Below are 120,624 nucleotides of genomic sequence, written 5' to 3'. Positions count from 1 at the left end.
GTAAATAAAGAGGGGGGAAATGTAGTGTCTCATATGGAGGAAAGAGGAGCAGGAGTGCCTTGGGAGGTTACAACAGTTTAGGTTATAGTGACAACTAGGGTTTTTTTCCCATAGTTCTTTGTTTTTTATGTTAATAACTGTTGGGACATCACTTCTATTCCCTTCCCCAGCTCCAGAATGTCCACTGTTTCCACTTTCCCATTGGTCCTTATATGTTATATGTTACTCCCCCTCTTTCTACCCAGTGGTTACTGTTCCTTTAGCCTGCTTTTGTGCCTGCCTTCATCCCTCCTCCCATTGGCCCTCGAGTTGTTTCACCCCTCCTAGCCATGGTCAGTTCAATACCTTGGACCCTCCCCTGTTGGAGGCTCTGAGTTCTGGGCTCTGAGCCCTGCTCCTCGCTGTCCCTTCAGCCCTTCTGTTAATGAACAATGGTTGGAAGCCTACACAGAGAGCCTCTCCTGTCTTGTCTGGTTGGCCTGCTAGGCACCATCTGCCTATGTGAGCATCTGCTCCTCATTTGGGCTACCCACCTTGGCCGAGGGAGACGGTCTTGGAAAGTGGCCGCCCCGGCAACATCTGCCGTGTGGCCACACCAAACCACTACTGATAAGAGTACTGTGAGTAGCTGTAGTAGTTTTATTATTACTCTCACTATGGGACCTGTCCCAGGGTGTTGGCACCTTTCCCATAATATGTTCAGCCTCTATCTTTGCTCTGAGGGAGCACTGCAATTCTGAATGATTCAATGAGAGGGAGAACACCCTGCTAGGGCTGACATTAAACATGATAAGTGATTCTAAAAGTAACATCCTTGGAGTTCTGTGCAATGATGATTGTTGGGTGTTTTTTTTTCTGGATGAAAATGATGGCCTTTATCGCACCAGTTGACAGACCTGGAAAAAACAGAAATGTTTTTGAACTCAATCCAATTCTAACTTAAGACTTGTGTAATGACAACAGAGTGGAATTGGCAACCAGCAGTTTTGCGTGAAAAACATTTACTACATGTTAGTCAAAATTACCTGTAGCATGCAGGTATTCTTAATAAGTGGTTTTGAAGTGAGAAGATCACTGAAACATTTGGCAGTAGAGCAAAGTAAACAAATATGCACTCTATTAACAAGGAACTTGTTATTCCTGTTCATATTTATTAGTAATATTTATGGTATACATTTAAAAGGACATGATGTGTCTACAGCTCAAAATACAGACACACAAGGACTTTATGATCCTTAGGGCTCCCTTTTAGCTCAGGATATTCCATGATTCCATGGTAACCCGTAGAATGGATGAGTAGACCTGTACTGCAGGATCACAAGTTGAATAGTGGATCATAATTATATTGCAGAGAATCTCTCCCTCAATGCTCTACTCACCTGCCACATACAAGTTGGAGAACATAGGTAGCTGCAGAATGAATTATGGCAACATAAAGAGAGATCAGTTCCTCTGAAACCATTCTAATGCTTCAACATTATGGCAAAACCTTCTCTCTTATGCCACTTGGTGGAGCTTAGTGATTTTGGCTCTCACATACATAATTTTGTAAACTTTCTCTTCAATTACACAACCATTTTGTCAGCGTGTCTTGAAAATGGGGCAAATCCCTGCCCAGAAAGTAAACCATAAATTCTAATGAGCAAGGTGCTGGTGCCTAGCTGCTAATGACTTTGCTAATCATCTCTTCTTCTCAAAAGAAATAAAATATATAGTGTGCTAATTTTGAGGAAAAAGTTAAAATATGGGCTTAGGACCTTAGAATGTATGATATATAGGATGAGAGATGGGTAAAATTATGTCACATTTGGTTAATTTTTCAGAATAAAAATAATGGTTGAATTTCCCTTGCAGATTTTTAGGATCCATCTGGGTGGGAGATCTCACATTCTTTTGAATGCATGTTTTTACACAACAAGCATATGCACAGTGAGCAGACCCACAGTTAAACTAGGAAATTATTGTATCACGTGCTGATCCTGCCTTCATTTAAATCAATGGCAAGTCAGTGTAATTAAACCAGAACTGGGACCTTGGCTCAGACATAGCACTTGTGTTTAGAGCCTACCTGGAAATTCAGGACATTACACCAATTTCATCTATCTGTTGCTAAGTATAAATTAGTTGATCTGCAAATCTTGCAGAGCTTATTTTTGTATTTTTGTCCAACACTTATTCTAAATTACCAGACAAACACTACTGTCCAATAAATGATATCTGATGTTTTGAAAATACTGAATTTTAACATCTGAACCTCAACTCTGGACCTTGGTATTTGGTACCCAGAGTGAGATATGTTGCTTTTATTTTTGGAGGTATGTTGTAACTGAGAGGTCTCAAAGGCTCTTCCTAAACCCTCCTCATGCAGGATGCCAACTGTCTCAGCAGAGTCCCAAGATCAAGGGTTCATGTGCAGCCTTTTCCTGTTGTCAGGGAAAAGAAGGAAAAAGAACAAAGGACATACTCCTGGAATCTATTGTCTTTGACATGAGGTGGGATCTTCAATGGATTTTCTGGCTTCCTCTTGGGAACTGAAAACAGTAATTGCAGCTTCTTTATACCATGATATTTCTCAGTTTTTTCTTTGTTGTGTTGGTCTGACAGATGAGAAGGAAATTTTGACATAGCAATGTCAAAACATAACATTGACATAACACTTTCATCAAATACTGAAAACTGGTAATATATCAATGTTCTTCTGGAGTATTATTCTACAAGGCATAAGAGTGAAATTCTATTAGGACCTCTAAAAACCATTCAGAGGTGTCTGTGACTCTTCAACACACGCACCAGTGGCTCTCCTCTAATTCTTGCTACAAGAAAAGAAGCCACACATGTAATTCTGCCCAAAAGGGTGATGCAGCTTAAACTGAGGTAACCTGGAGAAAACGAGGCTCATGAGGAGGCCTTTTCACTCTCAGCACCTTCCTGACAGGAGGGTGTAGACAGATGGGAGTTTCTTTTTTCCCCAACTAACAAGTGACAGAACAAGAGGAAACAGCCTCAAGTTGCCCTGGAGGAGGTTTAGATTGGGTATTAGGGAAAATTTCTTTACTGAAAGAGTTGTCCAGCTCTGGCACAGGCTGCCCAGGGCGATGCCAGAGTCACTAACCCTGAAGGGATTTAACAGATGTGTAGCTGTGACACTTCGGTTACTGGTGAATAAGGCAGTACTGGGTTGTCTTGGTTTGAAAAGACTGTGTGAGTCTGTGAAGGAAGGCAAGAGCCTCTTGTGAAATGGAAAAGGTAAACCCCCTCCCTCTGAATCACCACAATTTCAAAATTAAAAGGCTCTCAGGCAGCAATATGGGAATGGGAATAACAGTTCCTTACTAAGGAAAAAAAGCCCTAAATAATAAAAAAAATGTAATTAGTACAAACAAAACTACTGATAGAGTGAGAAACCTGACATCCTGAGGAGTCAGAGTGTTGGTAGTAGTTCAGTTAAATGGTGGCTGCTCCTCCTGGAGTGGCAGATGAAATGCTGCTGAAGGCTGAAACCTTTAGAAGGGTGTAGTTTTCTCTGAAGGTCTGGTGGTGGAGCAGATGGGCCTGGTCTTCCTCTAGGGATCCAGCAGAGAAGAAGCTGCTCCTCTAGGAATCCAGCAAAGGGCTGCTCTGGTGTCCCAAAAAGTGCTGATTTTATGCAGGTAGGGGTGCTTGGCTCCTCCCTCTGGGTGGAGCATCTCACAATGGGATGATGTAACTTTACCAGTCATGCAGTGAGTCATTCAATGGCTTATTAACAGAAGATATCTCCCTGGAGGGAGACGTTGTTCTTGGAAGAGATAAGAAAACTGCCCAACCTCCAATAGATGGGAAATAGAATACATGCTTATCTTACAAGCCAGGACATGGGTTAATAGTTGGACTTGATGACCTTAGAGAGCTTTCCCAACTTCATTGAATCTATGGCTTATTCAGATGTTTGCAGGGGATCTAGCAGAGAGAAAAGCAAGATTACACTAAGCAACTGCATACGACTGCAGGAGATGACACAAGGCTACCTCTCCTGTGTAGCCCACACTCCATGTCTGAGCACTGAGTCCATGGATCGACCTATTTGTCCTGAATGTATTGTCTGCTTTCCAATGATTCCAGCAGAGCAGTCCGCACTAGCTGAAATGCCTGGTCATGTATCTCAGATGTCGTGTATCTCAGTCACCTTGGGACTCCAAAAGGTTCCTTGTCCTTGTTGTGACCCCTAAACAGGCTAGTGTCGCTGCAGGCCCCTAGCCGGGTAATAATTAACATTGGCTCCATAATTGCAGAAGACTGATCAATTGCTTTATTATATCATCCTGTACTATATTAAACTATACTTATTAAGAAACTCAGTAACCCTTACAGCCAGTCCCATACAGCTTTGACCTAATTGGTCAATCAATCCAAACACCATCCAGTATCCAATTAGGAAATCACCCTTTAGTAAACAAATCTCCATAACACATTCCACATGTGCACAACAGCAGGTGCAACAAGTTGAGATAAGAATTGTTTCTCATTCTTTTCTCTGATCTTCTCACAGCCTTCTCCAGGAAAATGCCTGGGAAAGTCTGTGCCTGCTCTCTGTGGCCAGAGATCCATTCCTAGCCTGCTGCCACAGGCTAGGAGCTCTGTGTCTCCATGTGGTGACTCCCCTCAGGAAGCCAATGGTGTTTGCTACTTGCTTAAAAGCCCTTAAAAATGATGTGTCAGTGCACTAAACAGGAGGTTTCTCATGAGGAGGGTGGAGGATTAAGGCTGTTGGGAGCACAGGCATTGGCTCCACAGGCCTTTTGTTGTCATCAGTGTATGACACAGTTTCTGTATTCCTTAAATGGTTAACCTTTGTAAATATTGTTTTAATTTTTGGTTAATGCCAAAGTAGAGGTTCTTGTGACTTTTGGGTGTTCCTCACAGTGGTGTGTTCAGAGTCACTGGAACCAGTCAGGCACATGGGTGCAATCCTCACAGCACAGCACCTGTTTGAACTCATTTGTGATGTGAGCCTGTCACTAAATGCACATTGCATGGAGGGAGGGTTTTGTGCTGAGGTTTTGTGCTCTCACCACTTCTTCAGTTAATGGAAAAGCCAGGATCAAAGAGCTCAGTATAATGAGCAGCATTGCATGGAGATGAGATCAGCAGATGTTTATTGAAGTTAGAAGAACTTATGCCCTATCTTTTATGTTAGGAGGAATAATGGCACTGTCATTATGTCTTAAATCTTCCTATTTTGCAACACAATGTGTTCAATGGGCTCTTTGATAAAATATAGTTTCGTGCTAAAAATAAAAAGTAAAGGGTATTCACTTGGTCAATTTAAACATTTAACATTTTAGAAAGTCCTAACCATGTTATTAAGTGTCACATTGAACTCCTTGATTTGGTCTGTTTTGCTCTGTTCCTTGTTTTGATCTAATTCTTACATTGCTCTTTCCATCTATTTTGTTTTCATTATAAAGGTACCTGAGGGATCATAGTGGGAAATGGCACAAGAGGTGAAAGAGGTTTTCAAAAAACCCAACCTGCTCTTTGTACTCTTGCAATCCCTGTGCCCACACAGGAGCATTTGGAAATGTATTGGGTCTTTCATTTGGGCTTATGGCAGGCTGAAAGCCATTGTTTTCTGGCAAAGAAAAGCAGATAAATAATTAAGTACAAACTTTGGAATTATACATTAATTTTTAAACAACTATTCATCATTGGTCAGATTTGGTGTGGGAAGAATGATAGGCTTCCTGTCTGAAAAATAAACCTCACCTTCATAGAGTTGTGTGGAGAGATAATGCTTAATGTAAATAATAGAATTGTAAAATAACTGTGTTTTTGCTGACTAAGCTGACCTTCAGGGAGGTCTGAACACAATTCCCTGGGCACAGATGGCTCCTGGGCTGGGAAACAGCAATCACACCTCATAAATCCACACAGCAATGAAGATACTGCTCATTAACTTCTGTGCAGCCCCATAAAGCTTGTTTATTTAAGGAATCTGAGAGGTAATGTGGTGGCATATTATTATGCCTATTAAAATCTGTAGGAATTAAAAACATGAAACATTTTTTTCCATCTATACTTGTCATGCATGTTAGAATGATATGTTATACTAATGTCACACTGCAGGGCAAAGAAAGCTAAATGGAACCCAGCCCCTCCTGCGGAGGGTGGCACACACCTTCCCACCGCTCGCTCCCTGCCCTTGCCTGGCTCCCTGACCTGCAAGGTGAGTTTGCCAAGAGCATCCATCATTCTGACATAAAGAGATGATTGTTTACACTTTTGTGATTAGTTTGTATTAATTCAGTTACTGAGTATCATAGAATCAGAGTCATTAAGGTTGGAAAAGACCTTTAAAACCAAGTCCAACCATTAACTTGAGATTAACTGATACTTAGGAAGAAGTTCTTTACTACAAAGGTGGGCAGGCCCTGGCACAGGTGCCCAGAGCAGCTGTGGCTGCCCCTGGATCCCTGGCAGTGTCCAAGGCCAGACTGGATGGGGCTTGGAGCAGCCTGGAACAGTGGAAGGTGTCCCTACCCATGGCAGGGGGTGGAATAAGATGACCTTGAATCCTTCTAGGATTCTATGATACTTGGACCACTGTATCTAGAGTCCCTATAAACAAATTATTAGAATAGAACATAGATGACCTAATGGAGAATATATTGTGAAACTGGATTTTTAAATGATGATTATTGTTCTTTCAAAGAAAAAGCAATTACTACATAATACTACATTAGAACCCATAGCACATGTGCAGCTAAAAGAGCATGCCCTGGGTGCAACTGAAAGTAAGCTCTCAATAGGTATTTGACCTGATTTCAATCCGGTCATAAATTATATAAAAAACTGAGTTAATAGAAAACTGGAGGCCAGTACAGATGTTTCCATGGTCTCCTGCAAGCATTTATTTTAAACAAATAAAAAATTTCTCAGTATCTGAGAACCTGAAAGTCAAGCTGGTCAAACTGGTCTGAATTCCTCACTCAAAACTAACAAACACAGAAGGAAAATAAGGGATGTTATTAAGTGAAAATGGTTCTTTTTCTCCCTTTTAAAATGAACACTAACTATTAACTGGGACAACCTGTCCTGCTCTGTGTCAGTGAGTGACTGAATGTTCCTGCCAGATGTGAGGTGAGTCAAAGACAGACCTGTGGTAATCTGCTTGTCAAGTGGAAATGCCCATCTGTGCTCTGGGGTGAGGTGTGTCTCACTTAGCACCGTGCATGGAGAGAGAACTTCACCCAGGGGATGAGCATCTTAGCTTTCGTTCCTTAAAGGAGCAGTTCTAGTCAAAGGCTTGATTGAAGTCACAGTCTGAGGTAACACCTTCGCTGCCTGTCAGTTGAAATGTGCTATAATTTCCAATGCCATCTGCATACCAGTCAGCTCTTGAGGGTGACTCTACTTCTAGCTTGTTCTGATGATGGTTGATGATCCAATATTCAGGTAAACTGAAACTGTTCATCTTTTTCCATGCCCTTTAGTAATGAAGCACACTGATGTAGTAAGCTGTGTGGGTAGAACAACCTCCTTATGTCTGTGTCTACTGGCTTGCACAGGCTGAAAGAGGTGAGCAGAAAAATCAACAACAGCTTTCTGCCTTGGGTAAACTGAGAAAAGTAGAGGCAACCCCATAAAATAGCTTTTCACAAGAGAAGGAGAAGGTTGGAGGGGACCACAGTCAGCCACCTGGTGCTCCTGCTCAAACAGAGTCATTCTAGAGCACAGGACTGTGTCCACAGACAGCTCTGGAGTATCCCCAGTGAGGGAAACCCTCTCTGTGCAGCCTGTTCCATTGTGAGGTCCCCTGCCCAGGACAGGGGACCTTTCCTTATGGAAAGGTAGCTTGTAGGTAACTGTTCCCAGTGCTGAGGGCTTTGGGTAGATGGGAGAAACAAAGACTGCATCAGTCTGTACTTTGGGTGTCATCCCAGTCCCCCCTATATGCCTGCTGAGCATTCCTCACCCATGAGGCATGAGCTTGGGACAGGGGGCTGGCTCAGGACTGCTTGAGCACAGGGTATGGGAGAACTGGGCACTGGATCCCTCTGTGGCTATGTGTCCATTGTGGTCATTGACACTGGGGAAGGCTGGAATGGCTGCTCCCGATGGCTGAGGAAGAGTGCTCTGTGTGCTGGGCAGCATCCCTCTGCCGGGACGGGCCATTGTTTCCTGCCATGGAGTGCTAGATCAGACTGGGGCTAGTCTCAGAGCTGCCCACGCTGTGCCACACTGCTCTGCCCCGTGGTGCCCCGTGCTGTGACACCTCTGCTCAGCTCACTCACCTGGAGATGTAGAGCAGGCAGAGGGCAGCATGGAAAAAAGGTCAAACAGCTATCTGAGAAGAAGCATTTTCTTTCCGTTTTAGAATATTAAAGATCATCATGTAACAGACTCAGAGCACTTGATAGTGGATCACAATTAAGTTTGTGACCTGCAAATTATTGCTAAATTTTCAGTAGACAAATGGACACAGGAAGAGCCCTGGTACAATGTGGCACTGGACAGCACAAAAACTCAGCTGTTAGAACAGGTGTTGTTTCATCTGTGGAGCCCTGGGAAGGGGTCAGGGGACACCGGTGCAGCCTGGCAGTGCTCGTGTATCCTCCTGAGTTAGGGGTGGGATGCTCTCTACACCTGAGGGTGTCCCTCTTTCTTCTGGCAGGGCCTGGCAGACAGGGAAATCCAGTCTCCTTTTCCCCCCATATTTTTCTTGATTGTGGGTTTTGGGGTTGATATTTGGTCAGCTCTAGAATATTCCCATTTTATCCTGTCCACCTGCAGAGTGAAATGCTGCCAGCTACATTTAGCCCTCTCATTACCCTGAATCTTATTCATTTTCTACATGGTGGTGGGAATTTCTGTTACTCTGAAGAGAGTTTTAGGTCATTTTATGTAATAAGTAGGAGAAAGTGTCAGAGCTCTTCACCTTCCCTTCTTTTCTCCTGGTAATTGCAGACTGCTCTCTACCGAATCTCCATGTGCAGAGAGGTGCAGAGCCCAGCACACAGGATTAATATTCAGGAATTTGGGTTTCTATACAGCACACAAATCCATGTTTCATGCCACAATTGCAACTCCTAGAAATATCACTGATATTTGAACACTTCAAAAAGCAAAACCACTGAAAGATCAAATACATCCATTAGGCTGAATTGTTAGTTGTGTGATTTGTAAAAATAAGCCACCAGTGATTCTATTGACAATGACTACCCAGTTTCTTATTTTAAAAGGGTTTTTTTTTAAAAAAATTGTTAACTAAAAATTAATTAATTAAAAGAAGAACTAATTATGATTGCCTGACAGTCAACGTCCCTTCCCTCAGAAATCTCAGGGAATAATTACTTAGTAAACCTTCTCTTTTTATTTTTCTTTATTTACTTAAATTTTCATTACATATGGTATGTTTGTATGAACCTAATACTTGAGAAAGGAGCTTGGCAGTAGTGGCAACCAGCGTCATTTTTGAAATTTACAGAGCAGAAATGTCACAGCTGTTACAGGGCACAGCCTTTGGCAAAGCCAGTGTCCCACGTCTGTCCTCACCTAAGGATGGATTACAGAAGTTTGGGTTGGAAGAAATCTTAAAGTCCATCTAATTCCTAACCCTGCCATGGGCAGGGACACCTTCCACTATCCCAGGATGCTCCAAGCCCCGTCCAAACTCGCCTTGGATATTTTCAGGGATGGGGCAGCCACAGCTTCTCTTGGAAACCTTTCCCAAGACCTCTCTATCCTCACAGCCAATAATTCCTTCCCCATATCCCATTTAACTCTGCCCCCTGGCAGTGAGAAGCCATTCCCTTTTGTCCTGGACTTCTAGGCTGTTGCCCAAAGTCCCTCTCCAGCTCTCCTGGAGCCCTTCTTCTCCAGGTGAACACCCCCAGCTCTTCCAGCCTGTCTCCAGAGCAGATGGGCTCCAGCCCTCCAATTCTTTTTGTGGCTTCCTCTATACCAGCTCCAACAGGTCAATATTCTTCTGGTGCTGAGGCCACCAGAACTGGAGGCAATGCTTCAGTTGGGTTCTTTGAACCTAACACAGCACAGATAGGTGTCGAGATCAAAGTTTCCCTCTATCTAGGCTAATTTGAAGTGTTGGTCACAGTGAATGATGGGGTCAATATCCACAGAGTGATTATTGAACTGCCTGGAATAGAGCAAAAACCCAAAAAAGATAACCCAAGGTTCCGAGGCTTGTCATGTGTTGTGACCTGCCATGCAGTACATAGGTAGGCTATGTGGTGTTTGCAGTGGCCACATGCGAGTCGGTCCCTGGTCACATTTTGCATTTGAGGAATGCTAAAAGACGCTGTGTGCAAAGAGCATCCAGTTTCCCTTCAAGTCACCTTCCCTTTGCCTGAAGCCGTGATAATCGGCTGCTTGGCACAGCCACCTCCTGGATCCAGAAATCAGAGCTGAGGCCCGTGCCCTGCACCCATCCCACACCTGTGCGGGTGCTGAGCGCTCGGGGAGATGCTCTGGGGGAGCTGTCTGGGAGTGATGCACTCGGGGAACGCTTTGGGAGGGGTGCCGTGGAGGGCAGGCTCTCGGTGGATGCTCTCGGCGGGATGCTCTGGAGGGGATACGCTCGGGGAACGCCTGTCGTGAGGATGCCATGGGAGGACGCTCTCGGGGGATGCTCTCTGAGGATGCTGTCAGGCCCGCGGGGGCACCTGCCGAGGGGCGGAAGCTGCCGGACGGGGAGCGAGGCAGCGGCGGGGCGCGAGACCCTCCCATTGTCTGCGGCGGGGCGGGGCGGGGGAGCCGGCGCCGAGGACGGGGGGCGGTCGCCCTCCCTCCGCAGCCTCATTGGCGGCCGCCGAGCGCCGGTGTCCTAAATGGGCGCTGCCCTGGAGCGCTGCCATTGACAAAAAAGCGGCGGTGGGGGGGGGGCGTGGTGGGGCTGCCGCAGGGTGTCCGCGGTCAGGGGCGCGGAGCCGCCGGGTGCGGAGCGGCAGGCGCGGCAGGGCCAGCGCTGCGGCGGGGGCGGGCTGCGGCGCAGGGGCGGGCCGAGCCGAGCCGCGGAGCCCCGCACCGGCAACGGCTCCCCCGGCCCCGCCGCGCACCCGGGCAGGCGCACGCCCGGCGGAGCCGCGCCTCCTCCGCCGCCCGCCTTCCTCCGCGCATGGCGCTGAGCGCGGCAGCCCCCAGCTCCGCACGTAAGTAACGGCCCCGACGCGCCTTTGTGCGCGGGCCCTCCGCAGGTGAGGGGCCGCACCGGTCGTCTGGCGCTTTCGGCCGCGCCCCTGCCGGGCACCGGGGACAGGGGGAGCCCGGTCAGAGCGGCCGCGGCCCGGCCCGGGGGCCCGGCTCGTCGGAGCCCCGGGGCCGGGGGAGGTGCCCGGGGGCCGGGCCGGGCCGTGGCGGCGCCTCAGGACTGCGCTCTGCCCCGCGGAGGTGGTGGCGCGGGCGCTGCTCGCGGCGACTCCCCCGGGCCGGGGCGGCGGCGGGCGCTGAGCCCTCAGCGCGGATGGAAAGTGGGGGTGATGCTAGAGCGGCACCTCGGCGGGGCAGCAGAGGTGGCGGCCGTGGCGGGGTTCCAGCGGCTGCCGAGCCCGGCGCTCCCCCGGCCGCGGAGGCTGGCGTGAATATGGATGGGCCCGGCGGTAGCGGGAGCGGGGCCGCCGCGGACACGGACGCTCCTGCAACGCCGGCAGCCTCCGGGGCCCGCCCGCCTCCCCGCGGCCCCGGTTCCAGGGACACCAAGCTGGTCCATCAGCGGTTCCTGCGGAGGAGCGTGGTAGACTCGGACCAGGAGGAGCCTGCCTTCGACCTGCCCGAGGCGGAGCACCAGCGAAGAATCATCCTGCTCCCAAAAACCAGGAGGATAATCGCGGAGCGGGCGAAGACGGGGCAGGAGGCGGCGGACCGGGAGGCTGAGTGCTCCAGGGAGCCGCGGGCAACGCCGGCCGCGGGCAGCGCCGCAGGCGCCGAGGAGCAGAAGGAGCCAGGCAAGGATGCGGAGCGGAGAGAGGCGCAGGATGCTGCCAAGGACCAGGGCAAGGCTAAGAAAGAGGAGCCCGAGGAGGAGGCTGATATGAAAGCGGTTGCCACCTCGCCGGATGGCAGGTTCCTAAAGTTTGATATTGAACTCGGGCGAGGATCCTTCAAAACGGTCTACAAGGGTCTGGACACAGAGACGTGGGTGGAAGTCGCGTGGTGTGAGCTGCAGGTAAGCCCAGCTGATCCTACTGTGCTTTTTTCTGTCTCATGAGCCGGGGACTAAAGGCACCGTGCTGGTGTCATTCAGAGCAGCTCAGCCCTGAGCAGCCTTTATGGTCACCATCGCTTAGAATCCAGTGTCTAACTATAGCGCAATATCCCCATTGGCTCCGGATCCACCACCTTATGTACACTCCTCCCACCTTTAACCCCCTCGGTCCGGCGCCGCTGCCGCCGCGGGGGCCACACGGGACCCGCCTGGTGCAGAGAAGGTCACGCGTGGCTTCCGCGGCGTGGGAAAGGGCGGAGCGGGGATGCTCGGCTCGGCCCCAGCCCTTCTCGGGGCACCAGCTCCCGGTTAAAATGACACCGACCGTCAGTGATTTGAGTGCGTTTGCAGGAGGAAAATTTCCTTTTGTGTTGTGGCTTTAGAAAGGCTGAGGAACTGCTCCCCCCGACCTTCCCTCTCCCCTGCCATGAAATTGTCACTGTCCTGGTGAATCAAACCTCCTAATATACCCCGGTGCTTGCCTTTTTTTAGGCACCATTTTGCAGTACTTTGGTTAGGTCAGAGACTTATCTTTGAGAGACAAAGGTCAAAGACAAATACCTTTGAAAAGACGTATTTTTACATTCAAGTTCTAGATCTTCAGAATGAAGTAGTATCATTCAGTAGTATCTAAAGAGAATGAAGCTTTAGATGCTATCTTTTGCTGTTACCCTGTCTTGGGGTTTGTAGCTTTTGGTAAAAGTCACAGTAGTACATACCTAATTTTTTTTTTTATATTTTTTTTTTTGCTTATAGTGAAGCTTATAGTGCCTGTTGCCTCACTTTTGTTGGCATCCATTGGAATGAGACCTAGCTAAGAGAAAAACCTAATACAGAATTAATATTATTTTATTTTCAGACGGAGTTACTCTGCAACTTAGGTGAAAGGAGGTTTAACTCTTCATTATAATTTGGGATCTTTAAACTTCCATTGGATAGCTGAGCTTTATGGCCTACAAGAGTGCTTGAAACTGACATGGAAATAATGTGTTATTGTATGTCTTAGCTCCTGGTTGGTTGGTTGTATTTTAATGTTGCCCAATCTGTTTGCAAATTACTCTAGGCTGCCTGGGATAGCTGGGGATGGATGTACAGCTACATCTTTATTCTCTGATGATTTCATTACACAACATAATCATAATTCACTGCAACAGTTATTTCTTAATAAGAATTATGGGGAACACTTCTCAGTCTTCATAGTCGTGCATTCCCTGGCTTTTATCAGACAGAGATGCAGAATGGGACACACAGCAGCCAGGTGAGGTATGGAGGGCTGGTGGTGAGGGGCTGAACTCCTATGTCCTCCAGCCTGGGGGTCCTGGTGGTTTGTGGGGAAAGGGGATCTGGGGGATTGTTAAGGGGATTTAAAAGAGAGCTGCTGGAGGAAGGCTGGGGGCAGGCCTGGGCTTTTGTCTGGCTTTGCTGGGAATTGAATCCGGAGTGTGTAAGTCTTCTACTTCAGCAGCCCGAAATCCACGCGGGATAGAGGCTGAGATGCTGCTGGAGGGCAGGTTTGGAGAGGCTGATGCTGCTTCTGTCAGTCCATGCAGCGCAGGCCAGCCCCATCACTGCACAGCCGTAGCACAGACCCAGAATTCAGCATGATGCCAGGTTTTCTCAGAGTGCTCTAGCAGGGGGATCAACATAGATGGATTTTCCACGTGTTTTCTGTAACGGAGCAGCTTTAACAACCAAAGCCTGTCAAATGTATTGGTGAACACTGCTTGGAAGTGCTAGTCTGGATCATGTACACCTAAGGAGGAGACTGGGAAGGGAAAACTGCAGTGTGAAAGCTTTCTTCCTGGTGAATGGCCTTCATATTCTTAATTACACTTGTTTAGGAATTCTTGTACTGACTGCGTGTGAAGAAATCTGTATAATACTTAAATTCCTATTAGTTTTCACTATATATGCTTCAGCCCAAAGCAGATCTTACTGGTAGATATTTTAAATTTGATACAGGATTTGCTTGAGGCTTCTAATTGTGGAAAGAAAACTATTGTTTGGCTGCTTTAGAGAACTTGGTGTGAATCCCTTGGAGGCAGGGGCTGCTGGGTCTCTTTAAACTCTACTGTGTGCAGTTTTGAGTGATGCCGAAGGTAAAGGTGAGTTCGTATGCGACTTTGGAAGCCAGTACTTCTGTCTGGATTGGGAAAGCCTCATTGAATGACAACAGCCTTTAACGACTACAGGATTAAAACCTGTGCCTCTGGACTGGATTTGCATGGAGGAGGCAATGGGAGAAGGTGTGAATGGCAGTATTGTCTCTTTAACTTGTAGAATACTTTCAGTTCAGCTGGGGAATTTTGGGGAAGACATTCAGAGGGTGCTGTCAAGTAAGTCACATTATTCATGGCTGCTTTTATTTATTTATTTTTGGTTTTTTAACTGTGAACTGTGTCAGATCTGCTTCGATTTGTGTTTCTCTGCACAAATTTGAAGTTCCCTATAGGTAGCAGGAGACTGAGTGGAAGCCATCATATCACCATGCTGTTGGAGACACAATGCCTTACTCTGCAGTCTCAGAGAATGCTACACCATCACAACCCAGGCCAGAGACTTTTTGTGGAAAAATTGCTGCAACCTGTAGTATTTTTCTTGTGGAGATGCACTTGTGCTTGTTCCACTTGTTTCCACTTGGGAAATTAAAGTGGACAGTGTTGAGGTTCCATGCAGGCATTAATGCTGTCCTGGCTCAGCGGTTTTTCAGCAACCTTGTGCTGTTGCCTGTGTGTCTTTGTCCATCTGTACAAAGGCCTTGCAAGCTATTCTTATTCAATGGCTTTATTTCATTGAAAAGACGGCTTTAGGGTTCAGAACTGAAGTCATAACTCTGATTAGGGCAGGACCCGAGCGCTAACCAAATGATCTGGGTTTTAGACCTGTCTGAAATGGTGAAAGCTGTAGCTGAATTCCAGCTAGAAAATAAGGCTGTTGTTTCTTCATGAAGCTGAAGTGCTGGAGCAAGATTAGTGTGCCCCTGCAGTTTTGGAAGAGTTTGCATTCCAAGGTTTTCAGCAGCTATAATTAATATTAGTTGATGGTGTACAATTGCTGTGTGGTGGGGCTTTGGCATAACAGTATTTCAGTGTTGTACTCCTAAATAAAGTGTTGGGTCATGAATAAGGAATACAGCCTTTGCCACTCCGCTGATTGCAAGACAGATATTCAGTTTAGTTAGATGAATGGTTTCAAAATGCCCATCATGTTTCCCTTTGGGAATATATAGGGATTCTGCAAAGAGTCAGACCTGGTATTGTGAAATGCAGAGGCCTCATTGTACTACATGGTTCTTTCTTGGACTGTGAATAGCACCATTGTATTTAATTTTCATTTTTTTTAATTGAGAGCTGGGGAAAGGTTGAGTTGTCTAATCCTGCTGTTGCAGGAAGGTGCGAGATGCCTGGTGATCATCACAGTCTTATGCCCCGTATCAAAATTCCAGGATTTTTTTTCCTGAAAAGGGTAGTAACTCCAGGATTTCACGTAGTGTGGTAGTTTGGCTTTTGTTAGTGTCCTTGCTGACTGGCAGCATTCATCTGATATCAAAATAGTAGCAAGTTACTATCTGTGCTGGTAATTTATTGGCCAGATAGACTTTGTAGTGTAAATGAGCAGAATAATTTAGAAAATCTGGGAGAAGAGACAGAGACTATATCTGAAGTCTGCTCACACTAAGTGAACTTCAAGACCAATTTTGTCTGTTTCCAGTTCTTGTGACTGTGACTTCTGTTTAAATGGAAACAATTGGTTTAGCTGTGCTCTACGGTGTCAGTATGAAAATGTTTGCGTTTCCCTGTATCACTGGTATTTGTTAGCAGAGCTGTTGCCCTGGCATGGAGAAGCAGGGCAGGGATATGGTAGTGAACTATTAATAGACTGCTTCTCAAATTCAGTAAATAAAATAGAGCTGGGTCAAGCTTCACATTCTGCTTGTGAATCACACAAGACTCCTTTCTTTTGCTTTGAGCACATTGTGCCTCAAGGTTGGTTGTGTACTCTTAGTTCTGGTGAAACTCTTCATGCTAAATGTGTGGGTCCAGATGCCATAAGAAGAAATTACTTCAAATCAGAGCTAGGTGTAAAGGATAATTCTGGTCCCTTTGGTCATCTCATATCCACAGTTGATGGGGGTGGAAAAAGTTGATGTTGCAAGCTGTCACTGTGGTGATCCTTGCAATTGATATGCAGTCTGACATGAGTGAGGTTGTGGCTAGGGTGTAACAGGTTTAAGGGTTTGGAGGCAATGGTAATGATGTGCTAAAAGATGCTGGCTACTGGAGTTAATGCATTTTGGTAGTGTGAAGGACTAGAGATGCTGCATAGGTTTGAAAGAATGTCTCCTGGAAGGTAGAAGACCCACTGTAAGGGTTAGGTGTTAAAGCATTGTTGAGGAAGGAGGCTCCTGCCTCAGGAGCCTACTGCAGTGGTGCATGTGGGTTCAGTGACAATTGAGAAGTTTGGTTTTTAGATTTGCCACGATGTGGCTGTTGATGGGTAGCAGCAGGACACTTACTTGTGTGTGCCTTAAGCTCTGGACTGGGTCTGCTCGCCAGAAGGCATAAATATGAACTAAGTGCTGATGTGTGATGCCTGGACAGGCCGTAGGTGTAAGGCAAGGGCAGCCAAAGGTGTGTCACACAAGATATGTGACATTTGGCACTCTTACTGGAAGAGGCATCTTCACTGTGCTGCAGCAGGAGGGGCTTGTAGATAGCAGCTGGAGGGTATCCAGAAGGGTCATGTGGAAGCAGAACTGGTTTGCTTCATGTTTAAGTGTATACATATGAAGTTATGTTTGGAAATGTATCTTTTCCCTCAAGAGACACTTGTGGACAGCATGGGTGCTATCCCAGTGTTGATTTTGATGGGTCTGAAACCGAGGTTGGTCAAGAAGGGCAGCAGATGATTTTCCTTTTGGTGTTAAAAAGTCAAATGGAAACAACCTTCAGTCCAAGCACCTTGCTATTCATGTGTAGCTCTGAAAGGAGGGAGCAGCTCCCTGATTGTGCTGGCCTCCTGCCACCTGGGAAGCAGAGGTCAGCCGTCCTGTAGGAGGGATCACAGCCACCTTCTCCAGCACTGCCTGGCTACAGCTGCTTCTGCCTGGACTCTGCACCAGTACAAGAGTAGTTGTATGTCCTTCTAAGCCCAGTTTCTACATAAACCACAAAATAGAGCCCCTTTTATGTGTGGCTGGTCCCTTGCTCTGGAATGAACTGATCTTCAAACCACAAGCAACTTCCTCTATCCCTGATTAAAATTTCATCATCCTCCAATGGAATTAGGTCCGTATCTCATTCTGGCTTTATGCTTATCCTAAACAGTGTGCTTGTTGGGAATTTTGCCCATTCATAATTAGCTACTTAGCTTCTGAGAGATTCACATGCAAATACCCATGCCCTGTAAAAGACAATGGGAGTTTGGACATGGAGTGGATCACAAGTCCTGCTTGTTCTCCCCTATCCACTGTGTTGTGAATACAAGTTGTGACATGTCACTGAACCCCTCTAAGTCTTAGGAAGCATCTTATTTCCCAGCTGGTTGTCTGTAACAATTGGTAAACCTGGATTGAGTTTCAAATCAGCTGGTAAAAATGTGCACTGAAAACTTTCTGGAGTGACTCTTCTATGATGTGCAGGTTGTAGGGGGTGGTGATATCTCTTCTTAGTCCCTCAAAGAAATATAAGTAAACTCATGCCTGTACTCATCTTGAGTATCTACTGCCCTTCTTGACCAACCTTGGTTTCAGACACATCAAAATCAACACTAGGATAGCACCCATGCTGTCCATAAGTGGCACTAGAGGGAAAAGATATTTTAGGGGAGATGCTCCATCTTGGTCTTGAATGGTCTTACCTGTGCTGTCAATTCACCATAATCTCCAAAATGCATTAAAAGAAAATTATACACACTGGAAAATTATTTTACTGTATGGTGTTAGTTACAGTAATATGGCTGTGTGATACACTGGTTAAATGTGCAGTGGGAGTAGTGGGCAAAATGAAAGACCATGTTCTCGGAATGTCCATCTTGTTTAATCTGTTGAGGAAGGAGTAACTGAAGACCTAATACCATCTGTTCCTCAGTTGTTCACTGCAGAGGTCTCTAAACCACTTATTCATGAACTCTGGGGAAAACCGAGAGGAGAAGGCAAAGTCAAGTAACACTGTGGGCGATTCTAACTTGGCCATGTGAATTCAATCTGATCTTCATTCTTGACCTTCTTAAAGGAAAATTAAATGTTCTTAGAATGCTATTTGATCCTGTGATGTATCTCAGCACCACCTTACTAAATTTAATTTGAGTTTTAGACATTGATTAGATTCATATGTTTTGCAAAAAAAAAAAGTAAACATAAAAGGAAATTAGCTTTTTTTTTTTTGTTCACACCAGTTCTGTTTTGTAATGGTTTTGTTTGGGGGAGGCTGTATAGTAGCTGGTTGCTAAAGCTATTAATTAATATATTTTTCAGATTCTTGAAGTCCTGACATAGTTAATCTTTCTCTATTTTAAAGGCCTTTTGTTTCATCAAAATTCAGAGAATTTGAAAGTAAACCTGTATGGATGATGGCTGCCTTATAGTTTGTTTGGGGATTTTTTGTTTATTTATGTAGTTCTGTGGAACTGTCAAGTATTTTCCATCAACTTTTGTGCAAAGCATGAGTCTCTAAATGGTGGTTCAGAACTGAGCATGGTAATGTGATATTCTGTATTCCTGAATTAACAGGGCTTGTCCAAAGGCAGTGTCAGTGCCTCTTACATGCTTAAACTGCCTATAACCCAGTCAGACTAAACAGATGAAGGGTTTTTTTCTTTAGCTGAATAATAAAATTTGTTCTATATTCTATAAAATAAAACTTTATTAAAAAGAACAGTTGACAGTTGGTCACGTCATGTATTGAGAACTGAGTATTGATTTTACAGAGGTAGGATTTGATTTTAGCCACACAAATACTATCTGGACCAGGCACTGCCTCTGTCTGCTTCCGAAATGGATGTTCCTTTCTCTCACTAGCGCGTGCTCAAAGGATTATAGTTGTGGTGTTTATTCCAGATTTTTATACAGTAAGCATCTTTTTCACATTGCCTTTCCCAATGCTGGATTGCTTCAGTTAGAGGAGCATTTCAGGTGCCCCATTGTGCTGGCCAGAGCTGGTGCAGCTGTGGTGCTTGACTGAGCAGAATCAATCCTACTGTTCAAACAGAATGCTTGGGAATGTGGCGGTGGGGAAATCACAAAATTTGCAGTGGATGTAGCTCTTTGCTCAGGCCTGTGCTGCACTCTGCTGAAACCCTGGAATCAGTTTTACAAGAGCCAGATATTATCAAAATAGGCCCATTTTGTTCCAGGCTTTGCTGATTAAGGAAAACAGGCATGGTTGTGTGCATCTGAACTTGTTTTGTTTCTCTTTCATATCAGTGTGTGCTTGGGGAGTTGTAGATAGTAAAGCATGTGTTACACTAATGAAATGGACTTGCTTTTATCTCAGTTATAACACTTATATTGCTAAGAATGGCAGAATCTTCTGTTTTGAAAGCATGAAATTGCAGGAGCTGTGCCCCTCACTCATTCCTTAGCTGCCGGGGCAGTAGTTTAAGGCAGCTTGGTAAAGGCTCCAATGAGCCTTATACATGTGAGGGGAGCTGGGAGTGAATCTCCCCTCATGGTATAAGTTCTTTAGTCTAAGTTTGGCCATTATAGGAGGGGAGATGGGCACTACCCTCTTCTAGGTGTCATGTCAGAGGAGAGTAGTTGCCATCACTCAGCTCTGTCTCCATGTGATGGGTGTGTAGTTTGAGGAATGGCTGAAGAGTTAATTTCTGGATCCCAGCTGTGCTCACACATGGCGGGGCACGTTCCAAGGCTGAAGCCATCTGGGCTGTGTGCTGGAGGCGGGAGCTGGTGCAAGCACCTTATCTTGAGGAAAGGCACAGAGCCCTTAGTGTGCTGGCAGCTGAGGACTGGCTGTCCGAGTCCCAAGTACCTTCAGCTGAGTTCATTTGGACTCAGGTCAATTTTATGCCTTATTTTTACAGTCTCATGTTAAATTAAGCTGACTGGATAGATTCCGATGTGATACAAGATTTTGCTGTGGAGGCATGCTGTGGCTTCCTTTAGGCTGTGGACAGCTCTGAATTCCTCTGTGAGCAAGAGGATTAAGCCTTCTTTTCAAAGTATAGAAAGAAGAAACCTGTAGCAAATAACTGGTTGAAAGAGGGGAGTGAAATATTTTAAGTTGCTGGAATAAATGATAATTTTTATGTTTAGGGCTTGACTGGTTGAATTTCTGTCCTCACTCATGAGCACTCTGCCAGAAGCCATTCTCCTGCCATGCAGTAGGTACACAACATCCCTCCACAGGTACTGCTAACATTGAAGGCTTTGATGAGAGACTGACATCCCTGACCATGAGAAACTATGAGTGATTAAAAAGTGTGTGATTAAAATGTGTGTCTATCTGTTCACTTGAATGAATCCATAATGACAAGTTTATAACTAGTAAAGCTACAAAACTATTAGAAAGAGCAATTCTTTCTTTAAGTAACACAAAAACATTAAATACAGCTTCATTTACTGAAGTATGGATATACTTCTTTTAGTGTGCTTTTTGTTTGAGAGAAGGACATAACAAGCTCAGGCTTATGCACCTGTGGGCTTCAAAGAACATTTTGCCGCATGGCTGTGTTTTGAGGCTTTTCAGTGTGAAATGAGACACTTGGTATCATGAAGCCTGGGTATTCAAAAGCAACTGCCACAAGGAGGGGACTGGGGATTTGATTTTAGCCACACAAATAGTATCCAGACTTCCTTTTACTTACTGGGGTTGTAGCCATGTTGGGAGGGAATCTCCAAGCATGGACCTGCTGATGGAGAGTGCCTGGAATGGGCAGGTCTGTGCCTGGGGCCCTTGACTTTGTCTAAGCAGGAGACCACAAAAAAATACACACTTTACAAACTTGGCCCCTGAAAATTAATTCCAGTGATTGCTGCTGAACCCTGCATTCTCTGGGTGTGATAGGTGTGACTGGTGCTGGTCTGGATTTGTTACAGTTTAGGGAAGGGTTACAGGGTACTTCATCAGCCCCTTCCTGCCTGCTTTTGACGTTTTTAGAATCGCAGAAGGGTTTGGGTTATAAATGAACTGAAAGACCATCTCATTTCAGTCCCCTTCCAAGGGTTTTGGACAATTTCCACTACACCAAGTTGTCCCTAGCTCCATCCACCCTGGCTTTGAACATGAGCAACCTGTGTCAGTGCCTCATCACCCTCACTGCCTTGTTAGGAAGGCTTTATTAGTCAAATGGATGCCACCTCACAGAAGCTTTCCAGTAGGCTTTTAATAAGCACTTTAAATTACTTTTTTCCTTCTCATTCCTTCTTGTTCCTGTCTTTTGCCACCCCTCTAAAAGCTAAAAGGACACAGTTCTGCTCTTAACACCTTCTACACTGCCACAGGGTTTATACACTTACCCTTTTTTCACATTCCTTATTTTACTTTAGAGGGTCATCTTAACAGTTGCATGAAATTATCTCCTGTGATTAATCTGATGAGATGCTATTTTATCTGAGAGCCTCTCAGTTGTGCAGGGTGATTCCTTGGGCGCTGCTTTGTGCAGCCTTGGGACCATCAGTCAGTGACAGCTGGGACAGCATCTGGTGTCTCTGAACATCCTGATGAACCTGGGAGAGAAATCAGAATTTGCAGAGAAACAAAGGAAAGTAGGGTGGCAGCTAGTGAGACAAGATACAAAGGCAATTTATAACTTCTGGTGCAATAATTGTTTCTGATTCTTAGCAGTGACTGATAGTTGTTACCTTCCTGCCTGCCTTGTTGATGCTTTGGTACTGCAGTTCTGCTTCTGCAAGTACAGTCCACATACTGGAAGTGCTTTTTTTAAAACCAAGCTTCCATAAAGCTTATATATTCTGCATTTTTGTAGGCTTTATCTTGATTGCAATATCTCTTGAGTTTTAGAATTGAAATTGTAATTTACGATTTCTGTTAGATAAAGAAAAGTAGTCATTAAAACATTTTCACAAAGCTAATTTTTGAGTGCAAAAAGAGATAACAGTATAATGTTTTATGAACTGTGACTTTTGTGCCTTGAAAGATTTACGTATTTCCTAATGGATTTCTGACAGCATGGTAACTAATGAAATTCTCTGGCAGTGGAGTCCTTGGTGCCTAATAGGATGTGAACTCCCTTTGTGGCTGCTTCAACAGTTTGGTTATTTCTGATAGTGCTCTATCAAGTTTACCAGAAATTGAGAAGTGCTTTGTTTCCATGTGTTGCTACCATTATTTACTCACTAAATGTATTGTGGAACATATTTTCCTCAAGAAGCAAAGGCTGAAAATCAACCTTTGAATGTGTTTTTGACAACCACTAGAAATAACAAGAATGGGTGACTTTTCTTACTTCTGTGATCACACAGTGGTTTGTTTTAGAGGCCGCCTTAAAGCCCATCCAGTGTCCTGCCATGGCAAGGACACCTTCCACAGTCCCAGGCTGCTCCAAGCCCTGTCCAGCCTGGCCTTGGACTCTTCCAGGGATCCAGAGGCAGCCACAGCTCCTCTGGGCACCCTGTGCCAGGGCCTGCCCACCCTCAGAGGGAACAATTTGTCCCATAAAAGAATTCTTACTCTTCATAAGTTTGTTGTGTTGATGCAAGATAACAAACTCTCAGTGGTTTTTGTATATATTTTTCTTGGAGGATACATCCTTCACTAATCTATAGTCTGTGATGCAGCAAAGTGTTGAATTGTGTGACTGAAAAAAATGGATGGACTGGTTTAACTGGAAGATCTTACATATGCTGGAATGTTAATTGGTCTTAGAGGTCTAAGATGAATAATTAGTCATAAAAGCCTGATCACCTGTTTTTAAGGTGTTCAGTTAAAAAAAAAAAAAAAACACAAACAACCAAAAAAAACCTTAAAAATGTAAGATGCTTGTGTACCAAAGTTTAAACCCCCCTGAGGCAGGGTTTATACATGTTTCAGTAAGCATTCTGTCTAGTCTTTTCTTTAAGGATGTGCCATATTTTGAAATGTGGTTACATTCTCAGAACAGAAGGTTTTATTCTTAGGTTGCCCAAAATTCCCATGTAAATTTACCTGCTTTAAAAATAATTGCATGCACTGATCATGCTGGGGTGGTGGCAGGTCTTAAGAATCTGGCACGATCAAAGTGAACACACAATTGTTTTAAATGGATGGAAGGCATGAGAAGCCATGCTGTAGCTGTGTAGAGCATGCCATAGTGTGTAAGCCTGGACTCGGGCTGTAATTCTCACAGGGGAAATCTCAGTGCAAAATCAGCATGTTTGCAAATACATGTATTTTTATAACACAGATAGAGTTGGTGGTTCCGGGGCTTGACTTCTTAACCTTAGATATGGAGGTGAAAATACAGGCTCAAATGCTTCCTTTGCTTTTCAGAGAATGTTCTGGTAATTCTACCTTTCTTCCTGAAGCTGATTTAAGGAACATTGTAGCTGCTCTCTGGCTTCATTTTTTAGTGTAACACCTTTTTTAATAGCTGATGTGGGATAAATCTGTGAACAACGCTGCAAGTGGAGATGGAATCCCTAAAGAAATGGCTGTGGAGTGATTTGACTTGATTTAGGTTACTTTGGTCTCACTGTTGAATTGCTGTTTTCTTCCATACTCATGGCAAGTGTTTCCCCTTTGTATTTTTGGGCTTTGCTTAAGGCTTGTCTTTAAGTAGTATGTGAGCTTTACTTTAAAAGACCACACAATAATTACCATAATAAAGTGTTTGGACTGGTGACATAAATACAAGAATCTAAATTTGTCAGTGTCCTCCTAAATTTAAGAACTAGTAAATGAGATTATGGCAATGAGTATTATTCTTTGTTAAAAGTGTTTTGAGGCATATGGGCTTTGAAAATTAATTGCTGTACATGGTATTCATAATGGAATAGGTAATGTGGTTCTGGTAGGTTGAATGACTTTAAAAAAAATCCCAAATCTTTAGCTTGTGAGTGCTCAAGTGTTTTCTTTTAAAAGTGCCTGGAGTAATTTAGGTAGACTGTAAACTGGTTAGGTAGTTCTGCCTAAGGCTTTTACAAACATCTGGAAGTGTCTTTGCTCTGGCTCTCCCTTGAGTGCTGTGTGTGAGACTGTGCTGACATTCACTGTCATACTCTAAGGTGCTAGAAAGTTAAGAAATTTGGGGTTTAAAATGGAATTACAGCTCCAATGAAGGCTGTGCTAAAACTTTTGTTTCATTGCAGTCAATAAATTTTTCATGACAGTTCTAATTTTGAAAGCTTCTGAAGATAAAGCTTTAAAATATTTTAAGTGAATCACTTCATTACTTAAAAGTTTTTTTCCCATCTTGAAAATGTCTGAGCTTTAGTATGGGATGGTAATCCATGTCTTGATGTTTTATTGTTATCATTTTTGTGATATTGAAACCGTTGACTTTGAAAATCAGCTGAATCTGATGGCAAGACTAATCCAGTCTCCTGCTGCAAAAAGCCCTTTGCTGAATCCCTCTGAGCATCCTCTCCTGGGAGGTCTAGAATTTAACTACAGATACTTAGAACCTCTTAGAGCTCCAACTTGTACATTTTTAATCTTATAGACTAACATAATCTACAAGAGCTGAAATATTTTGTGTATTTTTAATATTGTAGACTAAAATAGGGATACCAAATGGATATCCCTATTATAAAGGGAATCCAGCTTACTGATGTCACAGACAATATTTTAAAGTACTCTACCTGAATTTTAGCCTTGCAGACTGAAAAAACATGTTCTGGTAAAAGAATGCTATTTGCAGTAGATCATATTCTGTTTGTTTCAAAAGTGCTAACATAAACTGAGTGGTCTCTGAGAACTTTCTAATCTAGGGCTTGATGAAAACCAAGCTTTTTTTCCAAATGAAAGGCTCGGCATAGTGTGATACTGCTACTGGAATACCCAGGGAGGCTGCCCACTGCTCTAGTTCTTTGCACTGCAGCAGAGAAATCTCACTGATTATTTCTATGGAAAGAATGGAAAGGGGATGGATAATTTTTCTGGATTTATAATTAAGGGAGAGTGGGAAGGACTGATGTGGCCTGTGCTGTGTCTTGGTAGCCAGCAGTTGGGAGTGCATGCTGGGGGCCAGTGCCTGCAATGCTCTTTTAATAACATATTTTTCATGTGCATATTATTACAGAGGGAATGAATGTGGTTTTGTCCCATGGAAATGTCTAGCAAGAAAGGGGTGTGATAAGAAAAATCTCTTCAACCAGCCTTGTCTCAGTTTTCAGGGGAGAAAACTCCCTGACCCTCACTTGAGTTTCTCCCACTCTAGGAAAGGTTATGGGAATTAAGCACAAAAAAGAAACTACCGTGGTGTAGTTCAGTTTTTTCCTTTTCATGTTCAGTAGGTAAGGGCATCTATTTTTCATCTTGTATTTCCTGGTTCCTTTCAGAAGCTGCAGATTGGGACTGGTCTTTTACCTTTATCACCTGCATAGTTGAAAGTTGGAAATACTGAATCCTATTCCAGGCCAAGCCCACAAGATTTTTAGAAGGAATTTGTTGTGTGTGTTTGTCAAGTTGCAAAATGTTGTTTTCATGTGAAATGCCTTAATATTGTGGTGCATGTTCTTTGTGTTTGGTGCTTGTAGGGCTCCAGGTGTGTCATAGCAAGACCAAGGACTCCCTCTGCTTACCTGCAGGGTGCACATCTGGGATGTTTGTCAATTGAATCATAGCCCAGACCTCTGTTGACATATTTGTTTCCTAACCTATTTTCTTCTGTGTCATTTGAAACTATTTTTATTCAGAGTAGTGTTCTGAAGGACCTACTGTGTACTTAATAGATTTTTTAAAAAAAGAAAAACCGACTAAAAATGTCCCATTGGTAATGAAGGGTTATCACAGAGCTTTTAATTTGATATCCAACCAAGCAGCCATGGTATTTAATGTGTCCTTGGAACAGCAGCCAACATATAAAAGCCACAATAAGGAAATTATTAGTTATATCCTCCTCTCTGTTTAATGGGATGTCCTCTAAACTTACCTACATGGGCCTATGGCGGCTTCCTTTAAATGCGGTTTAGTTTTTTTTCTCTAACATTTTAATAAATAATGAGAAGCTGTCTGGGCTGTATGGGATAACTCATTGCACTTAATTTCTTTTTTTCCAGATAATTGTTCTTTGCAATGGGTATCCCTATTGTAAGGGATTCCAATTACTAATGCCACTGAAAATATTTATTTATTCTGAGCAGACCTATTCCTGTAATTTCTTCAAAGTCCTATTTTAAGTTGGTTAAGTTCTGCTGAGTTTTTTGTCTGGATTTAAGTGCATACCTATTTTTTGTAAGAGATTGTTTATATTCTCTCCATCTGTTTTGCATAACTTTTTAGGCTGAAGTATTCCTGAATTTCTTTATCAAGAGCCTGAAAATTAAATTGAGTAAGGAAATATTTTCTTCACTTTACATAACAATTTAAACAAACTATTACATATCAAATCAAACTTTTATTATAATGAATGCAAGGTGCACTGTAAAACTGGGTTGTACCAGATAATATTCTGCAGTTAATGAAAGATCTGTCTGAAGTTAAAAATATGAAAACAGTCAAGGAGATTCTATTGTGACAGCAATTCTCAGCTGTTGCTGAGAAATTGAAGCTGTCTTCTGAGGACTGTATTCAGTTATCTTTTTTGTCATCAGAAATTCAACTTGGACAGAGATGGCTGCAGATATGTCTCCCTGTGTGGCCTCTGCATCTCCCCATTCTGCCTGGTGTGAAGATGGGCTAGGGTATCTCCATGGGACCAAGCTGTATCTGTAGGGCAGCAGCTTGGGGAGAGGGGTCTGGCCAAGTAGGGGTCATGGGGCAGAGCAAGAAGGCAAGGATTAGTTGGGTTACCTGCTGTGAAATCTGTTTAGCAAGACATGTGTGGGTATTTCGGGAATGGGAGATAAGCTGTGATGGGATCAGTGGGTGGTGGTGATGGCCATGAGGCTCCTGGGGGCCCTGTGTGCACTGCCCTCCTGCTCTGTTAACTGGCACAGGCAAACAGAATCATAGACACATTAGGTTGGATAAGATCTCTTAAGACCATCAAGTCCAACCATCCCCAGCACCACCACCATGTATGCTACTGGACTGTGTCCCAAAGTGCCAAATCCACACATTTCTTGGATACTTCTAGGGATGGTGACTCCAGCACTGCCCTGGGCAGCCTGTGCTGGGGCTGAACAATTTCTGTGAAGAATTTTTTTCCTAGTATTCAACCTGACCCTCCCTTAGCACAACCTTAGGCCATCTCTTGTCTCATTTGTTGCCTGGCTTGTTACCTGCATAACTTGTCGCATGAATAACTTTCAGCTGTTTGGAAACAGGGAATAGTAACAGAGCCTCTTGTAAAGCAGGGCTGCAGGTCAGTCTGCCATTAGGACCTTTTCTTCCCATGCACAAGCTGTTCTTGCACAGGTTGTTGCTTGATTGCCTATGCTATTGAGGAAGAGAATGAGTCATAGGAGTGAGTTCCTAATGTTCCTTCCCCATGCACGTTCTGCTGTGAATGTGCATAGGGAAATGCAGTGAAAGCTGGTCCCGGAGAGCTCTGTCCACATGCAGAGGCACAGTTACACGATGTGGGCATGAGGAGCAACAAGAGCTGTTGTCTGTGGTGAAGCTATGAATGGTGGAGAACAGTGAGCTTGGCATTCCACACCAACACACAGGGCAAGGGGCATTGGGATTGTCCCAGACACTGATTGGTCTGCTTGATCTCAGATGTCTCAGATGTTTGCATAGTATTCACTACTGTTTGGACACAGCAGAGGGAAAATGCAGCTTGGGAAAGTTAATCAAGGTCTTAAGATGAGTGAACTGTGCACTGCGCTGCCTTGTTGGGCACTCCAGAGCTTTCTGCCCGGCTGGTGTCTCATGGGCAGGTTATCCTTAGGGCTCTGCAGTAGCCTGGAACCTGACACACACCCAGCTTGTGTCAGGTTGAATTTGGCTACTGCTGGAAATCATGTCGCACTGCTTGGCTCTTTGGGTTTGGGTTTTTTGGTTTTTGGGGTTTTTTTTGTTTTTGGTTTTTTTTTTTTTTTTTTTTTTTTTTTTTTTTGGGAGGTAAAATAATAAAGTAATGTCAGTGCAGCAGAAAATTGGGATGGCACTCCAAGTGTTTTTCCAGGGAAGATAAGGGAATTAAATGGATGCTTGCAAGAAGGGTTACTCAGGGACTCAGGATGACTGAGGGAGGGGAGGAGGGAGGAGTTGGGATGTATTGGGATGGATGGTTGTGGAAAGGAGGAAGCTCACAGTTCAGTAGCTGCCAGCAATATGCAGTCAGAGCAGGGGTGCCTTCTTATCCCCCTCTCTCCTGGTTTTCACCTAAGTGGAGCTGGCTTGAGTCTTCAGTGTGAGGTGGGGCTTGGAGGATTTCTTCCCTCTGGGTAAGATTTTGCCTGAATTGCTCTTTCTCCTTTTGCATTACATTTGCAGTGAGTCGTGGAGAAAGTCCTTGTCCTTTCTCTTGCCTTCCAGGTGGGATGCAGGATTGGTGTTGCCCTTCAGCTGCTGCTCTGAGCAGCACCTTTTGTGTCTGCCTGGCCACCTGCCTTGCTGTGGTGGGCAGGGACAGCTGGCATCACATGCATACAGCAGTGGGACTGGGGAGGAGATATACACAAGTGGGCTGGCCCAGGTGGCTTGGATATGAATGCAGTTGCTGGAAGAGGAGGATGTAGAACCTCCTCTGAGGTGTTGCTTTAGGAGGGATGTATCTAATTGGGATGTATGAGCTTCTTCAGGCTGTTCCAAAAAGCAGTTTCTGTTGAAAGATTAATATCCCAAATGCTGCAGTGCCTGTTGCCTTTCCTGGATTTTCCTTCTAACTGGAGTGCCTTGTCCCATGGTTCTAAGGCAGAGCAAGTGCACCAAGATCCAAAAGGTTTTCCAGAAAATGAGTTAGTGCTGTATTGTGTACCTAGTCCCACAGGTAAACTAAACCTATGGCTTAAAGTCTGAGCACTCACGTTAACCTCGGCTGGTGCTGTGTGTTGCAATGTCTGCTTTTCAGATTCATTTTAATTAAGAAGCTGTTGAACACCTGCTGGGGCTCTGCTCTTCCCAAAAGCAGGGATATATATCAGTAAGAGAGTTGTGAACCATGAACTCTGCTCTCGGATGATATTCCCCAACCTTATTGTACAAGATTTTGGGCACTTCCCTTGGATAACTGGCCACAGGCTACTGGTGCAAACCACTGCATGCATCTCACTTCAAGCAAGATATGGGACTGGTCCTTCAGAATCCAGCACATGGTTGCAACACCACAGAGAGATCTCAGATACATGTCTGATAGTGAGAGATGGTTTGTCCATTTGAAGACTAGTATCTGAAAAACAACCCAAACACTTTCTTAAAGGACTTGAGTGAATGAGTCTTCCTGGTCACCATGTACAGGCAAATAATTAACGGGCTCAAATGAAACCAAGGATATGCAGGTTAGAGAAGAGGGAGACCTTTCTAACTAAGAGCAGTTAGGCACTGACAAATATTCTGTAGGCAGGCTCACTGGAGTTGTGTGCAGATCTGTCAGGAACAGTTTAAAGATCATTGCTCCTATCTTGGAGCAAGGGAACAGATGTCATATTTCCTAGTGACTTCCACATCCACTTGCTGCAATTCTCTTACTCTCTAATGGCATTGGTCACACACTCAATGTCACAGGGTTTGCACTGACATTGATATGGCCAGTCCTGTGAGCACTGTTATTTCAACCAGCACACGGATAATACAAGTTTGGTTTCATTTGGTAAGGAACCAGCCTGAACTGAATAGTTATGTCATCTTTAAACTGAGATGTTAGCAAATTCTGTTTGAAATTATTTCATAAACAGAGGGTTGAACTGGTTTGAGATAGAGTAAGGCTTATAGTGCATAACTGCAAATAACAGCTAGTCAACAAAAATCATCCCTGTTCTGCTGCAGAAGAATCAAGCATCCGAGAGCAGCAGTGACTTGTCTGGGTGCAGGGACTGCCCTGACAGTTGTCTTTAAAATGGAAGAATATATCATGAAGGGCCATCAGAGTGAGTCAGTGAAAGGAGAACCTTGCTTCTAAATAAAGCAAGGCTGGATCTCAGCTCAGTTAGCCTGGCAAGCCAAGAGGTCTGTAATAACTCTGTAGAAAGGAAAAGGCAGGGAAAAGGCATTATAAGGAAGAGAGCTGTGAATGCTAGAGGATGAAGTTGGCTTGGGAAGGACTGACTTCAAACAAACTAAATGAGGAGAAGTAAAAGTTTAGCATAGCTTTGCTTTAGCAATAACATGACAAGAATTATAATAATTTTACTATGCAGGTTGCTAAGTTTATGAACAAGATTTGTTATCTGGCATGTCCTGCACTTGACTTTGGTTCTCTTGTAAGAGGCTTCCACAAGAAGCAGCACTTTCTTCTAAGATCTTGAGCTACTGCTTGTCTCTTTTTTCAAATGTCAGGAACATATTGTCAAAATTTTTAGGTTTCATCCAACACTTTGTACTAGTGAAGGTGGAAACTTAGAAAAGAGAAAGATTAATCCCCCCACTTTAATTTGTAAATATATTTTTATATAATTACATTATATAATTTTATATATAATTATATATATAATTATATTTTAAATATTTTATTTTATAATTTATATATAATTTTAATATAATTTTTAATATATAATTGCTTCTGAATTGTGAGGTTTTGTCTTTTTTTTTTTTTTTTTAGGATCTGTAGTATCCTGAAGTTATGTCAACTTTGCTCCTGCAGGAATCCTTGAGTTTTGAATGTACTGGTAACACAAAGATGTCTGTTTTCCAGAGTGTGCTTCCTATTTAAAAAGAAACAGGACAAAAGGCTCTTTTTCTGCTGATGAACCTTGATGCCTCTAAGGTTGTGCAATTACACTTTTGTTTATAGGTTTGATTTTTGTTGGAGTTGTTGGTGGTGGCTGGAGGCTCAGAATCAGAAAACTCACCCAAATGTCTGATGCCAGTGGAGCCTTGAACTTGAGAGCAGAGATAAACTGATGTGGCCTGATTGATAGCAGTTTATCCAGTACTGGAGGACTGGACTGGTTTTAACCAAAATACTGCTCTGCACAGGAAGAGTGTGTGACTTGCTCAGTCTGCAGAGATGGTCACAGAGCCTCGTCAGCTGAAACACCGAAGCCTCAGAGCAAGGGAGGGGACATCATCGGTGCCTGCCCCTGGCTTTTGGGGTCTTGCCATTCCTCTGGGATTCACCTTCCAGCCCAAAGTGATGGGGTCATATGTGAACTGATATTGTCATCCTTACTTTATTAACCTTCATTCTTACAACTGTGGAAGTGCTGGTAGGGTATTCCCAGTAGATGTGGATGTTTTCTGCTGTCTTTCTGATCTTGTTTTAAATAGTGGTGATTCTTTTTCCTTTTTTTATTAATGACAGGGTTCTTGAAAAAAGGTTTTCTACCAGTGTTTCTATGACTTAATTTGCAAGGATACCTGGACATCATACAGAATCCTGCCAAATGAAGGAGCCTTATCTTGCTATCTTCTAGAAATGCTGTGTCTGGGAGCATTTGCCAAGGTCACTGTTTGTAAGAACACAGTCTTCCCCAGGATGCTGTATTGAGTGTCTTGCTCCCTTCTGTTCAGTATAATCTGAAAGTGTCGAGCTAGTGGCAATAGTGTCACAGCCTACACGGTGGGGTTTGGTCATAGCAGAGGAAAAATGCAGCACTTAAATCTCACAAGCAGTGAAGTGTTAGGGCGCCATTTTTGGCTGACGCTAAAACACTGAGGTTAATGCTTGCTTTTTCACAAAACCATCTCTTGAGGGTAGGTCTGTTCCTGGCTCAGTGTGTATTTAGTGAAGAAACCAAGTCAATAGACTAGAAGAAATTGTTGGTAATTAACTTAAGGTTGGTAAAGAGAGACAGCAGTAATAACAAAAGAGGAACTAATCTGGTTTGTTGTTGTGGTAAATCAGCTCTAAATTTGTTACTGTAGTATCATTATGTTGAAGGGTTTTTTTGTGAAATAATAACACTTTATTGGAAAGATTATTACATTATTACTGTTTTTACTAAGCATTATTTTAACATACAATATGGTTTCTGTAAGGACACAGAATGAGTGTGTGTTTGCCCTCCTCCCTTTCTGTTACAGTAATATAATTGTTTTCCTTTCTTCTTGATATAGCCCAAAATGAAATGGAAATGGTGTTGCTGTTGGGGCCAAGGTTTACAGTTGTGAGCCATCTCATCAATCACACCTGCTTTCCTTCCAAATGTTTCCTTTGACAAGAACATCTGTTGAGAAGAATAACTTTATTCCCTAGGGCACCATTTTCCATATGCTCCCATTTCAGGATAAAATTAAACCAGTGGACCTTGTCAGTGTTTTTGTAACCAAAAATGGGTCCTTGTGCTTCTGTTAGTAGAACATGAGCAGTATTATTTAATAGTGGCATGAGTCACTTCCACTGGTGCTCTTCTAGAGAGTAGTGCTGGCTGGCTGTGAGTGGAATTGTTCTTTGGTACATGAAGCAGATGGTGTTCAGTCAAAGAAGTGTTGTATGTCCAATCTGGTGCTGCCTGGCTTGCTGACAGGGTAGTAGTTTGTGGAATGAAGAGCTTGGAGGTATGGTAAGCACCAGGAGGAAGAAAACAGGGCTCCTGTATATTTCTTGTGAGGTTAGTAGAGCTGTCAAATGCCCAGATTTCCATGGGCATCTCCTCTTGATGAGTCTTTACATTCTGTGCAGGAAATTGAGGGCTCCTTGCGTGGTTCACAGGGATCTGAGACAACTGGGCAGGCTGTGCTCAGTCCAGCTCTCAGGTGTGGGCATATTAATTTTTAGTACATGCACATAAGTCCAGCCTGCTCTGGGTGATGACGCTCACAGGGTGGGATCAGGTTGACATCTTTGCCTCTCTGAGAATGGACCTGTATGGAAGCTGTATGGAGAGACAGTGCAGGTGGGTTCAGGCTGGTGGTCATTTCTTGCTGCATCTCTCTCCTCCTGCAGAACTGAGACCTGGTAAAATTAGCATCTGTGAAACCCTTTGTGATCCTGGTGCGGATGTGAAGGGAACACTAAAGCAGTGCACAGCTTTATCTGTAATAAAGCGTTTGTTTGGAAAGGAGTATGAAGGCCCAGAAATCGCTGGCAGCTTTCAGGGAGTGAAGCCTATTGATAGTGTGTGCCCATGAGGATAAAGAGCTGCCAAATTGCACAGTGATGTAAAACACCAACCAAACAAACCCCTTTTGTTTTTCAGTACTTCTCCCCAGCTACACATCAGCATGAGCTGTGAGGAAAAGCAAAAACTGCTATTCCTGACTTTAGCTGGACTTCCAGGTGGACTCATACTGCTGTGTGTGCCTTGTACGTGGGTACAGTCCATGGCAGGCGAGTGTGTGGCTTTGGGTTTTAATGTGCCAGTGAGTTTTAAAGACAGCCCTGTCCTCTTATGCAAGCTTTTAAGGCATTTTCATGTCCTGTGCTATTTATCATGGTGTCTTACTTGCATTTCCTCTGCTGTATTCAGAACGGTTATGTTTCCTGCAAGGTCCTATCCTACAACCTTTCTTTTTTCCCTGGGTTAGGTGGGTACTGGTGATACATGGTTAATACACTGCTTGCTTTTTTTTCAGGGGACGCTGCAGACATCTGTGTTGTATCTGTGCTTTCGTTTTTCTGTACAAGTACCATTTTCCCCAAGACTGCACAATAACTTGTTGACTGATGAAGCCCTTTCATGTACTCGCCTATCACTTATCCCGGGGACTGTGGGAAACAGTCCCAGGATTTAAATTCTGTACAGTGGGTGTCCATTACTGCTGGTAATTAAAAAAGTCTTACTCCAATTGCAGTTTCTCTTTCAGTCATAATTAAGCTGTTGGTTTCACAGTCAGAAAAAGCTTTTATTCTATGCAATCACAAGGACCTCAGAGAGACCAGTCTTTACAATCATAAATGGGCATATTGATTGGTCTTTATTAATAGAAAAGCCTTCATCCTCTAAGGAGAGATGAAGTACCTGAATTTTGTAAAGTTAAAAAAATAATTCCAGAGCCTTTTAAAGTCACATGGAAACTAGGCATGGTTCCTAGATCATTTATCCAAACTTCTAGTCATATTTTTCATGATGCTGTATTTTGTATTTTAAAACTAAAAAGTTTTACTGAGCAAAGAGATCCATTTTCAGAGGAAAAAAAAGAGTTTTTTTAAAAATAACTTCTTAGTGAGAATGTGTGCCAGTAATGCTATTTATGGATTGATGAATTGAACCATTTTAAGGTGCATTGAACCCAATGGTTCTTCAATCCTACATTTTGCTGGCAATGCAATTTTCTTAAAAAAACCAAATAAACAAATCCAAGCAATGAAATTAAGTGCTGTTCACTCCAATATGTGTACGCACTACTGTTCTTTTCTTCAGATGTCTAATTTGAAGAGATTTTAGTCCTTTTATTTACTTAAATTTATAGAGGGCAAATCCTTCTGTTGGGCTGTCTCTCTGGGGGTGGGTTCTTCAGTTCCATAGTACCTTCTTGGTGTGTCTTAAGTCAAACAGCAGCCAAATGGGAAGAATTTTTAGTTTGCTTTGTGTAGGTGCATGTCAAAGTAGCCAAAAGCAGTGTCATCTCTATAGATTCCCTCTTAAGGGAGTTGATAAAGTCACCTTTTGCTTTTTCCTGGCAGCTGAGGAGAGAGAGAGAGAGAACAGAGCAGATTTCCATGTGTTTTTCTAACTTGTATTGGGTTTTATGAATGTAGGAAACAATATGTGGTTAAACATAAAACACACCATTTTTGGCAAATAGTCTCTGTAAACACTATCTTCTTGCACTGCTCCATGAAATCTGAGCATGAAGCTCAAACTACTAGGCAGTAACCTAGTTTTCCCATTTGAAAGCCTTTTGAGTATTCTTTAACTGTCTGGTTCCTGGGCTGTGTCACCAGCTGGTTGAGGGACAGGATTCTCCGCCTCTGGTGGGACCTGGAGCACTGCACCCAGCTCTGTGGTCTCTACAGGAGAATGGTGTGGAGCTGCTGGAGAGATCCAGAGGAGGCATGGAACTGCTCCAGGGCTGGAGCCCCTCTGGAGCCAGGCTGTGAGAGCTGGGGGTGCTCACCTGGAAAGGAGAAGGATCCAGGGAGAGCTCAGAGCCCTTCCAGGCTGTAAAGGGACTCCAGGAGAGCTGGAGAGGGACTGGGGAGAATGGATGGAGGGACAGGACACAGGAAATGGCTTCCACTTCCAGAGGGCAGGGATGGATGGGATACGGGGAAGGATTTTTTCCCTGTGATTTTTCCCTGTGAGGGTACTGAGGCTCTGGCACAGGGTGCCCAGAGAAGTTGTGGCTGCCCCTGGATCCCTGGCAGTGCCCAAGGCCAGGCTGGATGGGGCTTGACGCAGCCTGGGATAGTGGAAGGTGTCCCTGCCTGTGGTTGGGGGAACAGGATGATCTTTAAAGTCCCTTCCAACCCAAATCATTCAGTGATTCTGTTCTTGAAATATTTTGGAAAATTAAATGTAGTGTTTCCTGGTTATTGTTGCTTTCCATAAAGTCTCTGTCCAATATTGTTTGTTAACTACAGTCCATGTAATAATTCTTGCATCACATTGTAAAATCCAAACTGCTGTGGGCCACAGATTTTAAATTCTGAAACACCTGTGATTAGGGCTGAACAGACCAATGTAAGGAATGTGTCTGTGCCCACCAGTTGGGAATCTACAAGTAAGAGACAGGGGTTGTTTTTGTTGTGGTTTTTTTTTTTTTTTTTGCTTATCCAGTTTTCAAATTCTTGTCATGATGAGCTTCAGGGACTCCTATCACTGAACATCACTCACATTTGTTTAGATTTGGGGCTGCTGACTTTGTGTTTTCATAGGTGGTATCTAGCCAACTTTCTTGTTTGCATTTGATAATGACCATTTGGATCAGTATTTTGGGTCTTAGCCAAGGTCATGTGTCCTGTAACATAATGGGGGGCTGTAACAGAATAGTTTCACAGACTTCAGGTTACAAAGTACTTCTGTGGTTGTCTAATCGAGCCTCCTGTATGTGCCTTGGTTTCTAAGTGTTTCTTCAGTGAATTTGGTAATCTCTGACACTGTCAGAGAAACTGTTCAGACTGAACTCCTCAGCATGGACAGTATGGCCCAGTGCTTTACTGTTTCTCACAGCCAGTCCTTAGATCAGGATCCATGCTAAAGGGCACAGTGGTCTCTGCACTGAGAGCTGCTCTTCTCAGCAGGAGGGTTCCTCAGTCTCTGTTGGGATCAGTCCCTGGTCAGGCTGTCTGTCCAGCCCCTGTGCTGCATTCCTGGCTCTGTTGGGACCAGTCCATGGCCAGGCTGGCTGTCCAAGCCTTGTCCAGCATTCACAGTTTTGTTGGGATCAGTCCCTGGTCAGGCTGTCTGTCCAGCCCCTGTCCTGCATCCCCAGCTTTCTTGGGATCAGTCCATGACTAGGCTGGCTGTCTAGCCCCAGCATTGTTGGGGTCCTCACACATAGCTTACATGAGAAGCCCAGTCCCTCTTTGTGGCCTGTCACTTTTATGCTGCAAATTCTCCTAATTCTTTCTAAAGTGTCACATTTTTTAATAGTGATGAGCTTTTTTTCCACAGTTTTTTGTAAAATATCAAATCACTTCGTTAGAATAAAACCTGAGCCCTCCAAAACCTCCTGAAAAATCTCAAGGGCATGTATTTTTATTGCTTACACAATTTTTAATTGTTTTATGTAAACAGATATTTTCTGTTTCGTTATAATTCTTAATGTGAAGCAAATTCATTGCAGAAATCTGAGTTTATTTTGTCAGTGTTATTATATTTATCAATCCAAATATAATCTCCTTGGAAAATGGCTCAGATCTGTTTCTCACATACCCATGTTGATGTTACCCTTCCATACCTTGCTGTCCAAGGGATGGGGAGTTCAGTTTTTAACTACTAGTGTGTTTTAGTTGACAAGTTCCTAATATTCTTTTGAGCAGGACTATAGAATGTCAATCTTTGCTGGGGGGAAAATCAAGGAAAATGAACTATTTTGTTACAAATGGGATGCTTTCAGCTTAATTCCTAACTATTATGGGAGACTGTAGCGAATGTATCCTGTCTGGGAGTGCAGCATTTGCCTTGGAGTGTTTTCTAACAGGTTGTCAAGTGGTTTTAGGAATGCACCAAAAGTGAAACTCCTTACAGCACTTAGAAAGGTTCACAAGGAAGACATTTCCAAACTCCAGACAAGTAGCTCTGTTAAGTATTTAGGAGCTGGGATACCCCAATCTGAAGAGTGGCTTTGTGATGGTGAAAGGTCCCTTTCCTCAATTTCCCAGAGCTTTGCAAGCATTGCAGTAAGGAATGCTTGTCCAGTGTCTTGAGTTGTTATGGCAGTTGGGCTATTTGCTTTTTCCTTCGTCTCCACACTATATTCTTCTCACTCATGTTTTCTTTTGAATTTTACCTCCAGCAGCAGCTGTAAGCAGTTGGTCCTTTCTTGGGTGCTGTGTGCTGTGGAGCTGGGCTAAAACAAGAGCAGAGTGTCCCTGGAGCAGCTTCAGGACCTCTGAGGCTCATGACTTTTCAGGTGCAGAAGTTTATAGAATCATGGAATCACAGGATGGTTTGAGTTAGAAGGGACTTTTAGGCAGGGACACCTTCCATTAGACCAAGACCTGTCCAACCTGGCATTGGACATTTCCTGGGGAGTTGGGTCTTTGCAATTATATAGCCCTGTGCAAGGATTTCTTTTTCAAAACAGAAAGAGCAAATTATTTTAAAGGAATATTTTCCTGTATTTCCCCCCAAAGTTCCCTAGGTAAAACTAGAAGCAGGTTGGGAGGAGAAGACCTCTCAATACTGCTGGTTAGGGTGCTGATCTTCCATAGATCTCCAGGGTGCAGTGAGAAACTCCTTACCCTTTTTCTGTGTGTGTTAGAAATGTAAAATGTGGGCAGAGAAGCATTAAATGACTTAGTGTAGGAGGCTCAGTAGGCTGCAGTGTGAGGGAAGAACTGAGAAAGTTTCTCTCCAGGATTCATTGAGCCACTGTTGGAGTTTAAATTATCTATGCAAAGACCCATCACTTTTATGTTTTCCAGCTATTTTATGTTCCTATCCCTCAGTATAATTAAGTTCAGCATGTCTGTATAAAGGCACATATAAATTTGGTCAGTCTTACATGTTTTGTGGAAATTAGGGATGTGAAAATTTTTGAGATTCTGAACTTACACTGAAGGCTGTGTGGGCAAGTTTTCCATGCTTACCTGGCAAGAGTACAGCTCTTCACTGGGAACAAGATAAAATACGTCCAGCTCAATAAGGCTCCAATCATTGGGGTGATAAAAGATGTAGATGCTGCAAGATGTTCTCCTGCATAGAGCGCTTGAGGCAGCTGCTGCAGCTCTGGCCAGTGAAACTGATGATGGTAATGATGGTGGTAACGATTAAAGACTCCGTTGTGGTCTGCAGCTTCCTCCTGAGGTGTTGCAGAGCACGCTGTGCTGGGCGGCTGCGGCAGGGGTGCACTGTCCCACTGCGAGCGCTGCAGTTCCCGGTTATCGGCAGGTCCAGCACAGGGACAGACAGCGAGGACACGGGGCTTGGTGTAGAACAGGATGGATTTATTCCTGGGCTCCCCGACAAGACTGGAGGGCGGGGGTGAACAGAAGATTTTATACAGCAGCTCAGGAGTAGGGGTGTAGGAAAGCGAACCAATGAGGATATGGGAAGAGAGGAGTATAAGGTGAGGAAAATAGCTTATGAGCCTATCAGGGAAAATGGGGGGGGAATAATACAAAATAACAAATAGGGTGTTGAGGGCAACGAGACAGACACAGAACTCTCTGGAGAAAGGGGTAGGGATAGGGAGGATTGACAAGTTGGAAGGGAGGCGGTTAGGGAAGGGCTTGGGAAAATTGGGAACTGGGAAAAGGAGGGGATTAGGGAGGAGAGCAGGGGGCAAACATGGATTCAAAGCAAAACACACCACAACATCTCCCCGTTTCTTTTTACAAAAGAAAGAAGAGTTCTGGGGTTCAAAACAAATTAATGAATCTATTATATAACGTATTGTATTCATAATCTATCATAAAACATATTTTAGCATATGACAAATTATTACAGCAACAGAAAAGAATTCAAAAATTAACAGGAAAAAATGAATTACTCATGACCATAATGCATGGGGTAAGGATCTTCTTAGTATAAGAAACTTACTATAAGATGTACAAAGTCATTATATACAGAATCAGGGTTGAGAGTAGGAATTGCAGCGGAATTATCCTGAAGCAAGACTGGGCTTGAAGCATGAATCACCAAGGAATCTGCAGGATCTGGATTTCTGGGGTTTGAAAGTGATTTTGGAGGTCACTCCTCTTGTAGGATGTGATCAGGGAATGGAGATGTGGTCTTGCTCATTTAATTTTATGTAACGGTGGGTATTAACTGGAGAGAATTACTCCTCTCTATAATATATAACTTAACAAGCAGATTATTTTAAAGTATCAAGAATATAATGAACAATTTTTTAGTCAAGAAATTTAGTTGGAAACATAGGAAAATGGTTAAAGAAAAATCAACAAAGATCATGAAGTTTAAATAAGGTCTGAAGTTAAATTAATGAACTATTTTTCCAAAGCGTACTGTGAAAACTTCAAAATTATATGGAACATTTGGTAGTGTATAATTAAGGAAATAGATGGGTAACTTGGGCAGTCACTCTTGAATAATTTTGTTCTTATATATATTCAACTGTTTATTTTTATTTGGATGATAGTATTTTTTAAAAAATTTGGACAGTTTTATCCTATGTGACCTTTCTTTTTACAGGTGAAACAAATTTTTGACTTTGATGGGCAAACACTTGCCTCATATCTCCTTTTTCTATACTTAAAACATGTTTTAAATTGTTCTTTTCGGTTCCTTTTTTCAATTCATCTCAACTGTGGAAGCTTGTTAATGATCTGGAATGGTTTCCACAAAGGCTTCGAAGGGTCAAGGGCTTTGGGGAGATTCTTCCAAAAATTAAATGCCAATTGAATTAGTAATTGATTCAGTTCATAAGAAGAAATCTGATTACTTTGGTGACTGCCACAAGTGTTATGGGGTATCGGTAAGGGGATGGACCTGGGCACCGCCATCCTAGAGAGAGACAAAATGGAGGATTCCAGGTCTGGGTTTCAGCTCCACCTTCCTCCGAAGGAGGTCCCTCCATAAAAGAGGGTGATCTCCCAAGAAGGAGGGTCCTCTGACGGGAGGCCCCATAGGCGATCGTCCCCCCAGAGGAGGAGCCGGAATAAGGAATGGGGATGGTCCAACCCCACCTTCCAACAAAGGGCACTGGCCCCCACAGGCGATTCGTGCAGGGGCCTCTGCGGAAGGGGTGGGGCTGGAGGGAAACTTGGGGCTGGAGAAGAAAGGTCAAGGCAGGAAAGGGGGTTCCAAGCGGCGTGGCCAGCGCCACCTTGGAAAGGAGTGCCGGGTGCACTGCAGTTCCCTCGAGAGCTCTGAACAGTGTCTGGCGGGACGCTTGGGGTGCTGTGGCCAACACCATCCCCAAGGGAGGATAGGGTAGGGTTTTGGGAAGTCCGAGGGACAGAGGGTACAGGGAGCTTCACAGAAGCCACAGGGGAACTTACAGGGGAGGAGCCCGACACCAGGGGCTTCTTGCATAATATTAGATTCTCCCCATTCTTATGAATGTGCTGTCGTTTGATGGAACATTTCTGCCCTATTCTTGTATTTTCTACTCTCTCAGTGCTCATGGGATGCCCCAGCCTTTGGGGGAGAGCCCAGTTTTGGGTAAGAGAGAGAATAGAAAAGCACCCTCCTGATAAGTGGAGGGTACCCTCAGGGGACGCCCCAACCTTTTGGGGAAGAGTGAGGATCCCCTCAGGTCAGGAGGGTACCCTGTGGTCTGTGCAAACTTGCTTACCAGCTTGTGGAGACTAAACACACCCGCTGGGAAAATCCCTCCTTTGGCTCACTTACCCTCAGAGCGCAGGTGGAGACATTTCTGGTAGCCCGGGAGGGGGGTAGAGAGCACACTGGTGAGGATGAGGAGAGAATCCTGGAATCTCAGATCTTCCGCTCAGCTGCTCTTAGAGTCCAAGGCAGAGCTCGCTGATGTTCTTCCTTGTAGATGTTCTTTTCACTTCTTCAGTGAGGCGGGTGCCCCCACAGATTGGCCCTTTTTTTTTTAAAAGACGAAGGAGGGAACCATCCTCTGCTACCATTTGTTACAGTGCGCGGTGCTGGGCGGCTGCAGTAGGGGTGCGACTGTCCCCCTGCGAGCTCTGCAATTCCCAGCAACTGCTGGTCTGGCATGGGGACAGATAACGAGGACATGGGGCTTGGTGTAGAACAGGATGGATTTATTCCTGGGCTCCCCGACAAGACTGGAGGGCGGGGGGGATGGGGGTGAACAGAAGATTTTATACAGCAGCTCAGGAGTAGGGGTGTAGGAAAGTGAACCAATGAGGATATGGTAAGAGAGGAGTATAAGGTGGGGAAAATAGCTTATGAGCCTATCAGGGAAAATGATGGGGGCAATAATACAAAGTAATGAATGGGGTGTCGAGGGCAACGAGACAGACACAGAACTCTCTGGAGAAAGGGATAGGGATAGGGAGGATTGACAAGTTGGAAGGGAGGCAGTTAGGGAAGGGCTTGGGAAAATTGGGAACTGGGTAAAGGAGGCAGACTGGGGAGGAGAGCAGGGGGCAAACATGGATTCAAAGCAAAACACACCACAACACTGAGGGACAGGAGAGGGGGCAGTCACTGTTCTCTTCCCTTTGGAAGAGAATGATAGGATCTGAATGACCAGCATGGAGCTGGGCCAGGGCAACTTTAGGGTCAATCTCAGGGAAAGGTTCTTTCCCAGAGGGTGTTGGCACTGGCCAGGCTCCCCAGGGAATGGGCATGGCCCCGAGGCTGCCAGAGCTCCAGGAGCCTTTGGACAGCACTGCCAGGGATGCCCAGGTGAGATTGTTGGCGTGTCTGGGCAGAGCTGGTGTTGGATTCAATGATCCTTGTGGGTTCTTCCCAACTCAGGGGATTCGGTGGTTCAGTGGCCAAGGGGATCTCATACTCAGTGCTCTCCTGGGCTCAGCACAGAATCAAGTGAGAAATGGCTTTTTAGTGCTGCTTTTATTTGACACAAGGTGGTTTTATTAGAAGAGTGGTCACATTAGAGGTATATTTGTGGCTGTGAGGAAAGATGATTTGAGGAACTGTGAAAATCTCACCTACAGTTTGCTCCATGTGTCTGGTTTGGTGGGGAGTCTTAGGGTGTTTTGTGGGTTTGTGGTGATTTTCTTACTAATTTGAACTTGAGGTAGTTTCTTAAACTAAATGTACTTAGTGTGGAATTGAAGACTGCCAGCCCTTCAGGGATGTCATCACAAGGATTGAAGGGCTATTCCATGCATATCTTCTAGGATTGGTAAGGCTGCCTAACCTGGGGTTCACTGACAAATGCAACACAGTCCAAGGGCTTTATTTGAGAGTCAGAGAATACATATTCTACTCTCCATCCTGCCACAGAGGGCAGGGGGAAACGGGAGCGAGAGAAAGCAGTGTTTGGCTTGAAGAGTCTCATAGTGGGGAACTGGACTGGGGTGTACCATTCCTAAGTCATCATCTCAGACAACTGAGCATCCTATTGCCTGCTTAGGGTTCCTGGTGGACTATGATTAATTCACTGGTACAAATATTTCACTTTAAGAGTGTTTTACAGATTGAAGTATGCAATTGCTGGGTTATAACTAGATGGGAAATGGTAGCAATAATGGGAGGAAAATGCTGTTTTCCTATTAGAAAGTCAGGATTGAACGCTGCCCCAAGATTAAACTTGCCAGACCAAAGCTAAATCAAACTTGGCTTGTTCTGGTAATTCTTCACACTGTTTATTTTGGTGGCTGAAACTCATTGGCCAAGGGAGCATTAATGTCTGCATGCTGTTTGGTAGCATTGGGTAAATAACAACAGTTTTGGTGCCTCCTCTCAGGCTGCAGAGGATGGTAGGGCTTCTCTGGCAGGCTCTCTGGTGGGCAAGGGGTGGCATCTCTCTTCTTTAGGAAAAATACCATGTCTGTGTAGCAAACACACAGGAAAGCAAATCACAGAATCCTTGAATGGTTTGAATTGGAAGTGACCTCAGCAATCATCTTCCAACCCCCATGACCTTCCACTAGACTAGAAAATATAAGGGGATTTCATACCTATACAATAAGTTAATTTGCAGACTTGGCTAGAGTAAGGAGGTGACATGGAAGAAGCACAAAGGAGACAGTTCCTCCCAGTACATGAGCACTGCTGCTGGGCTGGTGCTGAGATGGGTTTTAATGGTCACAGCACACTAGGAAGCACAGCCCTTCAAGGGCAGTGGATTCTCTCTGGCTCCTCTCCCCCATTTCCACCTCTCTAAAGGTGATTTTTTAGGCAGCAGCATTGAAATGTCTCTCTCCACTCCCTGCCGTGGTCCAGCCCAGGATTGAGCCTCCAAGGGGCAGCTGGAGCATGCCTCCTGTGCTGACAAGTCCAGCACTGGAATGAAGGTAATTTATCTGCCCAGTAACTATGTTTGTGGGTTACAGGAAGTAGGTGAAGCAAAACGGTTTTTAAAAACACAACCAATTATTGCTTAAACTTCAGTAAATGCTGGGCTCAGATGGAATTCCAGAAAATACTGAAACACCAGGTTCTCATGACATGCCTGAAGTGGATTTTTGTGGTTAGGGCTTTTCCTTTCAGGGGGGATCTAGTATCCTGGAGCTTTTTTCACGCATTGATTTCAGAGTTTCCTTTGAAAAAGGTGTTTTGTGAGGCAAGTCAGAACTGTTTTGGTATGTCATCAATCACAAGATTATGTGGAACCTGTGAAGCACTGGTAATTAAGGAGGTTAAGGAGGTGCTACCTGAAGTTAATTTTAATTGCTCCTGGCAAGAACTTCTTTTGTTTAAGCTTTAGTTGTCATAGTGTGGTTATGTTGGGGCGTTTTCGCCTCTAAAATACATGGTCTGTCCATGGTGTTGTGTTTCTTTGGTGTGTTTGTGGCTCTTTTGGGATTGGAGATTTGGGTATTGATTCCCCTTCCTCCTACCTTTGCAGGAGGAGCTGCTGAAGTGCTGAGGTTCAATAGAAGATACAAATCCCACTGTTCCTCTGCTGTAAGGCTTTGAGGTATACCTTAATCAATTTAGAAAGCAGCAAGCTATGATTGCATTCAGCAATAAAGCACACTCAGCCTCTTCTACTGTGCCAAATTTAGCCATAAAGGTCTGAATTCAATTCCTAATTTTCCATAGATTTCTAACAATGACTCAGGCTAATAAGTAAATCTTCCTCGGCCTGTTCCACAGCTCCAGTTCACTGAATTGTGAGTATCCATGGGGACAAGGACTGCTTTTATGCCTTTGGAAAATGAGTTCCCCCTGGGAAAACCTCCCAGCTTCAGTAGTGACGCTGCAAATAGCAGGCTGTAACTTGGCTGAGGGTTACTGACTGAAGAAGAATGTTGGCTGGATTCTGATAGGGAATAAAGCTGTAAAATTTTTTTCTTGATTTGCAAGTTTTCTCATGGCATCTTCTGTTTGTTCACAGAGAGGGGATTTTATCTCCTTTAGGATTGCTGTAAGTCATAAGTGCTTATAACTCAGTATGCGGGGTGTGGGAATGAAAGGTTCTGGATGCTATTTAAACATTTATTGCATAGGTAGGATAATACTAAAGATATAGGGCTGGTACATGAAAGCAGAACTGTGCTCCTGTCCATAAATCCATGGGAAACCAATAGAGTTCTACAGGAGACAGCTGGCAGTGGATCCTGTGGCTGATTTCACAATTGAGACCATCTCTGATTAGAAGAGTAGTTGTGGTACATGACCAAAAGTGCGTACTTGGAATGCAGATGTGAAAATGGAATGATCTGAACAGATGTTCATTCTGCTGTAGGTATTTGATTTCTGTCCCTGGCTCAGAAGTGCTTCTGGTTTTTGTTTCTTCATCACCAGCATGGGTCAGGCTTCTGCATGATGGAGGTGAGCCCGGCCCTTGTTTCTGACCTAATGCACCTGCTTGCCTTACAGTCAGGCCTTCATCTGTTCAAAATGAGAGAAAATTAAATAACTATCAGTAAATGCAGCTATGTCAGTTTAAGAATTTAAAAACAAAACACAAAATTCTCAAGAAAACAGTATTTATAGGCTAGCTGGACACAGAAGTCCTTAGGCCAGGAAGTATGTAAGATATCCACATGTTTAAAGTAGTTTAAAATTTTTAACATTAGTGGAAATTCAAGACTTTAAAAGGAGAAAATTTTAAAACTTCTGTGAAACTGCAAAGCAGCACAACTTTATAGTTTGCAAGAGCCGTCCTCCAGACCCTACACCTAAACAGTTCTATGTGTGAATGTGAAAAATGTATGTAGTCTTTGCAAGCGCCCCTTTCTTCATAGTGGGGGGATGGAATTGATTCTCAAATCTCTTTGCTCCTTGTAAGGAATTAGGCAAGAAACTTGACCTCATTTGTTAATCTTGGAAATCTTCTGAAGGCTCAGGTGAAAGCCAGTCTCCTGCTTGTATAATTTTCACATCCTTAGTCAGAGCCCATATGTTACAACCTGGAGGAAATGATGCTTAGGGATGACTAACTGAACATGTTCCTGCTGTTAATTTGGATGTCATTCCAGAAATTTAATTAGTAAGTTTTCCTTTTCCTTTTGTTAACACATTTACTTACTAATTCCTGTCTTTGCTGTTGTTCCTCATAAGGAACTTAATGAAGGGATAAATTTTATATTAACAGAGAGAAGAATTTTTTTCCCCAGCTTGATGAGTAGGGAGAAGCAGAGAACATACATGTGTTGGATTAGCAGAAATTTGATTATAGATAGGCTATTCACTTCTTTGTATCTTCCTGCTGCAAACATCATGTTAATCCAGTTAAATGAGTGTGGGATTTACCAGAATTGAAGCTCTAAAGTGCTGATTGGAAATTCATGGGATCACAGAATGGTTTTGGTTGGAAGAGACCTTAAATCTCATCTTGTCCACCCCCTGCCATGGGCAGGGACACCTTCCACTATCCCAGGCTCCTCCAAGCCCCATCCAACCTGGCCTTGGACCCTTCCAGGGATCCAGGGGCAGCCACAATGCAGAATTTCTTCCTCATACCCAGATGATCCTTCCAACCCAACCTATTCCATGAGTCTATGACCACCTTTCTTTGTCATGACCTTTCCAAACAATCCTGTTCCCTATCTTAAAATGTAATGTATGGAGGTTGTTTCAGGCTTATACCCTTGGCTTCAGGATGAGGACATTTTGTCTTGTGTGGATTATATGACAGGGAACGAATGTCTGTGACCCCAGTGAAGGTTTCATGGGTTTGGCTTAAACCCTGAGTCATGAAGTTAAACAGGTGTTTCTGCTGCTTCAGAGTAGAAAACACTTTGACCCTTAAGCCCTTTCAGAATCAGCTTATGTTTTTGCCAGTGACTCATGTGTCAGGTTCAGCCTGGAGGAATTTAGAGGAGGCTGCTTGAGGCCAGATGGCAACAGAGACCCCTCCCATGGTGGAGGCTGCAGCCGCAGGAATGGCCACTCTGCCCTGGCCCTGCCTTGCCTCTCCAGCTGGAAAACAATGCTCAATTCTTCAGCAATGTTCAATGCTTTTTCATCAATCTGATTTTAAAAAATCCTTATTTATTTTCTACTGTAATTACAAATAAAGCACACATTTGCCTTCCAGAATCACTTTGTTGCAGTTACCAAAAAGATCCTGCTCATAATATTTAGAATATACAGAATATGGTTGTGTACTGAAGGATAGTTTTTAAAGTTGCCAATGAAGTAGCAGTAAAAACGTTCTCAGTGCTCAGAAACCTGGAAATGAGAGTCAAGGACTACGGTATTACTTTTCCTTTTTTTTTTTTTTTTTTTTTTTTTTTTTTTTTTAGATTGGAAAATATTTTCAAATCTGCTGGGATCTATGTGGGCACCTTTTCTTTTCTCAGCCAGCTCCCACTCTGCTCTTCCTGCCTTGAACAGGGACTTTCTCCTTCTCCTTCCTAACAGCTGTGTCTCTGATTTATCCTGCAGGTTTTAAATTAGACAGAAACTCAGCAGTAGGGAAGAAGTGATGGATTTGAGAGCAGTTCTCTGGCTCTTCTTGTCTGACTTGTTAGACAGCCTGGTTTTTTAGTTGTTTGTTTTTGTTTGGTTGGTTTTTTTTTTTGCTTTAGAAGAAAGGCGGCTGGTGTAGAGCAGCAGAGGTGCTGCCTGGCTCAGCTGTGGGCATTCCATGTGCTGCTGTCCCTGTGGGGCACTGGGGGCTCTGGCTGCCCTGGGGACCCAGGCTAGGTGACCATAGGCACCCTACATTGCCCAGCCCCAGGGCTGCTGCTGCTGCTTGGGCAGGGTTTGCTCCAACAGATCTCAGAGGGAACAGAGAGCACCCTGAACAGCTCCAGTACCAATGTGAATGCTCCCACCATGCACACACGGAGCTGTGGCAGGGTTTTGTCATCTACCAAGAGCCAAATCATAGTTCTAACCCTGTTTCCTCTGATGAAGTTTCCATGTGAAGCCTTTGTAGCCATGGGAATTCTCATTCCCATCTTGGAACTGTCTGGGATTGTGGGTGAAGACAGGCTGTAGAAATGGCAGTGGCTGATCCTTTTGCATCTTGGCTACAAGTCAGCTGTGTTCCCATTTAATTCCCTCTGTGTGCTTAGAAGTGCAGCTCGTATAGATGTGCCTAAGTCACTTGAGAAAAGGAAGAAATATGAGGTTAAAATATAAACTAATTAATCTTGATTGTTGGTGAGCCTTTGGCTTTCTGAGTAAGAGCACCTTCTAAAGATCCCGAAAACTCCATTTCTAGGGTAGGGTTGGGCAGTGCTTTGGCCAAGCGGGGCAAACCACAGGCAGGCATGATGGTGGGGTCTGGTGTGGAATTCCCCTGCTGCTCTGTTTCATCATCCTGAGATGTTGGAGCGAGTGTTTGAGCTGCTCGTATGAGATCTCCATGTGGTGGGGAGGTCCAGGCAGCTCCTGAGCTTCTCCTGAACCATGGAAGAGACAGAGAAGAGAGGCTCTGCATGCACTGGATGGGCTCATGTGACAGCCTGGAGCTTGTGGGAAATGCCCTGAAATTCTCTAGGAAAACCAGAGTAGTAGAACATGACATTTTCACATTTCTAATCTAAAAATTTCCATGCGTATGCAGCCTATGCAAGAAGCTGAAGGACAGCTGCAAACACTTCCTTTACCAAAAAGAAGGGAAAAGTCTGTAAAATGAAGCAGAAGGGCAAACGCATAGAAAAATTGATGTGTTTTAATTTTTTTGGAAGGTAACATGGTTTTAATTTAGCCTGAGGTAAACAGGAGGGGCTGTAGAGCCCAGTGTGGTGAGCAACATGGACCTCAGCTGATGCTCTGTAACAGAGCATCCCAGGAGCAGCTGAGGGCAGTGGGAGCCTTCCTGGCTGTGAGAACATCAATACCTGGAAATGGCATCCTGTGGGTATTAATCCCTTGGATGAGGAGCCTCACAACACCCAAACATGAAGAAATAGCTGAGGGTTGATCCAGCATGCCATGGGTGTGCTCATGGTGCCTTAAATATTAGTGCTGTCATGAGCATGGCATAGCACAGGCATCTCTTTGTCTTCTTGATACTGGATTTAGGCCGAGTGCCCTAGTTCATAATGCATCTGGTCTCTTACATATAATTGCCCTTGACACATAAGCATAAAACAAATTTAAAATTCTGAATACCCTGGCAATGCAGAGCCTTTATTTTTGTCCGTCACTAATAATAATGTCTCATTTTGGCTTATAGGACAGAAAACTCACAAAAGTAGAGAGGCAGAGATTTAAAGAGGAAGCAGAAATGTTGAAAGGTCTACAGCACCCAAACATCGTGAGGTTTTATGACTTCTGGGAATCCTGTGCAAAAGCCAAAAGATGCATCGTGCTGGTTACCGAGCTGATGACCTCTGGAACGCTGAAGACGTAAGTACTGCGCTCCTGGCAAAGGGCTAAGAATAGCAGCAGACATTTATAGCAAAATCCTACTTTTCTATGCTGAAAAAAGCCATCTTCAGATAAAAGCAAAAAATGGTGCTGTTCTCTGGTGTCTGTCATTTGTCCCTGCATTTGAACCGCAGTGGTTTGACAGGCAGAATTTGGCCTTCATCTCTTTCTGCCTGCTTCCCTGTTTTGGTTATGCAACTCAAAGCTGTTCTCTGGTATGCTTCATCTTCTGCCTGTGACGCTTGGATTTGTCAGGGTGTGTTTTGTGCTTGCTTTTGGGCTTGTATTTGCATGTTGTGTTACGGAATTCAAATGGAATAGCACTTGAATGGTAGAATCTCTCAGAAGCTGAAGGTGCTCTAGGTTGTCTCCTAAACAATACTAATTAATAGCTCCTGGTACTGACAGTCTTGTTAAGGCTGATATAAAGTAGTTGGCATGAATTCTGGAACAGATTTTCAGCCCCAATGGGAGTAGTACTCAACCAGTGTGCTCCTCTGCCAGTGTATTAGCAGGCCCAATGTCTTCCCCAAAAGTTCCCTTGCAACCAGCGCTTCAGGTAAATAGAAAGAAATGCAGGTGCGTGGTACAAAGGTCTAAGTCTTGTGGTTAAAATTAAACTTTGGTATTCTTCTGATTCAAAATATATTCTAAAGATCTTCTCTGCATGAAATGAATCGCTGAACTATAAGACTTCAAAGTATTTGGTTGTATTTGCACCAAAAATGCATGTTATCATCCTCCCGAAACCTAAATGCTCTAATTCCTCCTCTGAAAAGATCTATTTCATTCAATTTTGGGATATTTCTGTGTTGTTCTTGTGGCATCTAATAAGAGGCTTTTATCCATAGTGGAGTTTCAGAAAAGTTAAGCTATCCTGTTAAAGCCCCTTAAATCTCTAACAAAATGTTTTCACTTCCTTTATACCCACTTGTGTGTATGTTGTGCTCTAGGTATCTGAAGAGGTTTAAAGTGATGAAACCTAAAGTCCTGCGGAGTTGGTGTCGGCAAATCTTGAAGGGTCTTCTTTTCTTACACACAAGAACTCCACCAATAATTCACAGAGACTTGAAATGTGATAATATTTTTATTACTGGACCAACTGGATCTGTGAAAATAGGAGACTTGGGTTTGGCAACACTCAAAAGAGCTTCATTTGCCAAAAGTGTCATAGGTAATGCTCCTGTTCACCTTGGCTTCCCTCGGTCAGTATTGTGGCTGTCTATTTAAGATCTTCCTTTCCCATTTTGCAGTAGTGGTTTTTAAGTTACAGATTGATAGTGGAAGTTAAAGTGGGTTTGGGACTGTTGCCTCTACACCCCTAAAAAAATAGGAATCAGTAAGTAATAGTGTCCTTTTCTCCTTCCTCCTGTATCATCCTTAATGCATAGGGAGCCCAGAACCAGTGAAGTCAAAACAATAGAAATTTCAGATATGTGCTTGGCTGCTGTGGATCTACTTAATTTCATTGATTTTAATGAACTCGTATTTGTTTATATTTGTTAAGTTTCTCTCATTTCTAAATTCTGGTAACTGGTGGTGTTTTTCTGTCTTGAGGGTCAGTATTTCTTCAAATAATTTTTTTGCAGGGTAACAGTTGTTCATGGGACATACTGGAATAATATCAATAATAAGAATAGCGGAAATAATATAAGTAATACCAATATTGGAAATAATTCCAGAAGTACTAGTACTGGGAATAGTATCAGTAATACCAATACTGGGAATAGTATCAGTAGTACCAATCCAAGGAGTAGTATCAGTCATAATACCAATATTGGTAAGCATATTAGTAATACTTACACAGGTTTTTGTAAAATCAGTTATTAACAGAACACCATCAAAATACACTCATGTCTGAAAGATGCTGGCAAAGTGTCTGCATTCCTTTTGACAATAAAACTGAGCTTATAATTTTCATGAGTAGTAATGCTCCAAGGAGAAAATTAAGGAGGCTTGGAAGCACTGGTGATGAGTAATGCTGCCCCCTCTGCAGAGGGAGTAGCTCTAAAGGTGTATCAGTAGCTGCATTTCACATTGGCTGGAAGGGATGAAATCAGCACACTGCGGTGTCTCTGCAGGAGCCTAGCCAGGGCAAACCTGCTCCTGCCAAGAGCAGCTGAGTGGATGCTGAACAGCTAAACATTTAGCTGGGCTGTTATGTTGAAGGATGCTTGTAGATATTCCTTTCCACTCCCAGGAATGGGAGAAAATGTCGTTTTTGTCCTGTTTTGGAATGCTGCCAAGTATTCAATTTGCTTCTTAGACTATTGCTTATCACTTTTTCAGATTTGTTTAAAATGTTCTGTAATTCATGAAATTCACTCCTGCTGCTGAGTGGTGTTCCTTCTAAAGCAAGGCAGGAGCTCCAAAATAATTTCCTGTGGCAGCTGTTAACCCTTTCTTAGCAGCAGCCTCTACCTTGGTGACTGCTGTAGCAAACGTCCAGAGAGAGGGACTGAGCCTCCATGACACGGGTTTGGCTGATTTGCTAAGGCTGGAGGAATGAGTGTCTTTGAGGTAGAAAGACAAGGAGGAAGAACATAAACAAGGGAAGAGATCAAGCTTGAATTTTGTGAAACTAATTTTACAGAAATGCTTGTTCATGAGTTAAGTCGAGTCTACTTCAGAAATGTGTGCAAAAGCAGACACTAATTTTGAGGGTTGTCCTTTATGTTGCCATTTAAAAAGAGTTTAGGACAAGTCAGAAAATCCTAGAATGGTTTTGATTGGAAGGGGTCATAAAGATCATCTTGTCTGCCATGGCTGGGACACCTTCCACTACCGCAGGTTGCTCCAAGCTCCATCCAGCCTGGCCTGGGATGACATTTCCTCAATTTCTTTAGGGACTTGGCTGATGGCTTGTAACTGGAGGAGGGGAGATTTAGATTGGATATTAGGAAGAAACATATTACTGTGAAGGTGGTAAGGCCCTGGCACAGGATGCCCAGAGCAGATGTGGCTGCCCCTGGATCCCTGGAAGTGTCCAAGGCCAGTCTGGATGGGGCTTGGAGCCACATGGAATAGTGAGAGGTGTCCCTGCTTCTCAGGGGGTGAGATGGGTGGGGTGGATGGGATGATTTTTAAGGTACCTTCCAATCCAAACCATCTTGGGGTATGCCAGAACTACTTTTTCTGATTATATGTTACTTTAATTACAGTTGTGCTTTTGCTGTTGATTAGTGATGACATAACAAAGCATTGATGGGATCTGCCAGGGCTGGAGGCAGTTTGGGTGCTGAGGCTGGACAGGCAGAGTTTATCTGGGTATTTCTCATGGCCCAAGACCTGCCACTCTTATTTTGGCATCCCAACAGCTTGCTGCTGCTCTCCCTTGACACACCATTGCATTGATCTCTTTTCTTTCATCTTTTCTATGTAGAAAGGAAATAAATGAATTACAGTATGAGATACAGGTCCTGGAATTAATTACCCAAGTGTTAATGGTTTTCTGTTTTGCTTTGTAAAGCACCCCCCACCTTTTCAGAATAGTTTGCTGAATAAATGTTGCAGGTGTTGGAAGTCGCTGCTTGTCTCCAAGCTGCAGCTCCCAGTGCCTCACTTCATATTTACCAAGTTGCATCAGATTCCTGACACCCTAATTCCTATTGAGTAGGACCTTGTTCTGTGAGTGGCCTCATTGATTTGTCCCACTAAACCAGTGACAGAATTAGGTTTGATGTTTTGTGCATGACTCTGTAGGTGATTTATGATACTACTGACTTCCAAAGTGCTGTCTGCCTGCTGGTGGTTACTCTGTATCTCTGGAGGAAACAAAACAAAACAAAACAAAAAAAAAAAAAAAAAAAAAAAAAAAGGCAAATTCTCACTGATAAAAACAAGAATGAAGGTTCTCGTTTCTTCTTCCCTTTTCACCTTCCCAGCACTGTACACATCCTTCTCTTCAGCCAGACAGAAACTATTCTATCACTTCAGTATGGGCAGGAAATGAACCATAGCTCATCTTCTTGTTAATTTTTGACATTTTTCATTCTTTTCCTTCCCCCTCCCCTCTGTCGTGTTTCCCCTCTGCCCTGCTTCCCTGCTTTGGATTATTGACAGTAAGCCATGGGCGTGGAAGTGTGTACATTGACCTTGGTTTTACTCCCTGGGGGATGCTTGAGCTCTTTGAAACCATCTTGCATACATCTATACACAGTTGTACTGGGCACACTTCTCACAGGTGAAAAAGCTTGTGGTTAAAGCAATTTGGACTCCTGTAAAAATCAACATTATCTTTGTATGTCTGTGTAGGAACACCAGAATTCATGGCCCCGGAAATGTACGAGGAACACTATGATGAATCTGTGGATGTCTACGCGTTTGGAATGTGCATGCTGGAAATGGCTACCTCAGAATACCCTTACTCAGAATGCCAGAATGCTGCTCAAATCTACCGAAAAGTAACCTGTGTGAGTACACATCCTTAACTGGTATTGGATCCTGTCATTGGAAGGTTCAAAAGCATATTTTGATGAGGTGTCAGTACTGCTGAGTGTATACTACGTTCTAGAAGTTGAGGTGTCTGAGCTCTGGGTTGCACAAACCTGTTTCAGGCTTATGTGTAAGCTTACAATTCGACACTTGGAGTATGTTTTGATGCAGCTACAGCAAATATTTTCAGTTATCTTTGTCACTGATTTTATCTTCATTGGCCACAAATGCAGCCCAATGGACTGATGCTTGGGAGTTTAATTCTTAGAGTTTTGCTTTCAATCCAGAGCCACTTAGAAATAATTTTAAAGCCCACAAAAGCCTCAGAAACTGCTCGGCAGTGCAGTTATCTTCATCCTGTGGATGTAGCTGCTACCTTGGCATTGCAGGGAGGCAAATGTGTGCAGCCATGGATCTGCTGGCTGCTGACCATGCTCTGCACCATGCGCTGGCTGCAAACCATGCTGCTGCTTCTCAGAGACTTGGAATGGGTTTGATGGCTCAGGGGAGTTCCTTGCCTTTATCTCTGTTATTCAGGGCTAAGTTGGGCAGGGCTTGGAGCTGCCTGGTCTAGTGGAAGGTGTCCCTGCCCATTACAGAGAGGCTGGAATGAGATGGTTTTTAAGGTGCCTTCCAGCCCAAACCATTCTGTGATTCTGTGATCCTAGAGCCACATGGTTACTCCATGTTGTTATTCCATGGATCTTTATCACAGTGTTTATTAGCTTTGGCACAAGGGATGCTGGCCCTGTTTTGGTATGGTACTTCAGATATGGCCTAAATGCTACCAGTGTGGACAGCTTAGGGGACACCTCCTTGGGCGCTAGAGCTTTACAGAGTGGCTACAAGAGGCTCTTCTAATTTCTGGCTCTAGATCCTCATGTCCTGCATGCAAGACCAGTCAGGTACTCAGTATCACCGTGGGAGCTGGTGTTACTGGGAAGGTGTGTGTGCACCTGGAGCCACTGAGAACATCGAGCTCTTCATTGCTCCATGTACCTAGAGAAGCTGTGTGCACACCTCATAGCTGTCTAGAATATTGGTAATTAAGACTGTGCAAGGCTCTTAAGCATCACTTATCAAAGCAATATCCAAGATGGCAAAGAATAATGATTAATCAGAGGATTCCTAATTAAATGTTAAATTTCAGTTTTTAGACTTAAGTAGACATTAGTTTCAACTGATGGAAGCCTGAGCCAACTAGTTTTCTATGGCAGTAACATTTAGACAGCTCAGGATTAGATGGTAAATTCTTATAGTTTTGTAAAACTGGCTTTATACTGGCAGCTTCAAGGAGGTGGGAGGTGATGTTTATCATATAGAAGAAGCAATGGCAGAGAAGCTGTTGAAAGGTCCTTGTAGGGGGTATTTTTGAAGCAGAACTGTCTAGCAGGGAAAACTGAAGACAAAAGCATCAGGTACCAGCATGAAGGGTTTGCAGTTTTCACCTGAATTTAGGGTAGTAGCAGTGGGAGCAAAGGCACCAAGATTCCTTAGATGGCAAAATTGGCATTACATTTTTCCAAGGAAAGGGTTAACCAGCTCCCTGTGGAGTGGAGAAAGCCCTGTCAAATGCAATGAGCTCCAGAACTGCCAGGCAGGAAGGAGGAGCAGGGGGTGGACCTCTGGGGTGAGGGTGCAGGAGGAGCCTCATCCTGGGGGAGATCCATTGTCCCAGGAGGAACCTTCTGGTGGGCTCTACAGCTTCTCTAGTGGAGTTGCATCTGAAGGGGAGCTGCTGACAGAAGGGACCCTGCTCCAAGCAGCGTGAGTGGCTTGTGGGGTCTGAGGAGGAGGAGGTGGAGGATTTTGTGTTGTGGGGTCCTGAGCCAGCATCATGCAGTGGGGTCTGCCCTAAGCTGGGGCAGTGGCTACAAAAAGACAAAATTACTCTAAGATTACTTCAATGAAGAGTTAGGTTTGGTGATGCAGCAGCCTGTGTGAGCCTTGGGGCTTATAGACTGAAATACAGTCGAAAATGTGGTGTAGGCTGAACACTCCATAACATAAGAGGCTGACTTGGACTGTTTTCTTCCAGTATTAGATTAGTTTTGGGGCTCTCACTAAAGCAGAAGGTGGCTCTGACCTTCTTGGATGGAGAGGATGCAGAGCCCCTGAATGCTGCAGTTTCTCAGTGGGACATTTGCTACTTTATGAAGCTCGGGCTTTTTTGCCCCAGAAATACAAATACTATTTCTAGTGTTTAAAATTGAGAGTCAGTGCATTGTGAAATGTGTTTGCCGTGTCTAGCTGCCTGATGCCTTTATTTAAAAAGTATAAAATAAAATAACTTTCTTTCCCTGTCTTGGGCTCAGCATTGCAGTGGCAACCACCAGAGGTGTTTATTAGCATCCTTAGGGATTGGAATTGCTGGCTAGAGTTTGCATCAAGGAGTGACAACCAACAAAGTGTTTAGACTGCCTACCTTCTGTGGGGTCCCACTGAACTGATACTCCCTCTGCTGCCTAGCATAGGCAGGGTATGGTTTGGGTTTTGCCACTCTAATATCTTTTTCAGTAGTTGCTACTCTGTGTCTTAACACTCTACCATGCCCTTGCCTGCTACTAGGACATGAGATACACCTCAAGTCCCAGCTTTCCAAGTCACACACATTGGTCATCCTTATCGGTGTAGAAAGTGTAAACATTACCTTTCTGAGACCTTATTTCAGCATATGTCACATTCCGCATGTCTGTAGTGTAAGATTATTATATTTAATTTATTTCAGCGTCCTTTTATTCTGCCTGACTGTATTCTTATGGCTAAATTGTTGCTTTAATTTTTGCATTCCTGTTTTTCTATGTGTGCTTGTATGTTTGCAGTTGACCAGGATAAGGAGGTGGTCATGTTTGGGAATGTGCAGAGGGGTTCATTTCTCCACCAGATGAGACATGCTTGTTCCAACTTGTCACCTCTCTCTGCCCTTTCAGCCTGAATGATGGAGTGTAAACATTTCAAAAATGGATATGTACCATAAATAGAAAATAATCTTTCCCATGCAGTGGGGCCAAGCCACATTTACCACAGTTCACTTTGAAGTGATTTCCTGGTCAGCATATTTGCAGTACCCTTTGTTCTGATGCCATAATCTCATTTTTCATGCATAACTTGATGTTTTTTCTTACTCAGATTTTTTTTGTGTTTAATCATTCTGCCAAATGATTTTGGTGTAGACAACAGTGATGAAACGTTGGAATCTGTGACCTTCCCAGGCTGCACCAGCCTAGTGTTTTCTTAGGCATGCGCTGCAGAATGCACAGCAGAGCAGCTGCATCTCCAGATAGTTCCTGGGCATCTCCTTGGGTTTAGTGGTATAAACATGTGCTTCAGAACAACCTACCCTGTGACAGTGTTCTGGTTTGCATATAAAGCTTTCCTATTGTTTGTTGTCATCAACTATTTAAGGTTTTTTCAGCATTTGCAGGCTGTATGCCATAGTGCACACAGACAGAATTATTACTGTGGCTGTGGCATGATGACAGCAGGCAAATAATGCTGTCAGTGTCATTGCATGGACTTCTTGTGGCTTTTTGAGATCTTCTTAGATCTGCAGGTAACCCTCTTAGCTTTGCAGTTAAGATGGAGCCCCATTCTGGAGGGAAAAAGAGATGAGTTTATAATTGTACACAGTGATGTCATGGAACAAAAGCCTGGTAAAATTGAGACCTTTACCTTCATTTCCGTGACTTCAGAGAGTATGTGCCAGGATGCAGTTTCAGCTGGAAACATGGCTTCACCTTTTTTGGTAGAGAGTTTTTTCCTTTTTTTAGGAATGGCATGAGCCTAGAGTTACCTTCAGGTGGAAGGTGGAGTGGAAGCTCAGAGCAGGCTGTCTCTGGGGTGGAAGGGCACTTTTAGGGGCCAGGAAAGCCTCTATAAAACTGACTGACGTGGGTCAGACGTGCCAGTGACTTGTGTGGCATTCGCTGAGTCCCTTCAGAACATCACGTGCTGCTCTTCCAAAATGTGCTCTCTGATGGAAAATGGCAAGCGGCCGTTTTTAGACCCTGCAGAATAAGCAGCACATTTTTTCCCTCAGCATGAAGAATGCAACTTTTTCTGTATGTGTCTGGCTGTAGACTCAGCTGCCTTGTACTAGAGGGCAATAGATCACAAATCTAACTGCTTCAGAAAGAAGGGAATGGGAATAAGTGGTGGTGAGGGAGTCAGAATAAATCATTCTCTTTGAGACAGAGAAGCTCTCAATTTGATCTCATTTTCTGTTGGTTTACATATGTGTATATATATATTTTAGCATTTAAGGAATCTGTATTTTCATTATGCTTCTTATGCCACCCAATGAGCCCTGCATTTCACATGTGGCAGCATTGAACTTATTTTAATTTATAAGAGGTTGTACAGCTTTCAAATGGTCATGGATAATCTCTTAGCTAATACACTTGGAATTTTGATGCCGTGTTTCCTTGGGAATGCTCAGGGAAGACCGATGGCTTTTGTTTAGGTGAATGAGATTAGTCCTTTGATGTCAAATAGTGTCCCCCTTCATTGTCAGGGCAACTGTGCTGCAAGGGAGGCCAGTGAGCTGGTCTTGGAGAGTTTAATGAAGAGTAAGGAAGAAAAGCATCCTATAGCACAGGGACAGGGAGAAAACACTTTGCAAAAGCAGCTCTGTTCAGTATTTCACTCCGCATGTTTTGTCCTCATTTGTTTTAGTCATCTGATCATAGCTTAACCGTTCAACAGCTTAGCACAATGGATATTTGGAAAGGAGTTAGTGTTCCATTCAAAGATGGGGAAAATAAAGTGTTGGTGGAAGAGTTGCTGTATTTTATTTGTGGAAGCAGTTTGTAAGGTCAATATTGGGAGCCAGTCACTGAGGATCTGATGCTCTGGGCTCACTGTGCCAGGGCCTCCCCACCATCACAGGGAGGAATTTCATTCTTATGTCTAATCTAAACCTGCCTCTCTTTAGGTTAAAGCCTTTATTAGATCTTATTACACTTTCTTCCCGGAGAGTGTCACACTAATATGGAAATCAGTTTTCTCATAGCAAACAAGAGTGAATTGAAATGTATAGATTTATCCTTCTTCCTGATGGAGAACACACTAGATTCCTGTAGCTTAAAGGTGAATTATGGTGCAGAGGAGTCCTGCTGAAAATACATTTTGATGTGGCTTTGTTTTCTTTCATTTCTAATTTGGGTATCAGAGCTCTCCTAAGAGCTCGTCTTGCCATATTGGACCCAGCCTGCGCTTTGCAGCCTGGGCACTCTAGTGCCTTCTGACACATTTTTCTAATATACAAAATTTGAACCCTTGTCTCGTCAGTAAGATTAGGTTTGCTTAAGCAAATAATTCTTTTTAGTGAGTCACAGCCAGCCAGCCACATGTACAGATTATTTTGTTTTGTTCTCACAAAAATGGGTTTCTTTCTATCTCCACAGCTTTCTGCTGAAGCTAAACCAAGGAGCTGAGTCTTTGAGTGACTGTTTTTATTACTGTTTTTTCAAAATCTACAATTCACATATTTCACGCTCGAATATCAAGACAAATAGGGGGTTGATCTAAAATTAATTAATAAAGTTTGAAGTAGAATTTGAGGCTTGAATAACAACAGAATGTTCATAAAAGGATAAAAGTATAATCTAACACTGAAATATTCAGAAATTCTGAGAGAGACTCCAGCCCTCATTGAAATTCATCCATAAAATTTATTCAAGACTTAATTCTGTATATTACTTGCAGATCCTCTTTGAAAATACCTGTTTTCTTCTTTAAATCCACTGGGTGAGCCAAAAGTACACTCTGCAGGTCTCCTTATCTGTGACTGCATGAGCCATTATTTACTGTTATTTCAGAGGAGAACTTTAAAAGGATTTATATGGAGCTAAATGTCCAATTCCCATTCAGTTACGTGCTTAACCACATTTTGTTTTTTTAGATAAAGGAAATTGTGTTTCCTTTTTGTTCTGCTCATTGCCTTCATTGGAAGTACTTTGGTCCTTATTGATAGAGTCCCACAGCATCAACTCTTCTCAAATAAATTGTCATATTTTGATCCATGTACATCTTGGTTTAGTAGGTAGAGGTAATAATGTATTTTTAAAAGGGAATCGGTTAATTCTGGGATTTATGCTGGACATCAAAAATAAACCGAAGAACTTCTTGTATTGCCACTTGTCACCTGTAGCTGAATATATACATGGATGTGGGGATACTGATTCTGTTTCCTATGGTTTTCTTCTGCAGTGGGTAGCTGGTTTTTCTCCTTGAAAGGCCATGCTCCTAGGTTGCTGTTCCACATCTGTTCCCAGCAAAAATGCTAACATTTGACAGAGATTTAACTAGATTTATAGGTTGCACCTGCTGTCTCACATATTCCCAAGGGGTTTCTAACAATATCCTAGGAAATTCAGGAGCAATGCAGAGATGTTGTATTCTTCTGTTTCCCTGCTTGGTTTTGGGGTTGATCTTTAATTTTTTTATGTAGAGGGGAATGTGTTGGAGACTGTTTGGGTCATGGAAGAGCAAGAGGTTTGTGGGAAACGGGCATATGGACTATTCCAAGGTATTTTTCACTCATTTTCAGTACTAGCTATCTGAAGAAAAATAATTATCTGGTTTTATCCATTTAGTGCTTTGGGAGTTGAGGCAAAAACATAAAAGGAATAATTTCAGAAAATGGTTATTTTTGAAATTTAAAATTAGCTGTTTCTTGAATATTCACTTCAGAGTCCAGAAGATATAAAGGTAAAATTTGCAAAGGTTGGTAAAGAAAAAGGGATACTTTCCCTGTGTATGGCTGAGCTCGTGTAAACTAGTGTATTAATTTTGAAGTGCAATTATATTTAGAAATATAGTACCCCTAAATCCTCAACTCAGTTTTGCATTAAGACTAACAACTTAAAAGTATTAGTAACTTCCTGGGTTGAATTACCTCTAAAATGCAGAGAAAATATGCTTAATTAAAAGGTATAATGTAATTATTTTTCACATTAAATTGTTTTTCTTTATGCTTTTAGGGTATAAAGCCAGCAAGCTTTGAGAAAGTTACTGATCCTGAAATTAAGGAGATAATTGGGGAGTGCATCTGCAAAAACAAAGAAGAAAGGTTTGTTTCAAGGGATTAATTTTATATTAAATAAGGTGAATGCAGGTATTTCAGAACTGTCTGTGGATTTCTGCTCTGGTCTGTGGGTCTCCCCTGTGCAGAAGAAAATGAAGCATGGAAGTGCAAATCTAAATTATTTCCTGCTTTCCTGACATTCAGTGTCAGGATACACAGTACTGTTGTGTCTTTAAGCTGCTCAGCATCATGTGGAGCTGAGCTAGGGTATTCTTGCAATTTCTGGTTCAGCAGTCCAAAAAATGTTACTGGGAAGGTTCTGTGGGGGGCAGGGAGGGCGATATAAATTGATGTGGTGGATTCATCACGAGCTGTGGTACCAGATTTCATTGCCCTCTGGACATGGAAACATGTTATGCCTAGTTACCAGCTTTAGTTTTAAAAATTATTTTTTTACTGGTCTCTGCCAGTTTGTCTTGTGCTGAGTATTTCCTGACTTTCACAAATACAGTTTTTAGGGACTGCAGCTTACTGCCTACAGAGAATCTCTTCTCTAGTATTCTTTAAGCTCAGATACTTAAGAAAAGTTGAACAAAGCTATAATCTGCATTTCTCTAAGTTCTTGAATATTGCTAAAGCCTTGAGAAATTGGAAAAGTCACTTTTTCAGTTTCACTTCCTTTTCAAAATCCCACATATTTTCAAAAAGAACACAAATTCATTATGGGTGAACACCGAACAGTATAAATGTTTTCCACCTTTAACAGCAGTTTCTTTTTACAAACCTTTCTAAAATTGTTGACTTGCAGTTTGATTCTTATTTTGTATCCTTTGCAGATATGAAATTAAAGATTTATTAAGCCATGCCTTTTTTGCTGAAGATACTGGGGTAAGAGTGGAACTTGCGGAAGAAGACCATGGTAGGAAATCCTCTATTGCCTTAAGACTCTGGGTAGAAGATCCTAAGAAACTGAAAGGAAAACCCAAAGATAATGGAGCCATTGAGTTTACTTTTGATCTGGAAAAGGAAACTCCTGATGATGTTGCACAAGAAATGGTAAAATACACTTCTGATAAAAATGTGTATAATTTAGTAAGTAGTGCACAAATCTCAAAGGACAACAGGAACAAACTGGGTGAAGTAACTTCACTTGAACCACTCCGGCTATCCAGTTTAGGCACTTTGCATTGATTTTGGAATGACTACTGCAAGAAAGGCGTGAACAGGGAACAGCTAATGGAAACATATTGTTTGAAAACAGATGCCTGAAATCACAGTTTATATAGCTTAGGATATAGAGGTCTGGTCTACTTTTTTATTTTGCACGCTCTTCTGCCAGTTTCTATAGGCTGTTGAATGTCTTTAAATTGATTTGGAATCTGTTTAGTTCCAGACAGCAACTAGAAATACATTAGAAGAGTTCAGAAGTTCAATCACAAAATATTCTGCATTGAAATCTCCAAAACACTTTGCCCCATCTTTTCTGTTTGTATTCTTTAGAAGGAATGTAGATGAGAAAGGTCTGTGTTCAGCTTCTCTACCCCCAAACTTTGATAGGAAACTGGACTCATGGAGTTAGGAGTAGGCTTTGGATTTTTTAATGGATATGTTTCACTTGCTGAATTTTTGTACTTTTATAACTGTGGGGTTTTGTTAGAGAATTTGTGTTCCGTTTTCACCACATTGTCCTTGAATTCCTGTTTTGATGGTGTCTTTGCTGTAATTGTTTCGGTGTTCTAATGTCACAGAGGCTCGGGGTCAGTAAGCACTGATCCAAGGGTCTGAACATTCCTGTGCTTGCAGAAACATTCCCGTGCTTGTGGAATCCTCCCTATTAGACTCTAAATCCCAAGGGATCCCATTTAGTGATATCATCACCACTCGTGTTCTGCTCAGGAGGCACTTATTTTGGTAATGCTGCCTTGCTCTGCTGGAACTCATCACCATCTACTCCATGTTTAATGGGAGGAATTCAGGCTGCTTTGTCTTCTTGCCATTAGTTTGCAGTAGATCCAATGTTTTTCCAGCAATATATTATTACAGAACTCATCTAGTTTAAATATTGCTCTGGTACCATTACTTACTGTTCTATTTTACATTTAAGTATTGATGGAAATATTTGGAATTTCAAAGTTCTCTAAGCTGCTTGATCCATAGTTATGATGTTTTATTTTGAAGAGGAAATAATTCTCATCAAAAGTATATTTAAAAGGATCATGCCCAAACTACAGTGATACTGTACCCATTCCCAAATAATTCCCAAATAATTTAAAAGTCTGTATTCTACATTAATGCATACCTAAGAGACTGCCCATTAAATGTTTTCAAACCTGAGGCTGTTGCAGGGGCAGAAAAGGGGGATATTTATTCCTAAATGTCTTTTTCTAGTCCTTATGAATTGTGGAATGCCAAAGCCACATGCTTTCATCTGTTTGCTGCTTTGTGTGCTGTGGAAGAGAAGAATGCAGGAGACCTTCTGAGTACAGGGAATTATTCATCATTGCTGATGAGTTTTTGGTAGTCAGGCAATCCCACCTGCCCAAAGGATGTGGGCAGAGGGAACTGGAAACATTTGAGTGGGTTTGGAAAATGAAGTTAGCTCTTGAAGCTGTGTTTTAAGATGCTTTACACCCATTAATTTTAGCAGTGAAAATCTAAGCTGTGAAAGTGTCTTATGTTTGGGCAAGAGCAAAGCAGGAAAGCCTCTAGATGTAAGTACTTTCAAATCTGTTGAATATGCATGTTAAGAATGTAGAGAGAGCAGACAGAACTCTAGTAGGTCATTATTAAATGAAAGTTCGTGCCCTGCACTGCAGGAGATTATGCAAACAAATAACACAAAGATGAATTTCCATTTTATCTGTTGAGCAGTTGTGTTCTGAAGAAGCCTGGTCCCTTTTTCCATCAAATGGGAACAGTTTGCCTTTTCTTTGTAAAAGTCAATCAATACTGACTGACTTCACTATTTAATATAAGTTAATTTGAAACATAATTCTGTTAACATCTTGTCCTTCATGACTTGCTGTGCTATTAAGTAGAACAATTTGTCTAACTCTGTATGCTGGACAGGTTAAGACAATGAATTCACATTTAGGGGCAGTTTGATTCACTCCAGGTGCATTGTTCAGAGATTCTTTTTACTGTTTTGTCTATTATTTTAGTATTAAAAAGAAAAAAAAAGAGGGAAACCCATCTGCCATTAAACTTGCTCTCCTCAATGGATGTTCAGTGGTGGATAATTAGAGCCAGTATATATTCAAGCCTAAGACATTACATGCTGGGTTTTTTTAATTCATTAGGATTAGAAGTTACTGAGAAAGAACTCCACTCCATCAAGCTCTTGAGTTCCTGTTCTTGTCAGAAATAAATTTATATAAATTTGTGTTGTTTCAATAGGATGTTTTCTTTGCTGGGAAGAGGTTCCAGTATCGTTTGCGTGCTTGTGTGCCCAACCATGCGCTCAGAACCTTGCTAAGTGTGTGCTCCTCTGCAGATTGACTCGGGGTTTTTCCACGAGAATGATCTCAAGATCGTGGCCAAGTCCATCCGTGACCGAGTGGCGCTGATCCTCTGGAGGAGGGAGCGCATCTGGCCCAGGATGCAGTCGGAGGAGCGCCGCGACTCGGAATGCCTGGATAAGCTGAAGGCGCCACAGGCACAGCAGGTCCAGGTCACCTACCTGTCCCACACGGGCCACCACATCCTGTCGGAGCCTGAGGAGCCGGAGGCAGACCAACACCCCTTCCAGCAGAACCTGCCCACCAGCGTCACCTCTGTCGCTTGTAAGTCCCACATTGGCTTCATGGGCACACAGGGATGAATATCTGAGGGGAAACACAAAGTGACCTGAACTCAGATGAACTGATGTGGCTGGTTTTGCACAGTAGCCCAAAACCCACAAACATCTGGGACAGATGCATGATAATTTTGAAAGCAATGAAGTTTAAAGAAAACAGTATTATGTAGATATCTCTATATAACTCTATATATTTTGGTACTAAACAATGATTACAGAGTTGCTGTTTTACCATTCTGGGCTTGTACATAAGCACATTTAAGTCAAAGATGCATTACTTTTAGCAAGACAGCTGCTGCTTCAGTTCAGGCGTTTTATAAAGGGCTATATTGAGGTCTGCTTCGAATACTGAAATATCCATGTGTACCTGTACAGGAAAAATCCCTTTACATGGTATGAGAAATAGCTACATTTGCATACAACACAATATTGCCACATTCACAAAGCTCTTTATCTCAAGCTAAAATGAGCTCATTTCATTTTTTGGGATCATGCACTTATTTCATGCTAATTCCTTTAAGGAACACTGCAATTATGGCTCTTTGTTTCTAGTGCTGAATGAATGCAATGAAGAGACTTGTGCTTCCCATGGCTGTGCTGGACATGAGTTGGCAAAATGTTATACTAAATATAACCCCCACAATTTATTTCCTACTCCTCCTCAACTTTTAACCAGAACTTGGTATTTGGCAATTTGCTATCAGATTATTTGAACATTTTCTTAGCATAGGACCTCTATAAATTAGGATGGCCCTCATTCATATAATTTGAGATTAAATGTAAAAGTGAAATTAATAACTTAATGTGTGCAATGTGCATTCTGTAAAAACCTGAGACTGACTCACAGGTTCAGCCCTCTACCATTAGACTCTCCTTTTTTTTTCCTTTGAGGTCCGCAATAATTGTTTGTAATAAAACAGAATGTTAATGCAGCAGAAATCCCATCATGAGAGTAGGGCTTTGTTGGCTCTTCCAAAATGAATTGAATAAATAGAGAGGGGAATTTAATTTTGGAAAAAAAAAAAAAAGCAGTTGGGAGAGTAACAGCTTGGGAGTATTGAAGAGAAATGTAATCTCTGGTGCTATTGAAAAATAATCTGTTATTTAAAAGCCAAATAAGTAAAACTTTATTTAGAATACGGAAAAAAGAGACAGTGGAAGGTGTTGGGAAAAGAAATAGTATTTAAGTTTAGCTGTAACTTAAAATGGTTTTTGAAACTGTGTTGCAGTTTTCTTTCTGTTTTGAATTTTAAATCCCTATTAGAAGCTATTTGTCCTTGGGATGCATCTAGCTGCAGTCTGGTTGTCTCACTTCCTTTCTCAAGTGAAGAAAGCAGTAACTTAGGCTGAAACAGAGTTGGGCACTTTTATTTTACACACTTTAAAAGTTGTGAAAATATTTTTTTTTAAGTCAGTAATACCAATATTTCCAGTTCCCAAAGGACCCAGTGCTTGCCCAGTGCCCATAACTGGGCAGTTCCACAGGTTAACTGGACAAATGCTCCATGAGAAACTCCCACAGAGCCGAGTGTGCCAAACCCACTGGAACCTGCACAGGAGTTTGTGTCTTACTTTAATTGCACTACAGTCAAGCACAGCATGACTTGCTGAACTAAAATACAGCTTACACCAGAGAAGATTTTGTAATTTTCAGTGCTGCTAATAAAAGCAGTGTTAAAGTCAGTGCATCCCTGAAAGATGGAACTCTAAAAGACCCCATGATCTGCTCTGAACATGACAATTGGGGTTTCCTCTCCTTTCATCCTACAAAATCTATAAGCATCTGCAATTCTTAAATGTCAACCATATGCCCTTTAAAGGATATAGTAATGTGCCTGAAATATCAGTGTGTGCAGAAATCCATGGCGATGGGTCTTGGCTTAAGAGAAGCAGTGTGTGCCTTTTGTAGAGAATAATAATGATGTTGTATAATTTATTTATATAAAGAAAGGGCTAGAGTAGTAAAAATTATAATTACATAAACCATGGTTACCTTGCTCTAAAATAATCACTTGAACATGGGGAGCTGTTGAACTTCTAATACAAATGTCTGTTTTTCCAGCTGACAGCACGTTTGACAGTGGCCAGGGCTCCACAGTTTATTCAGACTCACAGAGCAGCCAGCAAAGCGTCATCTACTCGTCCCTGCCAGACACTGTCCCTCCTGCCATCCAGAGGGTGTACAGCCCCCCCCTGAGTGAGGGCCAGCCTGTGCCCCACAGCCTCCCCCAGCTTGGCCACTACCAGCAGCCCTCAGCAGTAAGTCCAAAGCTTTTTCAAATAGTTCTGTATCCTGGGTCATATTTCATATTATCATTTATGCTCTTGTTCCCAGAGGATATGGGTGCCAGGGGTATGTGTATGTATTCCTCACTCACCTCTGCACATCGTGACCTGCTCAGTCTCTTGTCAGTGTGTTGGCACTGAACTGCATTAGTGGCTTTGCAGCAAAGCACAAGAAGGACATGGACCTGTTGAGTGTGTCCAGAGGAGGCAACAAAGATGCGCTCTGGCGGCTGGAGCCCCTCTACTCTGGAGCCAGCCTGGGAGAGCTGGGGGTGCTCACCTGGAGAGGAGAAGGCTCCAGGAAGACCTCAGAGCCCTTTCCAGGGCCTAAGGCACCTCCAGAAGAGCTGGAGAAGGACTGGGGACAATGGATAGAGGGACAGGACACAGGGAATGGCTTCCCACTGCCAGAGGGCAGGGATAGATGGGATATTGAGAGGGAATGGTTCCCTGTGAGGGTGGGGAGGCCCTGGAAGAGGTTTCCCAGAGAAGCTGTGGTTGCTCTATCTGTGGAACCGTCTGTCCCTCATGCTGCTGTCTCTCTGCAGCCTGTCCTGCCTGCAGTGCCAGCCACACCTGCTGTGGTGCCCCAGCACTACCAGGAGCCAGCGATGCCATTCCCCGTGGTCCCCAGCACCGTGGCCTCGCTCCCAATGGGGCAGGCGCCGCCGCCCGTGCTGGCCGGCCAGCAGGTGAGAGCTGGGCTCTGCCATGGAGCCGTGTCTATCTCAGTCCTTCCCTGTGGTTGCTCTGCTTCACACAGGGTGCCCAGAGAAGCTGTGGCTGCCCCTGGGTTCCTGGAAGATTCCAAGGCCAGGTTGGACAGGGCTTAGAGTACCCAGGGACAGTGGAAGGTGTCTCAAGTTTCTCTGCAAAACATCCCAGAGTACCTATGTTCCTCAGAGACAGCAGTGTCCTGTGAATGTCCATGCTAAGGAGGGTGGGGTAGGACAGCAGAAGAATGGAAACTAGGGTGAGAAATTCATCTACCTACAGAGTGAATTGTTTTGATCTTGTATCAATATGCACTGGTAGGTCAGACATGTGGCATCAATGTTGTATCTCCTGACTTTTATTTACTTTTCCAATTTGAGTGTCCATGCATTTACACTGCTAAAGTTATAATGAGGCAAAGTTACCTAATCTGTCTGCATATTTTCCCTTCCCTATGCCTTACCCAACTCACAAGCATTTTTAAATACACAAGCTGGATTTGAGAGGAAGGTTTTAGGAAGCACCACAGTTTTCCTGCTCTAATGAGCACGGTTTTCCTGCTCTAATGCCATGTCTCTTGGAGTGGGAGGTGGCTGAGCCACAAGTGCCAGTGCCCTCTGTCCCTGTGGTGAACTGTGGGTAGCTGTTTGAGCTGCAGATTAACCCAGCTGGAGTGCAAGAGCAGAGCTGGCTCTGGGAGCTGATAGCTTTATGAGCTCCAGCCCGGTGCTGTGGGCATGTGGCTCTCCCACCCTGGAGCTGGGGCTTGGTCCTGCAGGAGCTCCTCCATGGGGTGAGTGGAGTCCCTCCCATCCCAGGTGGGCCCCCTCCATCCCTCAGACAGTGTTCAGGTGCCTCAATCTTGGCCAGTTTGCTCTGTCCCATCACCAGAATCACGCCAGACCCCGCGCTGCTGTTCCCATGCATTTGGGATTGTCAATGGGGAGATGCCACATCTTTCCCAAAACATGAGATGGCAGAGGTTCTGGGTGCTGCAGGGCCTGGTGAAGCCACCAGACTTACCTGTGGTCCCAGCCTATGCCTCAGGGTCATGCTTTTGAACCAGAAGGGTTTTTGAAGTATTTCAGAGCTAATTAGAGGAACTGAAGAAGAAGATGCCAATAGCACATAAAATGTGGGGGTTTGTTACTGATGATTCCAGCTTTAATGCAAGTTTTTCTCTGTTCTGCTGTCTAAAGCCTCGCAGGCCAGGGGAGCACTGCTTTCTCTGGAAAAGTAAAGCTGCTTTTATGGCTACCACATTTTTGCTACAGTACATCAGAAATACCTGGAACCTAGCTTTTACTGCAATTATTGTGGTTGATTGTGTCTCAGGTAATACGTGTTGTATTTTCCGTGCCTGCTCCATTATGTAGCAACTTGTGCTTGCCAGGATGAGCTGGGTATCAACTGTATCTTGGAAGTTTGTGGGTGGGGATTTCACAGGACCAACTGGAACAATCTCTGGGAGTTAAATAAAGAGTCTGAGTCATTACAAATAGCCTCTCCAAGACAATTAGCACTTGTAATTTTAGGTACTGTATCTTGCATTTAAATGTGTTTTAAACGTGGTCTCCTGTGCGGTGTTTGAATTAAGAGTGCTCATCTCTCCTGGGAGCTGTCCCTGCTGGAGCACATCCTGAGGGGCTGGAGCATGACCAAGGCAAGGAATGGAGCTGTGAAAGGGGCTCCATGCCTGGAGAAAAGGGGGCTCAGGGAGAACCTTCTGACTCTGCACAACTCCCAGAGAAGAGGGGGCAGCCAGGGAAGGGTTAGGCTCTGCTCCCAGGGAACAGGGACAGGATGAGAGAGAATGACCTCAAATTGTGCTGGGGAAGGTTTAGGTTGGATATCAGCAAAACTTTCATCACTGAAATAGTGGTTAAACATTGGAATAGGCTACCATGGGGAGTGGGGGAATCACCATCCCTTGAATGTTCAAAAATGTTCAAAAAACATCTTGATGTGGCACATGAGGACATGTTTTAATGGTGGACCTTCCAGTGCTGGGTTAGTGGTTGGACTCAGTGATCTTACAGGTGTTTTCCAATCTTAATGAGCCTGTGATTCTGTACTCCAAGTGCCAGGTGTGTCCTGAGAGTGAGCTAGGGAGAGATGAGGAGCTTGGCCGGCCGTCTGGTTCTTTTGCAGTACGCAAGCAGTAACCTTTTCCTTCTTGTCCCCGCAGCAGCAGCCCATGGCGCAGGCAGCCTCGCTGCAGCAGGTGCTCAGCAGCCAGCCCGTGTGCCCGCTGCCGCCCGCCCCCCACCTGCTGCCGCCATTCCCGGCGCAGGGCTCGCAGGTGCCCGCTAGCAGCACCCCCCTGAAGCCCCTGCAGATCTCCACCGTGCCGCAGCTCCCGCCTGTGGCCCCTTCCCAGGTAAGGAAAGCCTGTGAGCACAGCTATTTGAGGAGAGATTTCCAGCTAATAATTAACATGATTTACAGGTTTTGTGTAGCTATTTTGACTGCGTGCCAGTTTAATTAGGCGATAAGAATATTCTTGCTCTTTCCTAATTCCTTCATGTTTCTCTGTTATTTGTTTGGTGAATCAGAATCTCCTTTGTGTCCAAGTCTGTGCCATCCAGTTAATGGCAGCTCCAAAATGGGAGTAATTTTTTTGGGGTTGGTTTGGTCTTTTGGACTGTCCCCTCTGGCACAATATCTTCCCCATCCCAGGCTTGAGGGCATGAGCAGTTGTCTGTTTTTATTGCCATTTTCTGATCTCCTGACTTCACCACTTCCCCCAACACCTCTGTTTGCTCTGGGTCTGTTCTCTGGAGCAGGGACAAACCCTTCCCTTGGTCTAGGAAGGTGGATGGTGCTGTCACCATATTTGGTAGTGACAGGCACCATAACATGAAGCAGCTTCTGCCAAAGGGCAGGAGTAAACTGCTGCCATGATGCTGATGTCTGCTCCATCACTGGGAGGTTTTGCTTGTTAAAACTCTTTTTCTGGGCTCTTCCATGCTGCCTGAGTTGAAGCTTGTTCGAAAACAAGGGTTTAAATTGCCCCACTTAATTTTGCATGAAAGAGTTTTGTGTTATGTCTGGCCCAATTCCTTTTAATTTCTGTTAAAATGAAAGCAGCTTTTAATTAGGATGTTGCTTGAAGGCTTCAAGCTGGTGTTAGAAGTACACCAGCTTCTAAGCTGGCGTAAGCTTCTTAAGCTTCTAAGGTATAAAAGTGTCCCCCTCAAATGTTGTTTTTTTTGCTTTTAATAATGATTTAAGCATAAATCAGTTTTTAGTACTGCTTGTGAATCTCAGGGAATGAATGGAAGTGATTAACAAACAGACATAATTACCCTTCTGGCACAGGTGGTTTTTAGAGACTTGTGTTGCAAATGAACTGCTTTATACCATCAGTGAAAGCACTGGCAATTTATGCAATATTGTATTTTTTTTCAGATTCCTCCATTTCCTGTCATTCCTGCAATTACTCCTCTGGCAGGACTAGACAGTCTTCCTCCAAATCTGTCCGACATCCCTCCTGCAAGCGTGCCCCCCATTCCTGCTCCCTCCCAGTACTTTGCTCCAGCCGTGATCCTGCCCAGCCTGCCCATGAACCCCGCGCTGCCCATGGCACCTAACTCTCCCGCCCTGCCTATGCAGGCTGTCAACCTGCCTCACACCACCGTGGCTTCTCTGGTCCTACCCTGCCAGCCCATTGTGCCAAACATGCCGACGGCCACCATCCCGCTGCTGGCGGTGGCGCCGCCAGGGGTGCCGCCGCACGGCGCGGTGCCGCCGCTGCCGCAGCCCGTGTTCCAGCCCGCCTTCCAGCCGCGGCTGCCCAGCGACGCGCCGAGCTCCCAGCCCGTGTCCCAGCCACAGCCACCTCCTCCAGCCCTGCAGCCGAGCGTCATCCACCCTCCTGAGCCGGCTCACCAGGTAAATCCGCCCAGCGCGGGGACCTGCGCTGCAGGGTGCTCCAGGGTACTGCCCTTCCTGGGGCTCTCTTCCTCGCCAGTGTTAATCCTTGTTCTTGAGATGTTTTGTTGACTTCTTGCCCTCAGTTCTGGAGGTGGTGGCTGAAGCTGTGAGCTGTGGGGTAACAGGTAATATCCTCAGGCAAGGACAGGGTTATCAAGGCTATAGGGCATAATACAGCTAGCTTTGGACAGTAAATGAGCAGAGCACTTTCTGAATTTCCTCTTCCTTCTTGGTCTCAGATCTTGGGAAGTGTGAGCTGTGGTTCTCCCAGGTCAGGAGGGTGTACCAGCCTTGCCAGTGCCTGTAGCTGGTCCATGTGGGATGCAGGGGCTGCTGGGTACACACAGCAAATACAGGGGAGCTGGTGGGAGCAGTGGAGTTGTTTTGGTGTAGAACATGTTTAAAACAGCAAAGGGAAGTGGCCCTCTGCTAAGGACTCTGGGGAGAAAAGTGGAAAGAGAGCACTGGAAAGAGTGCTCTGTGGAAGAGCACTGTCAGACTTGCAGGGCAGGGATGGATTCTAGCTCTAGCTGCAGACCCTTTCCCCCTTGAAAAAAATGAAGCACAAATGAGCTCAAGAAGTATTTACACAGAAACTGCCTCAGGACTGAGAGTCTGTAAATACTTCTCTTGCCACATCTGTGATATGTCAATGTGAAACACGGTCTGACCAGAGCAGGAGAAGGCACTCAACCTGTTAATAAAGCATTTAGAAAATCTGTATTCTGCCACATCCCTTCATCATAACACACTAATTAAAATTTGTTGCATCCCATCCCAACCTGTCATGGCATCTTCAGAGCAGTACATAGTTTTAAAATTTCTCTCTTCAGCCATATATTTTGTACAGGATTGCTGTCATTGAGAATGTCAGCAGCATGGAGCTTGGGAATGTTACTCAGTGTTCCTTGTGGCTTTAGAGGGAATGGAATCAAGCACATTGGACACAGTGAGCATGGCAAATACCAGAACTGGAGAGCCGATATTCCCAAACTATCCTGACACAGTCATTATCTATCAAATATATGTAGAAGAATTGCAAATGGAAGAATTTAGGATAAAAAATAACTATTACAATGTGCAGAGGAATATTTTTAAAAGCACTGTTTTGATTTGAAGACTTCTAATGGAGAGGTATTTCTGTATATAGTGCCATGCTGTTTTCACAATTTATGTTTAGGTCCTCTGAGTTTTGTTTTGCCTGGGTACATCTGTATGGGCATTCGCTTAAGAGCTGCACTTGATGATCCTTTTGGGTGCCTTGCAAGTCAGAATATTCTGTGATTCTGTGATTTGACATTGAAATATTTTGTGAATTATTTTAGTAATATAAGATTTAAAATTAAACCACCCTTCTGTGGCATTGCACCACGCTTGTCATTCTAACAACTCCCCCTTGGGCAGCCATGTAAGTCCGAGGTGTTGTGAGGCACATCCTGTCTTTACTTTTATCTACATTAAAACCTGGAATAATAGTTTTGGCTCATACCCAGAAGCTGCTGAGAGCATGCAGCAGTGAAATCATGTGGCCTAGTTCTCATCTGAGTCTTATTTTTTTAGTGTATTTTCCAATAGCCTTAAGTCTCTATGTGATGATACTTCAAAAAAATTAAAATTTGTGCTCACTTTACTTAGTACTAAAAGTCTTTTTTTTCTTCCATATGCTTCTTTCTTTCCCTCTTCCTCTTTCCACAAGCTCAGTCCCCCTGGAAAAATACATGATGTACCTAAAAGGAGAATGTTCTGTTTTTAAATGTACAACCCAAAAGGACTGTTATACAGAAATAACAGCCCAAACTCTAAGGTAGTTGCCATCCTGTTGCCTGGGTTTTGTTCCCACCGAGTGCTTACACACTCGACTTATTTTAATGCACTGGAGAAATCCACTGAGATAAGTGAAACTCCCACTGTACACATGGACATGTTGGTAGGATTGGGGCCTTGGGGCTTGGCACATCAAGAATTAAGTTGGGACTTCAGTGTGTAAACTGCAGTAAACTGAAGTAGGACACTGGTTTATATTCAGTGAAAGGGTTAATTGTGTCATTTGTACCAGGTCCTGGTTCTACATATCTGACAGATTTCTTAAAATACCCTAAGTTAGGTTATGGGTAGAATGTGTTTTTCTTTGCATGGACAATGGGGGTTGTTGAAAGCAGAGAAAAGTATTCGGGAGAATGAATTCATCACCTAAGATCTTAAAAAGAAGTCCAGAAGAGGCCATGGAGATGCTCTGAGGACTGGAGCCTCTCTGCTCTGGAGCCAGGCTGGGAGACCTGGGGCTGTTCACCTGGAAAGGAGAAGAATCCAGGGAGAGTTCAGAGCCTAAAGGGGCTCCTGGAGAGGGACTGGAGTGAATGGATGGAGGGACAGGACACAGGGGATGGCTTCCACTGCCAGAGGGCAGGGATGGATGGGATATTGGGAAGAAATTCTTGGCTGTGAGGAAGGTTACGCCCTGGCACAGGTTGCCCAGAGGAGGTGTGGCTGCCCTGGATCCCTGGAAGTGTCCAAGGCCAGGTTGGATGGGGCTTGGTGCAGCCTGGGATAGTGGAAGGTGTCCCTGCCCATGGCAAGGGGTGGAATGAGATGAGCTTTGAGGTTCCATCTATCACAAACCATTCTGGAGTTACGTGACTTTTCCTACTAGTAAACTAGTACCTGAGCAATGCACATTGTCATAATGGTACAGAAAGAATCCTTAACATTTATTTGGTTATTTCATAGGAAGTTTATCTTTGTAGTTGTTACTGAGAGCACCCATACCAAATCAACTCAAAACTGTAAAGTTTGAGTCCTTTCTTCATTAACATCGGTGACTTTGCTTCCTTGTCACGTACGTGTTGAGCCCTTGGCACAGAGATGCGTGCTAACAGCTGTCATTGTGTTGCAGCCCGTGCCTGGACACGCTCAGTTTGCTCTAGAAGCTGGAGCCCAGGTGCCCGTGCTGCCGGTGCAAGCCTCCATGGTCATGTCACCGCCGTTGCAGCTGCAGCCGGAGCTGGTGCCGCCCTGCGTCGCTCCCGATGGCCTTGCCCAGGTCCATGGCAGCCTTGCCACAGCTGCCCCGCCCGCCCCCATAGAGCCTGGCCTGCCTCTCCAGCCCTCTGCTCTGCTGCAGCTCCAGCCTGATCTTTCCCAGCCACTGGGCCAGCAGCTCCCAGCTCCCTGCTCAGCTGTCACGGCAGGCACAGAGACATCTCAAGAGGTAGAGCCTTTCCTCTGAAGTAACTCACCAGCCTCAGCCTTAATATTCTTCATTACTCCTATGTGAAACAGTAGGCTTGTTGCACAAGGGAGGTTATCCCCTTAGTGTGTCGAGCTGCTGCTCCTTGATGCCAGCAGCTCTGGGTCAGCAAATAATTGGCTATTCCAAAGGAACCTTAATGTTGTAGCTCAAGAAATGTCTCACTGAATTCATGAGGCAGCGGGACTAAGCACCTCCTTGTCCATAGCTGAGCACAATCACAGAGATAGAAATCAAGAAATTCAAAAATCAATGTGGGTGAGTTAGAAGTTGTTCTGTAGAGTTTGACCCATGTTTTGTCCAGTCTTGTTTTAAATGTCTTGAGCACTTGTTCAACCAACCATCATTTGCCTTAAGAAACTACTCCACAATCTGAGTCTTTGTATTGTGGAAGCCCTTCATACTATTCAGTTTGAGCCCTATTCCCATTTTCATTGAGCATTGTATCCTTGATGTCTGCCGTGGCCCTGTTATTTTTGTTTCTTAAGATATACTCATAGGCATTCCCAATTCTCTGTGGTCACAGACACAGGATGCTTTTTATTGTTTTCTGTATAGAATTGTCAGCTCTTCGTCTGCTATTTTGACTTTTCTTCCCACTCCCATAATCATTTAATCTTCAGTCTTGACAGAACATCACAGAACATTTCCTTTTATTCAGCTGCCTGTTAACAAAACAAAAGAAAACAAAAGCTTTGGCATTTCTACCTGATTTCAGGAAATAAGTCTGATTTTTTTCTCCACTCCTGGTTGGAAATGTCCCTCTGTGATTCTGCATTCAGAGTGGTTCCTCTTGAGTCTCTGTTCTGAGATATGTTTCCTCCCAAAGTATGTATTTCACCTTTCCAAAATTAATCTCTTGGTTTTGCCCATGTTTCCATGGCTTGTCACATGCCTTGACCCCAGTGCAGCCTGAAACTCCATTGGAGATACAACTCAATGCTGCCTCCAGAAGATGCTCTGAAGGGCTGTGCTAACACTAACCATGGATTCTAGTTCCCCATTTTTCCTGTCCATCAATGGCAGTTTAATTCTTACTGCATCAGCATTTCTGCTGTGATGTAGGATGTTTCCTAGTGAATGTCTGTATCCTGTTGGTTAAGCGTAGCAGGAATGGTAGAGCCTGTGTGCAGTGCTTTACCTGCAGACTCCCCAGAAAAGCTAGGGTGGGTCAGGCATATCCATCAGTGAAGGTATTCCTTCTCCAGCTGTCTTTTTTCTGAATGCACAACTCATGGCAGGGTCAGTGCTGGTGCATTCAGTGAAGGATCCATTCCATTAGAGATTCTGGAAACATGAACAAACCTCTTTTTTTGTGCACTGTGATATGGGGGATACAAGTTCTCTTGAGAAAATGATGGCCACTGAGGCACACATCTGTTCTTCACATCTCATATCCCTCAGAACATTTAACCACTGGTTTGCTAATTTTATTCTCATGTCCATCTCTAAGTTAACCCCTTTCTTCCATTCACTTTAAGAAATGAAGCAAGTCCCAATCCACATCCTCTCCATGCTGGTTTTCTGACATACTTTGCTAAAGTTTCCTTGACTGTAAGAGAAGTTTCATACCTGTCTATATAATCAAAACACTACATTTTGTTGCTACTCTGCCAAGACATTATCTCTTCTGTTGTGTTCAGGCACGTGCCAGCACTTGCATCCAAACCAACCTGAACCAGTCAGGCAAAAGAGTTTTTGTAAGGCACTTGGTTAAGTGCTTTACCAGAATATTGATACATTATGTCTGTGTTCTCACTGTTCATTGATATTGCAGTTCTATTGAAACTGCATTTAAGCTTGGCATGGCTTACGTATGGTGTTTACAGCCAAGGACTGGGCCTGGCTGGTTAGCTGCAGAGAACCAGTGGTGCTGACCAGTTCCCCTCAGAGCTTTTCACTCCAGCTCATCACTGCTTGAGTGCTCAGTGTAGCGGTGGCAGTCAAGGGGCTTGTTTCTAGCTGTGCATCTATAGAAGGATTTTATAGATGTGTTTCTCTAAATATATATAAAATTATATATATTTATGGGTGTGTCTGTTGCGAGTGTATATACACAGCTGTATGAGTGTGTGTGTGTGTGTTTGTGCATACATGGTAAATTTGTTATGGCAGGGCCTGCAGCATTGTCACAAATTCTGTGAGAATGAGTCTACCCAATGTGAAAATCATGCTATGATGTCTGTCCCAGAGCTGTAGCCAGTGAAGAGGGAAGCTTTTAGGGGAAATTCACATAGAGGACAAGAGGACATGATGCAAATGTGGTGTTCTTAAATGATGAATTTTCATCTTTTGTTTGTAAGTTCCTCAGAAATTTTCCCACTAAGCCAAACACAATGAGCATATTTCAGGAAACTATACAAAGCAATGAATCAAATTAGCAGATACATTCAAAAATAAAAGACAGCGGGTGCTGATGTGGAATTGTCCCTCATTCAGGTTTTGCCACGGTGGTGAGAACTGTTTTATTCCTTTCACCATCTCATCTGTTGTGGGCAGAGGAAGGGAACTGGCAGGTTAGCATCTCTGTCTGAAAAAGTAGTTGGTGCCTTGGACAGAAATGATGTTGAAAGGGTAAAATAGGACATTTATTTTATTTCCAGGTTCCAAGAACTGATTAAACAGAATGGTTTTAGAGTTACTGGTGCCAAACCTTTCCTAAAGGTGTTTTTCATCTGCTAATATAATGTGTTTGCTTAAATTACTTTTTCTTGCATTTTAGGAGCAGGCAATACAGGACAAACTCCAAGCTCTGTCCCAGAGTTGCGAAAGGTATTGCCACCTCTTTGGCGTAAGAAATGCTTGCATTTTGGAGGCTGTTTTTTCTGATGTGATCAGGAGGAGAAGGACTGGGAGCATGTCTAGGGAGAAGCTGACAGTGTTCTGTGTGTAGTATGCTCATTCTGGCACTTGCAGCTCTTTTAATTCCTTAATTTGGATGAAGCATCCTAGCCTTGGTGTATGTACAGCTGTATGGAACTTCTCTTTTCCTCCTTCTACAGCAAACCTAACCTGTTTGCCCTTCTGCTGGGAGGGCAGAAAGACAGGAGTTGAGAAAACTTCACCTTAGAAAACGAGGTACAGTTCAAAGAGGGACTGTCAGAGCCCCTTAAGTGAAGGGATTAGGGGATGTAGGGATATATTCAGAGTGATGGGACTTTTGCTGTGTTACTGCCAGAAACATCAATAGATCATTTCTTGGTAGGTGTTGCAGCTAGAGTATGTGGCTGGTGTAGAGTAGTGCCCTTCACTCACTGAGTATCTTCCAGTTGACTCAGTTTGGGCCAAAAAAAAAGTGCAAATGTGCCCTTTTTTGCAGCCTCTCTTGTAGCTTACATGTGATGCATGACTCTGTTGTATGTGACTCTGCCTTTATTTTGGGGCTGTTCTTCCTTTGCCTTGTGAAGCTACATGAGTCCAGATGTTGCTTCTGGTAAGGAGATGAATGACAGCTTGGAGGGAGCAACAGGAAGTGGAAAGCAAGAAGGAAAGTCTTCAAAGAAGCATAAGAAATCCACGCGTGCTCGTTCGCGCCAGGAGAAGTCCAACAGACCCAAACTGACCATATTAAATGCAAGTATAACCTATTGGAGGGCAACTCTGGGGTTCCTTTGGCTTTCCAGGAATAAGGGCTGTTGATTTCTGCATGCAGGTGTGTAACACAGGGGATAAGATGGTGGAGTGCCAGCTTGAAACCCATAATCATAAAATGGTGACGTTCAAGTTTGACTTGGATGGTGATGCGCCGGAGGAAATTGCTACTTACATGGTGAGATGTGGCTGCCCATGGGCTCTCAGTGCTCCCAGTTGCTTCAGGAAGCTCCTCATGTGTGCTTGTTGCCTGAGCTGTCTGGCAGCTGTGGAATGAGGCATTAAGAAAAAAATGTCTGTTTTCCCCTGTATTTTGATGTGGCCTTCTAGGTGGAGAATGAATTCATCTTGCAAAGTGAAAAAGAGACTTTTATTGAGCAAATGAAGGATATCATTGATAAAGCAGAAGATATGCTCAGTGAGGATACAGAAGGAGAGCGAAGTTCTGACCAGGGAACAAGTCCCCAGCAAGATGCAGATAGGCTGGAAATAAGCGAGGTAAGAAACACTAAATACACATTGCTAGTTTGATTCCTTTTTCTTAACAGCCAGATTCTTAAATTACTTTTGCATCTTGTGATAAAAAAAATAAAAAGGTTTCTTAACTAGAAAAATAATGCTCTTGCTGTGTTAAACCTTACAATATCAGTGGGACGCTGGTCCTCTTGCACTGATCCAGCTATTTCTTCTGTTGTTTCTTTAACAGGAGAAACGTCAGTCTCAAATGAAGACACCTGTGTATCAGCAAAACGGTAAGAGTGCCTTTGAATTTCGAGTGGAAGGTGTCCCTACTCATAACAAGGAGTTGGAACTAGATGGCCTTTTGGTCTCTTCCAACCCAAACCATTCTGTGAAATTAAAACAAAGTCATGATCTGGAGACAATGGAAATTCATGTGTTTACTTGTTATTTTCTTTTCATCCCTAGTTTTGCATACTGGAAAAAGGTGGTTTATTATATGTCCAGTGGTGGAAAATCCTACTACAGATGCCCCTGAGTTTTCTCCCCCAATGCCTCCCAGTGCCCAGCAGACAGAAGGGCCAGGTATCTCTAAACTTTCCAGAAAATGTCTTGTCCAGAGCTGCTGTATTGTCTGTCTTCTGTCCTCACCTCAGTCGGTTGTGATGCTTTTACTTGATTTAGTAAGAGGAAGAAAATGATTAATTTTGTTAAGCTGTGCATTTATGTATGATCCAGGTGTTGAACCAAATTGGGAATCTTTATCTGAGTTTCAGTAAAGTGTCAGTATTTTAGCTATACCTTATGCTATGGTGTAGCTGAAATTCTCATCACTATAGTGTCTTCTCAGTGAAATATTTTTTGCATAATCTGGAAATTCTCGTTTGATGTATGTAACAGCTATTTGCTGGTGGGAATTGCTAATGGGTTGTCCCTGCAGCTGACCAGGGGGCTGGGCAACAATTTCCTTTCCTTTAAAGGTTCATCTTTTGCTTGTCTTCTCTCTAGACCTGGAGCAGTCAGATGACCAGCCGGTGAGCTCTGCAGTGACAGAGGCCCCTGGGCTCGGGGCTGGCCAGCAGCTTCCCCTGCACACAGGGGTCAGTGACAGCCCCCTTGGAGCCACCCTGTCCTTGGCACCAGCTCCTGTTGCAGCAGTTCCTGCCAGCTTAGCAAGCCAGCCAGAGTTCCCAGCTCCAGCCCCGCTGGCATCTGGCCCAAGCATCGCAGAGCCCGCGACGGCCAGCAGGGCTCAGCTGGAATACCCCCAGCCCAGCCCCCCAGCCCCCCGAACCGTGGGGCTGGAGGAGCCCCCTGAGGCCCAGGCCCCGCACCTGCAGCCGCAGGCGGACGAGCCGACGTGCGTGCCCGACGTGGAGGTTGCCTGCTGCAGCGTGGGGCCACCCGCGGCTGCGCCGGCAGCTCCGGGGCCGCTGCCCACGCTTCCGGACGCCGCGGTGCTGGAGCGGCAGCCAGTGCCGCAGGGGCCGCACCTACTGGAGGGCGGCCAGCCCAGCGCGGGGCTCTTCGGCACCCAGTCCTTCCCTGCGGCCACCGGCCCCGACACCCTGGGCTTGGTGGGGTCCCAGCTCCAGAGCCCCACTCAGATGCCGCTAGCCGTGTCTCAGCAGCTGCCGATGGCACAGGGCGGCACGGGGATGGCTGGGGCAGGGGTCAGCCTGCTCCAGCAGCAGAACCCCCTCAGCACCGCTGAGTCCGATGGCGAGGGCCCCCCCAGGGTGGACTTTGTGGACAACACGATTAAAAGCCTTGATGAGAAGCTTCGCAATTTGCTGTACCAGGAATATGTTCCAACTTCTTCAGCATCAGCAGGGACGCCGGACACCTCTGTGCCCCCCGAACAGGGTGACGGTGAATGTACCTTATCCCCTTTTCCCGAAGAGCAAGCTCCTGCCCCAGCACTGGATGGGAGAGAACAAGGCTATAGCATCCGGGACAACGGCCAGGAGGTGAAAGCTGCTGCTGAGCCGCTGGTGCCCCTCATGCCCTTGGAGGTCTTGGCTTGCCCACCTCTGGTCAGTTCCCCACTGGCTCTGCCTTTCATCCCTTAAAGCTAGCCTGTAGGGCTGGCCCCATGGCAGAGCTCAGGACTCACTCTCCTGTGGTAGGACAGATGTAGATCTTTTGCTTCCTTAAACATTTCCTGTCTCTGTTCCAGGGTGCGTTACCTTTGCCTGCTGACTGCTTTCCAGTGTGAAAGCTCACTTAAATTTTTCTTGTCAGATGCATCCCAACTCATTTTTCAGAAATGCTAGTTAGTGAAAGCCAGATTTTCCTTTTGGGTTTAGAAGTTGTATAATACTTTAATTCATCTCCTCTTGTGCCCTGTCCAAAGCAGGCAGAAATGTGTCAATTTCTTTGTAGTTTAAGAATGGAAAACACATGTGTGGTATAGTCATTCTAGTTCTAATGAAGGCGATTTTGCTTCAGTTTTAAGTATAAATGAATGGTTGCAATTACTGCCTTCAAAGTCAGCCTGGATAAAGCAAACACTTCAAGTACCGTTGCCTTGTCCACATGCTGCAGCCAAAGACAGGCATTCCATTGGCAGGAGTTTCTTCTGTTTCCTGTAATAGTTTCTTTTGTCTTCTCCTGAGCTTGGTAGAGCAAGACTGCCATGGAAGCCTCCAGGGAAAGAGGTAATAGGCAGCCTGGGGCAGTGGTTACTCTGTCTCAGTTGAGTCCCCATGTTAGGTTTTTTTCAGATAAAATTCCAAGTTGATGAAGTCATCAGATTTGCAGCACATTGTGCTAGATCAGTATCTATTCCAGGCCCTGGCACAGGTTACCCAGAGAAGCTGTGGCTGTCCCATTCCTAGCAGTGTCCAAGGCCAGGTTGGATGGGGCTTGGAGCAACCTGGGATTAATGGAAAGTATTCCTGTACTTGGCAGGGGAGGGAATGGGATGAGTGTTGAAGTTCTTTTCAACCTAAACCATTCTGTGATTCTATGTCTTACTCAAAAGTAGCATTTCTGGAGACAACTCCATCCGCACTGGCAAGGCTGAGCCTGTTCTGTGTAGCATCAGCTGGAGGGACTCTTACCAGCTGCTTGAGAGGTGCTGGGTGATATAGGAAAGCAGCTGTACTGGAGTGACTCTTTAGAGCGTGTTGTTTTCTAATGGTAAATGACTGTCTACAGCAAACCAAATTCTCTCTCTGTGGAAGGTGCTATGTCTCTCTAGTAATTGTAATTTGTCCTATTAAAACCTGTGCCAGTAAGGAACTTCTGAAGACAGATGTACAGATGAGGAATGTGCAGTCTGGCTGAAAAAGCAAGCCAGAACAAAGCCCCAAGCATGTGTCTATATATAATATACTGGGTTTCAGTAGCTTGGGCTGCAGTTCCAACTGCAATGCTGCCACTGCTTAATTTCTTCCTCCAAGGAAGGAGGAAAAATGGGGGGAGTTGGAGGCAAGACTTGAAGGGCACCTCCAAAGGCACTGTGAAATAGTTCAGTATTCACTGATAGTGCCAGGGCAGCAACGGGAAGTGAGGGAAGAACACATTCTGCTTTATGAGTGAGACTGAAATTGTGTTTCTTTTTTTCCTTTTACTGAAAGTTGAACAAGCCGGAAGTCACTGGTGTGACTGCTCATCCCTCAGAGACAAGAGGTGGGTCAGCAGGCAGAACAGGTAATGCTCCTCCAGCCATTCCTGCTCGTTGTCAGTGGCAGAAGTGGGGCAGCAGCCCATCCATGCCCAGTAGCCCTGTGTCTCTGAGACACCAAGGACACCAGAATAGTTTAGGCCTAATGTACTGTGCAGGTTTCATTATTCTTCTCTTTTTCTCCTTAAACATTTTTAACTGAGTAATGAAGTTCCACACAACTATTATTATTTGAATTAGTGAAGTAACTAGATCTGCCAACCTGCAGGTATTTTATATTGTCATTGCTATCGCCTCCTGCATTTTTCAATCCTGTATTACAAAGGTTGGGCTTTTAAATTATTCCTCAGTGGTACACTTCAGTTTATCACAATAAAACATTGCCTTTTATTATATTAAAGTAGTCCAGACATAAATATTTTTTCCCAACTTTAAATCAGGTCCAGCCACAAGCATCGCTTCAGCTCCTGCTGCTCCAGCAAAAGACCTCCTTCAGGTAACCAGAACTAGGAGTGGTTTTCTGTTTGATTGTTACAGTTCCTTTGTTAAACTCTCTTATTTTTTCCAGGTTGCACCTCCATCATCAGGCACAGCTCCACAGATCGAGACTTTCCAGAAGAGTGAGGAGGCAGAGAGGACAACTTTGCCCACACACGCAGAGAGCGTAATGCGGCAAGCGACAGCAGATGGGGCAATGAGTTACTTCCACAGGGATGGCTCTCCAGGCTCTGGTTCCTATGAAAAACAGGCTGAGGCTCAGGAGAGTGGCACACCAGCCAAAACCATTGGCAGGTTTTCAGTCATCAGCATGCAGGATGAATTAACTTTAGCAGCACCGCAGTGCTTGAGGTTCTCGGCCCCCCCAGACGTCTACCTGGACGAGCTGCCCTCCAGCCCGGACATGAAGGCTGCTGTCCGCAGGGTCCAGACGGCCTCTTCTGTGGACGTCCTGTGTGACCAGGCCTCGAGCGACTCTGCCGATGAGCCCTTCCCACAGCAGCTGGCGGCTGCTGCAGCCGCACAGCTCTCCCCCCCTAGCAGCAGCACAGCCACGGACTTAATCAAAAAAGCAGCTGCTTTTCTGCAGAGGTCTGCCAAAGGTGGCTCCCCTGGCCCAGAGTCGCCCAACGGGCAAGGTGCAAAGATTCCTACCATCAACATCACATCTTTCCACTCACAGTCGTCCTACATGAGCAGTGACAATGACTCGGAGTTTGAAGATGCTGATATGAAGAAAGAATTGCAGAACCTGAGAGAAAAGTATGTTGAGTTGCAAGGGATGCGAGGGAAGCTTGTGTTACCATACCTTAGCAGCCGCTCAACTTAGGATGAGCAGAACTGTAAGGAGTAAACTGGTTCTGGGCAAATCAGGCATTGCCAGGACCTTCCCCCTCCTCCTTCCTGCTTTTCATCATCTTATCTGCCAGTTCCAGTTGGAAGAATAACTCATAGAATCGCAGAACATTTTGGGTTGGAAAGGACCTTAAAGATCATCTCATTCCAACCACTGCCATAGGCAGCGACACCTTTTATTATCTAAGGTTGCTCCAAGCTCCATCCAACCTGGCCTTGGAGTCAGAGACTCCTCCTTCCAGGGATGGGGAATTATCACAGATAGATTGTTGTAGCTTTGCATACTTAGGGATGAGCAGCTGATTGTTTTATAACCAAGAACTGTTTTGTTTCTTTGACAATTCATTATGCTGCCAGGATATGGTGCTTTATCAATTACATTGCTAGCAGAGTCCTTTTATCTTTTTAGGCATATGAAAGAGATTGCTGAGCTGCAGACGCAGCAGAAGAACGAGATAGAGGCATTATATATTCGCCTGGGGAAACCCCTTCCTCCCAACCTGGGCTTCCTTCACTCTGCCCCACCAAGCAGCCGGCGCCGAAGAACCAGCAAAAACAAATTGAAAGCTGGAAAACTCTTAAACCCTCTGGTCCAGCAGCTCAGGAGTGGAACATCAAGCACAAGTAGGTACACTAGGTGCTTCCCTTCACCTGTTGCTTGTGTCGGTTGTGGCTGTGCTGTGTGATGTCTGGGACTGTTGGAAGGGATGGAATTTTTGTTGATTTTGAGCTAGCATGCTTTTGGACAGGCTTGTCCCAGGTCCTGGTGGCAAGCCATATACCTACCTGCTCTGCATTGCCAACAGAGGAATAACATTCCACTTTAATTTGGAAAACAGCCTGGTTACATCTCCTCCATTCTTCAAATGCAATTTACTAACATTTGTATTCGCTTCATAGATGCTGTTACGCTGTATCTTGTTGTTGTTCCCTTTTTCCTCCAAGATACCATATATAAAAGATGGGATTGCATTTGCTCCCCCAAAGGATGGGAGGTAAAAGCATTTACAAAACTGTGGTGGATGCTTTGACCATCTGAAGTAGTGTGAGATTTTCACACACCAATACAGTCTTGAGTTTTTATCTCTTGGAAAAGTACAAAAATATAATTTACCTGGGAAATATCAATAAACCCCAGTACCTATTTTTTCAGCAAAATGTAGAACAGAATATGCATAATTTTTCTTCAGCTTAGTTTGTGCTGTTATCTGGGGGAGCAGCAGCATTTCTAGCATTCACCCTTTATTTCACACCTGTTGGCTCTTGTTTTCAGTATTACCTCATCATAGGGCCCCTTGGAATTTTGTTGTATCAATCTTTATTGACAGGATATTGAGGAGGATTTTGCTTTTAGCTAGGGATTTCAGCTGAGTTGGGAAAAACAAATGCATTCAGAGGCAGTAAGTTCTGTGGCCCATCTTGAGACTGAGTGTTCTTGCCCACAGGGATGGAAGCAGTGTTTGAAACTCTCTGTACTTCTATATCTATCCAGATGGTTATATATTGATACTTACCTGTAGATATCTAGATAAATGTCTCTATCTGTACTTTTGTCTACACAAATTTCTCAGGTAAAGAGGCTTAAAAACCAAAATACCTTTGTAATCATGTGTTACATGAATTTATCAGTAGAAGTATCTAACAGTGGCAATGACAATTATACTCAAATAGCTATTAGTAAAAAGTTCCTTGTGTGTTTGCTGAAACTTTTTATTCTTCCCCATTAGCTTGATTTCACCCTTGGTGTGGGAAAGCAGACTTCTGTGTCCTGCTTCATCATTCTGTGTGTTCATCCTCTTCCTCAGCACTCCAGGAGCTCTCTCTTTATTCCAGCAGTACTCCTTCTGAGGTATCTGAAAACACAGAGGAGAAACTGTAAAAATCCAGCCTGCTCCAGGAGCTTCTTGGAGAAACAGGATTAGTGATAGGAGGTGTGGATTATTTTCTGGTGCAGGCTGTCCCCATAGTCTATGCTCCATCCAGTAGTTCGGAATGGTGAACGGTTGTTCCCCTTAGGGTCAAGATATGGATTATTTTTAGGCAGGGATTTTTTATTCAGAGTTTTCCTAGCTTTTGCCATTGCATGTGTTGTGTTTGTTTGCTCTTTCAGGTAACCTTTCAGACTCTAAAGGCTCGCCCCACAAAGAAAGCAGTAACTCGCAGCCGGGCTTCCCTGAAGCCGCCGCGGTGCCTCCCGGCGCAGCCCCCGCCTTTGGCAAGGCTGTGCAGACCCAGCAGCCCTGCTCTGTCAAAGCCTCTCTGTCATCTGACATCTGCTCTGGCCTGGGCCCCGACACAGCCGACACCAGCACAGGCTCTGGCCAAGGTGATTCTTCCTGACACCTGTTTCATGTCTCTTCCAGCACGTGCTAAAATTAGTTCCCTTCCCTTAGGCTTGAACTTTTTAGGAGTGATAGAGGAATGTGAACCTTTGGCAGTCCAAATTACTGGCTTATCTTTAAAAAGAGCATTGTGGTATTGCCAGCAGAGCAAAATTTAAGTATCTTGCTGAGTGTTACCAGCACTTGAGAAGGCATGCCCCAAGACATCCCTAATTCTTAGGAAAGAAATACCTTTCAGTTTTGCCAGCAGTGGCTTTAACCTAATACCGTCTCTAGAGTCTGCCTTATGGATTCCTGAGAAAAAATGAATGGAAAACAAATAAGATAGAAAAGCCTAGGAAAGTGTTTGCTTTGTTTCTTTTTTTTAGCCCCTTGATTCCAGTAGACCCCCCAAGACTACCAAACCGTCTTGGGCATGAGAGAAAATAAAAATTAAATTAAAAGAAAACCAAACACAGGGGATCAAATTATGTTTCCTTTCTATGAGGGGTTCACTTTGTGCATAATTTTGGAGTCCCAGCCACAGGACTGTGCTCCCATGACCCCAGTTCTGAGACCTCTGTGTATTGCCCCTGTCATAGGCTTTGACTGATCTTGTTGTCATGCATATGGGAAATTCCAATGATTATTAAAATACCTTCCTCTCATTGCACATCCTGCCAAACTAATCTACAAAATATCTATCTGTCCTCTTCTGCTGTTATTGCATCCTTTGTGTATGGTCAGTGAACTTGCTCCTCTTTGGCAAAGTTAAGGGGGAGATGTGGAGATTTTAACTAACAAAGCTGATTTGACTGATGGTTTAGGACATCTGATCACAGCTACTTGTACTTTATAAGTGTCTTTGTTTTCTTCCCTTTATATTCATTTACAGGCTGGACGGTTTTCCACCAAACGTCTGAGAGAGTGACCTATAAATCTAGTAGCAAACCTCGTACCAGATTCCTCAGTGGACCTGTGTCTTTGTCCATCTGTTTGTATTTGTTCTTTTGTATTTTATCACAGTCCATCTTTCTTTTATCCCCTTTTCCCAATTCCATGGTTTATATCTCTAATATGTTTGGCAGGATGCCCCTTTTTCTCAGCCATCTTTTCTTTCTTTTTCTCTTTCTTTTAAGTAATCATCATGAACACACCTTTTTTATATTAATTTTTCATGTGAAAGCTTTTTTTGCACTGCTTTTGGCTCATGCCTGGGCACCAAAAGCATGTGTGGAAGATCTCATCATTTATTATATATAGCCTGATGGTAAAATTTTACCCTGGAGGTACCAAAGCTTTTGTACTTTATGTTCTGTTGAAGTAATTTTATTTGCAATGTGGCAAATATACATGTCTGCTGTCCCGGTTCCAGCGACAACAAACGAAATCCATCCTTCTGTAGACGAATGGTCTCTTTCACACATGTTTGGACTCTGAAGACATGCATGTAGCAAGCTGATACAATTCTAGAAGGTCACTGGAGGGTATAACTTCCATACAAGGGCTGTATTAACTCGATATACAGTACTGTTTATATCCACTCTATTTTCTTTAATTTTTTTCCCCGCTCTTTGCATGTGTAAATGCTGAGACAACAGTGCTCCAGCTAGTTCTTTCCAAAGCTCTGTCCCAGGTGGGCTTTTCCCCCCATGTAGTCACTTCAATTAGTTTAAGTGAGCAATTTTTTTATGGAGTCATAAGGCACAGGAAGATCTGGTTACTCTAAGGGAGAGTCCCATTAACTTTTTGTGTAAGCTGATCTGGCTGAAGCACTTGACTCAGTTTATTTTCTTATGACCTTATGTGACCTCAGAGATGAAGTCAAATAGCAGTTCATCAAAGCATAAATAAGTAAAAAGCAATATGAGATATTCAGATGATACTTGGAAATGGATTGCTAGGATCCAGGAATTTTGTCTCAAATAACTGTGCACCTTCTATTTGTACCCTATTTGTCTGACTTCTAAAGTAATTGGCAATTCCACCAAATGATATCAAGCTATTTAATTAAAAAATTAAGACTTTTTTACCCAATTGTAGATGCTGCTTTTTAGGCAAACAGATTTTGCTTGTACAATAAAGATATGTTGTGCTGAACAGGTACTATAGGCCACTTACATATAACCTTAGAAGGGCTGATAATGTTTTTGAGAAAGTGTTTGGTTAAATAACTGTGGGTTTACACTAGTATCAGATCTCCCCTTGAAGTTCTGCACTGTTCATTACTATCCAAGTGGGTCAGGTCAAAGGCACAAGACCACTCCAAAACACTCCTCCTAATTTTATGAATAAACAGTATTTTAAGAAATAATCTTGAAAATTTTTCTTGTTTGAGCTCCCTGAAAGCACACTCAGGTGACTGACGTTTACAGAATTTATTACCATGTAAGCTTTTAATGACTGGTGAAGTCATGAGACAATTTTGCATTTAGGGATTTTTTTATGAGAACCTGAGGAGAATTCTCAGCTCCTAGATATTCCGGTTTGGTGTTATAGTGGCCACAGTAATTTCTTCTTCTGCACATGTAATTCCCAGAAGATGTTTCTTTAATCTTCCATGGAATTACTGTTCAGTAGGATGCAAAAAGTCTGGGAGATGGCAATTAAAAACGAGTGTATTAAAAATGTTTGGGTGCATGGATGTTGTGAATGAAACCAAAGGAATATGTAAATCCTTTGAATCGTGAAGTTTCCTCATGCTTAAATGACTCAGCATGACTAATTGCTTTCTGTTCTCAGCCCATGTGCTCTCTCGGGTTCTGGGTGAGTGCTGGGGGAGGTTTGACCTCCCCCATCCCTGAGTCACACCAGGAGATGGGTGCAGTTCAGGCACGTAAGGTGACACTGCAATCCTAGGTCACCCCTGAGGGTCCCAGTCCTGAGAGCACAGCTTGGCTGCCAGGGGAACCTCTCACCTGAGGTGCCTCTCACCTGAGGAACTTGGCAGGTCCCCATGGCTGAGCTGTGGGCAGGTTGGGTGGGGCAGGAGGCTATTCCAGCTTGGTTTCCTGTGAGCACAGCAGGTGGGATGTGTGTGTGAGTGCAGGACTGGGGCTGTGTGCATTCCTGTCCTTCCCCACGGTGGCTGGGGCTGGAACAGCGGCTGGTGGAATGGCAGGCAGGGTGTTCTGTGGAGCTGGGAGCCAGAGCAACTGTGTCTGGAACCTCAGGAAGAGCAGTGCTTAAGGAAGGCCAGGTTGGATGGAGCTTGGAGCAGCCTGCTCTAGTGGAAGGTGTCCCTGCCCATGGCAGGGGTTGGGAACAAGATGGGCTTTTAAGGTCTTCCAACATGAACCATCCTTTGATCCTATTAGTTGAAGATGATAATGTGGCAGTACCAGCTGGCTCATGCTCCTTTCCCTCTGGAAGGGACGTCAGTGGACCCAGCAGGCAGGCAAAGCCAAACATTTCCATTAGGTTCTAAGTGTGTTTGCATTCATACCCCATCCCTGGAAGTGTCCCGGGACAGGCTTGATGGGGCTTGGAGCACTTGGGATAGTGGAAGGTGTCCATGCCCATGGCAGGGGATGGAACTGGATGGGCTTAAAAGTCCCTTCCAACCCAAACAATTACAGGTAGGAATCCATCCTCTGTGCAGTTGTAAAAGGCTGGGACACAGCTGTCCAGTGCCAGCAGCTCAATGGCACCTCCAGACAGGTTTCTCTGGTATTTTTTTGTTTGAGAGCTGCTGGGAAACAGCATTGTCCTGCATTTTCAGAAGTGCTCTGAATCTGTATGTTTGGTTAAGGAAAACAAGCCCTTTGGCAAGGTGTGGGATATGCCAGCCGGAGAGACCTGCTGCACTGGCAGAAAAGTTGGTGATGACATTAAAAATAAATTTTCAGATGGATTAAAGACTGTATCACAAGGATCTTGTTCTGGTTACAAGATCCATAGGACTTGAACACTTTCACAGTGTTCTGCAGGACATTTTGATCTGTTGCCCATGTCCAATATTGACTTCACCTTTGTATGTTTCATGAAATAAAATATTTTTTATGGGCTTTGGCATAATTTTATCCTGAAGTTCCTTTCCTGGGTTAAACTGCAGGGGTGCCCTAGGGAAGGGTTTTCACTGATCGTGAGTGGAATTTTCAAAGCTCCATTTGGCTTAGGCTTGGAATCTTGTGTAATGCAATTTTTGCCAGGTTTGTAGCAATTCATGTACGGTATGTGCATATGCAATTATGGAAATGGTCTAGCAGTTTATTGCCATTTCCATTTTTTTGTAGCTTTCCAACTTTATGGCAGCTGTTAGTGCAAATATGGGACAGTGGATTTTTTCTGTTCTGTATGATATAATTGCTATTTAATTTCTCAGATAAGAGATCTGGAATTGGAGGTAAAATGCTCTGCTGAACTTTCACAATCTTACATTAAATCTTAATTACAATTCATCTACTGTACTGTTCTTAAACGTGTTAATTTTAGCAGTAATACAATTTATCAGGTGAATTAGATCTACAAAGTGAATTTTTAATTTAATTTGAGTTCATAACCAGCTGTGGCTGATAACTGTCAGTCCCTGCTTGAGGCAGCCTCACCGCTTAGGGAATATTTCCCAACTCCCAAGCCCCACACTGGAGTAATGCTGCTGGAAAGAGCAGCTCTCTTCTCGGTGCCTGACTCTCCTGTGATATTCTCCTCGGAGCTAGAGCCCCTCATGCAGATATATTGTGAGTGTGTTGAATATTGTTGCTTCTGCCACTTCTCTGGGTCAGATTTGGCACCTGAGGTGCTGGGAAACCCGTGCCTGGGTGTGCAGGAAGCAGAGGGGCTGGCAATGAAGGTGGTTTTACACACATTTGAGCACGTACTGCAGTCAGCTGCCTGCTTTTATTTCTCGCAGGCAGGTGCTTTCCATTTGCATTCTTATTGTGCTAAGAAGTGCCTGTTGCTGCAGGAAATAGCCTCTAGGATTGCTGCCGTGGCCACTGCCTTCGTGGGGACTTGTATCCATTGTGGGAATTGATAGCTAACTTTGGGATAGGCAAGGTAAGGTATATCTGAGGGAAAAGAAGGTAAAAGATTTAAGAATACAAGACAGATGGTTGAGTTGTGAATGTGACTGTGTTTGCTATCTGGGCTTTGAGATGAGAACTAAACTTGGTCATGCCTGTGTTGCTGTAGTCATGTTCTTCTGATTTTCTCAGGGTAGAAATCCATATGAACTATATGAAATAATAAGAAAGTCTTTCAAAGCAGTCCTCTGTTCCTCATGCCACCCATATGGAAGCACAAACATCTCTTCTCCCTTACTTCTTCCCTCCCTCGTTTCTTTACTTTCTCTTCCTTCCTTCTTCAGTCTCTGACTGAAATCGCCTCCTTCTCCTCTGAAGACTCGTTCAGGGCCTGTGTCAGCCTGGACCTGCAATATCTGGGTTTAAAGCTGCATTTCTGGCACAGTAACAAAATGTTACACCACTGTTGACTCTAGAGAAAAAGCACATCATCCTCTATCTTACTTTTTTTGCCCCAGTCTGATTTTGCTCATGGTTTCAAGTGCTTCTTCCCAATGAACCCATCATAGTCCATGTCAGACACTCATCCCCCCCATCCCATAACAATATTCTTCTTATCAAGTCCAAAATACCTTTCAGGAAATTCTGGCACCCAAATAGCAACAGTGCCAATGTCTGGCAAGATCTGACAGTCAAGTCGGGGTCTCGGCACACTTCTAGGACTCTGCTATCTATCAACAGACTGTAAAATCATGATGAATGATGGAACGAGACAATAATTTAAAAAAACAACTAGTTTAGTTAAATCAAAACTCAACTACCCTGACAGATTATTTTCTGCACTCGGACAAGACATAAGGGAAACTCATTCACAGTTCCATTCAATTGAAGTTCAGAGTCTCACATTTAGACACAAATCCTACAAATAAACTATTTCGAAACAATTGGCCTCAGACCTGCAGAACAATGTATCTTTTTGGACTTGTAAAACAAGATTTTTAGGGTTGTTATATGGTTTGTCTTTGCAGCCAGACTAGCTTGACTTGTTCCTGAAAGCATTTTTGGCCTCCAATCACAATCTAAATTGACATTATTTCCTGCATTAATAGGAAACAAATCAAAACCTTCTATTAGGAAGCCAAGGCAATTTGGGAAAAAAAAAAAACAAAAAAAACCCAAAAAAACAGAAAAAGAAAATCAGTTAAAAAAAAATTTAAAAACCAACCAACCAAAAAAACCCAAATGCATCTTTAAGTCACGAGCCCTTGCTTTTGGCATGCTGTGGTACCTCCCAAAGCTTTTGAATGGCTGCACATTAAGAAAGGTTTGAGCTGTCCAGTTATTTAGGCTTCCTTTACTCACCTGAACTGCTGACTTTGTCTGTCCTTTCTTGCATAATAACTACTTTTTGATTGCTTAAAAGTACAGAAGCTTGTCCGTCTGATTTGCTGTGTTTAGTCTTACCTAATTCTGTGTGTCTTGTATTGTTTTACCTTGTAGGGTCCACCTTGAAACGACTATGTCTAGGCAAAGATCACAGTAGTAGTAACTATCCCATTTTTGTTTATCAGTATTTCCTTCATGGCATGGGATGTTCTTTGCATTTTTATTATTATTTTTTACTAAAAGCTAGTTCTTTAATAACTACAGTTGATGCACTTACCAGAAGCTAGACTGTATAAATTGTGATACTTTGATAGTAATGCATGTGCTGTGATGTCTTGGGAACCTTGCATGCTGCAAGAGTCGTGGTGTTCTGTGTGTGAGACCGTGCACGCATGCAGCCAGGAAACTGGGTCCAGTGTCTGTCTCTGAAATACACACCTCTATATGACTGCAGCTCTCTGCTGGAGGAATTGATAGCTTAAAACCATTCCAGCCCCCTTGAACTGCATGAAATAATAAACACCAATTGAAGAGCTTTCTTCTAAAAATCCTTACTTTTCTCACTTTTACTCCAAGTAAAGGAAAAGGAATTGAGCAGTATTCACTTAGAAGTGATGTTGCAGGTTGAATGCATGATCATTTAAAGGTTATTAATGTATTTTATATAACTGTAGGACTAATTAGTGTACTCGGTTTCATTGGCTTGTAACCGATCAACAGAGAAAATACTCCATGTTCATGTTTGCTTATACAATCATTTTACTACAGTTCTGTGAACTTTTTGCTTGGAGAGATGGTCTTCATTTCCAATCTTTAGCTGTCTGAAGTATGTTAGCTGAGAAGTTACTTTACATTTTCTACTTAAGTCAGATTCAGGCTTCTTCAGTTGCAGTCCCCTGCTGAGCTTGCTGTGTCAGACTTGTAGTCACTAAGCAGAAAAAGGACAGATTTTTTTTTTTACTAGTTCTTCTAGAAAGAAGTGAACTTACCAAATTAAATTTCTATCAATACTCTTCCTGACTGCTTTTATCTATACCAAAAATTATCTGTCTTTTTCTCAAACAGTCACCCTGCCCACTATACTCTCTTCTCTCTCTTCTATACTTTCATGGTCCTTATTGGGTTTTTTCCCCCCAAAATACACAAATAGCCATATGAATGGTCCTGGCATCATCTAGAGAGGTGGTGGGCTCCCAGAGGAGCAGGAACCAGCCCTGCGTGTAACCTCTGTTTCAATAATATTTTTCCAGGAGGACAGTAAACTTAGGCAAGTGAAATAAATGGTAAATTCAATTTATAAATGCTTGCAGTGTTAGCAATACATCCCACCTCCCTCTTTCTCATGGTTGTGTCTGAGGAGATGTTGTATGGGATGTCAGCTTTATGGGGCTGCATTCCTGGCTTTACTCCCTGTCTCTAATTTCACGCAAGACAAATTAATAGCCAAGGTAACATGATGTGATAGAAACTGCAAACCCACTGGACTTGGACCATTTCTTTAAGCAAAGGTGTTCTGCAGCCAGGAAGGGGAGGGTTAGAAATCTGAAAAGCCAACATTGGAGTGGCAGTAGGTGAGAAGGGGTTTGAGCTGGAGAGGTGAGGCAGAGACAGCATCTCAGCTCTCTGTGTGATTTTCCAGGATCCTCGACCAACAGCCTGGTGACGTGTCCTGAGCCCCTCCCACAGTCAACGCTGCAGGTTCAGGCCAACAACAGTAACAACAAGAAAGGGACGTTCACAGACGACCTGCACAAGCTGGTGGACCAGTGGACGAGCAAAACTGTTGGAGCTGCACAGACAAAACCTTCTTTGAACCAGCTGAAGCAGAACCAAAAAAGGCAAGACATGGAGCCAAAGGCTAACCCCATGCAAATGCAGAATGAGACATGTGGAGTAAGTGGCCCTCCTTGAAGGACATACCTTTTGCTATGTGTCTGACAGCCTTTGCAGAACTCAGATGTGTAGAGGAGGACATAGACTAAAATTACTCCAGATAAATGCTTTCTATAAATGTCCAGCTCTTTTCATTCAGTACTAAATAAATTTTTTTTAATTGTCCTTCGGAATCATCTTAAGGGATATATGGGCAGCAATATATATATATATATATATATATATATATATATATATTTAAAATTCCAAACCGCTTATTACCAGTGATGCAGAACAGTACTCCTATCATTATAATCTGTTGCTCAACTTCAGTTTCAACTCTTACTAAAGTTTTCTTTTTTATGTTTAATATTAGCCTTTCTAGAGCAGGGTCTGGTGGCTCTGTGGTTGGGAGCTGTTGTTTGAGTGGAATTGGAGTGAGTCCTGTGCTGGGAGAGGGGACAGCTGGGAGTGTGCTTAACCTTTGCTTGTTGGACAATACTATCCTCAGAAATGCTTTCAAAGTATCCTACAACAAATAGGGAATTGGAAAGCCCCCACTGGTGCCTTTCTGTTCTCAGTAACAGAACAAAGCCGTTGCAGGTACATTGTGTCTGCATTCAATGCTACTGAGGGCTGATGCAGAGGCAGCACAGCAAGGAATAAGCACACATCCAGAGTCCCAGTTCACCATTCTGGCCCACCCTGGTCTGGGTTTCCAAAGCTCTTCCTTCTCCCAGCTGGAGAGTCTTTGACTAGTAATTTTTGCTGGGTTCATTTTCTTAAAAGACTGCAAATTGAGCCAAAATAGAGGAAAATAACAGGAGCTGTTTTGTAGTGCCCTAAAAGCAAGACAACTAGATATGAAGAGCAAACCACTGCCTTTTTGGGATGTAGAAGGGAAAAAATCCCGTAGCAGTAGTAGCTCTGTAGCTGTTGGTGAGGTGAAATGTACCAAAGGAAGAACCTCACCAGTGTGTCTGCTTTGGTACCTGCTGCTTCCTGAGTGAATAAATAATCCTTTTACTCAGTAATGCTTTAACCAGCTCAGGAGTAAGCAATGTCTACTTAAGACCCTAACAGTTTTCATAAAATAAATCCAAATTGTTGCTAGTAAACCCAAACTAAAGGTTTCCATAACGGGGCAAGGAGGGCAGAGATTTTGTTAAGTTGCTTCTTACTCTCTTTTGATACACTTTTTGCAGCATTTTGGTGTCTTTCCTCTGAGACTGCTGCAGAAGTTTGAAGTATTAGATGTGGATGTTTTGCCCACCTGTGTCTCTGGAAAAACAAGTGGTTATTTTACTTATTTAAATCACCTATTAGTATCAATTTTGTTTTGATTTTGCCTCCTGTAGTCTTGGTGTCTCTGTCTCAAAGCCTGTGGAGAAGGCACTGTGTCACTGTGAGAGCAGCAGGAATGTCCCTGTCTCAGTAGACTGGATCTTAGAGGGTTTGTGTCTTTTTCAACTGTGGCAGTTGTTCCAGGGAATCTGCAGAGCTGACTGAAGTTTTTTGGAGGTAATTTACAAGGAGCATGGAGAGGTTGGGATTCCCTGCTCTTCATTTTGTATCATTCCTTGTTGTGTGGAGGAGTGGTATCAGCTGGAGCCCTGGCGTGGGTGAGACCTGGGGTGGTAAGGAGCATGAAGTCCTTGTAAGGACTGTGTTGGCTGCAGCAGAGATGCAAGGGCAGATGGCAAACACTACTGATGTAGTTTTTGTTGAGTGTTTTGACCATGCAAATAGCACAGGATGCTGCAAATGGCAGGCATGATATAGAAGAGTTTGACAAGGGTTGGTTTGGGAGTTCAGCATTGTTTTGCTGTTTGCACCCTCCGAAATTGACCCTAACAGGGAAATTGAAGTTGAGGGAGAAGAGGGCTGCATGGTGTTGGGAGAGAAATGGCCAAAGGGGGAGGAAGGGAACAGCATGAGAGGACTCCTGGTGTGGACAGCTGGACAAGTAGCCGGTGTATTGGAGGGATGAGCTCCATGGGGAGACGTCCATGTGCTGAATCACAGCTAAGTCAACTAGAAAGACAAAAGCTTGGGAAATCACATAAAGGATGTTAAAAATAGCTTTCCGAGAGAGAATCTGAAGCTCAGGCTTCAGTTCATCTGGTACCACCGTCTTTTGTCACCTCTTTAGATGAAAAATGCCTTTGCAAGAAAAAAATAAGGAGCATTAAGCAGATTTCCAGCCCATCAGAGAAGGTTATAAGGTTTTATGTTGGAAATAAAGGCTGGATGAGTAGGAAACAAGGTGATTCTTATGCCTTTTGTGTTTGTTTTTTTTTTAACTGGAACAAACTATGGAGCTGTTAGGGTGGGTTGTCTCACATGGGCTTAGTTTTGGGAAAAGCTGTTGTTTTGGGGAAAGTGGTCCCTTGTGATGGCCAGAAATGAGGGGCTGGGGGTGGCAGGATTTGTACCTTCACTTCTACCTTGTCTCTGGGGATTTTTGTAAAGACAAATGCCTCCCTAAAGGATTTCATGCAGGAGTAGGAGTGAAGGGAGTTGTCTCACAATGAAAAATACATTAAACAATAAAACAAATACAAAATCTTAACTATACATTTAAATAGAAAAATAAATTTTTTGCTTTATTTTCTCTTACTGTTCACCCACTGTTATGAATATGCAGGGTAGTTGTGTGGCTGACTCAAAATCTTCTCTTTCCCCCTGGAACAGAGGACTCACTTTCCTGAGTTATCTCTTTTTTACTCAAGACTCCTTCTACCATTAGCACCAAATTGTATACTGTGAATAACATATATTTTTTTAACTAAGTGAAAGCTGCTCTTTAAGGTTGGAAATAGAAGAGAAACTGGTAATGTGTTTAATAAGAGTGAGTGGTTTTCTTTTCATCCTCTGCTATCAGAGGTGTAGACAGCAATAATGTAATTGGGATGTGAAGGAAGACTTCATATTCTGCTTTGTTTCTATGGAAGTTACCAGTCCATTTGCCTGCAAATCCTGGTTGATCATATTGGAAATCTGTGTGAGACCTTTCAAAGGGGGAGGAGCCTTCATCCAGTTGAGTCACAGGAGCATTGAAATGTTCCTTTTCAAATGGTTTTATGAAGCGTGGAAATGCAGGTAGATTCTCATCAGCAGCAGTTTGAAATGCAGTAGGAAATATTAGAAAGAACTGAGGTCAAACCACTTGAGTGATTTCTCTCTGTGATCTTTGTGAAGATATGATGAAATAATAATTTTTACAGGTAATTTTGGTTAGCATTAGTGAAGGAATAAGCTTAGGAATATGAGCTGCCTTCTGTGCAAAGAATACTGAATATTGTGTATTTAAAAACACTATTTGGAATTGCCAAAAATGTTTTCTATTCTCCATGTGGTGTGTAGCTCCACGGGTTTTACAGAAAAAACATCCCCAAAAAGCTAAAACATGTTCCCAGTGCATAGTGAGGTTGTTTCTGAAAACACACAGGTCTGTGTCACCGGGTGATGGGCACTGGGGGCTTGGACACTTCAGCAGCATCTGAACCTCTGTTGGCATTTTCTGACCCGTGGGCTTGGGTGTGCTGCTGGGAGCAGTCGGGCTGGACATGGCCACAATGCCAAAACCAAGCCATAGCCCCTTCACTGTGTCTTCCCTCTCTGTTGGATTGGGAAAATAAAAAATGAATCTGTATTTGAAACTATTCAACAGTTCTTGGTCTGAATAGTTTTCCAGGGATTGGAAAAGCACACACACATCTCTTCAGGAGTGCCTAAAAGCTTTGGAGTTTCAACAAACTGGGCAGAAGTGATAAAAGAGCTGATAAAAGAGTCCATCTCTTTTATCATCCTTACCAGCTCTGACTCTGTCCTGTGACTCAGTTTTGTTTCAGTAGTAGCTGATCCATTCAGAAGGAAAACACTGATGCTAATGGGGTAGCAAGCAAAAGAAAAATCATCTAAATCCTGTCTTTTCAAATGGGTTGTGATAGTTATGGTCAGCTTTCACAACAGAATTACCTGGATTCCTCTGTTCTGATATAAACCCAGAAATATTAATGATGATGTTAAGTCACGCCCAGTGCTTGGCTGTGTAGTTTGACAGTACTGGAGCTGTGATTATCACTGGGGTGGCACTTTGAAGTTTGCCTGGTGGAGCACAGGAAAAATTATAAAAGTCCAAACAACAGATTTGGGATATTTGAACTAGTGTTTTCTGGTATGTTGTTCTCTGTGTATGTATTATGAGTTTGTGTGATTATTTTGGGGAAAGGGGAATAAACAGCCACAAAGGAAAAACTGTCAGGAGAGGGCAGATGTGGGGGAAGCAGGAGCTGGCAGCTGGTACCTGCAGGGATTTGTACAGGTGCTCTGAGCAGAGGTTTCTCAGTGCAGGCAGAGTTGGGTGTGTGCAGGTGAGGAGGTGGCATGAGCAGAGGTTCGAGGTTGGTGGGTGGAGGTGCCACTGTCTTTCTTGGTTCAGTGAGTTCATAGCTTCAGCAGAGGAGCCTAGTAGAGATGTAGAGGGGAAGAGTTTCCCTTCTAACCCATATGATACATGGCACCCTGCCCTCCTGAGACCTCACCCTCAGGACTGCCTGCAGGTCTAGGGTTCTCAGCACAGGGAGGCCATGGGGATGCTGTGAGGGCTAAAGCTGGCCAGACAGGAGTGATGGGAGCCCACGTGGGCTCACAGCTGCACTGGTGACTGTCACTCCCGGCAGCTCGGGCTCCTCCTCAGGTGACCTCCTAACCATGGGCACAGCAGTGTGCAGCACTGGGGCTTCCCTGGCTGTCATCCCACATCTGGCTTGAGATGCTGAGCCAGTCCTGTTCAGGGCTGTGCTGTGATCCCAGCAGAGCAATGCACACACCTCGTTCATCACCGCCTGAATGTGTATCTGCTGCCCTTCGAACAGGACCAGCAAAGGAACTTGCAGTCCCATAGCTTTCCTGGAGCTGGGAAATCCACAGCTCTGAGGCTGCTTCTCTGGCAGATGTTAATTTCAGTCAGCACATCCATGCAGGAATTGATAGGATGTGTAAGCCTCCATCAGTGCTGAGTCATCAGAATTGGTTAAAAAGGTGATGGTTAAAAAAGGCCAAGAGGCTCCTACAGAGGGGAAGATGCAAAAGCCAGGTGCCATAGCTCTTAAAATGTGTATTTAGCTCACTCAAATCATGGGAGGAAGGTAGAGGAAACAAACTTAAACCATTAACATGTGTTTGTCATGACATTATCATGTTTAATGTGTATGTGTAATGTTGGGTTTAGGGACAATTTTTTCTGGTCACACATATATAGCATTAAATGCAGCCACTGCTTTACTGAGGAATTCAGCTGAGAAGGAAAAAGTTCAGAACTGGAATGAGCCAGATCTCTCAGTACTTTAAAAGAGCTGAAAGTAAGCTTTTTCAAATTAATTTTTTAAAAGGGTAAAAATGTCACCTTGTATTTTTAGTGCCACTGAATAATCTCTTACTAGTATAGTCCAATCCTGGCTCTGCACAGGGCACCCCAACAGCCCCACACATTCCTGAGAGCATTGTTCAAAATGCAGCATTTTCACAAACATCTGTTGGCATTCCTCACAGGTGCTTAGTTTGGTGGAAAGCACCATTTTGAGGATGTTAAAACAAGACTCTAATAACAGCATACAGAAGTCTGCAGGTCTTGAAAACATATCCTTGATTCCTCTGCTTCTTGTTCTTTGGTTTCTCTTAATTTTGGTGGGGTTTTATACATTATTGGTGTTAAATTAATGATCCTGAAGCATCTCCTTCAGTTCAACATTCACCGTCAGGTTTCAGATGAGAATGAGAGACAAGGAAGTGAAGGAGAGTATCAAATACTTCTGTATTTTTCTAAAATTGCCCTTGGAACAGAGATTAATGCCCCAAAGTAGGGCATCCTGGGGGACATTGCCATTTTTATTGTTCATAAACATGGAGTAAGCATCCCAGACAACCTTAAACATTTATTCATTTTTTTTTAATGCTGAAATTTCACCTTCATGTTGGTTTTATCAATTGAATATGAAATATCATATTGATGGGAGACTCCCAGAATTAAATAACAGCCTTTTTTCCTTATGCCATAAATGTGTGGTGGTTGTAAATTCTGTGACATGAAAAATGTAATGAAATGCTGCAAACATCTGGGGCAACAGCAGTTCCCATGGCATCATGCAGGATGGCGTGTGTAATTTGGGAAGCTCTGCCATCCCATATTGAGAGAGGAGAGCTCTTTCTCTGCCCCTTACATGCAAAAGCTGAGTAATTGAAGTGTATGTTAATAGAATTTTAGAAAACTGGCTGGAATTGGTGCTGGCAGCCCATGAGGCAGAGCAGCCCTGCTGTGTCCTCACTAGCTTCACCTCACCTGGCACGACCAGCGCCAGGCACCGAGCCACCACTAGAGGAATCCTGCCACCCTCGCCACCATCAGCTCCCTGCAGCTGGGTGAAACAATTTTGTGCATAAATGAAGGTTAGAATTTTTAAAGCTCTTTTGAGGCTGGCTGTAAGAGCATGGGATTTGGGTTAATTCTGCATTTAGTGAAGTTTATTTACTTTCATGCATAAGTTAACATTGAGTTCCTTTGGACATGTGCGGGTGTTAATTTTCACTTGTTTAATGATGCTTCCTCTCTTCTTAAAGAATGAGGTTATATTGAGGTAACTTTCCCCTCTGTCTCATATCAGCCTTTTCTATTAAATTCCAAATATTCTGTCTTTAAAAGAACAAAAACAACAACAAAAAAAAACAACCGAAAAAACCAAACAAAAAAAAATAACCCAACCCCCCAACAAAAGTATAAAAGGAAAAAATAAATGAGCCCAAAAGAAAGCCCCAAGGGCACCATGGGACCCCTGTGCCTCTGCCCGCAGTTGCCCCAGCGTTGGGCCAGGACACTGCTGGCATGGGAAGAGCAGTGCCGTGTAGCAACACTTGTTGTGTTTCTCTTTTGTAGGTAAGTTCAGTAAGGACAGGACTGGGGAGCAAGTGCCCTGTTCCAGTGGCTTGCCCCGTGCCCACAGGATTAGCTCCTGGAGCTGTGCCATCCCTGCCCGTGCCAGGGCCCGCCCTGGCTGGCGCAGTGACGCCATACGTGATGCCTCTGTGTCCGTACGGAGCCGTGTTCCCTTCGCCCGTCTACGGAGTGCCGTGGCCGGGGCCGGTGGCGCAGCCGGGGCTGGTCCGCGGGCCCGGCGCCGTGCACGTCCCGCCGCTGGGCCGGGCCTGCCTGCCCATGTACCCGGTGCCGCTGCAGCGCCCGGCCCGGCCGCCCGGCCCGCGGCTGCGCATGACCTAGCACGGACCCTGCCGCGGGTCCCTGGGTCACCCTGTCACGGGTGGCCTCGCCACGGGGACCCTGCCCTGCGTCCCGGTGGTTTTGATGCCGTCACGTTGGAGTGTTTGCTCTGTACATGGTCTGTGTGGGATGAGGCGAGCCCCCGGGCACAGCCATTCCCTGCATCAGCAATCACTGTGAGGCAGCATCACCACAGATCATTTGTTGTCAAGGCAATACCTGCTTCTGTCCCCTTGCTGAAGACACTTTATTCCTTGTGTTCTGTTTCACACTTGTGATCCTTAACATCATTGTACTTGAATTGATAATTAGCAAATTGTACTAACCCTGCAGGAAATCAGTGCCTTGAATCTCAGCTTTCCAGAACCAGCTGGAAAGAGATGTACAATTATTTGAAAGGTGTATTTTATTTACAATCTGCTTGTGAGTTGGAGGTCTTTTTATTTGCAAAGATATTGCAGGTTTACAGTTGACGTTCCTCATCTGCTTCATTCTGCTGTAAATGCTTTGTTTTTATTCACGGGTTGAATTTTCATTTCTGAAGCTTTTAGAAGTCAGAATTGTGAGGTGAGGTTTGTTTGACATGCTTGTTTGATGCACTCATCATAAAATTGTTGGTGTTTGTACAAGGAGTAGTGATGTGCATATTGTAATGTAGGAGCGTTTACGGAGTGATCTGAGGAAGGTGTATACAAGGACTAAGGAGCAGCTTCAGGCAGTGCTCTCCGTTCTCCTTCCCAGCCTGTGGTAAAGTCATTGTAGATGGCAACTTAATTCTGTAACGGGCAGCAAATGCTCTTTTTCCTCTGAATCAGCAGCACACTGGATTTTATTTCCTTTCCCTATGTTGTGGGCTTTTATAATTTAGTTAAATCACAAGCTTATGCATGTCCATAAGTGAAGACAAGTAATGGAACAGTTGATTCTAGCAAACATATCTGCAGGTGGCTGTGAGCCCCATGTGAGCAGAGCACACCCTGAGCTTGAGGGCGATGTCTGATCCTTGGTGTGCCAGCTGTGTTCATGCTAAAACAGAATAAAAATGTGAAGCTGTTCTTTTTCCTATCTGACACTTCAGGTTTTGTGTCACACTGCCTTCTGTTTGGATTTATTTATTTATTTATTTATTTAATCTTTATTTTTACCCAAGTTTGCGCTCCAGGTGGCACGGACACCTCTCTCTCTCCTGTTCAAAAGTTGCTTTTTTCCTATTTTACTGTGCATAGAGCCTCCACCTGCACTTAGTGTAAAGGCACAAGGTAACCACTAGAGCTGGTTTGCCACGGTAAGTCTCCTTCCTTTCCTGAGCGCTACGGACAGCATGACAAGCACAGGACCCAAGTGTGGGCACGCCCAAAGGCCCCACAATGACATTTTGTAGCCCTCTGCTAAGGGGCAGAGACGTCTTGTGCTGCCAAGCTGTGAATTGTATAGTTCTATTGTACTTCAAGCATTCTACCTGTCTAAATTACTTTGTTTGTACCCTTTGAAAATATTATTCCATCAATTCAGTTAGAATTGAATTTTATAGACAATTATGCAGAGTCTTCTGCCTGGGCAAAATGCTTACTGCAGTAAGAGATTTCTGTTCTCTGTACCATGTATCTTTAATTTGTTTGGGTTTTTTAGATTCATGTCTGTATGCTTCATGAGCAAACATGGAAAATATGTTCTCACACCGGGTTCCCTTCGGCTCACACTGAATCCTACAGTTTATGTCGCTATTGCCTGTATAGTCTATCCCTTGTATACTGACAAAGTCAGTGGCACTAAAAGCCCCAAGAAATTGTATAGATTAAAAAGAAAAATAAACATTTTGTGCTTGAAAAAGGTGTGAAAAACCCAGTGTTTTCCTAAAACATAGAGCAGTGTCAATTTCCAGCTGTTCCAGGTAATCCATGTGTGTTTTCCAGACTCCTTCTTGTGCCTGGATTGTGTAGCAGGAGCAGATGTGGTGCCTCCAGCAGTTGTTGGGTGCTCTCCACAGCGGTACCCAGGGTGCATGCTGGCACCTCGGGGGCACCAAGCCCTGAGCCCTACCTGGGGCTGGGCTCTGCAGAGCAGAGGGGCTGCAGCCTCAGCTGGTTCCTTTGAGCAGGGCTGCTGGTGCTGCTGGTGAGGATGCTCAGTTTGGTAGGTGGGAAAGAAGCCCATGAACTGAGGCTCCTGAGCTGCAAAGCACTAGGAAAGCTCTCCTGAAGGATGTTAGCATCATCTAAGTGTGAGTAAGCTCAGTCCTGTTGCCAGCACCCTCTAGGCAGTCACCATCACTGGGTGATTGGGTGAGGCTGCCAGAGAAATGAGAGAAGGGCATGCAGGTGTGACACTCCTGCTTTTGTCTCCATGTGGCTTTGCTGCCTGTACTGTGTTGGTTGGGAAGTCTCTGGTCCATGCTGGTGCCCGTCTGCCCCACGGTGGCTGCGTTGCATGGCTGTGCTCCTGGGAGAGGTGGGGTGGCTGGGGAGCAGGGCATGGGTGCAGCTTCCAGGGCCTTGGCAGCTGTGTACCTGCCTGTTGCACTGGAGCCAAGCAGGAGCTCAGAATGTATTGCTGGCACTGTTATACTCGTGATTTTTGATTTACTGATGGCCCTCTTGTCTGCAGCTCTTCTGGCTGTTCACTTCAAGCTATGTTTTTTTTTGCTCTCAGTTGTGAGGATTGTGTCACAGGGTGCTTTGACCTCAGTGGCAATTAAGCAAATGGCATGACATTAGATAAACGGAGCAACTTTTTGAGCAAAAGGTGAGCCAAGAGTAAGACAGAACTGAGGGGTCCATGCTGTGCCATCAGAGTGGGAAAACGACACCTAAAAGGATCCCCTACAGATCCCAGAACTGAACTAGTTTTATTCCTGACTGAATATTGCTTCAACAAGCAGCAAATGGGTCAAACATGCTGGTGGAATTCCAGGCCTTGCTGGTTCCAGTCCTGCATGTCCTGTTGCTCTGCCATCACCAACATTCCCAGCCAGCACTGTGCTGCAGGCTCATGTGGGAAGTCAGCACAGAGGCTCAGCTTCAGATAATCTTTTAGTTACAGAAATTGAATAAAAATCCTGAAAAAATGTTTACTTCCCAAAGTCGTTCCTCCAAATAGTGCGAAAATTTTGTGGTTTTCAGTTTGGGAAGTTGGGAAAGTAGTTGAAGTTTGCCTGTGTGACTTTTATTTGGCTTTCTGATTGCCTTATGTTGTGATGGAGTATCTTAATGCACTACCACATCCTTCTTTCCCACTGCATTCACAGTTTGCTTAGAGTAAGACTGGACATGGAGAGGAGCTGCTGCCATTGGCACTGTTCATCTGCCACAGGGATGCAAAGCTGGGCACTGGAGATGGCAGGGAGAAACACTGCAGTGGTTTAAGGCTCTTTTGCAAATCTAGATTCAACCTCCCTGGAACAGATTTCACTCAAAAGAATGATGCAGCACTGGCTCTTGCAGATTGTTTGCATGTTTAACTCTGGTCTCCAGTCCACAACTTTAAAGAGAGGATATTTTTTAAATTCCTTTTAAAAAAGAAAAAAATAAATCTTTAAGAAATTCTTTTAAAGAGGAAATGTTGCCCAGAGAAGCTGTGGCTGCTCCTGGATCCCTGGAAGTGTTAAAGGCCTGGTTGGATGGGGCTTGGAGCAATCTGGGATATAGTGAAAGGTGTCCCTGCCCAGGAGTGGGATGAGATGGGCTTTAAGGTCTCTTCCAACTCAAACCATTCTGGGATTCTTTGATTACTTAACCCCATTGCTCCGTATCTGTCTTTACACCACTCCATCAGTGCCTTCTGCTTTTCTCTGAAATCCTTAACATTAGCTGAGGGCAAGACAAGGGACTGAATGGGTGAGATGTGGCATTCTCTGTGCTCCTGCAGAGTTACTTGTGTTTGGAACAGGGTGCTAAGAGTCAGGATTCCTAAAGTGAGCTTCTTCCTCCAGGGGCAGGTTTTGCTGTTTGGTGTTTGTGGAAGGAAATCACTAATACTTTTAATCATTAGTTTAACTTGGCTTTGCCAATGGTAGCTCTTTCCCTTCAAGCATTTTTCATTATCCCAGTGCATTACTATCTGGTCTGGGAACATGCAGAATTTTTCCAGAGAAGCCCCATGGGCGTTTTGTGGGTCTGTGTTAATTTTGTTCTGTTTGTGCATATTTAAGCAAGAAAAACATCTGTCCTCACACATGCCTTGGAAGTTGGCTTTGGAGAGTTGTAACCAGGAGTCTCCCTTCTAAAATTTATATTACATCAATATTGCTTTCCCTGTCATGCCCGTTCTCCCCACCACCCCCACTGTAATGTAGGAAAAGGTTCAAGGCTTTTGGAGTGAGATTGATGTTAATCATCAGAAATCAGCTATTATGGCAAAAGCTTGCCTTGTGTTCTGCCTTGCTGCCAACTGGTTCCCCCCAAGTTTTCCATTGCTGCTGTTGAAATTGTTGTCTCAGAGACAGTCACACGTGAAACAGTTTCTGACTGTGTGTCATGTCCAGTAAGGTTTCCTTGTGTTCTCCAGTTCTTTGTCTGCCCTCCTCTGTCCTGATTTTGGGTGATTCCTGTGGGACAGTGTGGGCACAATCTCTCTACAGAGTGTATAACAGGGAGATCACACTCTTGTTGTCATGGCTGGATGAATGTCTGATATTGGATTGAATTTATAAAACAACAAAACCATGATTGTGTGTTATTTCTGGCTATGATTATTTATCATGGACTGAGTCCTTGAGGAGCACCTCAGTGGTTCGTGGTGCTGGGCACCTGACTGGTGCTTGGGCAGATTCAGCTTCAGTGGAGTTGTCCGATGTGCTGATCTCTGTTAACTATTTTATCCCTGCCAGTCAGTTTCCTGTCTGTATACCCTAGAAATGAATACCCCAGTTTGTTGATCTGGTGGGAGCTGTGCTGTGACTCATATGTGTGCCTTTTGGCAGGGGCAGCATTTCTGGCTATGGAGAGCTCCCTGTAGATTCAGCAGGAGACAGGGATGTTCCAGCCCCAGCCATGCTGCTGCCGGGCTCCAGAAGTGCATTGTAATGAGATAGATTTTAGGGCCTGTCAGGCTGCAAATTCTGCTTTATGAAGGAATTTATTGCTCAGAGGGGTCTGGATGTGCTGTACTGCTGACTGCGTGAGCAGTGGCTGTGTGAGCACAGAGACCACTTACGCCTGATTCAGGTGGAAGTCAGGCTCGGACCAGGAGGTGGCTGCTGTTGGGAATGATGTGATTCTCTCTGCTCCCTTCTCAGGGGTAGCTGTGTGCCATCAAGGCTGTTTCAGTCTGACACACAAAGTCTCAGGAAGCTTTAGGGCTCACTTGGTCACTGTGGAGAAGCTGTTCATAGACAATGCCCTATGATTTGATAAAGTATGTGTTACAACAGTGAAATTCTTGTGAGAAGCTCTTGATTTTTCTAAATCTGGTAAGCATAGAGCACTTGGATGAATTTCTTTGTGCAACAGGATGAATGCGTGGTGAATATTGAGCACATTGTTGTAGTCGCAAGGCAGAGGGAAAAGTTAGGATTGTTCTTTCCCCTTAGAAAGGAGCATATTCCTACACTTTGCCTTTCATGACTGAGGCACCACTTGAGCACCAGCTATGGCACTGTGGCTTTTGAAGAGCTGGGCATGATGAGAGTCTCACCAGACACTCTTCAGGGGACTTCTCTGGGCCTGTTGCAGTTTTTGTGAGGCATTTATTGCCCTGGCACCTTGTAAAAACTTAGGAGATTTAGAAGGAAATAACCAGCTGCCAGTCCTTTTCAAATGGGGATTCTTCAGGTCTAACATAAAATAGCTCCAAAAAGTATTTATTTACTCTGGTGTTTTTTTTCCAATGACTTTGCAAACAAAGTAAAAACTTCCTCAGCATTTCTGGTTTGTTTATCAGACTAGACAGACTGAATCTGGTATCTTTGTCCCTGTTAGGCAGCAGCTACAGGGTGTGCCATGGCTGCCTTTTCCCACAGTTCTGCTGTCACCGAACAAACGGCTGAGCACCTGTGGGGGTTCGTTTTGGGAGCTAAGTGCCTGGCGAGCTGGCTCTGCTCTGGGTGTTGTAGCAGCCAGATTTTTTTTTCCCAGTTACCTGGAGATAGTTAATTTTGTCCTATTTTCCTGGATGAAACTCCACGCCACATGCTGGTTATCCACCATGAGCAGGTGCTGGGGTAGATCCAGGCAGATGTTCAGAGCTGATGTTGATCAGAAGCTCAAGGAGGAATTAGGAAGACATGATTTTCCTTCCCTTAAAAGTCAGTTCTTCCCATGAATAGGCAGAGCAGGCAATACAGGAGGGAGAAAGTTAGGGTTGCGTCTAACAAACACAAAGCCCAGACCGCAGAGACCCAGCAGAAGCTGTGCCAGATCCTGGCAGTGTCTGCACTGTGCACTGTCCCCAGCATCCCCTGCCTCCCCTGCTGCTCCAGGGACTCCCTGCATGAGCTCTGAGCGCTTCCCAAAGCTGTCTGCTGTGTCAGACCTGTCTGTGCTGTCCCTCCACAGCAGTGTGCACATGTTTGTCTGTCTGTGGAGCCGTGTCTGGGGTGCATGTCCCCCAGCACGTCCCCACCGTGGCCAGTGCATGTGGTGGGCATGTGGTGTGGGCTGGGGAACACGAGGTAACAGCCTGTGCTGCTGCTGCCTCAGTGATGTGCTGCTCTTGGCACCTGCCTTGCCTTTTACCCTGCTCCTGCCATTGCTGTGCCCTTCATGTCTGTCCAAGCACCTTCCCCGTGCTCTGCTCGTGGGGCAGCCGATGGATCCCATCCCTGCCAGGGTGGGGCACAGCACCCCTGAGGCCCTGCTGCAGGGAGGTCTCTTCCAACCCAACTATTCTGTGATCCTGTGATCCAAGGCTTGGCTCCTTTCTGTGGGACAAGGGAGCCAAGCCTGCAGGTGTGGGGATCTGGTGCCACAACCTGCCCTGGCAGCCCCACCCTCCTCTGACACCTGAGCACAGTCTCACACCCATCTCCCCTCCTCCTAATAAACTGAGCCAAATGCCAGCTGTCTCTGCTGGCTCTTTCCATCTCTGCCTCCTGGGAGCCTGGCTCTCCCCCCACAGGAATGAGAGCTCTGGTCTATGAGTTGCTGAGGTTCTGCCACCAAAACAAATGATTTACACGCCTGACCTCTCAGCACAAGCGCTCATCTCTGCCTCTGTTTCCAGGGAGTGGGACCCAGAGTGCACTCCAGCAGCAGCACCTCTCACACACTTGAGGTGCCCTAACTCACATGGCCTTTTTGGGTTTGGTTTGTGTTTTCCTAGATGTGAAATCCATATGTGGATTTTTTTCTTTTAGATTCTGAAAATGAGACCATCAGTGACTGACACGTGGCCCCCACAGCTACAGTGCCAAGTGCAAGGCCCTGCCATGGCCAAGGAGGAGGAAGAGGAAGATGGGAAATGATTTATCGTGTGTGAGGAATTCTGTGCTGTTCTGGTCCATTCAATGCTATTTTGTAATTTCTTTCTAATATTTTTTTTATTTATAGTTGGAAATACAAAAATGTTATGCAATAAAAAATAAAGGAGAATTATTTTGGGGGAAAAGGATTTTGTTCCAAATTGTTCCCTTCTGTTGTGAGCCAGGTTTCCGTGAGCAGCAGATGGAGAAGAGGGAGGAGGAGGAAGAGGAGGAGGCACTCCTTCAAATACTTCTTGTTTCACACAGTTAATTGTCATTTAAGCAATTAAGGGATAAACTAGGCATGCATATGAAAAAGAGAAGTTCCAGTTCTATTTAAATTTATCACAGTTCTTTTTTAAATATGAGATTCTATTTTAAATCAACTTAAATCAAGTTACAAACCTCCAAATCCTTCACCGGAGAATGAGTCTGCTTGTCATTTCCCTTTTTACCTCTCTCTTTTTCTCATAGACTGGCCACATTTTCTTGCCAGATTTAACTACAGTCTCAAGTCACTGCTGATTTTAAATGTAAGACTAAAATGCTTCCAAATATGAGTGGGTAATTGGAGCCATTTTTAAGACTCTGAAGTGCCTTCAAAAATCTAAACTGATGCAGTGGGAGTTTTGTTCTCTGAAACACACTGGTGGTGGGTTTCAGCTGTCTCCTGGACTGAGGTGATGGACGGAGTAGTTCGTAGCAATAATCTCATGAGTAACCATTTATCCAAGGACTACTCACCTGGTTTTCAGAAAGCTGGGTTAGCATTGTCCTAAGAAGTGGGAAAATGCTGCTTCTGCTGTTCCATCTGGGCCCCAAAGTCTCTGTGCCCGCGGGCCTCCCTTGTTCCCCTGCATTCCCAGGCCAGGCTGTTCTCACCCTCGCTCCTGTTTTTGATAGCAGAGGCACAGGAGCCTCCCCTGCCCATCGGCCTCTCGGTGCCACCGTCCCTCGCAGCTGGAGCCAGGCGTTCTGTTTTGTTATCTGCCATGTCTGTCTCTTCCAAATCTTGGTTCTAAATAATAAATCTTATTTTGATTCTGTTGTTCCCTATTTCCTTTCCATTGTGGCCCCTCCTATCCACCAGCAGGGGTGAGGAGAGCGCAGGTGGAGGTACGTGTAAAGCTCCAGAACCATTCAAACACTTGGTTAATTCAGAATTTTGAAGCCCCAGGGCCAAAATATACATATTTATGTTAATTTTCTGCTTCTCTGGGGTGCCTCCTGCCTTGTCCTTTTCTGAGGAAATGGGATGGATCACCTGCACAGGAGCAGGGACTGGTAAGTTGTAAATCATTGCTGGCCTTGGGCTTCCCAGCTCTCAGGAAATACCAACCTTTGTCCCTTCCCTAAAGCGGGGAGAAAGGGGATCCAGGTGAGTGGGGCACCATCCTGTTTCTCTTTTGGTTGTTCCCTTTTCCCTGGCTGGGAGCACAGCTCCCTGCTGGGTGGGGGGACAGGGTTGTCATGTCCCTAAGGTGCTTTTCCAGGGATGAGTCACTACTCCAGTGATCACAGAAACAAAGCACTGTGCCTTCATCTCAGATTTTTATTCCTGAGTTTAAAAGATGGTTTTCTCCAGGGAAATCCCTTGCAGGGTCTCCTGGAGTCCAGAACTTCCTTCATCAATTGTTCTGAACCTTTTCACTGCTTCTACAGACCCGTAAGCTCCTCCACAGTTGCAGGAAACCAAGGGGCCTCTGTCTCCAATCAGCATTTTATAAATATTCTATTAATATTCAGATTAAAAAGAAGGATTAGCACCAGGATTAAAGCTCAGGAGTGGAAGCTGCAGCAAGCCCTGACTGGTGGCTACTTCCCACATCTGCTCAGCCCACCTGGCTTTGGATAATCTCTCCTCTGAAGGACTGCTCCCTCTGGGAGGGTACCCCTGTGTTTGCTGCTTGCTTGATACTTTGGAGCTGCCAAGGGTCCCTGAGCTCCTCTGTGATGAACCACTGAATGGGATCCGCTAATTCACCCCATGGTTCTGTGTGGGGGAACAGATTTAAACTAAATAAGAAGAAATTTAGATTGGATTCTAAGAAGAAATTGTTCTTTGAGAGAATGGGCAGGCCCTGGCACAGGTGCCCAGAGCAGCTGTGGCTGCCCCTGGATCCCTGACAGTGTCCAAGGCCAGGCTGGACAGGGCTTGGAGCAGCCTGGGACAGTGGGAGGTGTCCCTGCCATGGCAGGGGTGTAAAAGGATAACTTGTAAAGTCCCTTTCAACCCAAACCATCCCAGGATTCTGTGGTCCCAATGTTTCATCCCAGCCTCCCTGCTGGAGATGTGAGTACTGGGGGATTATAGCAGTGGAAGGAAATTCCTGCATATGTCAAAAGCACAGCTTAGTTCCCTGTGACTTCAGGGGCTGCTGAAGCACTGAAGTGTTTGTGTGGCTTTTGATTTTGAGGGGCAGGGAAGACTGGAAATGTTTCAAAGCTGCTCTGGATTTTTGCCATTTCTAAAAGACCTTAGAGAATGTTTAAATGGTTTATTTTCTGTGCAGTTTCTCAGTGCTTTAGTTGTCTGAGCAGGAGGGTATCTGGAAAGTAAAAGAAGGAATACATTTGGTGAGAGACTGATGTGATGCCTGGGGGCATGTGGTGATGATTGAGGCTGCTGGATGTTTAACAGGGATTCCAGGGGCTTGTAACACAGTCATGGAAATGCAGAGCCAGTTAAAAATGTCAAAATGCAACATCATTCTCAAGTGTTTGCTGATGGCATGTAAGCTGCTGGACTCAGTGGTGTGTGCTTTGGGAGAGGGATGGCTTGGGGACTCCATAGGGCTTTGCAGCTCTAAACCTTTTGTTTGAGGGCACTTTGGGAGATAACTCGTGTTTGTTATCCTTCTTAGAGCATGTGTTGTTTTTTAAAAAGAACCCCATAAACTGGTGTTAGTGGAGCTCTGCATTGCTGTGCTTCCTATTGGTGGCAGAATGAACTTTCTGTGTCCCAATGCTGGCTGGTGATGCAGCAATGGAAGAAGGCATCTGGAAGAAGACACCCTCCTCCCAGCACGCTCCCTGTGGGCTTGCTCTCACACATGAGAAGTGATGAACACCCTGAAAATCTCTGGCAGTATCCCATTTGCTCTTGCAATAGGATTCTAGGAGCATATTTCTGTATTTATTTTCTATTTATTCAACACTGAGAGATTATATGAAGAAGCTGACAATTAGCAATGCAGAATATTTCTGTTTACTGATGAGTAAAGACAAGCAAAGCCACATGCAACTTGTAGAGTTCAGCAGTTGGATGCTTTTATTTGTCCTTTTCCTTTGATTTCTTTCTACCTACTGGAAGGTCTCGCTGCCTCTGGCAGGGGGTTGGAATTAGAAGAGCTTTAAGGTCACTTCCAACGCAAACCATTCTGTGATTGTATGTTTATTCTTCACTGTTTTCTACCACCTCTTATTATAAAGGCAGACAAGGAAAATTGTTTGGAAATCACCTGCCTGGATGGTTTCTCCATGGGAAAACACAATTGCTGCAAAGCAAACCCAAATGCTCCACTTCAGCTGGAGCTGACACTATGAGCAGCTTTCCTGTGTCCAGCTCCAGCTGAATTAGAAGTGCCTCTGTTCCAGAGGTGTGGGATCCTCTTGGAGTCAGGCTGGGCTCTCCATCTCTTTAATCAGCTCTGAGATGCTTTGAGTTACCTCCCTTCCCTGGGTGCTTCATCTGCATTCACACACATGCAGAGCTGGCCCTGTTGGGAAAGTGCCTCAATTCCATGTCCTTCTCACAGCACTGTTTATTTTCTTTATTTAATCTCTCTGAGTAAAGTTTTGGCTGTGTTCAGTATCAACAGCTCAGGCTCTAGTGACAAACACAGTGTCTCCAGGAGTGATGGCCCCCGTGTAGGGCAGGTGGGACTGTGCTGGCCACCAGTGGGCAAGGGGAGGGGGGGGCTCAGCTGTGCCAGGGAGTCCCTGCTGGACCCCAGTGGAGGGGCAGCCTGAGATGATGTTTTCCAGATGCAAAAGCAAAGTTCCCTCTTTTTTGTTCCTCCCCTCCTTGTTCTGCAAAGCTGGAGCATCCCTGTGGGTGTGGGATGTGCCCACCCTGAGGGAAGGGTCTTGGGGAACTGGGGCTATTCCATGGGGGCACCAGGGTGGAAGAGGATACACTGTGCTCTGGAGGGGATGCATGCCTGTACACCCTATGATAATGTCAGCCCTGTGACTGCCAACTCACTGCTGAGCCTGTCTCTTACCACAGAGTGTAGCAGCGGGAAGGGCTGGGAGCAAACACGGAATTTTTTATTGTCCTTTTGAATCAGATCTAGGACAAAATGTTCAAGATGTGGGCTGGAGCCTGGAGAATTCCCCTGTGCCAGGCCAGGCTGGGAGCTTGGGACAGGCAGAGGCACAGCATTCTGTTACTGGCCTCTTAACTATTCAAATCTCTATTTTTAAAGAAACCTCTGTGTTACATCCTGGCTTCACAAGATACTGCTGTTACTGTTCATGAAATGACGTGGACATGTGTGAGTGGCCCAAACCCGTTCCCAAAAACTGATTTTTACAGAGGCCTAGAACTGGAGCGTGGGTTACAGCAGTGGCGGGGTGAGTTTTTCAGAGCTTGTTTTTCAGGGTGGGTTTTTCCACTCACACCAAATGCCTGATGGGCCGGAGCTGGCTCTGTGGCAGCAGCCCTCGGCTCTTTGTCATGGTGATCAGCAATGCTTCGCTGTTGTCATGGTTGCGGGGTTACTACTGAAGCCAAAGAACTGCACAGCCCCTTTATTCATAGTTTCAGTGTATAAACTAATTAAGTCAACTGAAAGCAGCAGTCAACAGACTGCCTTGATTTTCTAATATGCGGGATCAGGTAGACTCGATTCCTGCCGTCCTCCAAAATATCCAGTCTGACTCCACTTCAGCTCCTTAGCTGAGTTTTGTACCTTAACACTGTCAGGAAAATCAACCCCCAAACATCAGAGGTTTATGTCCAAAAAGGAGCCAGAGGAATCCTTTTTCTTTATTCAAATAAAGGGAGAAGCCATGGGGCATTCCCCTGAGGTCTCTCAAATTTTTTGAGTATGCAGCCTCCTTTTTATCCTAATTTTCCAGCCGCATTTCCCTTCTCTCTTTCCCCATTGCCTGAGGTACTTGAGAGGTACAGACTTTCCAAAACATCTGATACCAGAGATTTTCCTCTAATGTACAACTCTCCCTTTTAATTTTTAACTCTTATGGAATTTAGGGTTTTCCCCCCATTGTTTCCTTCATCTTTCGATGTCTAATTTCATTTATCAGCAAACCTTAAAGTTTATTTGTAAAATATCTTTTTCCATTCATCAATCAGTGGAATCCTTCCCATTGTTTCTTTTATCTCTCAGTGCTAGTTTTATCTACCAGCAGACCCACAGCTTGTTTGTAAAGACAAATCCACTATTCCTCTCAACACCAAGCAAAGTTCACTGATCATTTAATTGTCCAGAAAGCTCCTTGCAAATTTGAAAAGGTCTGTGGAAAATGTCTTTTGAGCTGCTAAGATGAGGCGGAGAGCTAATGTGTTGCAGCTGTGCTGCACTCCTTATCACTGCTTTGCTCGGGGCAGGAACCCGGTCACTATGTTTAGTTTCGGAGTTTATGCATTGCTGGGTAAAAAAAGAAAATGGTGACAAAATGCCTGGGGGAGGATCTCAGCAAAGCACCTCACTCCTGCCCCACCACGGGAGGGTGCGAGGATGGAGAAGGACACCCCCGCAGCTGGCAGGCACAGTGTCCCCTCCGGCCAGGGGAAGGTTGGCTGTACAGTGACACACAGGCTCATTCTTTATTAAAACCTAATCTAAGCAGAGGCCCTGTGTGAGCCTGGGAGTGGTGGAAGGAGCCCCGCTGTCTGTGTGAGGCAGCAGCGGTGGCATCAGCGTCAGCCTCTGTCAGGGAAGGGTTTGGGAGATTTGGTGTCCTCACGTGTGTCCTGGTCACTGCTCAGCTCATGCCCAAAGTAAAACCAGACAGGGACCCTAAAAATTCTCTTAGCCCTGTCTGAGTGCTGCTGTGGTGTCTCCCAGGCTCGCTCTGGCACACAGCCCTTGGAGGGCAAACCCTCACCACCCTCCCAGGAAGGGGAGCAGCAATGGAGGAGATGCAGATGCCATTGGACCTTCTCAGGGTACAAAAGGAGCTGGAATTTGCACTCTTGTCCCACATGGAGCTGGAATTTATACTCTTGTCCTACATGGAGCTGTTGGATGTGGCCAGCACAGCGTCTGGGGGACATGTGCCCCTTCCAACTCTTTGTTGCTCCACAAACATGCAGCAATAATTACTTTGGTTGCTTTCTTAGTGAATATTTTTATCGTTAATCACATTTTGACAGAATATTTGTGGGGAGCAAATACAATGGATGCCCAAATATACCAAATCTATGAGTGGGAGATTATCTTCTCTAGCTCCAGCTCCAGCCTGGGGTTTTTTATGGTGCTGAATGCACCAGGTGGAGCTCGTGCCCCTCCAGATGCCACAGATATTCACTGCTGGCATTGTCCTGGTAGAGGAAGTGCAAAGTGCGTGAGATTTGGGACAGGGACAGAGGGAGGGGTGGGGTAGTGCTGTGCCCTGCCCAGCTGAGCTCAGATCTTGCAAGAACTCGCTGCAATACCGCAGGGGCTAGAGATGGCAGGGTGTAAGGAAGGCAGTAGGGAATTGAATGCAGGGCAGGGACAGGGCAACCCAGCAACCACCACAGAGAATTTAACCAAAACTGAAGGAAGTGTTCCCAAAGGCTCTTTTATTTGCTAGTCAAAATCTGCTGGGATAAACTTTTTTTAAAAAGCAGTAATACTGTAGGAAAGTGATAGAGACAGGTCTGCAGAGGGAGGTGGCAGTGACTCTTTGCTGCTGAGGGACGCTGGCAGAGCTGAGCCCTTCCCTGCCAACGTGGGGTTTTGTGAATTCACCGCCCAGGACTCCTACCCTGGTACCTGACCACCTTCACTACAAGCTGAAAATAAGTAACTTTTACATGGGAGAATACTGTGTTTTAGCAAACTGCAGACCCATGTGATAAATGGATGTGATTCGTGCTGAATAAGTTGTACTTATATCAATAATTTGGGAAAATAATTGGAAAAGTATTTGTGATTAGTGTTATGAAGCAGATGGGTTTCTTCAAGAATACATGTGGAAAGCAGGATGCAAGAGCTGGATTCAGCCTTGGGAATGGAGGAAGGCAGGAACTGACTCCCAAACCAAAATCGGCATCAACTGAAATTAAAATGCAACTCCCAGAGCAGGATCGACCTTGAATATAATAAAACTGGGACCATTCCAGATAGGGAACCTAAAATAGTGGTCTTATCTATGAAATAATAAGGCTCAATTGGAAAATAATGCATCAAGCTCAATGTGCATGTGCAACCTGCCGGGTCATTCAGAGGACAGCAAGGAAGACCTTCGGTGTTCCTCCAAGAAGACACCCAAAGACACAAGAAGACTCCAGAGCAGCAATGGGAGCCATGCAGTAGAGTGATGTAGATGTTAAGAAACGAAAATAGGAGGAACTATTGATGAATATGTATTAGCATACAGTATAAAAGTTGTTCTTGGATCTTTTGTCCTTTGTACACGTGGCAGGGTGAGAAGCCCTCCCCGTACCCCAATCAGTTTCACTTATGCTTTATCCGAACCATTGCCAAATTAATCTTTGTAACCACTTCATTATATTTGATTGTATTATTATTATTTTATACCCAAATTAAAAATTGCTGCTAAATTTCAGTCCTGTGATTTATGAAATTGGACATATGGAACCCCATTCATAGCACCCCTTCTGGGCTCCCAGGTAAAGGGAGATACTCATTCCTGTAAATTAAGGATTTCATAAACATCAGTTTCTCTTTTTCAGCCCCACCAAAAAAAGCACAGCAAAAGATGACTATTGATAAATACCCTTAGGGATAAGTATCAGGCTGGAAGAATTCCATCAGCTAAAAGTTAACTCCTCCCTTTTAACAGGAATCAATTAGTCTTGAGTTAATGCAGGCTGGAAATTGGAATACAGTTAATTGTAAAGGGAGGATAAAAATACTGAAGTACCTTATGATTGCAGAAATAGTTTGAGAAGCTTGTGGAAGGATTGTGGAACTAAGTAAAAATTCCAGAAAGGAGAAAATGGCTTTTTGTTGTGAGTCCTGAGGGATTTGGTGGACTGCTGTAGTTGGGAACAGAAGGCACTTTTTGTTTTTCCCCTGCTAGACTCCTAGGGTTATCTGTGGGAGTAAGAAAAAAATCCTGTTGGTGGATTATCTAATTTATGGGCGTTGGGTTGTTTTTCTTTCCCATTGTCTCAAGCACTGAAGATCGGTCTCAGGCAGAACCAAGGTGCAAGTGAGATTTGCTAAGTGACATTAAAATCCTGGGATCTGGCTGGTGGTGCTGCCCAGTGTCCTCACAGTACAGGCAAGGTCAGGGCTGGGCAGAATTTGTCACTTGCAGACCTCAGCCTTGGCAGAGGGTGCCAAGAGCTGGTCCCAATGTCCTGCTGTGTACAGGGTCATGGGACACATCCCAACGATCACCAGCATCTGCCACTGACCAGATGGGTGTCTGAGTGCCAGCACACCAGGAACCCACCCTGATGACTTCTCTGAGTCTGCATGTCACAGGCAGGAGACCAGACTCTTCTGCAGGGCATGGCGCTGCCATGCCTGGGGCAGGTAAGCAGAGACCCTTTGTGCCCACGACACCTCTTGCCCAGCTGCAGGCAGATGTTAGGGCCTCAGCTGTGTCACCCTGCTGTCCCTTCCCCTGCCCAAGGTCTGTGCAATCACCTGGCACTCAGTGCTAGGTGGAGAGCAGGTGTCCCTAACAGCTGACTGTCTAACCTGTGGCTGAGGGAGGTGGGACATGCTGGGCTCAGGTACCAAGGGACAGGTACTGGGTGTCAGGTGACAGCAGAGGATGTGGCGACTGTCCCCTCACTGTCTGGCTCCCTGCCTGGGCCCAACCTGCTTTGGCTCCTGCCAAGGCGTGGTTAAACACACTATGGGCAGTGCCTGCACACCCAGAGAACCCCAACAACTTACCTATTTGCTTTCTTTCTGCAACAGAGAAATAAAATCACAGATTGATATTTATTAAATATTGATATTTAAATATTTAAATATTGATATTTGTTTGAATATTGATATTGATTTAAATATTGGTATTTATTAAAATACATATATTTTTGGAATAAAATTCTGTGTAGCACTAGAGAGTGATGTGTTGTCCTGGGTTGTAAGATAAGCTTGTATTCTATTTGCCATCTGTTGAAGGCAAACCTGTTGGGCAGGTTTTGTTATCTTTTCCAAGAACCGGTTTTGCTCCTAAGAGGTAATGGTTTGTTAGTGGGCCATTGACTGATTCAATGCAGGGCTGGTAACATAACACCATCCTATTGTGAGATGTTCCACCCAGAGGGGGAAGCCAAGCACTCTTTTATTTTTGGGGACAGAGCAGCTCTTTACTTTGGGGGATTGCCAGAGAAGCAGCTCTTCTTCGGCGGCACTCGCAGCGAAGCAGCCGGAGTGCGCTGAGGCGACGGCGGCGGAGCTCGGAGGCAACCCCGGCGCAGAGGAAGACCGGCCCCACTGCCACCAGACCTTCAGAGGAAAACTATACCCTTCTAAAGATCACCACTGCAGCTGCAATTCATCAACCACTGCAAGGGGAGCAATTGTCCCAGCAGGACTGCTACTGGCACCCCGAATCCTCAGGTTCTGGACTTTTTCACTGGTTTTGTTTGTACCGATTGCATTTGCCTTTTTTAAATTGTTGTCTAGTTTTCTCCTAGTAAAGAATTGTTACTCCCATTCCCATATCTTTGCCTGAGAGCCTTTTGATTTAAAACTCCTAGTAATTCGGAGGGAGGGGGTTTACCTTCTCCATTGCACAGGAGGCTTTAGCCCTCCTTCGCAGATTCCTGTCTTGTCGAACCTAGACATGTGTTATCACACATCATAAACTTTGCAGCTCTCATGTGGATTTCTTTGGTCCCCTGTTAGCAGCCTCAGGACTGGTTAAGTGGTATATTTCTGCCCATTCTGTCACAGCCATAGCACTTTTGTGGACTCTCAAGTGAACACCCTGCACTCTCCAGGCCATCATCCTTTCTTGCTGTTAACACAATACAAGCCCCGAATATTTAAAGCATATGTGTTTTGTACCACATCAGGCTACTCTTAGAAAGAGCTCTTCACTGATTGTAAAGAAATTATGGAGGATAAGTTTCACTTAGTCCCAGAATAGCCTGGCATCAAATTCTCAGCTGAAATGAACTGCTGTCTTGCCATTGCCTTGGGCACAAACCAAACAGGATGGAGAAGCACAGGTCTGATCCCAAGAGGGAGCTGTGAATGCAGCAGAAGAGCTTGATCATAAAACTAATGGTGACTCAGAATAATTTATTTTATTTCAATTCATTTATTGTTATATTATTTCATCTTATTCTATTGCTTTTACTTTATTTTAGAAACTGCTGTGAAGGCTGAGATTAGTGGGGCCTCTCAGAATATCCAGGTCAAAGTAGTTAATTATTTAAACCAAAGAGATCTTTCTTCTGAGCCCTTTTAGGTTGGTGGTGAAAAATAACCTCTGGTTGAAGATTGGGAAAGCAGGACATGAGGATCATGATTTAGTTCTACACAAGAATGACCTGTTCCTTTGTGCCTGCACAGTGTACGGGGCATGTGGGCATGGGGCAATATAAGAAAACATGAATAATAAAACTAAAGTATTCCTTGTTCAAGCAGCACAGCTCTAGCAGGAGAGGACTGGCAGATAGATAAGCCCACACTTCTTGTTCAGATTTAAGCCCCATTTAGGCAGTGAGGGTTTCTGCCTCCTGATCTCGATTCCTATTCTGAGAAAAGCTGCTTTTCTGATACATATCCTAATGCAAACTCTCCTTGATATCCCATAGGATCATCAATGGAATCAAACCCCTGGTGGGTGCTGCATATACAGGGATGGACCTGTAGCTGCCACCCTTTAGGCATAACTTTACAAAGTTTCAGTGGTTACTGGACTCATGGACTGCTGTAGGTCAGCATGCTGCTGACTGAGAGGTGTGTGTTCTCACAGCTGTCATCTATTCACTGTTGCTCCTCTAATTCTGAGGAACCACAGTGGCTCAAGGAGAAAGGAGTGCTGGGACAAGGGGCTTTACAGAGAAAACTGTGGGATTAAAGGATGGGGGTCAGCTGCTACCGTCAATAGTCTAAAGGCTTTGAGCCGGTGATAGAGCAAGATGGTAATAGCTGGGTTGCCAGCTGTTTCTGAAGGAGGACTAGAGAGGGGTGAGGATGAAGACATCTCAATAAATCATGTGAAAAAAAAAAAAGGAGCCTTCATAAGAAAGGTGCAGAGGAAGCACCATCAACAAGGATGGCTGCAGCAGGTGGTGGGCAAGGAGAGACAGAAGGGAAAGGACCTCTTAAAAGTAAATCCAAGAGTTCGGTCACTTTACATCTTTCACTGTGCTCTGAGAATTTTTACTGGGTCACAGTCCCCCAACTTTCTAAATATTTTTTCAATTTTAATAATATTTTAATATCAAACCAAGTAACTAGTGAACAGCATTGAAGTCAAGCACATGGATGCTGTAAATGACAAAGCAAAGTGGAAGACTAAGAGAATGAGAACGTATGA

General features: G+C 44.3%; 1 protein-coding gene across 28 annotated transcripts; it reads left to right on the top strand.

Annotated features, from left to right (window-relative positions):
- The first annotated feature begins 11,009 nt into the window (after positions 1–11,009).
- WNK2 (WNK lysine deficient protein kinase 2) lies at positions 11,010–110,010 on the top strand. 28 transcript variants are annotated; one of them, XM_085590887.1, is made up of 29 exons: positions 11,349–12,160; positions 49,087–49,259; positions 50,234–50,454; positions 53,535–53,692; positions 60,166–60,243; positions 60,698–60,786; positions 61,578–61,797; positions 64,235–64,523; positions 66,600–66,796; positions 67,372–67,515; positions 69,726–69,917; positions 70,949–71,431; positions 74,367–74,681; positions 77,443–77,492; positions 78,128–78,293; positions 78,373–78,489; positions 78,642–78,809; positions 79,018–79,063; positions 79,239–79,355; positions 79,779–80,806; positions 82,355–82,406; positions 82,842–82,897; positions 82,970–83,661; positions 84,164–84,378; positions 85,865–86,080; positions 86,971–87,069; positions 92,540–92,584; positions 94,065–94,318; positions 101,232–102,205. In XM_085590887.1, the coding sequence occupies exons 1-29, from the start codon at positions 11,459–11,461 to the stop codon at positions 101,571–101,573; spliced, it is 6,924 nt and encodes a 2,307-aa protein (XP_085447013.1). In that variant the 5' UTR covers positions 11,349–11,458; the 3' UTR covers positions 101,574–102,205. The 28 variants fall into 28 exon arrangements, with proteins under 28 accessions (XP_085447007.1, XP_085447013.1, XP_085446996.1 ...); XM_085590881.1 differs by lacking the exons at positions 11,349–12,160; positions 60,166–60,243 and adding an exon at positions 11,010–11,147 and having other exon boundaries at positions 82,355–82,427; positions 101,232–102,645; XM_085590862.1 differs by lacking the exon at positions 60,166–60,243 and having other exon boundaries at positions 11,365–12,160; positions 69,729–69,917; positions 82,355–82,427; positions 101,232–102,645.
- The last annotated feature ends 10,614 nt before the right edge of the window (positions 110,011–120,624 follow it).

This window comes from Lonchura striata, chromosome 12, assembly GCF_050655825.1.
Source record: "Lonchura striata isolate lonStrDom1 chromosome 12, ASM5065582v1, whole genome shotgun sequence".
Classification (NCBI taxonomy): Eukaryota; Metazoa; Chordata; class Aves; order Passeriformes; family Estrildidae; genus Lonchura; species Lonchura striata.
This window is presented reverse-complemented; position numbering and strand designations above follow the sequence as displayed.

Excerpts from the sequence above, each read along its gene's own strand:
- WNK2 (XM_085590887.1), top strand. The coding sequence starts at position 11,459 with ATGGAAAGTGGGGGTGATGCTAGAGCGGCACCTCGGCGGGGCAGCAGA. Across the intron at positions 60,244-60,697 it reads GGCATATGGACTATTCCAAG|GGTATAAAGCCAGCAAGCTT; the intron begins GTATTTTTCACT and ends TTATGCTTTTAG. Across the intron at positions 87,070-92,539 it reads ACCTGTGTCTTTGTCCATCT|GGTCCACCTTGAAACGACTA; the intron begins GTTTGTATTTGT and ends TTTACCTTGTAG.